Here is a 144,179-nt window from a genome sequence, read left to right on the forward strand (position 1 = left end):
TTTGTTTAAAGGTAAATAAAATGCCAGAGGACTGTATACCTATAATGGATATAAAATAAGAAAGTTTATCTGACCAATCAAAATTAAAATATTACTGCAATTATCCTTCTCAAGTTTTTGTTTGTTTGCCTGTTTGATATTAGGTGTTTGTATTGAGTAATGTCCAAGCTCGGCAGTGATGGGATTTAATCTGACTTGTAATGCCCATGAGAGCTTTTCCAAACTTTGTGTTACCATTCTGTTTTTATCTGTTCATATCTTATCTGTTGGCACAACCACAAGGCATGCCATTGTCTAAATTTAGATGTTCTAAACAGAAGATAAAGTGAGTAGGAACAGAGAGTGTGGGCTCTGCACCTGTGACACTACCCAACTCAGCGCTGCCATTTAGCTACCATGTCCATTATCACATCAACACATACTGAAAAGGTATGACAATGTAGCATGTAAGCTTTAACATATGGATATCGGAACATCTAAATTTGCTATAATTGCATGAGACCTTGAAATATAAAGTACTTCTAGTGCCTTTTCATGTGATCAGCATGTTTATTCTATATCAAAAGTACACAAATCATAAATAAGCCTTGCTTACTATACACCAGTACGTCAATACAACATTGCGCCCTTGGTCTCACAAACTAAACTGAAACTGCAGGACCAAATAGCCTTATCTGATCTCAGGAGAGAACAACTTAGACCAGTAGTTGAGAGATATGCCTGTTTTTTCTTAATAGTTATTAATTTACAAGTGCTGGATGTTGAAACGTTTGTATTTGGTCTAAGCCATAGGTTTCACTTGCAAAATAAAATGTAATCTCAAATTTGTATCTTATACAATGATGGTAAATAAAGAGAAGAATACTATACAAATACTACTACACTACTATTACTACTACTAATTGAAATAATAATAATAATAATAATAATAATAATAATAATAATAATAATAATAATAATAATAATTATAATAATAATTATAATAATAATAATAATAATCTGATCCTGGATCTTTCTAAACCAACTACATAACTGAATGTGGCACAGCCTGACACCAGCTGATTCTGGCCCTGATTCCAGAAAACTGGAAATATCACTGGTTTTAGGTCCAAGATGCAAACCCCACCCCCCTTTACCATGACTGACTGCTGGTCACTGAGGCTTTTCTGACATTACAGTATCTGGCCTCAACATGCAAAGTGTGTGAATGGCTCCTTTAAGAGAAATATTCACACCTCAACTTGGCCAACAATGTTTCTGAGCAGGTGACAGTTTCAATGTTCCCACAAGAACTACAGGAGCTGGCCATGGCTCTGCAAGAGGAGTGGTGTTTGGATGCAGCTGGATCAATGATCAATTCATCAGCAGCAAGAGACAGTGCTGCCAAGCATGCCTTGTTGCTAGCGCAGGACCAACCCATTATCCACTACCAATGTCAGCTCAAAAAATACCTAGTACATCACATGAACAGCTTGAAACTGAGAGCAAACCTGACTGAAATTATTTTTTTTGTATGCTTCACAATGATACCTGTAATGTCTCTCTAGCTCACTGTATTTAATAAATGTAATCATAATATGTTCTCATCTGATCTGATTTTAGTTTGCTGTATTAGTTGAATACATGCCATACTGTTTTGTGGGCATTGCATGTCTCCTTGCACATATTTATATTGTCAACATTGGTTAAGCCTTTGCATTTAGCTAATGCAGAGTTGTTTAAATACCTTTAAAAGGTGCATATTATATAAATACCTACTTCTAGATTTAAGTCTTAGGTCTTTCAGCTGTCAGGTAAACACGAAATGAATTGGACAAAACAACTCAGAATTTAAAACCAATGATGCATAAAAGCATCTGTCTCTCTCTCTCTCTCTCTCTCTCTCTCTCTCTCTCTCTCTCTCTCTCTCTCTCTCTCTCTCATCGTATGTACTCTTCTTTTATTGGTATTTTTCAGTTTTTTGCCAAACTCCATTCTTCTTCTTTTTTTTGGTTTACTTGGTTTAAACTCTCTCTATATAAGTAGCTGTGCACAAAAACAGTAAGAGTAAACCTTGTGTAATTAAACAATAGTACTCCTAGCAGGGGTATCTGTTTAACAGCAATGTAATCAGTGTGTTTCACATTACTTAAATATTTATATTGCAATAATTGAAGCTATAAAAAGCACTCAATCTTAAAAAAGTTACCTTAAAGTGAGAATAAAATATATCTGTAGTACAATGATTTAGAGGTGGTCATTGTTATGCATACTATTTGGAGGTAGCTCTAAATTTATCTGAACTCCAATTGAGTCTGAATTCCCACCTAAATTACTCTAGGCGCCATTGTAAAAGCTAAAATATACCTGCAGGCTTGACTATAAAGGTCAACAAGCTGCTTAAAATGAAGAATAGCACTGAACTGAGTACAGAGTAATCTACTCTCCCCATCTCTTCTTCTTTTTCTCCCTTTTCTTCTCCTGGCTGTTTTGTTCAGAATATAGTAGTCTGCTTAGCGCTTCAGACACATTGAAACCATTGACATCATGAATCCACAGGCCTCTGAACATTTATCTTTCTAGTGCTTGTCTTAGCATTCCTACAGATCTCGGATGCATAAAACAAGATGTATGCTGAATACCAATTAGATTGATCTGTTTCTTGCTAATTTAGTATATCACAATAATAAAAGAAGCTATGATACAAAGGACATTAATGAGGTTTCCTTCATATGTTGCTGTAGTGTAGTCTCGAGTTCTGAGGGCACAAAAACTTGGATTATAGAAAGGACACAAAATAAACAACTAAAAAGAGTTGCACCTGACATTTTAGGAAGTATAAGCAGCTACACATTAGAAAGTAGAGGATCAAGAATATGTCTCAATAATTTACAATGTCCTGGCATGCTTGCTAGAGATAAGGTTTTGTCAATAGTATTAAACATTCACAGAATACTGTTGCCCTCTAGTGTATAAAGCATAAGACACTGCAGCAGCTAAACCACATTTTGTTCTGTTTTGTTATTCACGATTACTTTTTAATTTGCTGCTCTGTTTATTAATTTATTTAAGAAAATGCTATTGACAATATTATAATGCATATATATACACACTCATACACATGCCAACTATACATACAAATCGAGACCTAGTGCTTGGAATTTGAAACAGTCATATATATTTTTTGGATGTAATATTGAAACTATTACATTTAAAAAAAGAGTAAGCGTGCATAAAAAAACTGAAAAACAAACACATGCACAACTTGTATCCAGCGCAATCTAGTTCAATACAAATATGTTTGCCTTAAGCAGGTTTTATTCATAGATTGCAGTTTGCTATATATATATTACATTATCACTGTAATCTGAATTCACAACTTAAATGTTACAGACTAATAAATGTATATAACAATTCTGTAAATATTTACTGATTTACAGGGCAAACTGTCATATGTATGCACATGTTGTATTATCCCTTCCACAACTCTACAATGTCTCATTATGAATTACACTAGCAGACCAACTGTATATTAATTACCACTCCTGTCCAAGAGAAATGTTCAGTCCAGCTGCAGGATCAAGCTTTCCCAGGTGTCATACAAAAATAAGTTGTATTCATACGTTAGAAAGGAAAACACTAAGGGCAAATTTAATATGTTTTCAACTTCCATATGCTCTAATAAAAGCATGAATTATTAAAATAATGTTGGTTTTATATGGTTTGGGAAGTGTTGTTTTCCAATAGGAAAGCCAAGTCCTGATTTAGAATTGTTTGTAATATGGCTGTGACATAATTCTGTTTCATAACATAATCAGCCCAGAAGGATTGAGGCTGGGGTTCTGGGTAAGCAAAGAAAGGTTAGGTACATTATTGATACATAATTCCTGCAATATTAAGGATTTTCATTTTCTTATAAACAAGCATGTGGGTCAGTCAGTCATCAAGACACCAGTGGTAGACTCTCATTCTTGTTATCGTTTTCATCAAAACCTCAGGGAGAAGGGAAGAAAAGCTTGTCTGGAGCAAGCCTTTACCTGTCTTCAAACAGATAAAGATTTTTATTTGTAATACTTCCTAAATGGATTTATCACTCCTAAAAAGCTTTACTTTCTAGAAGGTCACAGTTTTGATTATCTTTACATTAAAGATAACATGTATCTAGTTTGAAGGTTTTTTTTTCAGCATGTGTTTATCAATAGATTTCCATAGAGTTTAATTTTCAGATGTATGGTACTGATACTGACATTAATCTTGGTTTGCAGTTTTCTATTTTATCCTCAATATTAATTCATAAGTTATCTTCGACAGTCTGCTGACAGGAGTTTCTTTTTGATTTTTTTTTTTGTGATTTTATTGCAAGAGTCACTCAGTTTTTGTCTTCCACACCAGGATTAAATAGCCCACACTAGATATTATCCCTGCAGTTACCTACTTAATGCTCACTGTAATATAATTTCATATTCATACATCTATATTGTATAAGAATTGTTGAAATTTAAGAACTGCTCTCACTATCATTTTATAACATTTTGTGATGCAAAAGTAAGCAACGAATTAAAATTCCCAACTTTACATAGAGTATTGAGGCTTCCTGTGTTTTCCCACAGAATACATTTAATTTGTATTTATATAGTATATTAAATAAAGCAGGTTACTGTACTTTGTCAAATCATATATATCGGCTGGCACTTGTAATTTCCATATAAAATGTTCACTTTGTGTACTCAGAATTGTTACAATTATCTATCAAATATTTTAATTAGACAATTTAATTTTGTATGTTTCATGAAGTTACATTTTCCAATTAATCCATCTTCTGCTGTAGGTGGGAGCTTCCTCTGCGATTCTTTTCACCAGAACTGAATTAAAAGAAAACATGTGACTGCTTTTAAAATGTGAGAAATCAGCACGTGTCACCTCACAAATGGGGAAATATAATTACAATCCTTGACATCATGAGAGAAGTACTTGATATTTCATAAACAAAATGGTAAAATCTCAGTGCACAGTTCAGTAGACTTGTGGACGGTGAGAGCTTCTTTTGAAAGACACCTAATCAGCTCTGCAATCAAGGGGAACTGGGGATACAGACAGTGACAAATATGGCTTTTAATATCCCACTGCTTAGCATTAATTGCATTTTGCTGCAATTGAGTAGCACGTCATATGGAGTGATGTTAACATTGACAATTAATGCAGAGCTCTCGATGACATCACACTGAGCGATACAGCCAGAAGCCAGACCTGAGAAGGTGCTGGGCGAACTACATACAAACAGGGGTCTGTACATTTGCTTTCAAAACAAAGCAAAAACCTGCATTACTGTCATCCATTATCTTGCCAAATTAAAGATGAGTTCCTTATCACTAATGAGATGTCTCACTCTCCTTTAGTCTACTGCACTGTACTTTGAGGCTAGATTTTGCAAGGACAAAACCCATTGACATTTTATTTACGCCTGTGTATAGCACTCAATGCCAGACCCTCAGTTTTTATTTTAATACACAATGACTAGTGAATGCTTGCATCATAAACATAGAAATCCATACAGACTTTGTTTTAAGTTATCTGTCATGTGTATTGTAGATGATTTAGTATCAAAGCAATCTAATGTATGAATGTGGACTCAATTCCTTTATTAATTTCAAAGGCAAAGAAAATTACAATTAATTTGATGGAGGATATCGGCAAGAGATGGACCATAACAGTTCATTATGATTTACCTGTAAATGACCATCAGAAAGTTCTACTGAAATGTATTTGCTGTTTTTACATGGCTAATCAAGATGTGCTTGCACGCTGTGCCGGTGGGGTTAGGATGTACTGCAGGAAGTGGTTCTTGATGACAGATGGATGGAAGGATGGATGAATTTGTTTATAATGAAGGACTTTTTAACCCACATGTTTATTCAGCTGGCGGGCTGAGTATCTAGAAAGTTATCTGTATAGAACTGGGTTTTAATATGTATACTGTCTGCTTGTGATTTGTCTGCTCTTCATGAGGTACTTTTGTAGTGTCTGTATATTTAATTTCATTTTATTCCCTAGATTGTATAAATGAAGTGTTTTATTGCTAAAGCATGTAATACCAGGTTGTAAGGAAGTCCTGTCTGTGTACCTGCTGTGTGTTTTTCGTGTTATGGCTTCTAAATTTCATTGATTTGTGTTGCATTACAGCTGTTGCATGAAATCATGTATACACAGCTGTCAGTGGCATGGTCAGACAGCTTGTCCTTAGGTTTGCTGAGGAAGTTACATAGGTTATTGCTTTTCTTGAAGATTGTTCTCATGTTGTGCTGAGCCAGGAACATTAACAGGTGCCAATGGGTTTGTTGTGACATTTGGGGCAAAATACATGTTCTCCCATGAGAGTGCTTAGTTTGCTTTCTGGGTGATTATTATTATTATTATTATTATTATTATTATTATTATTATTATTAGTAGTAGTAGTAGTAGTAGTAGTAGTAGTAGTAGTAGGAGTAGTAGGAGTAGTAGTAGTAGTAGTATGTTAAAAATGTTACTTCAAATGTTTATATTTAACATTCAGTGACCTCCCTAATTTCATTTTATAGTGTTATGAAAGGATGACAAACTGTTGTGTATGTGAGTTACTCATGTCCAGTCCATTGCTTTGAGATTCTATAGGTCTTAATATGATCTTCAGTGTTACAACAGTTCAACTGTAATTTCACATTGTCTTTATAGATTCATAAAAAAACATATGACATGCATTTTATGTGTTTTTTTCACAGTTTATGCATTTATATTGTGATTTTACCTGATACAGAACAACATCATCAGACTTTCATCATCATGTTCAATGTTGTAATGCACATTGCTTTTAAGGGTACATGGATCATAGAGCAAACCAATTGTTTTGCCTTAATTTTGCTTCAGCACATGTTTTTACCGCGCCTGTCCTTACTTCAACCCCTACATTTCTGCCACCCCATGTTTTACTTGCATCTAAATACCTCTTAGTGGAGGAGGTCAATATTACTTATCACCTAATCTTAGATGCCCTCTGATGATTAGGTCAGAGATGTCACCTCTACGAGGGGAGCCTCGAGTCAGCTCTCAAGGCCAGATCAATCACACAATCAAGCGTAATAAATTGGCAGTGAAGATGTTCAGTGATACAAAAGGTCACACTTGCTGCTGTACAGCACTACTACAAGGCCTTTAAGAAATAAGACAATAGGACCAAATATAACAATATACCTGCATTGGTGACTTATGTATTCATCTGTATGCTCGTTACACTGGTAAAAGAAAAAAACTACACCATGGTGTGCGATACATATTCATCTTTGTGTACGACCCGGAAAGCTCATATTTGATGCCGCATTAATTCTTAAAACTTCACATGAATGCAAAGACAAATATGCCTAGTATTTGCTATGTATGTCATAATATAAGGAGTCCATTGGCTGCATGTCAGAATTTTGTATTGTACTCAGTTTTGTGTGGAAGGTCTCCTCCTTTCTACTAGAGCGGTTTCCTGGGTGATCAGTTAGTGTCTAATCCAAAGCCAAGTTACATAGATAACTTAGGAAAGCTAGGGTATCTAGCTCATTTAGCAGATGCCCTCATATATTACTCACCTGTGTATCTAATGAGCTCGCCTTGGTTGATTTTCTCTGGAAGATGTTTGTACTCTGTAATGAAAGTGTCCAAAATTGAAATATTCCACATTGTGAAGACAATTTTGAAAGCAATCCAAACACTGACCCTTGGTGGTCACAACAGTAATGTAGTGTGGTGACTTGTTTACTGCTTTCTGCTTCTATTTAGCCTCCTAAAAAATAGAGGCTTTAGATCCTGAAGGAAGGGGAAATAATACCCTGTTACTGTAAGATTAGGTAGTCTTTTAATTGTAGTATACTCATTCCTGTCTTAGACTATAGTACAAAAAGTAGATATGGTTTTACAAAACCATAATTACCAGTGAAAAATGATAGATCACGGTTATATAATTAAATACTGTATTGGATCCCTATCGATGCCATGAGCCATGCATGCTGTGATAAATCTGACAGGTAGGAAAGCATGGCGAGAGGGGCACTGCAGGGAAGGAATGGGGGTGCAGCTGGAAGGCACAGACACTCATACCAGCCATGTCAGACTGACCCTTTTATGGTTACATACTCACTGCTGGTCCTGCAGATGAAACATGATTGAAAAGATCTGTTTCAATAGCAATATGGAGCTGAATTATTTGTTAAGAATTACTTTGGAATTAAGCATAATATTAAATCAGAATGTATTCCCAAAGGTAGCTAGAAGCTGTTTATAACTCAAGCTTTTATGTATGGAAGAAAGTGTACATTAGCACAACACCATCGACAGCAATAAGGCTACGTGTATATATTTCTCCCACCTGCTTCCTCTCAAAAGCAAAACAGACTACACACATACAGAAATACTAGTCATATACTGCATAGAACTGGTAATAAGCATGATATCTCTACTCATTAGAAAATATATAGTAAAGCCCTTTCATCAAGTCATATCTGAAAATGGAATGGGAAAGTCAATACTTTATGCATGTTCAAGTAATACAATTCAAGTTAATGCTGGATGTGTTTTAAAGAGATATGTCCTTAATTCCAATATGAAACAGGAATCTGTGTGTCTTTTTCCCAAAGCCACTATCTTTTCATTGCTTTCTTCCCTGTGACTCTTGCTGAACCATTAAGACAAGGGTAAAGACAGGAAAAACAGGACAGGAAGGTAATTAACCTAGGGTGAATTCAACCAATTTAATTATATATTCGTAGAAGTAAAGATTCATTTGCCTCCATTTATCTAAGTTGTTATTTATTATACTAATTAATGAAGTGAAGATCCCCTCGTAAAACATTCTGAAGTGTGGAAGGGTTAAAATGTAAACAGGATACTTAATTGCCTGGGGAAGTCAATTAAAATTTTAGTCAGAGACGAGTGTTGAGGGGCATATCTTGCAAAGTGGGAGGGCCTGTAATTTGTTCCAGTTTAATTTTCAACAAGAGCTCCCTAAGTAGGACTCAGGCAGAGCCAGTGTGGGAGGAGAGGAGGATTTTGAGTGGGAGGACAGCAGTGGAAGGTTGTCTGTATAATGCAGTCCCTTTTGATGCCTGTACTAAAATATGTTGCTGTGCATGTCAGGGGGAGTGATGGGGAGGGGGGCATAAATATTGTATTAACAGATAGAGTATGGTCTTAAGAGCAATGGACACACGACAGTCTTCGAAAAGAATTAACTTATTAACTTAAAATATTCAAATAAAAGCAAAAATAATCAATGGGATCATTCTTTTGATTGGTGTAAACGTAAAATACAGCTAGAGATCTAAAATGGTAATTGCAAAGAGATTAAATAAATTATTGTTTCTGTGTTCTACCTTAACCTTGAGTAAGGACATGATATGATGGGCAATGCACTGCCTTAGGCTGAGAACTTACAGTCAAAATGTTAACAGAAGTTTTTATATTATTATTATTATCATTATTATCCAAGTGAGAAAGTTTTAAACTGTTTCTCTGTGTATCCTGCAAGGGAGCAAAACAACTTCCTTAAGAGTTTTTTTTTTTTTCACTTCTTGCAGATTCACTCCATCCTACTCACGCTCAGCTGAGTTTAAATATTTCATATAATTCAGCCACTTTCAGACTCTGGTGACTAGTAAAATGATATTGCCTCAGGCCCAAAAGCAACTCTAGCCCATCCTGTTAGAAACAGGTAACAGGCAAGGCCAAGTAATCTTCCTTTAATGATAAGTACTTAAACATTTTAAAAATGGTGGCTGGTTTCTCTTAATTTACATGAGTATAAAGCTTTATTTCTTGATTGTTGTGGTCAAATATTGGGCAATCTATGGGGCAGGTCATTAGGCATGATTGTTTTTGTATTATTATTATTGTTTTTTAATATTACCGTATACAGTATGGCTTTATTCTGATTAAATGTAAATACAATCCATGTTGTAGGTGATTCATGCTGTACTGTGACCTCTAAATTAACATTATCAGTGATTACAAAATATCAGTGGCCTTGTGCATTACATGTTGACTTAATTTGCAAGGCTATTAAAAATTAAATTTGTCCTTAAGTTATTTGTCTCTTTTGCTGAAAATTCTTTATATGAAGTTTGGCATCTAGTCCAGAGACACCCCTTTAAAGTAACAAAAGAAAAGTAACGACACATTCACAGCTGGTGTAATTTCCAGCAAATGGATAGGTAATGCTGTGTAAAATAAATCTGGATGTCAGTGTAGGCCGTGAGCAGAAATAGGGTTCGAATATTGTCAATGGCCTGAAAGGCAAGACTCTGCTGCTGTCTTGCTTATTAAATCCAATGAAACGAGTTTATAAAGACAGATATGTGCCAACCAGTGAACTGTCATTAAGCAAGATCATCAATTCTCTTCAAGCAGTGCCTGAAATAGAAAAGCAGGAACGTGTTGCTACATCGTTTCTCAGATGCTTAGAAGGATTTTTTTAATACTGCTAATGTTAAGTTAAACAGACATTTCACATTAAAAACAATAGGCCAAATATTCAAAAGAGTCTACTTTGGAAAGCGTTGCATCTTTGCATGAAATTTAAACAGGAGTTGCATAGAAAGGCTTGTACTGTCTTTATTACAATTATAACTCTGGAGGAGTTGAATAATTATGTAAGTTCCCTCAATTTAATTTGACATAAATGTACAATAGTGCATTGGAATTACATATGAGAGGTTTGGCTGCACTTTTAAGTTGCAAGTGCTATTTAAATGATGAATCACATAATTTGTAAAGGTTTTGAGATGACTAGCTGAGGCTTTTCCTAACAGTGAGAAGAATTATCAAATATATTTACTTACATGACCTTTTACCGTATTACCATTTTTTAATTGTGCCTATATTCTATGAAGGAGGTAAAGTAACATTAACATGTATCCACATTCGGTTGCAGAAATTGATTTTCCTTAAGTTGTTTCATTTATTGTTCCAAAATAATGTAATTTTCTAAGCCGCCTTTGATTATTATCAGTATCTTTTCAAATTTGTTTTTCCAAGCCTGTATTAGGATGTTATTTTGTCACCAAATGTATGAGATGCAAATTGTTTCCTGTTGAAATTAATTGATAGTGTTAATTCCCATGGCAAAGCAACAGACACATTTTCCAGGCAACTTTTTCCAATTTCACTGTTTTACAATTTGTATGTCAGATGCTCAACTCATATCTCTTTAACTTGGAAATTATTCCTCAATAATCCTCTCCTTAGTTTTATTTTATCTGTATTAAAGTCAGTTTTATATAATCCCTTCCATGATGCTACTATAAAAAAAGATCCAGAAAAGTATTGCTTTTTAATAAATCTATAAAAGTAAAACACCTTACCGCTAACAGACTGGCTCTGTCATTAAATGTAATTTATTGTGGCACCACATTACCGCCAGCACTTCCAGTGATTTTGTTGGATTAAGAGGTACATTAATTAGGGAAAGCTTTCTTAATGGCAGATTTTCAATTTCTGAATGACGGAATGCAAGCAATCCAAGCTCTCTGTTTCCTGGACATATATTTAAGTGGTATACATAGCAATATATAATGTGTCTAATCTACAACCTACATTACCTATATGTAAATGAAAACATCACCTTAAAACTTTAATGCATAATGTTAAGAAGAAGAAAAAAAGTCCAACCTGAACTCTGACAGTCATTAATTCATTGATAAAATGGCTGTTAAGCTAGAAATGGACTATTGATTTTTCTGTTGGCTGCAGGACCACAGAGTCGTGTTTGTTAACCATTTGATCTGCCCCAGATAACACGAGCCGTTCAGACAGCAGTGACAGCAGGACAGCCCAGCTTCTCAATATTTCAGTCAGCTGAGAAACCCACAGCAAACTCATGCAAATTAAGGCCCAACAATTACATAGTGACAACTTCCATTATGGTGGTGATTGTGGGAATGCACAGTCTGGCAATGGATTCATTTGGTAAAATAGATCTTTCTGTTAATTCCTGGCTTAACAAACTGGCAACCTTTTTTAATAAAGAACAATATGTGCATTATTGTATTAAGAGTCAACATTGTCAACATATTACATAAATACAAATTTCAATTAAACTACACAAATATTTACAATTGTAGTCTACAATTGTATAATTTTCACACACCCTTGTATTTAAGAAAGAAGAATGTTTATTGCTTTTGACCATATGAACCTATTCTGCCCATTTTGACAGTTCCCAAAGTGAGATAGGTCCACTCAAAATGTAACCTGATGGATTGTGAAATTGAAGAACAGCTGCAACATACTATGAAAATACAATGTATGTTGATTGAATACAAAATAGTTGAACTACCTACAGGAGACTCACTTTCCAAATCGGTCCCATTCAGCCACTGCTTGTCTCTAAACCAATGTTTTGCTTATTGTGTCTTTCCTAAAAGATGAATTAACACCTGCTGACCAGACTAATTAAAACACACATCCAATCATTTTTAACGAAGTGCCTAATCAGTAATCATATGCAAAGACCATATGTTTTGAAACATGACCAATCATTTGCATAATGTTTATTTACTATAAAGACAGCCAAGATGACAAATCTGCTGACTAAAATAAGCAGCATTAGAGGTAAAGCAATGTGTTAAATCCTTCATTCTGAATCATTTAGGTAATGTTCCATTCATTTTAGATTCATGAGTGGGGTCTTTACAGATTGGATGTGCATACCGTAGATCTGGGGTTATCCATTATTATGTGGCATTTTGCTGTTTCAATTGTACATGTTTACTTTGTGCATAATTAACTGCATAATAGCTGTCTGCTTTTATTTGCACAAAATGTACACTCGGGCTCTCAAAAAAAATGACTACAGAAACTAGGGCAGTTTTTTTAAGTACTTCAGATCAGCATATTTTTTCTCCTATCTTTTCTTCAGCAACTTAAAAACTTAAAAAGAAATATCCATTTCTCTGAAAAGAAAATCAAGTAAACACATTCTGGGGCTAATGTAAAATATAAAAGGGACAGATATCAAAAACTTTCCTGAAAAGGCAGTTCAACAGGAAAATTATTAAGAAGGATACAGTTAATATATATTAATACACAATGACTAGTGAATGCTTACTTCATAATTATAGAAAACCTTACAGATATTTATTTTTACTGTTAAATGAGCATCAATGGGTAGGTTTTGGCAGGAAGTCAAATGTGTGACTCAAAACATCTAAGAACATAAGAACATAAGAAAGTTAATCAAATGAGAGGAGGCTATTCGACCCATCATGTTCGTTTGGTGTCCATTAATGAATGATCCAAGGATACTATCCAGTCTATTTTTAAATTTTCCCAAATTGTCAGCTTCATCCACATCGCTGGGGAGTTTGTTCCAGATTGTGACGACTCTCTGTGTGAAGAAGTGTCTCCTGTTTTTTGTCTTGAATGCCTTGAAGCCCAATTTCCATTTGTGTCCCCGGGTGCGTGTGTCCCTGCTGATCTGGAAAAGCTCCTCTGGTTTGATGTGGTCGATGCCTTTCATGATTTTGAAGACTTGGATCAAGTCCCCATGTAGTCTCCTCTGTTCCAGGGTGAAAAGGTTCAGTTCCCTCAGTCTCTCAGTAGGACATTCCCTTCAGACCTGGAATAAGTCTGGTTGCTCTCCTCTGAACTGCCTCTAGAGCAGTGATATCTTTCTTGAAGTGTGGAGCCCAGAACTGTCCACAGTATCCAGATGAGCTCTAACTAGTGCATTGTACAGTCTGAACATTACTGCCCTTGTTCTCAATTCTACACTTTTGACAATATACCCTAGCATTCTGTTTGCCTTTTTTATTGCTTCCCCACATTGTTTGGCTGGAGAAAGTGAGGAGTCCACATAGACTCCTAGGTCTTTCTCATGTGTTACTTCATCTAGTTCTATTCCTCCCATAGTGTAATTATAGTGGACATTTTTGTTACCTGCATGTAATACCTTGCACTTGTCCACATTGAATTTCATCTGCCAGGTGTCGGCCCACAACTGAATATTATCTAAGTCCCTTTGAATAACCTGTGGTGCCAAGATTGTATCTGCCAACTATCTGCTAACTATCCCAGAGTCCAGATCATTAATTTAGATTAGAAAAAGCAAAGGCCCTAGTACTGATCCCTGTGGAACTCCACTAACAACCTCACTCCAGTTAGAAGCGACTCCTCTAATTGACACCCTCTGCTTCCTATACATCAACCATCAATCCATCTACTTACATTACCCTGAATGCCTACAGCTTCCAATTTGAGGATCAGTCTTTGGTGTGGAACCTTATCAAAAGCTTTTTGAAAATCTAAGTATATCATATCATATGCTTTCACATGATCTACAGCTGCAGTTGTATTCTTTTTTAAATTAATAAATTAGTTAGACATGATCTGCCTCGTCTAAACCCATGTTGACTATTTCCAAAAATATGGTTTTCATTAAGATGCTCCTCTATTTTCTGTCTAATATTTTTTCCACCATTTTACAGGTGATGCAGGTGAGACTGATTGGTCTGTAATTTCCTGGCTCGGTTTTGTCCCCTTTCATGTGGATTGGTATGACATTTGCTATCTTCCAGTCAGTTGGCACATCCCCTGTTCTAAGTATCATTTGGAATATTTGGGTTAGCAGCCTATAAATAATTTCCCTATTTTCTTTAAGTACTGTTGGAAATATCCCATCTGGCCCAGGTGATTTGTTGGTTTTTAATTCTGCTAGTCCCTTTAGTACCTCCTCCTCATTTATCCTGATCTCTCTTAGGGTTTGACTGGACTGATTGTTAACCTGTGGCATGTTATCCATTTTTCTTTTGTAAAAACCTCTGTGAAATACTAATTTAGAAAATTTGAGACATCTTGTTCGTTTTCAAAGATACAGATAAAGGGCAAAAATTGAAATTTCACTTCCTCCTTTATTGACCTCTTGCTGTTGTAGTATTGACAAAAGCACTTTGCATTAGTTTTAGCTCCAAGAGCTATGTTTCTTTCTATTTCCCTCTTTGCTTTCCTGATCCCTTTCTTAAGATCTCTTTGCAGCTCAACATATTGTTTGTATTTTGTTTAATCTCCATCCCTTTTGTATGTGCTATACAATATTTTCTTTCTCTTGATATTTTGACCAGTGTTTTTTGGTCCTCAATTAAAGTAGTATATTCTTAAAATATAACCATCCATTTTCAACTGAATCTGTATCCAGTGTGCTCCAGTCTAACTCTTCTAAGTGCCGCCTCATACCTTCAAGGTTTGCTTTTCTAAAATTGTAGATCATTGTTTTAGACTTCGTCCTTGTTTTTTGAAAGAATGCCTCAAAGCTAACCATGTTGTGATCACAGTTTGTGTCCCTCTGACTATCTTGGTCATTTGAAAATATAAAGTCAATGCATGCACTCTCCCTGGTTGGTTCCCTGACAAATTGAGTTACAAAGCAGTCATTTACCATCTCAACCATTTCTATTTCTGCTTCTGTAGTCCCCACTGGGCTTTTCCAGTCTATGTTTAGGAAATTGAAATCCCCCATTATAATAGCCACATCCTTGCTACATGCAGTCCTGATTACACTTTTCAATGCAACATCTTTCTGAATATCTGAGTTGGGTGCTCTGTAACACACTCCTATCACAAATCTTTCAGATCTCTTCTTCAAAAGTTTAACCCACAAAGATTCTGTTTTGTTACTAGGATCTAATTTGAGTTCTTCTGCCTCAATGTCATTTTTGACATATAATACTACCCCACCTCTACTTTGATTTTCCCTGTCCCTCCTAAACTGTGTGTATCCTTTCAACTTGTATTCATCCCCATCATTTTCTGTAAGCCATGTTTCTGTCACTCCTACAACATCATAGTCACATGCCAGCAGTGTGGTTTCCAGGTCTAACATCTTGTTCCTTATACTCCTGGCATTGAGGTACAAACATTTTAGGACTTTCCTACTAGCAGTTTCCCTTTGTTCTCTTTCCTTTGTTCCTTTGTTCTCCCATTGTCAGAGCTCCCTGCACCCCCTGGTCCCTAGTTTAAAAGATTCTCAATTACTCTGCACATACGCTCTCCCAATGCATCAGCCCCCCTTCTGTTTAGATGTAGACAGGTCCCATCTATCCCAGATTATTATCCGATAATTATTATTATTATTGTCATTAAGCTGACGCTCTTATCCAGGGCAACTTACATTTGTACCCATTTATACAGCTGGGCATTTTACTGGAGGAATCTAAGTGAAGTACCTTGCTCAAGGGTACAACAGCACTGCCCCACCCAGGATTTGAACCCACAACCTTCTTCCCTACACCAAGATTTCAACCACGTGTTAAACTTTCTAATCTCTGCCCGTCTCCCTGGCCATGCACGTGGTACCGGAAGTATTTCAGAGAAAACTACCGTGGAGGTTCTGCTCTTTAGTTTCTTTCCTAACTCTTTAAAAGTTGTCTTGCAGAACCTCTGCCCTACCTTTTCCTATGTCATTGGTTCCAATGTGGACCATGACCAGTGGATTCCCCCCGGCTTTGACCAGTAGCCCGTCTACTAGTTTAGGGAGATCTGCAACCTGAGCACCAGGCAGGCAAGATACCATGTGGGTCTCTATCACTAGAACACACTGTGTGATCTACACCTCTAAGAATTTAGTCTCCTACTATAACTACCTCCCTGTTCTGGGGGGGATTGGGCACCATGGTGCTCTGGTGCTCAACTACCCTCCCATCACCCTCTGAGCTGTCACTGTCCAACTCAGTGTCCAGCAGTTGGAACCTGTTGGGCATTTCTAGCTCTTGGGATGTCTCTAAGGGTTGTGTGTGCCCTTTTCTGTGGTTACGACCTACTGTAACCCAGCAGTTCTGTCCACTTTCCTGCTCTAAGGTCTCAACTCTCCTAGGTTTTGGCGTGCACACCATCTCTCTCATGGGCTGATTGACCAATTCTTCTATATCACTAATACAGCGCAGATCAATAAGCTGTGCCTCAAGATCACAGACCTATCTCTAGGATTTCAACATGCTAACAACATTCATGATTGAAATCTTCTTGGAGGAGCTCATCCAGGAAGGCAATCACTCTACAAACCTGACATTGTAGTGGCCATATGCTTCTAAATGTTACAGTTTAGTAAGTTGTTTTTAGTATCTTGGTTCCCATTCCCTAGTCAACTTCTTAATTTTTTGTGACTGAGAAACAGCACAGCTCTTTCTCAACAGCTGCTTTAAGTAGCTTTTGTCTACCTGCCACCAATTCACACCTAACTGGCCCCACCTGGCTCCTCTTGGAACAGTCCTTGACTAAATCACCTTGCTACAACCTATTTACTTTCACCAACTCAGCAGCTGAACTGAATTGACTTCAATTAAGGCAAAATACAGACAATGCTAACTTCAATTAAGGCAAAGTTAAAACAAAATGAGGAATGCTAAGACTGGTCTGAAACTAGGAAAACAACAAGATGGCTGCCTCTCATCTGTACTATCCTGTGTCTGTCTGTGGCAACTTGTAAATACTTATGGTTTTAAAGTTAATTAAGAGCTTTAAAGTCCAATCAGAGCATTTTATCATGTTTTTAATTAAAATATCTTAAACTAAATGAAGAACTAATCTGACACTTTCTATCAATTCTGGCTACTACGAAGATCATATGCTATATAGACCTTGGAGAAAGGTCTATAGACAGCACTCCACAACAAAGATAAAAACAAGCTTCCACTTTTTGATGTACTGAATACTGATTTCATTTAAGAATTTATTTAAATTATATTTTGTAAGACCTAATTTCCCTGGATAAAACAATTCATGGTGTGATGTGTTATTAAACACATACAACGTGCACAGATGAAACCCTTTACTTTTGTGGTGGTGTGCATAGGAGTTTATTAGGATTCCTGACCCCTATTGACCTATTTTATTATGTCTGTTAATAACAGTTGCCTTTAAACAGTTCACAGCCCTGATGATAGGGCAAAGAAAATACTGGTGTACATTAATTATTCTACTATATATTTTATATTCAGGCTCTACTCTGAAGAACCTTCCCAGCTCTTCTACATTGTGAGATTGTGTTTATGAACTGTCTCCTTGCGATTATAACAAATCTTCTCTTGCACCGAGGTCTGGAGATTGTGATGGCCAGTTAAACACATATTTAAATGGTTCAATGCTCCTTTAATCTTTTCATAGATTTGAATGTGTGCTTCAACTCACCAACCTGCTTCTATTTATTATACAATGGCCTACACAGTTAAAGTCCTTATAGTTCCTTGTATCAACTCCACAAAGGCCTGATCATATAATTTTTTGGACAGGAACCTGGCAGATTGCAGCTATTCTCCATCCTTATAATCATTACACTGGAATTAAACTTTACTACTAATGATCACTATGTCAGTTTCCAAATTCACTAATACACCATCTGGTTTACTGTGTAACTGCAAATTGTTACAATATAATTATATTGAGGCAACAAGACAATTTCCTTGCACTTATTTCTGCAGTTTAGTTTTAAATAATGTGAGAAATTGAATGACTGGGATTTACCTAGCAAAAATATATTATTACCATACCATTATATTCACAGTAATCTACAGTCCTACCTATGTCTGTTTAATCCTTGCATCCATGATACCTTGATCCCTTCTCCTTCACAAAAGTGTTTGTTTTGCTGACATTCAAAATATTACATTCTCAAAATAGCACCCTCTTGCCACTTAAGTAGATATTACTATCTCTGCACAATCTAAACATTACAATGTAGCATTCTTGAAGATATATAAAGTACTGTGCAAAAGTTTTAGGCAGGTGTGAAAAAATACTGTAAAGTTAGAATGCTTTCACAAATAGACATGTTAATAGATTATATTTATCAATTAACAAAATTGTGAGTGAACAGAAGAAAAATCTACATCCAATCAATATTTGGTGTGACCACATTGCCTTCACAACAGCATCAATTCTTCTAGGTACACTTGCACAAACTTTTTGAAGGATCTCGGCAGGTAGGTTCTTCTGTGGATATAGGCAGCCTCAGTTGCTTCTCTCTCTTTATTATTATTATTATTATTATTTGTATTTCTTGGCAGACGCCCTTATCCAGGGCGACTTACAACATAAGTGCAAAAATACAGTAAGTACAAGGCATCAATCATTACAAATTCAATTTAACTAAAACATAACAATTCAAGATAATACATTTTACAAATTCCAATTTACAAGTTACACAAGTACAGTAAGTGAGGTCCTACATCCTGGACCATGAAAGCTAACTGCTATCAAGATGTAGGGTCACAGTCAGGGGTTATGGGAAAGGGAGCAAGGAGGAAAACAATCAAGAACACAAGAAGCATAATAAAACTCTGTGAAGTGCTATCTAACGGGGATAAAAGGACTAATATTACAAGTACTGTCGGAAAAGATGCATCTTGAGTAAGCGCCGGAATGAGGTCAAGGACTCTTCTGTTTTGACTTCGGTGGGCAGGTCGTTCCACCATTTAGGGGCCAGGGATGTGAAGGAGCAGCTCTGGAGGAAGGAGAGTGGAGAGGAGGTAGAGTTAGTCTTCTGGCACTGGAGGAGCGCAGTGGTCTGGAGGGGATGTAAGGAGAGAAGGTAGCTTGGTGCAGTGTGGTCGAGACAAATGGTAGGTGAGGGTCAGTGTCTTGAACTGAATGCGTGCCGCTATCAGGAACCAGTGGAGGGAGCGGAGCAGTGGAGTAGCATGTGCGAACCATGGCAGAGAGAATACCAGACGAGCCGCAGAGTTCTGGATGAGCTGGAGCGGGCGGGTAGTAGATGCAGACAGGTCGGCCAGGAGGAAGTTGCAGTAGTCCAGGTGGGAGAGGACCAGTGACTGGACGAGCAGCTGAGTTGAGTTGTCGGTGAGGAAGGGACAGATGTTTGCGTATGTTGCTCAGGAAGAATCTGCAGGTGCGTGTCAGTGTGGTGATGTTCTGGGTGTAGGAGAGCGCAGGATCGAGGGTCACTCCTAGATTTTTAGCGGAAGAAGAGGGAGAGAGTGAGGTGGATTCCAAGGGGATCGAGATGGGGAGGTCAGCAGAAGGTGAGGAAGACTGGAGGAAAAACAGGAGATCCGATTTGGAGAGGTTGAGCTTGAGGTGGTGTCAGTGCATCCAGGTGGAAATAGCAGACAAGCAGGAAGAGATGCGAGAGGGGATGAGAGGGTCAGAAGAGGGAAAAGACAGGAAGATTTGGGCATTATCAGCGTAGAAGTGGTAGGAGAAACCATGGGAAGCGATGAGGGGGCCCAGGGAGCGAGTGTAGAGAGAGAACAGGAGCGGGCCCAGGACGGAGCATTGGGGAACGCCTGTGAGGAGAGGTTGGGGGGTGGATGAGAAGCCTCGCCATGTCACTTGGTAGGACCAGTCGCTGAGGTAGGAGGAGAACGAGGTGAGAACAGTCCCAGAGATTCCAAGGTCAGCGAGGCAGGAGAGGAGGATTGAGTGATCAACAGTGTCAAATGCTGCAGAGAGGTCAAGGAGGATGAGGACTGAGGAGAGGGAGGCCGCCCGAGCACAGCTGAGGGAGTCAGTGACTGCCAGGAGAGCCGTCTCAGTGGAGTGAGCTGTGCAGAAGCCGGATTGCAGAGGATCCAGGAGTGAGAGTCAGAGAGCTGACGGTGGACCGCCTGCTCGAGAGTCTTTGAGAGGAAGGGGAGTAGGGAGACAGGGCAGTAGTTCTGAGGAGAGGTGGCGTCAAGGTTTGGTTTCTTGAGCAGTGGGATGACAGCAGCTTGTTTAAATGCAGAGGGGAAACAGCCAGAGAGGAGTGAGGAGTTGAGGAGGGAGGAGATGAAGGGGAGAAGATCAGGAGCGGTCGCTTGGAAGAGGCGAGAAGGGAGAGGGTCCAGGGCACATATTGTAGGTTTGTGACGTAGGAGGAGAGCAGAAACTTCAGCATCTGAGAGAGGCGAGAATGAAGAAAAGGAAGCTTGATCAGTGGGAGGTTTGGGTTTGATGGGAGATGAGGCTGGAGTATTGAAGAGCCTGCGGATGTCTGCAATCTTGGAGGAGAAGAAGGAGGCGAAATCATCAGCAGTGAGAGATGGGTACTTATTGTATAAAAAGTGGGCCATGCACACCTGGTATAGCTCTAAAGGCATCCTTACAAGACAAATGTGTACTTACATATACCGTTAATCATTTTTAAACAATAAGTACGTGTTAACAGATGCATAATTACACCGTTCTTATGAGTAACTAAGATGTAGTTACTGAGTACCTACTATGTTAATACACTGTAACTAGGGAGACCTATTGTAAAGTGTTACCGAAAGTGTAACAACAATATATAAAACCTGTTTCTCTCTTTTCAAAACAAATAAACCTGTGCGGTCTTCAAATATACTCAGTTTAAACATGCAAATACATCTAAATAAACAACACTCAATATTAGTTTGATAATTATTTACAGTTTGTAGTCACAAGAACTGGGAACCCCAACAGGTCATATGCACTTTATCATAATTCCAATACAACAATCACTGCTGAGACAAAGATTGACTGTTTCTGCAGGCAACAGACCAGGTTTTAACATGCGTCCTTCAGGACAACATTTAGTTGTGCTCACTGAACCACAAAATTAAAGCACTATAGATGAAAACCAGACACATAATAATGCCAAAACTGAAAAGGTTCAAAATTACAAAACACTCTCCATATATTATACATAGTATTTAACATTACATTAAATACATTAAAATGTCATGGTCAAAGAAAGGAAACATGCTGTATGTTAAACAACAGTTTTCCATTGTGGTAAAGCTTTAATGATAACATGAGGAAAGAGGCATGCTGAGGTATGCCAAAGCCCATCAGTGATATTGTTATGTACTACTGAAAGGATGGCTTTTCTCATTATTCCAGCTATTATAGCACTTGGAAACCTTTTAATCAACAGATTAACTAAAACATTAAACTTTAATGAATGAGAATACATTTGCCTCTATATTTTATCACAGATTAAATGCAAAGGATACGCTTTCTTACATTGATAACATGATCCAAGCTCTCTCTCTTGCATAGTCAAAAAACAAAGGTAACATCTGATTTATATATATATATATATATATATATATATATATATATATATATATATATATATAATAATGTTAATACTGTATTAACAGAGGAAGGAATGACTCAAAATGCCATTCAACAGTCCCCGTACCATTCTTTCAGTAGCAAATACATGATGTTAAACAAGGTATAGTAACTATTGTGAAGGTCATTAAATACATTGGAATGTAAATACCCAAATTAACTAAGTTACAGTGTTTGTTATGGGATACCAACATTACATATAGATGTACAGTGGTTTGTTGTGTCCACATCTTGAGGCCATAGGCTGAAAGAAATTATTATGGCATGACCATCTTTAAATCTCAATATTACCATTTCAAAATCCTTCCATTGAGAATAAAATATTGTATTTGTATTTAACCTGAAACTGCAATTGTCGTCAGCTATATTACAATGCTTGAATCAATGTAACATCTTACTTTGCAGAGATTGTCAAGCAAAAAAATAAAATGTAACTCCAAAAACATTATTAAACGATATTCAAAAGTGTCGAACTTTATAATTTATAATGCAAATGTTCTCAGATTTGCTTGTAAAAGTACTGCCAAAAATGCAGGAAGACGTTGAGAGCTCTAGAAATGTTTTAATCCCTTCAACATGAAGTTGATCACATTATACATGTGATATGAATAACTGTCTGCAGAGTAGAGGTAGGCTACATTAGCTACTGGGAACAGGAGAACTCCTTATTTTACTCCTAATAAGACTGTCACTCAAACATTGCTGCCATGCAATTGAATACTGATTGGCAGACATTGTGTTGATTTCATAGGCTTATAAATGTGAAGCTAAGTACTCCAGCGTTTTTCATTCCAGAGACTCAAGTGATCAAGTCATATTCCGAAGACTTCCACAGTAACGTATACTGTGCACAGAAATGCACTTTTGTTTTCTTTGTTTGGGTTTGTTCATTTTATACCAATTTCATGAGAGGTGGACTTGCGTTTTTCTTCTGTACTATTCATGTAGCTATTTCTACTAAACATATTCATTCAGAAATATTTTGTCCGACTTCTATTTTTTTAATCTTACTTCACCAATGAAAAATGCTATAAATAAATAAATAAATAAACAGAAATTATGACAATTTTCACTTCATCTACCACATTTTCCCCTTTTTTCCCATTTACAAAGTCTGTTATGTATTAAAATATTTATGAGCTCCCTACTGTTTCAGTGTGATTTTTTCCTCTAAGGAACTTTTAATATTTTAGCATTATATTAATAATTAAACTAACATTGCATTTCATCTTATTATAGATTTTATTACACCACTTGTTAATAATGCAATATTTAATCCACTACCCATCATCTAGCATACATAGTATTTACACCCTGGAAGATTAAAAGGTACATATTAAAAATAACATTTAGCACAATGAGAAACACATTTGCAATTAAGCCTTCATTTTAAATTAGAATCTGTATACTCCATTTTCCCCAGGCTAGTATGATATTGGGTCTGATATTAACTAATACAAATATTAAGCAACAAAATGTTTCATGTTTTGCATATTCTGACAAAAGGTAACAATTAAAACTATGGATCAACATAAACACTGCAGTGTAATCTTAAGAAACGAAAGCTAAACTGTTGATTTTTTTAATTGATTTATTTGTTTAACTTAATTAGCCTTATGAATCCATTGGGATTTGATGGAAACATAACTATTGTATATCCAAAATCATCCTTCACAAGGAAACCATTTTTCCCACGGTCGCCACAAATCCTGCGCTCCTTTACCTTCTTCCCCTCTCTGTTTCGCTATTCAGGAAGTGATGAAACTACACGTCTTGAAACACTACACTCCTATATCTGTTTGATAGCTGCTATTTATACTAAGGTTTAAACTTTGTGAAAAATATAATATGGTGAATGATATAATATTAATAAGATATAACTGAATTAAGAAAGCATAGATACTCTACACTACTACTAAACACATTGATGGAAACTGTAATAGTTGTCCTTTAAAGGGTTAACATTGCATTGTTTATTAGTATGATTATTATTACTCAATATTTCTTTTTTTTTTTTAACAAAACAGCTGTATGAAACTATCACATTTAGCCTTCAAGCTTCCCTCAGGGTTCAACATGCATATCAATTTATCTTGCAATGCTCCACTGCATACATGGGACAGAGCACTCACACAAAAAGATTCACTCATCTTCAGCCTTAGGCTCTTCCAAAAATCATAGACTGTCTCGCACAGTGCTGCAAACAACTTTGATCATCTACTGAGCTCACGTATGATCACACACCTTAAATACGTGGATCCAGATGAACATATACAAATGAGTAACAATCTCTCCAAGTCTTGAAAAAATTCTTCACTTCCTATGCAATATAGTTCAGCTGTTATGGTGTCTGAAAAAATGTCTTCCTTTCATCCTGTGCTGTCGTTTACATCTAACAGATAAATAAATCCACAACCATCGTAAAATGTCATCATTCATTTTTATATGTGGAAATGAAGCATCAAACAAATAAATAAATAATAATAATGTCAAATCGCAAAAATAACCGCTATAGAACATTTCTTGTTGATCGTGAACATGAACATTTGATTTTAAATTACTTGTAATAAAAGAAAATTACAGGAACCATAGGTCTGTGCCTTGGTAAATGTCATGATCAGATTCTTGTACCTTTAACATGGTTTTACTGTGGTTTATCCATAGTTAGAAAGTGGTTTCATGAGTTCAACATGCATTCACTATGTTTTGCTGGACCATGAGTAAACCGAGTAAACCATGCCTCTAAAATAATGTAATGCAAAAGCAATGGGACTGGCCCTGCTAAATAAATCCTAGGTTATATGGACTACTACTATTGCTACTACTACCATTCATCTTCTTCAATTATTATTATTAGTAGTAGTATTAGTAGTAGTAGTAGTATATTATTATTATATAACCATTTTGCTTTTAGAATATGTATAAAATGGCAAGATATAATTGTTTTTTACAAAGCAACTGCCTATTTGATATACGAATAAGTAATTCCCCAATTAAAATTAATTGTAATATAAAAATCTTTGAACATAATAATCTGCCTGAAACTTAAACTGTTATAATTAACAAGAATTTCATACTGTATAGAAATTAGCTTTTTTTTTTCTTTTAGGAATGAGCAACAGTTACTGAATACTAATTTAAAATGATATAATGAAGTAGTGGCCCAAAAGCTATTCCTTTTTCATTTGTAGAATTTGTCATGCATCCAGACATGATTAATCTATAGCACAGTGTTGGATATGTGTTTATTTCTAGGAATATCATATAATTCTTTTCCTCTTCCAACACTTTCCAATTTCCTGCCTTCAAATTGCTTTTTTAATCTTTACTTAATTTCTTGACAGCAAAACTAATTTAGAGTAAAGCATTTAATGTTATTTTGTATGTCCACCCATAGAGAGAAAATACAATCAATTAATCAACATGTATAAAAAAAATGTCATAATGCCAGCAAACCATAGAAACATGATGCGAGTCTAAGCACTTTACATGTTAAACATTTACGTGAAGCCACTTTCTCAGAACAAGGTCATAAAGCAAAACATCACAAGAATAAAACATTATATAACTAATCTATTTAAATAAGCACTTTCACAATTTCTCACTTTGTCACAAATAAACAAAAGTTTTTCAAAGAGTTGTGCACAGATTTTCAGATCCTATGGCAAACAAGTGTTTTCCACTCCTACAATTTCACACCTACTCACTAATTTATTAACTCCCTAACTGCCTCTTGAGAACATGATTACTTTATTTTGTTTAGATGGCATAGGTTTGATTTTTTTGTTAAGGCAATTAATGTATAATCTATTTTGACCTTTGATACTTTCTGTGTTCCTGTTCTCATATACTTGTGTTGAATACTCCAGTTGGTTTTTACATTGTAATTTGCCTATTTATTTAAATAGGTTCTGTATTAAGCTTAACTCAAGTCCATTAGACTCTTAGTGGGTAACTAAACAGTAATTGAATATATATATATATATATATGTGTGTGTGTGTGTGTATATATACACTCACCTAAAGGATTATTAGGAACACCATACTAATACTGTGTTTGACCCCCTTTCGCCTTCAGAACTGCCTTAATTCTACGTGGCATTGATTCAACAAGGTGCTGAAAGCATTCTTTAGAAATGTTGGCCCATATTGATAGGATAGCATCTTGCAGTTGATGGAGATTTGTGGGATGCACATCCAGGGCACGAAGCTCCCGTTCCACCACATCCCAAAGATGCTCTATTGGGTTGAGATCTGGTGACTGTGGGGGCCAGTTTAGTACAGTGAACTCATTGTCATGTTCAAGAAACCAATTTGAAATGATTCGACCTTTGTGACATGGTGCATTATCCTGCTGGAAGTAGCCATCAGAGGATGGGTACATGGTGGTCATAAAGGGATGGACATGGTCAGAAACAATGCTCAGGTAGGCCGTGGCATTTAAACGATGCCCAATTGGCACTAATGGGCCTAAAGTGTGCCAAGAAAACATCCCCCACACCATTACACCACCACCACCAGCCTGCACAGTGGTAACAAGGCATGATGGATCCATGTTCTCATTCTGTTTACGCCAAATTCTGACTCTACCATCTGAATGTCTCAACAGAAATCGAGACTCATCAGACCAGGCAACATTTTTCCAGTCTACAACTGTCCAATTTTGGTGAGCTTGTGCAAATTGTAGCCTCTTTTTCCTATTTGTAGTGGAGATGAGTGGTACCCGGTGGGGTCTTCTGCTGTTGTAGCCCATCCGCCTCAAGGTTGTACATGTTGTGGCTTCACAAATGCTTTGCTGCATACCTCGGTTGTAACGAGTGGTTATTTCAGTCAAAGTTGCTCTTCTATCAGCTTGAATCAGTCGGCCCATTCTCCTCTGACCTCTAGCATCAACAAGGCATTTTCGCCCACAGGACTGCCGCATACTGGATGTTTTTCCCTTTTCACACCATTCTTTGTAAACCCTAGAAATGGTTGTGCGTGAAAATCCCAGTAACTGAGCAGATTGTGAAATACTCAGACCGGCCCGTCTGGCACCAACAACCATGCCACGCTCAAAATTGCTTAAATCACCTTTCTTTCCCATTCAGACATTCAGTTTGGAGTTCAGGAGATTGTCTTGACCAGGACCACACCCCTAAATGCATTGAAGCAACTGCCATGTGATTGGTTGGTTAGATAATTGCATTAATGAGAAATTGAACAGGTGTTCCTAATAATCCTTTAGGTGAGTGTATATATATATATATATATATGTATATTTCCTAATTGGTACCACCATCCATACATTCAGACTTCTTATACTTAGAAGTGCAACTTGAATTGCTCTTACGCAGGAATCGAACATCTTTATGTGAATTATCATTAACATTCTAATTTTAGAATGTAATAAACTAAACAAATGGTGCATGTCAAATAATGTATTATTATTATTATTATTATTATTATTATTATTATTATTATTTGTATTTGTATTGTGAAATCTCAGCTTTCTTTTTAAATCAACCCATATTTACAGATTTGTATGACAAATATACTGTAATATAATAACAACAAATGTGCTATATAATGATATAAAATAATAACAACTGACACTATAAACATCTTTCTCAATTCTGAAATAACTCTAGTTTGATCTGTCACTGCCATCTCTCTTGGTACCTCCATATGAATCATTATTCAGAAACAGACTTTGGTCTTCCTTTGATGGTGATTTTCCTCATGTAGGGCATTAATTATGCATCTGAAATTGATGTATCTCCTTGGTAACCTTCTGTTCTGCCATCATCAAAATCTAATTGATTATACTTCTGATTTCACAAAGGGTCTGTAGTGAATAAAATAAATAAAACCTCAAGTCTAAGACAGGGCCATTTGAAATATTTACATTAGGCTGCCTACATTATGTTTTTGAACATTGTTTTGTCAGTAGTACATTTAATTCATAAAAGGACATAGTAAAAAAACTTCAATGAAAATATTTCCTCTTGCCATCCTATGTGGGTTGAATCCAAGCATACTATGACTATTTCTTTCTTTGTTAGTTTTTTCCTGTAGATAGCGTAACTTGTTCTTTTCTTATTATTATTGTATTGTTTTGACAACAAGAGATCTCCCATACCATGTGCAGTCACAATAATTCACATCCTTTTATTTTGTATTTTGGTGATTAGTGTAAAACATTGTCCATGAAACTATAAAAGTTAATAGTCTAAAATTGACAGTTTTATGTCTGTTTTACCATCACAAGTTTATGCTGAGTTTGAAAGCTTGATACACAGAGTGATAGTATGCTATTTTAAAACCATTTCAAAAGTCATGCGATGGTATAGTATCTGCATATTTACACAAACATCTCTCATCTTTATTAATTATGTGCAAAGATATTCCATGTCAAACGGCAATCTCCGAAAATGAGTTCAGGCAATAATGGAGTGCAGCTGCACGAAGACGCACAGTCATGGCACAGGTGTGCAGTCTTTGTAGATGTTATCAATTACAGCACTTGTGTTGAGTAACATGGCACATGCTGCATGCTAAATATAACCATAAAATCATGTTGAAAACAAAGAAAAAGTGATGAGTGCTATTTGTCATAAAGAACAACCTGAATGAAACGGAAAATAACTGGAAGGAAAAATGGAATGTAACTAAAGAAAAGGAATAATACGGGATTACTGAGCAAAGGAAATGTGTGTGTGTGTGTGTGTGGGCAGGGGGATGTGGGGAGGAGCAGGAGGTGAAATTGTTAAAGTCAAGCCACATTTACAGACTGTGGAAGCAGTATTTTATGCATGATTTTTAATCTTTCTATTTATGTTCAGATTCTATTAGATATGCAACGGGGAAAGGTTTATCCCCACCAACAAATACATCAGGAATGACTAAAATACTGCATATTGAAGTTTTGTGTTTACCAACCGCAGAGTTGCACAGGAAAACTAAGGCACTGGAGGAGGTTCACTTGCTGACGTTTGCCTGATACATAAACTCACATTTAATGAACACAAGGGGCGCAATGTCGTCAATGGAAAAGGTTTGGATGTGTGAGCATGGTCACTGTAGGAACCAAATGAGATTACAGTGAATGGCTCTGAAGAGGAGAAGTTGTTTGGGTTTAATGAGTGGAAAAGAAGGAGTGGAACTCGGTTAGGTCACTGGCTGCCCTACCCCATCCATGACAAGATACGAGTGGTGCGTTCTGATACGCATCTTTCAGCACCACTTTTTTACAGTTTTACATCACTGTTTTGCTGTTATTTGACTGACTGCAGCTCGACTGTTACCCTGCACAAGTCGTGTCAGCCTCTGTTGGCCTATTTCATCAACAAGCTGTTTTTTACCACAATACCGCTATTGGGTATTTTTTGGGTTCAATACAACCATTATACTGTCGTGTGTGAAAACCCCAGCACGGTTTCTGATGTACTCATATCGGCACATCTGGTGCCAACTAACTAACATGTCCCGTTAAAAATCACCTGAATCTTTTGTCTTGCCCATTCTCCCTCTGAATTGTACACACACACAGAATCCCTAGGTACCTGCCTACCTGCTTTAAATAGCATAGTCTGAACACATGATGCTGTCACTGACTGCACGGTCTATTTCATGGTAAGGGGAGGTGTACCTAATAAAGTGGTCACTCAGTGTTCTTGAAATCCCTTAGACAAAGAATGGTTTACGTGAAATATTCAGTTGCAATTATTCATCCTACAATTTCTGCTGTATAGGAATACTGTAAATATGGATTTCAATATATAGAGAGCAACACAAGGCCCTATGAGTGTAGGAGCTACCCTTTGGTGATGTTGTCCTATTGATACTGCTACACGCCACGTGGGTGGAAAAACTCCCCTCTTGAGTAAATACGAGTCTGTGTTGTCGTGACACCCGAGCTCACTGTAATCTCTCTCTCTCTCTCTCTCTCTCTCTCTCTCTCTCTATATATATATATATATATATATATATATATATAAATAGTGAGATCGGGTGACACAACTTCTGCAGGATTAAACACACCACAGAAGCCTCTGAAGTAAACCATAATAACATTAAATTAAATTTTCATTACAGGAGAGAAGACATTGATATCCTGCATTTGTTAAGAAGATATCAAAGTTCCCATGATCTGTAAAACTGGAACAAAGTCCTAATTAGAAAAGCATATTTTTCCAAATTTCACATTCTGTTTTTCTTTTCCTTCCAATTATTGCTGTATACACTTTGAATGCCTCAGATGTGTGTTCCTGCACCTGTACCCAATTTATGTCACAATGCAACATAAAATGTTTTCTTGTTTTCTTGATATGCTGTTTTCTTTGGAAAGTGGAATTTAGTGACTGGCGAAATTACATTTATTTTTGCAGATGTTCACTTAAATGTGTTAACTTTTTCAACCTGAATTTTGTTGTTAACATATTTTAAAATAAATATGTGTATTCTTCAATGTTGTTTTAAATATAATAAATTAACCTTCAAGTGCATTTTTTCAAATGTAATTTAAACCAAATTAGTAAATAAAATTGATCAACTGTGACACTAATGCATCTGCAAGGTATAATGGAAGCACGGCAGATCCTTAGACATGATGAGCTTGATATAACTGCACTTTTGTGCCTCAAAACAAGACAAAGGCCTTTCAAGACTAAGGTTAAAAAAAAAAATCCATCTGTACTAAATCAAATTATTCTTTAAATTGTTAATCCTTCATTATGATCTAGAACCATTCAATTCCATACTTTAACTAGATACCAGTACAGATATTCTCAGTAATTATAGCCTTGTGTTTCAGTTGCCATTTCTGGTTACAGCTTTACACAAAAATACAATCATGTAGCAGAAAATGTAGAAACTGAGATGAATGGTTTCATTCAGGTTTCGTCCCTTCTCACAAAGCTGAGGCAGCCTTAGCCTTAGGCAATGGTTTTAAATGACTAACTGAAAAACTCAGATAGCAGTTGTATGGCCATTTTGATTCTGTTTGACCTTAGTGTTGCTTTTGTCATTATTGATCCCAAAATGTTACTGGATGGTCTTCAGAATGTAATTCCTGGGAGAGCAGTGGATTAGGTCATTTTAATTAATTACAACACTTTGCCAGAGGATTGTTCCTGAGACTTTTCTGATATGTTTTTTGAAGAATCACAAAGTTCCAGTCCATTGGCTAGCATTGTTGAATGCATATGTTGTAGAATATTAAATTCACATCACAAATCCATAAAACCTTGAGATGAATGCACTTTTACAATCTGCAGTTTTTATTATATATATATATATATATATATATATATATGAGTAATCATTTATGTACAGATTACTGTGCAATCAACTGACAAGTAAACAGACTGAATGCACACACACACACACACACAGTGTGAGAGGTCTATTGTTTCCTCTCACATCCCAAAGACATGCTGCATGTTGATTGGCTACTCTTAATTTGCCTTGTAGTCGTGTGTGTTCAGTCTGTTTACTGGTCAGTTGATTATATGGTCATTTGTACAGAAATGATAACTCATCAGGAAGTTTATTAAAACACAGGACTTATAATTCTGACATTGGAAAAGGGAGGAGTGTATGGGGTAAAGGGTAGAAAACTCAGAGAGAAGTATTTCATAATTATTCTCCTTAAGTCATGAAGAACACAATAACAGTTGGTTTATGTAGGTAAGGTTTTCATAAAGTAAAGACGACAACTGGTAGAATAGGTAAGATTTACAACATGGTCGTAAATGAGCAGTATTGAGTGCAAAGGAAATTATTATAAATTAAGTCAAGATGAATGCAAACATAAAACAGAAATAGAAAATCCTACACACATAAAAAGAAGAACTCAGATTAGGGACAAAATAGTCATAAGAAAAGATTAGTTACACACAAAACAAAATTGATCTGCTTTACGATTCTATACTCTAAGCAACAAGGGAGGCTTCTAAACATAAATCAACTAGAAAATCTCCCACAGGTCCAGCATACATTCCAAATAGGCCAGCTATAATTGTACTACTCACACAAACAGAAAACGTTTTTCATTGTTTTAAGTACAACCTGCATTAATCTATATAGCCACCCATATGCAACATTTTAATTTGATGTAACATGTTCCTGTACATAATGTATTTGTAGGTCAACTTGCTTTCAATTATGGCATTCCTCAGGGTAGTTTTACAGAGTGCAGGTTCTCTGTAATGACAATATTGTATTGTGTTAGGGAAAATGGTTTGGTGGTAAGGGGGTGCTTTAGTGGGATTTGAAGTTCTTTAATATTTATGTAGATGGAGAACTGGCAGGCTTTGCACAGGCTACAAACTGTAAAAGCTCTGAAGACAATTAGCTTCTGTGTAAAAACAATCCACTTTGATGTTTGGAAAAGGTTACTATATTCAGGAAATCATCTGACAGCATGGTGGCTTAAGAAATGTGTGTGTACAGTATATATATATATATATACACTCACCTAAAGGATTATTAGGAACACCATACTAATACTGTGTTTGACCCCCTTTCGCCTTCAGAACTGCCTTAATTCTATGTGGAAATGATTCAACAAGGTGCTGAAAGCATTCTTTAGAAATGTTGGCCCATATTGATAGGATAGCATCTTGCAGTTGATGGAGATTTGTGGGATGCACATCCAGGGCACGAAGCTCCCGTTCCACCACATCCCAAAGATGCTCTATTGGCTTGAGATCTGGTGACTGTGGGGGCCAGTTTAGTACAGTGAACTCATTGTCATGTTCAAGAAACCAATTTGAAATGATTCGACCTTTGTGACATGGTGCATTATCCTGCTGGAAGTAGCCATCAGAGGATGGGTACATGGTGGTCATAAAGGGATGGACATGGTCAGAAACAATGCTCAGGTAGGCCGTGGCATTTAAACGATGCCCAATTGGCACTAAGGGGCCTAAAGTGTGCCAAGAAAACATCCCCCACACCATTACACCACCACCACCAGCCTGCACAGTGGTAACAAGGCATGATGGATCCATGTTCTCATTCTGTTTACGCCAAATTCTGACTCTACCATCTGAATGTCTCAACAGAAATCGAGACTCATCAGACCAGGCAACATTTTTCCAGTCTTCAACTGTCCAATTTTGGTGAGCTTGTGCAAATTGTAGCCTCTTTTTCCTATTTGTAGTGGAGATGAGTGGTACCCGGTGGGGTCTTCTGCTGTTGTAGCCCATCCGCCTCAAGGTTGTACGTGTTGTGGCTTCACAAATGCTTTGCTGCATACCTCGGTTGTAACGAGTGGTTATTTCAGTCAAAGTTGCTCTTCTATCAGCTTGAATCAGTTGGCCCATTCTCCTGTGACCTCTAGCATCAACAAGGCATTTTCTCCCACAGGACTGCCGCATACTGGATGTTTTTCCCTTTTCACACCATTCTTTGTAAACCCTAGAAATGGTTGTGCGTGAAAATCCCAGTAACTGAGCAGATTGTGAAATACTCAGACCGGCCCGTCTGGCACCAACAACCATGCCACGCTCAAAATTGCTTAAATCACCTTTCTTTCCCATTCAGACATTCAGTTTGGAGTTCAGGAGATTGTCTTGACCAGGACCACACCCCTAAATGCATTGAAGCAACTGCCATGTGATTGGTTGGTTAGATAATTGCATTAATGAGAAACTGAACAGGTGTTCCTAATAATCCTTTAGGTGAGTGTATATATATATATATATATATATATATATAAATACACATACAATTTAATACCTTTAGTAAGGTGTTTGAACGGAACATAGATTCCTTAATTAAACAAAATGTATATCCTAAGCATTCAAATCTTACTCATCAACAAATTAATGCAATTAAGGAAATACAAGCTAATAGAGCCACTGTAATAAAACCAGCAGACTGAGGTGGTTCTATTGTAATACAAAATAGTGATGATTGTGAAATTGAAATGTACAGACAATTAAGCAATACTGAGTTTTATAAACCCAGTACCAGGTACCCAGTACAGAAATTGGAAAGAGATAATATCTTGAATGAAGCATTGGCTTGTAAATTGATTGATATTAACCCTACAGGTAGACCTGTTGTGTCTGGTAATCAATCAGTCACTGAACCTTAAAGTCCATTTGTTGACTTTTATACCATACCACTTGGTTGAGAACTTCCTTCTTTTTTGGCCGATACTAGAGATGTCATCAATTTACTTGCCAATAATACCGTTCCAGCTCATTCTTTTCTTGTAACATTTGATGTTCAAAGTCTGTATACAAACATACTCCATAAAATGGAAGCTAAGGCACATTATTTCTCGTTAAAACTGAATAATCAGAATAATAAGATAATAATAAGATAATTAGATTTATTCTGACATGAAATTATTATGTTTTTAATAACAACTATTATTTGCAGGTACAGGATACAGCCATGTGTTACTATTTTGATCTGAATTTTGCAGATATATTTCTGGGTTACTGGGAAAAACAGTATATTGGTAACACTTCAAATTATTTATTGTTATCACATGTTGATTTGTGGAAGAGATATAATGACAATGTACTAGTGTTCTGAAGTGGATTTACACATGTGTAAAGCCTAAATCAATGGGATATATATGAAGCATACCACCTCATCTGTGAAGCATGTTATGGCATGGGCATGTATGGCTGCCAAGGGAACTGGTTCCCTTGTATTTATTAGTAATGTGACTGCTGACAAAAGCAGCTGGATGAATTCTGAAGTGTTTAGTATTTTATTATCTGCTCAGATTCAGCCAAATGTTTCAAAACTCATTGGACGGCGATTCACAGTGCAGATGGACAATGACCTGAAGCATATTGCGAAAGCAACCCAAGACTTTTTTAAGGTGAAGAAGTGGAATGTTCTGCAATGGCCAAGTCAATCACCTGACCTGAATCCAATTGAGCAGCATTTCACTTGCTGAAGGCAAAACTGATTTCCAACCAAGTATTGAAACTCACAATTTAATTCATGTTTATGTTAGTTTGAGACCCTAAAATTGGGGAGACCACATATAAAAATGGGTGTAATTCCTACACCGTTCACCCAATTTGGATGAAACTACCCTCAAATTAAAGATGAAAGTCTACACTTAAAGGACATCTTGATTGTTTCCTTTCAAATCCATTGTGGTGGCATACAGGGCCACAATGATGACAACTGTGTCAATGTCCAAATATTTATGGACCTAACTGAATATAAAGCCTTTCTTTTGGAGATGCATACATCTTGCATTATTATCCACCCGTACCCTTGTATTGCATTGGCAGTTTTTCAGATGACTTGAGAGAACATCTATTTCCAATTCCTGCTGCTTTCAAAGCACTTCAAAGTGGTCAGTGTTAAATACAGGATAGATTATGTTGGCTTCCCTTTTCTCCCTTGACTTGGTAGTCACTAGTGGTTAAGTGAGTTCAGCATTTAATTTGGTTGCTTTCTAAGATCCCAACCAGGATGTCTTTTCTTTTTTTTGTAGGTGCAGTAAAGGTGCAGGTTTGTGATCTATTTTGATCATTACTGCTTACCCCAGGAGACTTATTGCAACCTATTTAGACAGGATATACTGCACAGGATTGTTCTCCATAATGAAAAGGGTCATCATCAATTCTCTTCTATGGTTGATAAAAGTCATAGCTCTCACTGTATTTTGTTTGAATAGAAAAGAAACACATCCATTTTAAAGACTTATGTTTCTGATTGGAAAAATATTGATCTTTAACCTCTTTTATTTACATGCAGGTAGGTGTGTTAGTAATCTGTAAAAAAAGGGACAGGGCAGACAAGTGTAATCCCAACCAGTAATGGTAAGGCAAAGTTAATATTTCTTACTAAAAGTGTGTAGTCTGAGATTACTCACTCCATTTAAGGTGCAGAAGACAGAGACTGCAAACAGAAAAAATGATATGGTTACTTTGTTTCAGTTTCTTTTATAGTTGGACGACTTTAAGCGGACAGCTCTGACACTGGTATTGATGACAAGACACCAACAGGGATTTTGGGTTCAATTGACAAAGCGGTTGGCTGTTGTTAACCTACTCGCTGACCCTTATCTTAATGAACATACCAACTTTGAAGAATGTTTGTTTACCAGCAGGTTGTCCCTTTCTGGGGTCATGCATTGACTTAGAATAATTGCTTCTTTCTGGATTAGAAATGTTGGTTGATCTGCAAGAAAACAAATATACTAATATAATCAAATATACTCCTGCGTTGTAGTGTACTGGTAATTGCTGGTAAAATATAAAAGGACAATAAGTAATTTAATTAAGTAATTTAATATTCTATTAAATGAAATAGTTAAGTCACATGTATGTTCCTTCAATTCAATTCAATTCATAAATTGAACCCCTAAAATTGGGGGGACCACATATACAAATGTGTGTAATTCCTACACCGTTCACCAAATTTAGATGAACTATCCTCAAATTAAAGATTAACGTCTACACTTAAAGCACATCTTGATTGTTTTCTTTCAAATCCATTGTGATGGTGTACAGAGCCAAATGATGACAATTGTGTCACAGTCCAAATATTTATGGACCTAACTGTATCTCAAGACTATCAAGGCAATAATCAGTTGAAATGAATTCCTATTAATTGTATCTGTGTATTATGGATTATTACATGGGCTATGCTATTTAAATGTGTGCTATGTGCATTAGCTGTCTAGTTTTCCAGGCCTAAAGGCAAATGTCTGAGGCTTAATAAGTCTGCATGTCACATACTTTTCTAACCAAAAAAGAAAAAGACCGCTAAGTACAGTCTAAGAAGTTTTATTAATATGCAGTTAGATATGAGTATTTAAAATGCCCACAGCAGACTTTAAGTAATTTCCTTCATAATAGATGTATACTTTTTGCTATTTGAATAAGACTACAGGGAAAACCTTTCAAAAGAAAAGGCTTCTTACTCTACAAAAAGATTTTTAATGACTTAGTTTTGCCTTGTCTCCCACACAGGTTTGTATTAATTTATATTTTACAAAACTGGCACAGGAAAAAGAAAATCACAATAGGAGATGGTCTTAGTGAACTACCAACTATGCATATCTTTGGAAACAGTCGTTTTAAAGAGATTTATGATTTAGATTACTTGCTTTTACTCAAGCATTGGCTGCAAATTACACGTCTATAGTGTCTTATACATTTCATAAAGATTTTACATAAATATTAAAAATGATTGTATTCGTCCCAGGCCACAATCAGAGTTGGAATTAGACCCCTACATTTGAGGTAGGATGACAGGCGTGAGATAATAGGCACTACTACTGCCACATGTTTAACATTAGAAGGATTATATTTACATTTGGCATTCTTAAATTAACATGTAGAGCTGAGCACATAGTAAAACTAAGGATTCAAAAGCAGTTAACACTATTTTTATAAAAGTTTAAATATTACACTAACCAACAGATCCTCATATTTAATGTAGGGAAGAAGACAATGATTTTGCTATTGCGATTTTGACAGGGTTCTCATAAGTGATTGGTAAAATTTGTTGGACTTTGTAGAAGTTAGTCAAAGTCCAATTTTGATGATGCCATTGCAATGGCTAAGGCAACTCACACAGTCATTGCCCCAGAGATAGAGGCTTGGTAGAGACTTGTCCTAACAAGCGATTTTGAGAAGATAGTACTAGGCACATGTCTCATTCAGCACTGTAGCTTTTAAGCCAGTCAAAAACGAGCAGGGGGTGTAATCTGATTTCCCTTTAGGAAGATGTTTGAAACCTGCACCTGGACCTAGGATATATACAAATCCAGAAAAGAACAGACACTTCAACAAAAAAAAAAAAAATCCAAAAGTGCAATCGAGCAGAAGTAATGGTCCCATTATAGTTGTGTTCAGCAGCAGTACTGTGGTTACAAAATGGTGTCATACGTCATTATCCAATGGTAAGCACTATCCCTATATTAGCCAGCCACCCAGACAGTTAGCAGCTGTGAATTCACAAATTAAGGAATGAGCAGAACTAGGAAAATTACATAACACCTGTGTGATAATGTTCCCATAAAGTGTGTACCTTCACAAATTTGTATTTATCCTGCAATTCTCTATTGGTGTTTGTAGCTGCACATGTTTGCAATCAATAGCACCAAAAGCACAAGGAAACATATACTTAATCGTACTGTTCTTGTGATAGGAGAGAATAATTTGCTCTGCTTGCATACATTCAAATGTAAAATTGTAATCTCCACAGAAATATCAACATATGCCTGTGTTTCCATGCTGGTAGAAAGTCATGAGAGTACAGGTAGTATCATGCCTTCTTTTCAAGCTATATGGCTGGATTACAATTTTAGATTATTTTGGTTAATGCTGTATTCATTTAATCTTTCATCCTTTGGACCTTAAGGTATTAAGGTATTGTTGTGTAGATTATTGTTTATTCAAATATAAACCAAATATATATATATCGACTAACAGCCATAACCATCTTAAATAAGTCAGGACAGCACCTCTACTGTGAATTAAAACAAATACCACAGAATGCAAAATAACTTTCAAATTAAACATACACAAATTACTTAGGTTTTGATATAAAATTTAAGAATGTATAACTTTAATTATTAGTTAAAGATCCTCTTTCTGATTAATCATATATTTGACACTTTTTAAACTAACATATTACATTTAATATCACGTTATATAATCAACATTAAGTAGATGTATAATACAATTGATACTACAGCCATTCTATTACACAAAAAATATATACTTTTGAACGATATGATGTGAAAATACAGAAAAATTAATTTCAAACTGAGTATGTTATGATGAAGAGCACCTTATTAGCAGAATGCAAAGCAGAACTGGAAGTAACTTCCAATTATACACACAAGACAAGAGTGCTGAAGATTGAGCTTCTAATGCATAAAAGATCATCACTTTCACAGGCATTTGGCAGGTAGTTTAAACTACTTTCAATTACAGTAGCATTTTCTTCTGTGAATATATATTACATTCAGTATGTTTCAACAGTTTGCACTTCCACAATTAGTTTCCCCACTTCACACACACATCATGGATTCTGTAGATGCTAAAGTCAAGCATATAATGGGAAATCATGAAGACTGTTTTGAGTATAAATTAACTAATATATATATATTGTTTTCAAAATTAATATATTTTAACAAAATAACAAAAACAAAGAGGGCACTATCCTTTTTTGATTTTCGTAGATTCATGGGCCTCCGGCAGTTAACAATATCATTAGATGAAGAACTGTGTACAGTTTTGTTACCTTGTAACTTTGAACTGAAAAAAATAATTCTATGCATATTAGTTGTGGAGTTAGTTGTGGGCTTCAATGTCCGTTGAAGTTGTAGCTAACTTTACAAATAGGAGAGAACAAATAAGGGGAAAGTATTGTAAATCAGACTCATAAATCATACATAGCTTAGTGCTGGAGGGTACACGGAGGATGATATGCAAAATGAAAATATCCATGACAGCAACAGTCTGCACCATTTAGACGCAGTATTGATTCTGAAATGGAAGACAGCTGTAGTAGTTTGCTGCAAGGTTTTCACAATGTCATCCAATCTTTCTCTCAACCTATCTAGATCCCTCTTTTAATTAATGCACTTTTCTATCTAGACAATAAAACCAAGTGTAAACCTAGTTGATAAGAAACGTGGTGGTACAACTGTAATTACAATATAGCTATCATTGTCATCAAACTATACATATGACAAATGTTGAACTGCACAGATGTAGATTATGGTTTCTCTGAAAACATTGTACCATCTGCTTTTTTTATATATATACCAGAGGTAAAGCCCTTCAGCTAGATTGTGCTGAAGCAGAACATTTCCTCTCTCTGCTATTGACAAATTACTACTTTGAAGGTGGGACTTTGTGCTAAGGTTCACCCAGTTATATAGATTTAAATAATACATGCCATGCATGTTAATGCTAGATTTTCCATTCATCCATCCATCCATCCATCAGCAGTTACTACTAAATCCAGTACAGAGTCGCAGGAAGCCGGATTTTAATAAAATGTAAACTCTTGATGGTTACATTAGGGCTGGGATGAAATCAAATGTTTGACCACTAATCACAAATTACAAAGCTGTACACAGTGGAAGGTTTTGTTGTTGTCAGAGGCTTTTTCCTTCTACATAAAATACTTGCCATCAAATACAGTCATAATTTGTATTGAGCTGGTAGGTCAAAGGTTTTTTTCTTTTTGAGCTAACACTCTTTTCATTATTGTGATTATTAAATCAAATCCTTTGTAAAATCGTACACAGGTATGAAACAATGTTAAGGGATTTTAATGACATGTTGACCGCATGTCAACTTCTCATTTCTTTCAAATAATGAAAACGTTTTTCAGTGGCTATAATTATATATCCAAATCCAAATATCCAAATTATATATTTTTTCCAAATACTAGGTCAGGTACAAAACTGTCTGCTGTATCTAAAACCAGGAGACCACTTAAACCAACTTACAATTCAACTATCTGTCTGTCCTCTGGTAAAAATAAAAAAGTATTATAAAATAAATAAACATTAATTAGATTTTCCAGAGCCTACACATTTGCATTTCCAAATTACTTTTTTAAGTGTCAAGTTGTGATGCTTTTCCTGGGAGAAAAGAAAAACATAATAAAAAGAGAACTAATGATGAAAGTTTTATTTTGTCGATAAGTAAAAAGGTTATACCATTTAATACATGATTATAACTCTACTTCAGTTTATAAATTCAAGTTAAGTTGCAAATTAAATTATTTCTAGAAAGATAACGATCCGAAGCACACATCCAAGTGTATGAGCAAATGCAAAAGGCCCAGAGCACAAAATCAATCTTCTTAATTGGCCACATCACAATCTCCAGTCCAATATGTCATCAAGTGTATGAAAACATTTCGAATCTACCGAGAATGTATGTGTGATTCATATACCGTAAAACTTCCAATACTTGCTGGGTCTCAAATAGCAGCCGGTCTACAATAGTCGCCAGGTTGATTTGCATAATCATGTAAACAAAAGCCGGTCTCTAATAAACACCGGGTTGCCCTCTCGTGCTTCACTGCTGTTACAAACCAGACTTGACAATGTTTGAAAAATAAAGGAAATCGATACTGTTTCTAAAGAGCTGTCCAAGGATGTCAGGGACAAGATTGTAGACCTACACAAGGCTGGAATGGGCTACAAGACCATGGCCAAGCAGCTTGGTGAGAAGGTGACAACAGTTGGTGCAATTATTCGCAAATGGAAGAAACACAAAATAACTGTCAGTCTCCCTCGGTCTGGGGCTCCATGCAAGATCTCACCTCGTGGAATTTCAATGATCATGAGAACGGTGAGGAATCAGCCCAGAACTACACGGGAGGATCTTGTTAATGATCTCAAGGCAGCTGGGACCATAGTCACCAAGAAAACAATTGGTAACACACTACGCCGTGAAGGACTGAAATCCTGCAGCGCCCGCAAGGTCCCCCTGCTCAAGAAAGCACATGTACAGGCCCATCTGAAGTTTGCCAATGAACATCTGAATGATTCAGAGGAGAACTGGGTGAAAGTGTTGTGGTCAGATGAGACCAAAATCGAGCTCTTTGGCCTCAACTCGCCGTGTTTGGAGGAGGAGGAATGACCCCAAGAACACCATCCCCACCGTCAAACATGGAGGTGGAAACATTATGCTTTGGGGGTGTTTTTCTGCTAAGGGGACAGGACAACTGCACCGCATCAAAGGGACGATGGACGGGGCCATGTACCGTCAAATCTTGGGTGAGAACCTCCTTCCCTCAGCCAGGGCATTGAAAATGGGTCATGGATGGGTATTCCAGCATGACAATGACCGAAAACACACAGCCAAGGCAACAAAGGAGTGGCTCAAGAAGAAGCACATTAAGGTCCTGGAGTGGCCTAGCCAGTCTCCAGACCTTAATCCCATAGAAAATCTGTGGAGGGAGCTGAAGGTTCATGTTGCCAAACGTCAGCCTCGAAACCTTAATGACTTGGAGAGGATCTGCAAAGAGGAGTGGGACAAAATCCCTCCTGAGATGTGTGCAAACCTGGTGGCCAACTACAAGAAACGTCTGACCTCTGTGATTGCCAACAAGGGTTTTGCCACCAAGTACTAAGTCGAAGGGGTCAAATACTTATTTCCCTCATTAACATGAAAATCAATGTATAACTTTTTTTAAATGCATTTTTCTGGATTTTTTTGTTGTTATTCTGTCTCTCACTGTTAAAATACACCTACCATTAAAATTATAGACTGATCATTTCTTTGTCAGTGGGCAAACGCATACAAAATCAGCAGGGGATCAAATACTTTTTTCCCTCACTGTATATATATATATATATATATATATATATACACACTGCTTAGAAAATCACACATCGGATTGCAATGAACAAAATATATTAAAGATCAAAATCTTTACTGTACATTGTGTAATTCGTTGAGAACAAAATGACGTAACAACGGTCAATGGAAATCAAAATCACCAACCGATTGAGGGCTGGATTCAAACTCACACCGAAAATCAAAGTAAACAATTGAAATCTCAGGCTGTTCCAACTTGCGTGAATTTCATCACGGCAACTCATAATGTGACTCAGTAGTATGTATGGCCCCCACGTGCCTGTATGCAGTCCCGACAACGTCTGGGCATGCTCCTGATGAGATGGCGAATGGTGTCCTGGGGGATCTCCTCCCAGACCTGGATCAGGGCATCAGTGAGCTCCTGGAAATTCTGTGGCGCTTCTTGGTGGCATCGGATACACCTGTACATAACGTCCCAAAGGTTCTCAATTGGATTCAGGTCTGGGGAACGTGAGAGCCAGTCAATGGCATCAATGCCTTCGTCATCCAGGAACTGCCTACACACTGGCCACATGAGGCCAGGCATTGTCCTGCACCAGGAGGATCCCAGGGCCCACTGCACCAGCGTAAGGTCTGATGATAGATCTGAGGATTTCATCCTGGTACCTAACAGCAGTCAGGGTACCGTTGGCTAGCACGTGGAGGTCTGTGTGACCCTCCAAGGATATGCCTCCCCAGACCATCACTGACCCACCGCCAAACCGGTCATGCTGCATGATGTTGCAGGCAGCATAACGTTCACCACGGCGTCTCCAGACTCTTTCACATCTGTCACAAGTGCTCAGTATGAGCCTGCTCTCATCTGTGAAGAGAACGGGGTGCCAATGGCAGAACTGCCAATTCTGGTGTTCTCTAGTGAATGCCAATCGAGCTGCATGGTGCTGGGCTGTGAGCACAGGTCCCACTAGAGGACGTCGGGCCCCCATGCCACCCGCATGGAGTCTGTTTCTGACAGTTTGGTCACTTGCACACAGTTTTTGAAGGAACTCGGCAGGTAGGTTGGCCCAAACATCTTGCAGAACTAACCACAGTTCTTCTGTGGATTTAGGCAGCCTCATTTGCTACTCGATGATGTTGAGATAAGGGCTCTGTGGGGGCCATACCATCACTTCCAGGACTCCTTGTTCTTCTTTATGCTGAAGATAGTTCATTAGCATCTGTTTGGTATAATTGTTTAATCATACACCTGACTATATGCCTACAAAATCCCTGACTTTGTGCAAGTATACCTAGAAGAATTGATGCTGTTTTGAAGGCAAAGGCTGGTCACACCAAATATTGATTTGATGTAGGTTTTTCTTCTGTTCACTCACTTTGCATTTTGTCAACTGATAAATATAATCTATTAACATGTCTATTTTTGAAAGCATTCTTACTTTACAGCATTTTTTCACACCTGCCTAAAACGTTTGCACAGTACTGTATAGATAGGTATATAGATAGGTATATAGATAGATAGATAGATAGATAGATAGATAGATAGATAGATAGATAGATAGATACATAGATAGATAGATACATAGATACATAGATAGAGATATCATCATGATCTTAAGATCCACTGCTATATGAAGGCCTCCATAAGATATTTCCACTTGTTTCAGTGTACAGTGTCTCTTTTCCAGGTCAAACCAGCAAATCTTCTTATTTTATCTAGTCATCTTTTATGTGGTCTTCTAGATCTTTTTATCTCACCTCTTGTTATCCATTCAGTGGCTTCCTTTGTTCTTCTTGATTTATAATCTATTAACAATCAACTTATTGCTAAATAAATAGCAATAGAATATTAATGTAATATTGCTCTACACCAATTGTCAGCATGAAAAAACACAAGTTACAAAATTGCTCAGTGGCGTTATCAAACCTGATAACCAAGTTACAAGAAACAATTGGGCGAACATAGACAGCTCTATCATTGTTTTTTCCATGTTGTCCACGTTTTTGGTATAGACAGATATGATATTAACATTCTACTGAACTGTAATTATCAAGTAGTTGAATGTTAATAGATTTTCAATTTAATATCTGAAATTAAATTGTGCCACATAATCTAAAGCATTACCTATCTTTCTCCTCAGGCAAATGGGTAGATTTCCTATCAATACCATGCCATTTCCTCCATATGTACCCATTTTCACTCTTTTTATAATTTCCATAAGATCCACATATATATGTATACATACACAACAAAAATATAAACACAACATGTCAAGTGTTGGTCCCATGTTTCATGAGCTAAAAAGAAAAATCCCAGAACTTTTCCATACATACAAGCTTATAAGAGAGAAATGCATAGATTAGTTTACATCCCTGTTAGCATTTCTACTTTGCTAAAATAATCCATCCACTTGACAGGTGTGGCATATCAAGAAACTGATTAAACAGCATGATAAACCCATTTTTTATTTTAGGGACTCAAAAGTATTTGGACAAACTTACATAATCATGAATTAAATTGTTTCAATATTTGGTTGCAAATCAGTTTTGCCTTCAGCAAGTGAAATGCTGCTCAGTTGGATTCAGGTCAGGTGATTGACTTGGCTATTGCAGAACATTCCACTTCTTCACCTTAAAAAAGTCTTGGGTTGCTTTCGCAATATGCTTTGGGTGTAATTCCTACACCGTTCACCCAATTTGGATTTAACTACCCTCAAATTTACGATGAAAGTCTACACTTAAAGGACATCTTGATTGTTTCCTTTCAAATCCATTGTGGTGGCGTACAGAGACACAATGATGACAATTGTGTCACTGTCCAAATATTTATGGACCTAACTGCATATACACACACAAATTACTAAACCTATATAAAACAAATATATTCTCCAGTACTATGATGCCTTTATGTAGCTTTGTGCCTTTACATTTTTTCAATTATTTTCAGAAAAACAAAATCAGTAAACTGTAAATTTTCAATGTCACCCTTTAAAACCTGAAGAATTGTTCATTAGCTAATTTAAGCAAAACAGAAAGGTTTTATGTTCACAGAACAAATTCGTTTTTTCCTCCAGGTGAGTTAATTTTGCTTAGTTAGATAGGAAAATGAATGTTATTATGAAACAACTACATTAATTTGCTTCCTTTTTAATAGAAGACTATTGGTAAGAATGTGATATGTGGATTAAAAAGGTAATTACTGAAGAGGAATAAAATATCCCTGTCGCTACAAAGAAGAACAGGCATTGTTTTGTCAGTTAGTGCAGCTGTGATCTACACAAAATGTAATAAATTTGAGTCTCAAACTCCAGAAATAACAGGAGATTCGAGACATATTTGACAACCACTGACAGGGTCCCCAGTTTAATAATGTTTTTGCCCTAATTGCAACGGCAGGGATGGATAGAATTTTTGTCATGTTAAGATCTGTGCTGCTTCTATAATTCAAGCTCTTCAAATAGAAAACAATGGTAAGGCATAGATGGATTGCTCAATTTTAGTTTTATTATTTATTTACTTTATTTAGTTTGTTTTATTGAGCAAAAGACAAGCTTGTCACAAACGTCTGTAAAGTGCCCTACGCAAATCAAACTCGTTAACAGGACGTTGCAGCAACCACACAAGAGAAAGGGCTGTAACATTTGAAACACGTCAGAAGAAGGCGCTGCTGCTACAGGAGAGAGAGAGAGAGAGAGAGAGAGAGAGAGAGAGAGAGAGAGAGAGAGAGAGAGAGAGAGAGAGAGGGGCGCTAACTCTGAAACACGTCAGCAGCCAGTGGAGAGAAAGAGGTGGAAACACCTGAAACATGACAGCGGCATTGAAACAGCAGCGACATTTAGACTAGTGACCAGTTCGCGAACAATTCGTTCTTTTTGAACGAATCACTGCGGTGGCCGATGGGACTCAGATCCGTGACGCATTGAATCGGCTCTTTTGATTCGCTGTGAGCGGCGGCGCTCAGGAGCCGCAGAGCCGCCGTCGACTCCCGATCAGCGACTCTGACTCAGTGCGGCGGATTCGTTCGTCCTGGCGAGTCGCTGAGAGCTGTGAAGCTGAAGACCGTGTGCGCCATGTTGGTTCCAAATTCCCTCTTGCTTAGTGCATAAGAAAGAAATATGTATGAGCCAAAATGGCGTCAGTTACATCATCCAGACCGAGTATAGACTATTGTCAGAACATGAGATTAGACGTTTATGCAATATTTACTGTACATAATGTGTGTGTATTACAGTCCGTATTCATTGGGTAACTGCCGAACAAAACAAAATATTTAATAAATCGCTATGAGGTCTGTTTTTGTAATGTTTTATACACGTAAAACATTTTGCACAAATTATTAATAGTCATCTTGAGGTAAATCAACAAAATGACCTATAATAATAATTAATAATATTAATAATAATTGAGATACACCTATGCGTAAAACATTTATGTAACGATATTATTATTAATAATAATAATTCTTCGTAGACGCCCTTATCCAATCAATATATTAAATTTAATTAGATTAATCGTGTTGGCTAGATAATGTTAATGCTTCAAACTGTTATAATCTCCAGGATTTTAAATATATATTTGTTACAACTGTATTGAACTTAATCCAGTCAAATATAGTATTTTCCTCGCTGTTGTGGTGTGCAGCGAAAGACTCGTTCTTTCCGGTTCAAGTGTCTGTATCCCGTCCTGATTCGGGCTGCATTGGTGCGAGTCACTGAATCAGTGAACGAAATGAATCGAGTCACCGAACTGAACTGAATCAAATGAATCGATTCACCGAACTGAACTGAATCAAATGAATCGAGTCACCGAACTGAACTGAATCAAATGAATCGATTCACCGAACTGAACTGAATCAAATGAATCGAGTCACTGAAAAGAATCGAACTGCATCACTAATTTAGACAACGCGTGGTGGAAAGAGGCTCCTGAGGCGGAAATAGGATTGTGTGGCGGCAAAGACATTTTCCAAGAGCTCGCCTAGTTCCCGTGTCTGCCATTGTGACGCATCGCTCTCGCTGTTTGTGGACAGTCTCTGCTGTGTTTAGGGTCACCAGGGCTCCAGAAATCGGAGGACATGAGACCGAACGGGATTGGGACTAAACTGAACTACACTGATGTGTAAATCAACCATTTAACTAATGGTGCTATTACCATCAATAGCAATTCATTGTATTATACTAAGCAACCGGTTGCTATTTACTTTGTATTTTGTTAATATTTAATTAGCCAGTATGTAAATACGATCAAAGCAACATCCCTGTGTTCTGTAGCAATTCCACCACAGGATTAATCTCAGCAAAGGTTTAGCCAATGCAAGTTATAGGTAAATATACTGTTCAGTTTAGGTGGAATTTGGAAATCCTGTTCTGTCTCAATTATCTGGAGCCATATGGTAGCCCTAGTTACTGATGTATTGAATTGCAGAGCTGTATCCTGGAAATGGGCTATTAGCTTAATAATACTCTTAAAAAAGTGTTTATTATGTATGTATGTATGTATTTAGTTAAATTAATTTACACATTAATGTAGTTCAATTTAGTCCCAATCCCGTTCTGTCTCACGTCCGATTAATGCTGGGTCACACTACAACAGGATTTTAAACCCGATTTGAGCCCGATTTGGCGCGTCCCGCCGCCGCTGGTCGTGCAGTGAGAGACGCGCTGAAGCGCCGCTGCCCTCCGGTCTGATCGTAAGCTGGTCGGAGCCGCTACGATTTTATTAAACACGTTTAATATTTACGACTCGATCGGCGCCGATCGTGGAGAGTGACGTCATCAGCAGCCAATGAGAGCCGAGCTGACTGAAGAAGAGACAAGAAACAGAAGAATAAACATGACAGGAGAATACGATTTCCATACGTATTTATTAAAATACTTCAAATACCAATGGTTGTTTCGGCGCAGGTTATTTAAAATACTCTAATACAGGGAAAATAATATTTTCAAATACCAATTAGTATCTGTAATTGACCGGGTCTGCGCTAAATATCGACCCCACAATGCGATGATCATCCTGTGGGATGGATAGAGCCTGTGTGTTGCTCAGCTGCAGCTCTCACGGCCATGTCTTCACACTCATCCTCTTTTCTCTCCGCTTTGTGTGTTTGTCCGACACACGAAAATCAACAGCCACTGCAGTTTGTGGTCGTGTTCTTGTTGCGCAGATTTCCGCAGTTTTGCACAGATCTGCAGAAATCCACTGATTCCATTGGTGTAGCAGCGCAGATCTGCGCATGAGTGCGAACATCTCCACTTCATGAACGTGATCTGTAAATGTCCAGTCCGTGTGTTTCTTCTCTCTGTGCGGATCACTATGTTTGTGCGGGTGTGGGAGTGTGAGGCTGTGACGCAGATCCACGACACGGATGTCAGATCAGTTGTGTGTGTCTGTACTGAAGCGCTCGGGTGTGCGCGCTCCTGCACGACGCAAAATAAATACATTCGGTGCAAAATAGTGGTTAAGTGTGAGCTGCGCACTGTGGACTGTGACCCCAGCACAATCTGGAGCCATGGTGACCCTAAACACAGCAGAGACTGTCCACAAACAGCGAGAGCGATGCGTCACAATGGCAGACATGGGAAACTATGTATGTATATACAGAGAGTGGGCCTAGAGGTGTAAACAGTGTTATGATCTTAAAAACATGTAAATACAATTTATTCATGTATGAACAAAAAGCAATGAGTAACATTAAATCATTAAATTATGAAATATTAAGTGCAAATAGATTCAAGTGCAGAAATACTCTACCAAGAAACAAATAAAACATAAAAAAAATAGAACTGTAGGGTGGGCTTCTGGGAAAAGGTGAGAAGTGTGCATAAGACAACAAGTGGTTTAATGTTCAAAGTTTACAGTTTGTCTTAGGTGGATTAACAGTCAATACAATGACTAGGAACTAATTTCGTAGTCATTTCGGTCACGGGTTCATTTCCAGGTTGGGTCCTCATGCAGAAGTGTAGTTCAGTTGCCGTTCAGATTCCTCAGTTCCAATCCTTGTTCACCATAAGGTGTTCCAGTCCATTTCTCAGCAATATCGCTCCCTCGCTCCCTCGCTCCCTTGCCACAATACAAGACAAACAAAGACAGCACAGGGTGCAGTTAAATAGAGGCTACTCTGATTAGGGCCATCTGTCTGCAGCATTAGCTTGATTGCACCTGGAGTCAGGTGGCTTCACTCTGCTGCATTGTGGAATTGGCCTCTGTATGGCAAGCCAAATTGTCATTTAGAAATATCTCAAAATACAATTCAAGATATCTTAAATTGAATTGCAGATTTCTAAAATTGCATTTGAGATATCTCAATTTAACTCTATTTGAAGATATCTCTTATTGAATTAGAGATATCTCAAATTACATTCATATCTCAATTGACTTCCACAAAACTGCTACACAATCAAAAACATAAAATTGATAAATAACATGAATGATTAGTATTATTTTTTAATCAAATTACTTGCATGTTTGTGTTTTGTTATTGAATGTACATTAACAAAAGTATTAACTTTGCAGAAACAAAACACTATATTAAAATACATTTTAACACCATAAGAAGGTAAAATAGTACAAATCTAAAACTATGAAGAAACAGTAAAAACAACTAAATACTAGTGTTCTGAGCAGGTTTCAGAATAGGTACAGTCTGCTGTGATGTGTGCCTGTCACTGCTGTTGCCGTTTTTTCAAAGAAAATGCGTAAAGTCTAATAAAAATAGCTCTCCACAATCATGTCTTTTTGCTGTCATGTCAAATTCTACTCACTCTCCCTTCACGTCTCAACCTAACTTTCTTCTTTTGTAAATTGTTAACGCCCCAACAAAATAAAACCTGCCTGATTTTTTGTTGAAGACTTTACAGACATCAGTAATTTATTAACAAACAGTAGTTGTTAAAAAATGCTTAAAGTAGGTGAATCCTAACACCATACACATCACCCGATCCTCGCGATTCTACATGCATTGAAGTGCCTAGTACAGTACTGTGCAAAAGTTTTAGGCAGGTGTGAAAAAATGCTGTAAGGTAAGAATGCTTTAAAAAATAGACATGTTAATAGATTATATTTATCAATTAATGCAAAGTGAGTGAACAGAAGAAAAATCTCAGTCAAATCCATATTTGGTGTGACCACCCTTTGCCTTCAAAACACCATCAGTTCTTCTAGGTACATTTGCACAAAGTCAGGAATTTTGTAGGCATATAGTCAGGTGTATGATTAAACAATTACACCAAACAGATGCTAATGATCATCAATTCAATATATAGGTTGAAACATAATCATTAACTGAAACAGAAACCGCTGTGTAGGAGGAATAAAACTGGGTGAGGAACAGCCAAACTCAGCTAACAAGGTGAAGTTGCTGAAGACAGTTTACTGTCAAAAGTCATACACCATGGCAAGACTGAGCACAGCAACAAGACACAAGGTAGTTATACTGCATCAGCAAGGTCTCTCCCAGGCAGACATTTCAAGGCAGACAGGAGTTTCCAGATGTGCTGTTCAAGCTCTTTTGAAGAAGCACAAACAAACGTGGTTGGCCAAGGAAACTTCCCTTCACAATTGGAAGATGTTAAGCAGTGCTATCAGCTCAGAATTGGCAGAAAACAGTGGGACCCTGGTACACCCATCTACTGTCCAGAGAAGTCTGGTCAGAAGTGGCCTTCATGGAAGACTTGCGGCCAAAAAGTTATACCTCCGACATGGAAACAAGGACAAGCGACTCAACAATGCATGAAAACACAGGAACTGGGGTGCAGAAAAATGGCAGCAGGTGCTCTGGACTGATGAGTTAAAATATGAAATATTTGGCTGTAGCAGAAGGCAGTTTGTTCTCCGAAGGGCATGAGAGTGGTACATGAATGAGTGTCTGTAGGCAACAGTGAAGCATGATGGAGGTCCCTTGCAAGTTTGGGGCTGCATTTCTGCAAATGGAGTTGGGGATTTGGTCAGAATTAATGGTTTCCTCAATGCTGAGAAGTACAGGCAGATATTTTCCATCATGCAATACCATCAGGGAGGCATCTGAAGTGATCCTGGAAGTGATGGTATGGCCCCCACTGAGCCCTGATCTCAACATCATCGAGTCTGTCTGGGATTACATGAAGAGAGAGAAGCAACTGAGGCTGCCTAAATCCACAGAAGAACTGTGGTTAGTTCTCCAAGATGTTTGGGCCAACCTACCTGATGAGTTCCTTCAAAAACTGTGTGCAAGTGTACCTAGAAGAATTGATGCTGTTTTGAAGGCAAAGGGTGGTCACACCAAATATTGATTTGATGTAGATTTTTCTTCTGTTCACTCACTTTGCATTTAGTTAATTGATAAATATAATCTATTAACATGTCTATTTATGAAAGCATTCTACTTTACAGCATTTTTTCAAACCTGCCTAAAACTTTTGCACAGTACTGTACTAGGCACTTTAATGTATGTAGAATCGCGAGGATCAGGTGACGATGATGTACACTCACCTAAAGGATTATTAGGAACACCATACTAATACTGTGTTTGACCCCCTTTCGCCTTCAGAACTGCCTTAATTCTACGTGGCATTCATTCAACAAGGTGCTGAAAGCATTCTTTAGAAATGTTGGCCCATATTGATAGGATAGCATCTTGCTGTTGATGGAGATTTGTGGGATGCACATCCAGGGCACGAAGCTCCCGTTCCACCACATCCCAAAGATGCTCTATTGGGTTGAGATCTGGTGACTGTGGGGGCCAGGTTAGTACAGTGAACTCATTGTCATGTTCAAGAAACCAATTTGAAATGATTCGACCTTTGTGACATGGTGCATTATCCTGCTGGAAGTAGCCATCAGAGGATGGGTACATGGTGGTCATAAAGGGATGGACATGGTCAGAAACAATGCTCAGGTAGGCCGTGGCATTTAAACGATGCCCAATTGGCACTAAGGGGCCTAAAGTGTGCCAAGAAAACATCCCCCACACCATTACACCACCACCACCAGCCTGCACAGTGGTAACAAGGCATGATGGATCCATGTTCTCATTCTGTTTACGTCAAATTCTGACTCTATCATCTGAATGTCTCAACAGAAATCGAGACTCATCAGACCAGGCAACATTTTTCCAGTCTTCAACTGTCCAATTTTGGTGAGCTTGTGCAAATTGTAGCCTCTTTTTCCTATTTGTAGTGGAGATGAGTGGTACCCGGTGGGGTCTTCTGCTGTTGTAGCCCATCCGCCTCAAGGTTGTACGTGTTGTGGCTTCACAAATGCTTTGCTGCATACCTCGGTTGTAACGAGTGGTTATTTCAGTCAAAGTTGCTCTTCTGTCAGCTTGAATCAGTCGGCCCATTCTCCTCTGACCTCTAGCATCAACAAGGCATTTTCGCCCACAGGACTGCCGCATACTGGATGTTTTTCCCTTTTCACACCATTCTTTGTAAACCCTAGAAATGGTTGTGCGTGAAAATCCCAGTAACTGAGCAGATTGTGAAATACTCAGACCGGCCCGTCTGGCACCAACAACCATGCCACGCTCAAAATTGCTTAAATCACCTTTCTTTCCCATTCAGACATTCAGTTTGGAGTTCAGGAGATTGTCTTGACCAGGACCACACCCCTAAATGCATTGAAGCAACTGCCATGTGATTGGTTGGTTAGATAATTGCATTAATGAGAAATTGAACAGGTGTTCCTAATAATCCTTTAGGTGAGTGTATATGGTGTTAGGTTTCACCTATTTTAAGCATTTTGTAACAACTATTGTTAACAGTTTACAAAAGAAAAAAGTTAGGTTGAGGCATGAAGGGAGAGTGTGAGTGAGAAGGTAGAATTTGACATGATAGCAAAAAGACATGATTGTGAAATGGTCCGAAATATGGGCTAGCATTTAAATTACTACATTACTACTAAAGGCAACAAATGCAGCGCTGTTACACATGGAACTGAGAGAATAAGGCTAAAGCAAGTGAATAGTGGCTTCTGTGGGCGTGGAGCCCGTGGGCTAAAGCATGCTGTTTGCGGCACCTGGAAGCTGTGAGATGTAAGGTTTAAACAAGGGCATATCGGCTTCCGGGGGCATGAAGCCGGAGGGTTAAAACATGCAGTGTGCGGCACCTGGGAACTGAGTGAAATAAGGCTGAAGCGAGTGTATTGTGACTTCTGGAGGCAGCACCTTACCTTCCATATAGAGCGCAATACAGGTTACATGAACCTGTCTTCATTCTACTATGTTGTTTTAAATCCACTACATATACATACAGAAATAAATACACAAATGTATAAATAAAGGCTCCTTCAAGACCTCACATGTTAAAAATGTAGCCTATCCATTTACCTCTCCATGGGATCAAATGAAAGGCAACAAATGCAGCACTGTATTCGGAACTGAGAGAATAAGGCTAAAGCAAATTAATAGTGGCTTCTGTGGGCATGGAACCCGTGGGCTAAAGCATGCCGTGTGCGGCACCTGCAAGCTGCGAGATGTTAGGCTGAAGTAATTGAATGCCAGGGGGCAGGGAAAGCATAGGATAAAGCAGCGTTTGTATGCCACTAGCCAGGACCTGCAGTAGTTGTTCCATAGACTACAATGGGGGGGCTATATTGCGATGGTTCAATGCATATGCCTTTGTTTCCGGGAGCTACAGGGGCGGCTCCCACTCACCTTGATTGCATAAAATGTTCTTCTACTAGGTGCTTCGATGCATGTAGTATCGTGAGGCTCTGGTGTCATCGTTCATATATGATCAAATTCATAAATGGGAAGGGTTAAACATGTACAACACTATTAGGAAATTGTAGTTCAGTGTTTTAAAAAGGATGCGCAAGGCAAATCCTGGACATTTTCAGGTATTTAAAAAATCCAGGCAGACGGAGAATAAAGGACCGAAAAAGAGGACATGTCACCATGTATGGTAACCCTAATTAAACAGAAAAAATCTTTCTAAAATTAATTATTTCTAAATGGCTCTGGCTTTTTTGAAATTATTACAAAATTATATGTATATAACCAAGCATATGGTGGGAATAATGTAGTGGAAACAATGCTAACATGTAGTTTTATAATACTTAGAATACTGGGTACCAAATAAAGCCTGCATGTTTCTGTTTGCAGGATGAACAATACTCTCAACCTAGTGTTACACAAAGAGAGGATTACAAATGGTCTATGCTACTTCTCTTGTCATGTTTCTTTGAATAGAAAAGGAGAAATACAATGGAAAAGCATTTTCAGAGAGCAAATCAGACAATACAGTCTCAATCATTTTAACATGTTTAAATGCCTTTAGTATACTATCATAATGTAGACTGTGACACTGACAGCCCCAAAATATGAATAGAGAATAGAGATGTCATCTAATAAAATATAATAAAAACAGTTGTCCTACTGATGCTGAAGATTCACTGAGCAAAAATACCTCAAGTAATGTTTACTGCAGTTGTGTAATATACCTATTACAGAAATCAGTAATAGATTTTTACAAACTTGTTTTACATAAAACCAATTAAAGAATGCATCCAAATTTCTTTGAACTTTGTTTAGTGTCATTATTTTCTTATGAGAAATTACAAATGTTGATAAATCAGCTTTTTCACAATTATAAAGGAATAATCTCTTCAATTAATTTAATTAATTAATTTTAAGTAATTAATTTATTCCATGTATTTTGTGAAGATGACTGCTAGCAAACTTCTCCAATATGTCATTAATATTTATGTTTGTAACAATGTAGTAACATTTGAATATGTAAAATTCATTGTACATTTAACATTTGTTGAGTGCTCAATAAAATCAGACCATCAAGTTTGCTTATTTTGACAGTTTTTCATGATTTTTAGTTTCAGTATATTGATTTCATATATACAAAAAATCTAAACGATATGTGTTTTAAAAAACAGAACATTATCACCACCTTTAATAATAAGAATAAAAATAACAGCAATAAGCAATAGTGACAATAATAATAATAAACAAAAGTATCCGTACATTAAATTCAAGTTTACATTCCTTGCATAGAATTAAGGCATCTACAAAGATCTATTTTAATGCAGGCTAATAATAAGTAATAAATACAAACAAAAAGCAATATGATTTATCCACATACCTTGCTCTAAGAAATTGTTAAATGTACTGTGTTTTAGGATCCACATTGCTGTGAAATGTTTCAGTCTGTGGTTATCTAAATATTATTGCCTCTTTTTTAATTGTAATTTTCATCGCTTCACTGGTTTCCTGAGACTGGATGTCTTTTGTTTTGTGCATTAGGGAATACCACAAAAGAATATGTTCATGAGCATTAGAGATGCCTCAAGCACACTATCTGTACACATGATTTAAAATGTTAAGCTTCTCGTTTCAATGCTGCACGGTTCAGATTTCTGTCGGCAGATAGTTTGTATTCATTTTAACTCCTGCACCATTTTTCTGTTTCATTCCCTTAAGCCAAGAAAAAGATACACACATCTGTCTGTACGGAAATGTGGAATGACTGTCTGACTATAACAGCATACGTTTCTTTAATATATTTTAGAGAATGACTTAAGCAAAGAATATGCCCCCTTGCCCATTATAATTGCAGAAATACACTCCAACTGATTTTGTGCATTCCAGAATTGTGACCTTTCTTTTCACATTGGTAAGATACCAACAGCCTGAAGCCTAATGTGATGTTACCTAATTCAAGGTCAAATGTGAAATCTTCATGCAGGATGATGCTACCTTGCTAATCACGCGTTGTTCTTGCTTCTCGTATTTAACCTTTGCTACAAAAGGATAAGAGTGAAGCTGTAAACATAAAACAAGCTTTTCTCTGGATAAACTGTATGTCTCATTACTGATGCAACAGCAATATGTGAAATAACATCAAGCAGAAACATAGTGCATGTTCCATTCAGGGTGTCACTTAATTGTAATTGTTATTGCAAATAACTGATTGCATCTTTCTATATCTAATAAAAGTTTAAAATAAAATGTATTTGTGTCTGTGTATTCTAATAATCCCTAACATATAGGGCATATGTATTATGGGATATGGTTTTGTAATCTGCAGTTTGATATTATCAGCATTTTAAAAGTCAAATAAATGATCGGAATAGACAGATATGAAAAAAATGTAGAGGCATCCCAGTAGTTTTGCCTTTAATTTATCTTCTTTCTTTCCAAACATGCCCAAGAAAACACAAGATAATGGCTGTATATCTACCATGATGAGATTAACTTTCCAAACTATGGTATCTCCGTCCTCTGCTAGATTGCTTGAAGTGATGCTAAAATTAGATGTCAGTGCAAATTATGGAGCCAGCTGAGGCCCTAGCCAACTCTATGATAGGCAGACACATGAAACAAGGTGCTATTGAAAGTAATTGTTCCTGATCTTAAAGTCTGTAAGTGACAAAAATTGGTGCTGATGTGGTATTTACGTCAGAAGTCCTCCTTTAATTGAGACTGACTGGATCTCTTTCGCCCACCTCTGTTTGTGTGTTTTCCTTTGTAGTTTCAGTTACAGCTCTTCACTACAGCCAACACTCAAATACTAAAAAATAAAATAAAAAGGAGCATGAGGTTGAAATAAGAAACAAAAAAATTACCAAGGTCATTTTTTAATGACATACTCCTGTGTAATAGGTAACAAAGTCAAATATTAATATTTCTTACATTTTAATTACTTGTTGATATTATTATCTGTGGCCCATTTTATCGAGAATTATATTCTAACATTCCAGTTTTTCATTTAATTTAATTTTACCGTTAAATTTGCTTTGACATCCACCAGATTACATTCACAAGGCAAGGTCACCATCAAATGTTGTAAAGCCTCTGATAGTGTATGTTAGCAAATTCAATTTGATACAAATAGACCCATCTTAAAAAATACTTTTTATTTATTTATTTTTTAGCTGAAGAAAATATAAATAGATGCCCCAGCTTCATACATTATTGCACATCTAAGCAGTTTGGAGGCAAAGCCTGAAAAGCCATGAAAATAGAATTTCTTGAATACAGGAATGAGACAACTGATATGCCAAAAGCTTGTTTTATATATTGGTAAGATGTGGTAAATATATAGCAGTTGAAGTTATTATAGCATGTTGGTGCATCACTTATATACCTCAAATATGTAAATGCTGTTAAAAATCACACAAAAACATATTACAAAAAAATTGTGATTCATACACTTCAGGATCATGTATAACACGAATTATGACATCAGCAAAGTGATCAGATTGTGTCTCTTTATCTTGCTGTTCAAAGTTTTCTTCTTTCTAGAACCTTCTCTCAATTGGGCTGTGATTTGACTTGTACTTTGTAATGTACACCATGCTGTGCTGTGAAATGTGTTCCTTGATTTCACAAGAGCTTGTGAAATGAAGAGTGGAATCTATTACTCCAAGAAATGTAGGCTGACATAGGATTACCCTGCGATGACCTCTGCTGTAAGACAAGTCACGGGGGGAACCCGGGGGCACATGCAAAGACCATGCTACCATTTTAAGCAGAACAGGTCCATTATAAAAAGATGAACATGAAGGGGCTACTCCACTGATGCGCACAGCAAATGGCTTACACTCCCTTTTACGTCTCATCAAGATTGTCCAGAGGCTGCCTTTTAATTGTCGCTAATTAATGTATTGTATTTTCATAAAAAGCATTAGATTAGGGGTGGGGCGGGAGATATTCAGAGAACTACAGAATGATGTTGCTGGTTGAAACAACACATTCAGTCCTAAATATTTTGATTGATATCACTTTCTTTTCAATACTGTATGAATAAGCAAACCTGATAGGCGACCAGGGTACATTTCAGTATTGCGGGCATCACGGACACCATTCTACTTCCTGAGAGAGATTCTGAAAATGTAGATTTGTCTTTAATCTTGAGAGTACATTGAATTTGCATTGTGCTACTTTTGTCTTTTATATCTTCAATTTTGGCATTGACAACATTTGGTAAGCCTGCTTTGCCATTGTAAGCCTTAACACAGCTGTAAGAAACACACTTTATATCACAACACATGTGGATAGCTATTTGCATTGAATTTGCTCAATCATCATGGAATGCAAACATTAATCTCTCAGGGACTACCAGGGAACAGATATAGCCAAAATAACATTCAGTCACACAGCTACCTGACCAGTAACATGCCTCACTGCAGTGCATTAACCTGAAGATATCCCAGCTGACTTTGCTTCATCCAAGCCTGGCAGTGTTAAGTCAATTATGTGCTGTCACTGTGACTTTCCAACAACGTCAATGAACCCTTTAGCTTGGAATAAACCACAGTTACTAGGCTACAGAACTCATTGTGTGCTCTGGGTGGAGTTTTACCAGATGAGTCAATCAGCAGCCCGACACATAAATTCTTAAGCTTTGTCAAGAGTATTGCTTTGTCTATGATATGTCTATGATATGCAAACTATTGCTAGACTGTTGTCCAGATGTGTGTGTAATGTTTCTATCTCAGAGTGGAGTTTGTATGAGACTTGTATAACTTCTATTAATAGACTGTAAAAGTCTTATGGAGGCTGTTTGTGTGCTCTGTCTCTATGATACAATTCAAGATATCTTCAAAGGAAATTGGTACACTCACCTGGGTGTAATAGTAGAGCTTAGAACATTGTCTGCTCATGACAAACCATTTCTGAAAATAATAATTGAAAGAAAGAACAAAAGCAAAAAAGTACTATACAAGTTTTGCTTCTTTAGGACTAAACTAATCTGCATTATTTGGTCATGTGGGCAATGGTTTCTGGAGGCTGGCTGGAAAATATTTCAGTATTGCCAGCAATTGTATTAATGTTTTTATTCATTCCATTGTGGGTGTGTGGGTTTATGTACATATACACAAATGTATAGACACAGAGAAACATGGAAAGATATATGCTTGGAATAATAATAAGAGATAGAAACAAATAAATGAATGAAACCAAGAACAAACAAAAATATGACATCACTGAAATAATTAAAATTGGACAGATACATTGCAAGAAGAACAGATCCAAAATAGACAAAGGAAGGTATAGAATTAATCCCAAGAGATTAAAAAGATACCTCTCCCTTAAATCTTTATTGAGTCTAAAAACCTTTACCTAATACCAGTCACAAAATGTTTCTGGAAATTGTACTTCATTTCCTTGGAAATCTTTATTTTGTTATATTTAACATTGTAAGGGCATTGCCTTGCTACACTATTATTCTATGAATATCTACGCAATTTAGTCATTTTTTCATTACAGTTCTGCTGTGTATCAGCTCCATCCCAATCAGAATCCCCACATCATTATGATAGGGATCTGCCTTTGAACACGCATGCCTGATTAATGTTAATTAGGACATTTTTGCATTTTATTAAAACACCAGCATGTTTAAAATTATATTTAAAAGATTATATTATTAGTAGTTTATATTATTTTGATGTTTCCAATATACACAATGTCTACACTGAGTGTATGTGTAATATATGCTATTTACAGCTTTCAGTTTGCATATCACTATATGTTGACTTGAAGGATCATATAAGATTTATTAGAATTAAAAATATTTGTGTGCTTTCATTGTCATTAAATATGTTAGCATCCAATGAACATTCACAAAAAATGAAATCTAAGAATTACAGAGGAAAATATACATGGAATTTCTACGACATAAAAATATGCATATGTGAATTGAGCTGCAATTTAAAAAGGAATGCTATGCAGCTTTAATTAACTTGTATTTGAATATATTATGGAGATCTTATGTATGGAGAAATTCATATTCTAATTGTTTTTAATCTAAATTAATCTAACCAGTTTAAGAGTTCAGAGTTTTGAAAGATTCATAAGTCCTTGTTTATTCTTAGGAAATCATGTGATGACAGTTACCGAGGTCCCTCAGTACCACAGTGCACAGTGCAGTAGGACTCTGAGTGGCAAAGATGTGCTGTAGAATGAATGCGTTGAGTCTGGGGAGAAGACATGAAAGACTGGTATGTTAACTGAACATAAACATGTACAGTTAAAAATAGTGTTTTGAAACTTAGAGCATAGCATAAGTACAGCTGTAAAACACAGGATTAGATCAGTGAGAGACAGTTGTAAGTTTGATGGAATGCCTTCTGAGAAAAGTAAATAAAGCACCCATGTGGTTAGGCTGTTTGAAGGGACTTCAACACTGGCCACTAAAAACTTCACGTTTCATGTATGCTACAGTTCACTTGATTAGGATTTTTTTAAAGACATTGTTCTTTCAGTGACTTGCAAGTGAGGATCATTCAGCTCAAGTGTCCCATTTTAGTTTTTAAACATGATTACTACTCTTGTGGTTGTTTTTTAATTATTATTATGTATTATTTGTTTGTTGTTTTATGTTGATGTTTGTGGTTGTCTTCTGTAAGATGTGCTCCAAAAAGCACTTTAATAGAATTAAGCACACACAAGTGGTGTCCTCGAAAAGCACTTAGACAGGGGTGTAGTATTTTTACAGTCCAAATGGGGGCACTGCTTGTATATAGCCGCAGATGGAGAAAGCTAGCAATTCTAGCTAACAGCCCTAGCTTTTATATATACATTTTTATTGGCCAGGGCTTTTTCACTAGGATCAAATGGCCCTTTGCAACATTTTATCCGTACATAATTAGGAAAGTTTTATTGTGTGGTTTTGTTTTGTACTAACATCTATCAAAGTCCAGTTTCTGACATGTGTACTAGAGGCAATATGTTCCGCATAGGTTATTTCTGGAATTGTATTGCTTACTGTAATAGAGTCCTGTCATGTACCTCTACTGCATAGGATATACCTGCCATGGATGGAGCAGCCTATTCAATTTCTAGTTTCATACCCTATCAAGCATGCACAAAACTGAATTTATGGCAAGCAGCTACAAGCAATTTTGTATTGTATAAAGGAAGATTTTCTTTTTCTGTGGCTTTGGCATTGCACCTGTTGTTGTGAGAAAGTTAAGCTGAAGAAAGCTGGCAAGCAAAAAAGTGTACAGTGCTGGAAGCTCCTACCCGGCACGGATGATAAAATGTACAGCAAGCAGAGTCCAAAAAAAAAAAAAAAAAAACGACAGTGGGTTGACAACAGTAAGGCTGTTTTTGTATTCAGGATAGTCTATCTGACTTGGAACATTTTCCTTCTAACCCTGTCTCTCTGTCTCTGTTAAAAAAAAATAGGCTGAGCAGTAAATTATATATATATATATATATATATATATATATATATATATATATTCATACAGCATAACTTTTAAAACTTGTATAACTCATACACATACTTGCAGTGAATAAACTGAGTACGGAAATATGAATGTATCTGTATTGTCAACTTCTTGATATTATTTAATCAACTTCAATTGTATCTGAAAAAGCCTTTGATTCCATCCTTTTCTTTCACATACAGTACTGTGCAAAAGTTTTAGGCAGGTTTGAAAAAATGCTGTAAAGTAAGAATGCTTTCATAAATAGACATGTTAATAGATTATATGTATCAATTAACTAAATGCAAAGTGAGTGAACAGAAGAAAAATCTACATCAAATCCATATTTGGTGTGACCACCCTTTGCCTTCAAAACAGCATCAATTCTTCTAGGTACACTTGCACACAGTCAGGTTTATGATTTAAAAAATTATACCAAACAGGTGCTAATGATCATCAATTCAATATGTAGGTTGAAACACAATCATTAACTGAAACAGAAACCGCTGTGTAGGAGGAATAAAACTGGGTGAGGAACAGCCAAACTCAGCTAACAAGGTGAAGTTGCTGAAGACAGTTTACTGTCAAAAGTCATACACCATGGCAAGACTGAGCACAGCAACAAGACACAAGGTAGTCATACTGCATCAGTGAGGTCTCTCCCAGGCACAAATTTCAAGGCAGACAGGGGTTTCCAGATGTGCTGTCCAAGCTCTTTTGAAGAAGCACATAGAAACGGGCAACGTTGAGGACCGTAGACACAGTGGTCACCCAAGGAAACTTACTGCAGCAGATGAAAGACACATCATGCTTACTTCCCTTCGCAATCGGAAGATGTCCAGCAATGCCATCAGCTCAGAATTGGCAGAAAACAGTGGGACCCTGCTACACCCATCTACTGTCCGGAGAAGTCTGGTCAGAAGTGGCCTTCATGGAAGACTTGCGGCCAAAAAGCAATACCTCTGACGGGGAAACAAGTCCAAGCGACTCAACTATGTATGAAAACACAGGAACTGGGGTGCAGAAAAATGGCAGCAGGTGCTCTGGACTGATGAGTCAAACTTTGAAATATTTGGCTGTAGCAGAAGGCAGTTTGTTCGCCGAAGGACTGGAGAGCGGTACACAAATTAGTGTCTGCAGGCAACAGTGGTGGAGGTTCCTTGCAAGTTTAGTTTGCAAGTACAGGCAGATAATTATCCATCATGCAATACCATCAGGGAGGCATCTGATTGGCCCCAAATTTATTCTGCAGCATGTCAACAACACCAAACATACTGTGAAAGTCATTAAGAACTATCTTCAGCGTTAGAAGAACAAGGAGTCCTGGAAGTGATGGTATGGCCCCCACAGAGCCCTGATCTCAACATCATCGAGTCTGACTGGGATTACATGAAGAGAGAGAAGCAACTGAGGCTGCCTAAATCCACAGAAGAACTGTGGTTAGTTCTCCAAGATGTTTGGGCCAACCTACCTGATGAGTTCCTTCAAAAACTGTGCAAGTATACCTAGAAGAATTGATGCTGTTTTGAAGGCAAAGGGTGGTCACACCAAATATTGATTTTTAGAATTTTCACTTTGCCTTTAGTTAATTGATTAATATAATCTATTAACGTCTATTTTTGAAAGCATTCTTACTTTACAGTATTTTTTCACACCTGCCTAAAACCTTTGCACAGTACTGTATAAATACAAATATGAAATATTTTTTGTAGCTGGGACTTTCTGCGGTACAACTTAGCCTACATATGGAGACAGTTAAACGTAATTAAACTGCAAACCTTAGAGACATGGTGTATTTTTGCTATCTTTGGGTTCATGCAGTGGTATCAATAATACTATTTTAGCTGGACTTCTGATATCCATACTTTGTATAATAGTCTGAATCAATTGAATATTTGTCATCCTACATATCAGATTGAATAGTAGAATTGAGATTGCCAAAGACCAGCCTTAAATAATATAGTATCAGTTATATAATATAATTTTACGTACCAAGAATGTGAGCATTTTTTATTTCGCAACATAAAATGGGGAGTAGCCATCATTAACTAACTACATTCTTGTCAAGAAGTTAATATTTTCATACTATATTCAATATATCCTATTTTCAGAACCCTAAATGAATTACTTTGTCAGGTTTAATTTTTCTTACTATATTGTATAAACTACCGTCTTCATTGGATGGCAAACATGTCAATCACACTTCCTGCATACTCCCTACATACTGTATGTACTGTACAGAAAATGTAAATTATGGCATAACACTTTGACAAAGGATATCTTCAAAGCATTGCAAATATACAAAATATAGTATTAACTTCATGTCTTAAAATAAATGCACAATGTATTGTGGCTTTTGCCAATACAAATAACATGTTCTCCTCCATCCAGCTCATCAAATTGGATTTATTTAGATTCCTGTTCTTGATGTAAGTGATGTGAATGGCATTTATGTTGATGAGGGTTTGTCTGACAAAAGTCCTACCAAGCGTTTCTGCTCACCGACACTGTGAAAACAGCTGTTGAAGATGACAGTGTACAGAGTTTTTTTCTGGCTTGGTGAATGATTCAGTTGTAGCAGACTGGGAAAGACTAAAACACATTTTGAAGAGAATTGACTTGAGATGTGAACCGTCAAAAATAAAATTTGACTTGTGCACGATGCATTTAAGCACTTCTTCATTCTCAACTCAAATGTGTACCAGACATATACTGAACACAGTGGAGAAAATGAATGCCTATAAATTAAATTATCAAGTGTACACTTTATTTACTTGTGTGAAATACATAAGAAAAGGTATATAATTGTAAAGAAAGAGTATTTCAGTATTTATTTCCTTCTCTTTTGACCATTGTAGAGTAAAACATATTTTAAAACTATTGAGGATTGTAAATTGTCCTGTACCATTAAATGCATGTTTGTAGTTATATATCATCATCTTCAACATCATCAGGCTATATCGATCCACTGCTGGATGAAGGCTTCCCCAAGATGTTTCGATCTATAGCTTTTCTTTTCCATGTCTGCAAAGTTTTTTTAATCTTTTCATCTTTTATGTGGTCTTTTTTCATCTTTTGGGATCCATTCAATAACTTCCTTTGTCCATCTTTGATCCATCTTAGCCAAACTCTTGCAAAGTTGTCACTGGCCTCTTGGTAGCCTCTCTGGTCAGTCTCCATCTTGCTCGGTCATCCAGTTTGGAGGAATGGCCTGATTTAGGCAGGGTCTTGGTGGTGCCATACACCTTCCACATCTAAATAATAATCTTGACCATGTTCCAATGGATATTTGCTTTGAAATGCATTACCCAGCAAAGGGTACTTACAGGAACTTCTGAATTTACCCTGAAATCATGACTCACTACAATTTAATGTAAGTAGAGGCCATCTAACTATGTGTGTGATTTTGAAGGTGATTGCTTACATCTGAGCTAATTTAGGATTGCTTTTACAAGTGGGTGGACACTTATCCATCCAAGCTATTTCAGTTTTAATTAAATATAATTCGATTCAAATTTGATTATAATTACAGATGTGCAATTACAATCTCTTAGTCCATGCTGCTTAAATTTAGAATAATACACTCCATGTTTGAAGATGTATTTTATTGTCAGGTCTGGGTCTTATGAGACTATCTATGGGTTTGGAAGTGGGTGGATTTTTAATATTTTAATAATGTGCCTAAATGCAAAATCTGTGTACAGATAAATGTGGGTGTTTGCATAACATTTGGTAGTAGAAAATCATGTATCTATGATGTTAAAAGTGCTTGTATCTGTGCTTGCTGTGTATGTGTCTTTAATGTTGAAGACTGCATTTTTCCCCATTAATGGTTAATTTTCTTCTCACAGTCCCATCATGTAATCTAATACCTTATTAATAAAATTAAAACATTATCGGTACTCCTGCAGCATGTGCAGCTGATCTTGTTCTTCTTGTACTCTATGTACAGTATGTAAGAGGTATGAAAATGGAAACTTAGGTGAAATATTTCTGTACTGGGCATTGAAGCTGCTAATGAGGATTCCTGAATGATCCCTGAAAAGATAAGCATCATATCTTACATAAAAAGCAATGACTGTTATAGCAGAGCCACAGTGGAGAGAACCTTTGATAGCTGTTTTATGCTCAGATAAGTGCAGTCTTGGAGACAGACATTAGGCTTGTTTCCATGTGTGTTTTCTGACATTTGAACTGGTGAAGAGCAAGCATTGAGGAGACCAGGTCAATACAATCAGGTTTGTTGCCAACTAAAAGTTGAAAATGTTCATGACATCACTAATAAAGGATTAATCCAACTTCATATAGTGCCTGCAATATATTGCCCGGATAAGTAGCATGTACTGTGGATTGTGGACTACAGATAGCAGCCAAGGGACGATTTAATTGTCAGCAGTGACATGTTGTAACGTAATGATAATGTGGATGGTACACTTCCTCTGTATTTATTGGCATATTTTCATGTTTTTCTCTCTCTAAAATAACAATACCATTCTATTTTTCCTAGAATTATTCAAACATATTTTCCACTGAGCTCATTTGAGATTGAGGGGTGATTTAAGGAGCAATCCTCTTATTCCAAACCACCTTGAAAGCCCTCTGCACTGCTCTCAGCATTCAGTATCCAGTATCCACAGTATTTTATATAACTTTGGTTTAAAGGAAACATATGTTTCTCTCATTGTACAGACATTCCTGTATCTGTGCAGACTGGAAAATAAATACAACTAAAACAAAGTTATGTGGATTGAAATAACTGTGTCATGTAAAGCTGCAGTATATCCTCATTGAAATTCATTGTGTGGGAAGGTTCTCTTCTTGGTAAGACTGTAAATGCAGGTCGCTTGCTTTTTATTGTGTTTACTGTATAGTCTCTTAACAGCTACTTACTGCTCATCGGCCCCAGGGATCTTTCTGTTTTAACCCTATTTAAATGTTGTGATTTGTTTGTTTAACTTCAGCATGCATACTTTATTTTAAATGGTGATCTGGCTGTTTTATCTGTACTTTCTATTGTGGAGGTTGGCGTGTATGTTATTTATGTTTGTTTGTCTGGTTGGTTTGTTTTATAAATACAAAACATTTTCTTAGCAACATTCAAATGGAATATAAAACAATATAGGAAAAGGAAATATAATTCTAAACTATATCATTATATTAAATTGAACGGGGGCACATGCTGACAGCAATAAACATTCTGTAAGTGGGTAGTATTTTTAACAGCTTTCCTAGGTTAAGGACAGAAGACTTTGTTAAAGCTAATTCAAATGCACTATAATCTAATGCCCTGGGGTCTTACTCTGTTCATTATTGCACTGTCATTCAGCAGACCTGCTATATTTCTATAAAACCTTGACTTCAGTACCACAGCCCTTCCGCTAAGTTACTAATTCCTAGACATCCAAAGCAATGCCAATGGGTGATGTGAGGTGCTTAATCAATTATCTGCTCCTTAAAATCTCTACCTCAGACAGGTATGTCAGTGGAAATAATGAGTGAAAAGTGATAAAGAAAATATAAATTGTTCTTCAAACCTTTCTTACCAATCACAAATTCCTAACAACAAAGTCGACAAAGAAGAGTAATGTTTGGGTCAACCCTAATCACAGCATGATTTCCAAATCAATGTACAATCCTTATATTAGTTGTATACCTTTTCCTATTCATTCAACCTATTTTAGTAATTTAAGAAACCAGTAGATTACTAACTAAAATATTACATTGAGGATACATTCCGTAGGCATTTGTATAAATCTCATGTGTGTTCCAAATCAAATGGAAACAAGCTCAGACCTCATTAACAAAAATATATATTTCAGTCACACCTTACAATAATGGGCACCAGTTCTTAATTAATTGATATATGAATACCACAGGAATAACACATTAACAACTTGTGCATTTAATCTGAGTTTTGTTGTTAATCACAAGGTTAGGGTCAGAGTTAGTGATAGGGTTACAGTCTAGGTTAGGGGTTAGGGTTTATACATGTGATCAGCAGCAGGACTCAATGGAAGAGCATGAGGCATTCATATGTTCTTGCTGTAGGATTCTCATATTAATTAATTAGTAATTGGTGCCCATTACTGTAAAGTGTTACCTCTATTTCAATGTGCAAATACTCCACAGTAGTTTATCCTCTTTGCAAAGCACATTTTTCTGACTTTATATGTGTTACCACGTAAAACATAATACTGTACCATTCATGAATGGTTTATGGAAAATAAGGTGATGGATTGTAGGCAGGAATGCTGTCTCCTGGGTGTTGTCTGACTGATTGATTGACCAGCATGAGAATACAATTGCAGGAAGGGGGACAGGAAGACTTTAGATTGGAACTTCTGTTTGCATTGTAGTTTGTCTTATGTCCTAGCCTATTTTTAGATATAGGGTCAGTGGAAAAAAACATCCAGAGTCAGTATACATCAAGTGTGCTAATTTGCAGATTAGCTGTACTGGTACTTTTTTGGGGAAAACTGCATCTCCAGCTGTGGATTAAGTTAGCTCCAATTTGCATAGGAAAAATTAGTTGTGGATCAGATGATCTTCAGGTTAAGTATGCAGCAGAGGAACATGACTATTTCTAACCCCAGGTGTATGTGAACACACACTTATTGATTCCAGCTATTGACAGTTCAAATGATTTGAGCAATTTCTCAACAAACAATTGAAACAAAATCTAAGAAACTGAGGTAATTGCATAGATCTACACATTTATTCCATTTAAATGCATTTTAATTTCTGCATGATCTTAAAAATTATAAACTAAATATGTATGTATCTGAATAATATTAACAACGATTATGTTTGATGTTTGAGAGAATTTGATGTCTGGACTCAACCTGAACATGTTTACAGATTAGAAGGAGATTTTCAGTGTCTGAATTTTACATAAAACATAATACACTTACAGCTGGTTTCACAGACCTTGGTTAGTATAGATATTCAGAGTATAGATGGTCCAGAGAGACTTCATGTGAAATCCAGTATAGAACCTTTTAGGTAAACAAGGAGCTACAGTATATGCTGTACAGCTGGAAAAATAAATCTCTCTTGGGCAATGAAACCAAACAATTTTTTGTGTGAGAAGATTTGGTTTGAAATTTGTATGTATTTTCATTTTAATGTGATTTAGGTTTTTTTTATTATTGGGAATTTGTGTTTGAAATACAAGCTTCTAGGTGAGAAGCACTTGTTAGTTCACAAGGTGAATTTAACACCCTTCAGTTATTGACTGTGTAATTTGTATTCTATTCTGTATATATTCTGTAACAAAGTCCTCCTTTTGTTCCCTAAGCAAAGTGTCAGGGTCGCAGTAATTTCTGATGCCTATCAACACTTTCAATTGCTGCAGTCAGTGAGGTCAGATCCATTAAAACTGGTGTACCCCTGTTTTAAAGCACTAAAGGTTTTTCTGTGACAGTTTGAATTTTAGCTGAATTGCTTATTGCAGTTTGTACACAAAATGAATGCAGACAATATGTCTAATAAAACACATATATGTTATTAGTTTAATGATAATAATACAATTGTGTACTAAGCCTGTTCCTCAAAATGATAGTATCTCATGAAGATTGCTATTTTACTTTGTTTAGTATTTCATTTGCATAATCAGAAGATATAGGGGAAAAGAATTGACTGACTACTGATTTTCCTGTCACACATAATATCAAAGATCTGTCAGCTGTCTCTGGCATGTACATGTGCTATAGAGTAAAGGGTCAATTTTGTATCCCGTGATTTTTCACTGTGATGTTTGTAATAAGACTGTCACATTTGAGTCTGCATCTTCTTACTAAAACGACTGTAGCAAGAAAATACAATATCAGAAACTACAAGACTTTATTTGAAACCTACATTAGACAAACCACTAGTCTCTGTCTTAGTATCAAAACACCTTTTTAAGCTTTGATAAATCAACTTTGCTGGAGGGTGATAAAATTAGTCATGCATTTATTTTTTCAAGGATTGACAAGATCAATGACATGTTATTAGTTATTGCAAAATGGTCTGTCTCACACTGATGGTGAATGTAGCTGGTAGTGTCTTGCATATGAAAAAGAACAATAAACACATTTCTTATTAGCTGCTTTACCTTATTTGCGATCATAGGGATCTTAAATGACATTTTATGATTTTACTACAAATATGAATTAAAAAAACTTTGGTTATATATTATTTCCTAAGGTACAGAACGGCTTCTATATGTGGTATTAGTATCTAATATTATTGTCATGGAATCATTCAAGTCTATTTTCAATATTTGTTTTTCTTTTTCCTCCCACTTTATCATTGTATTGTGGAATTAAAGATATTTGTGGAAACTCACTTGAGATCCCTGGGAATTAAGACACCATTTAAATGTAAATTGTTTTAGCAGTCTGAATGCAATTGCTAGGTGAAATTAATGCAGTCTTTTGAATGCCGTCTTTAAAATGGACATTTAATGACCCACCAGAATAATTCTTATCAATTCTTGTTTAGTTTTGTGTGACACCTCTAAAGTTCTGATAGCATAGTGATAAATGTCTACCTATGCACCTCACAAAGTGACTGCATCCATCCTTGTGTAGGCGACCCCATGATGCATTGTGGTACCTATGTTGCCTATCCTCTCCTAAGTGATGTTTCCAAATTGTCCTTGTTTAAAAAAAAGTAATTTAATCTATCTTGGTTATGCATGGTTAAACACATTTTAATTAATTTATTCATCTGCATAACATTTCCAGCACTATTTGAGCAGTCAAGATTCCAACCCTGTTAATACAATTTTCAGCTGTAATGGATTAGGAAATGCAGCTGCTTTCTTATAAACCTTGGGATTTTTATTTCCAATTTAGCAGGTCTGAGGTTATCTGTTGACCGGGTAACACTGCCTAACATTTAATATATTTATAGCATGTGTGTGAGTCTGCCATATATTGCTATTAATAATAAAAAGTACATAATTTTCAGTTTGTCTCAGAGCTTCAGTGACAACTCTCATATTCCCAGGTTGGCTCTGTTCCTTTATAAGGAAGGAGATAAGCTCACCAAACAGTCTATCAGTGTGTTTGAAGTTTCACACCTCATATCACGCTGTAAGCAAATTCAAAATCCTATATTTTACAGGGAAAGAAACCTTCTCTTATCTTTGTGTTTTTTATGTATTTCCTGACATGGATGGATTAATTTTTAAAGTACTGGGCCTAGCAGCTTATGATTTTAGATTCCTGAATCATATCCGGATGAAAGCCCAGACATTTCAGTAAAGAAATACTCCATATAAATCTATTACATTTGCATATACTTTCTTTAAGGTTATTTTACTCTCCATTGAAAGTGTCATTTATTATTTTATGAAAGGTGTGACTAATTAAAAATGAATATGAGATTAATAACATTTGTTTGGATTACTGCACATTAAATAATTGTGCTTTGACCTATACATTTATTTTCTGTTAAACTACTCAGCTGTCTAATTCTCATCCACATCATTAATATTTGTACACATACATAATATGTATGTATATATAGTACACACGTGTGTATATATATATATATATATATATATATATATATATATACACTCACCTAAAGGATTATTAGGAACACCTGTTCAATTTCTCATTAATGCAATTATCTAACCAACCAATCACATGGCAGTTGCTTCAATGCATTTAGGGGTGTGGTCCTGGTCAAGACAATCTCCTGAACTCCAAACTGAATGTCTGAATGGGAAAGAAAGGTGATTTAAGCAATTTTGAGCGTGGCCTGGTTGTTGGTGCCAGACGGGCCGGTCTGAGTATTTCACAATCTGCTCAGTTACTGGGATTTTCATGCACAACCATTTCTAGGGTTTACAAAGAATGGTGTGAAAAGGGAAAAACATCCAGTATGCGGAAGTCCTGTGGGCGAAAATGCCTTGTTGATGCTAGAGGTCAGAGGAGAATGGGCCGACTGATTCAAGCTGATAGAAGAGCAACTTTGACTGAAATAACCACTCGTTACAACCGAGGTATGCAGCAAAGCATTTGTGAAGCCACAACACGTACAACCTTGAGGCGGATGGGCTACAACAGCAGAAGACCCCACCGGGTACCACTCATCTCCACTACAAATAGGAAAAAGAGGCTACAATTTGCACAAGCTCACCAAAATTGAACAGTTGAAGACTGGAAAAATGTTGCCTGGTCTGATGAGTCTCGATTTCTATTGAGACATTCAGATGGTAGAGTCAGAATTTGGCGTAAACAGAATGAGAACATGGATCCATCATGCCTTGTTACCACTGTGCAGGCTGGTGGTGGTGGTGTAATGGTGTGGGGGATGTTTTCTTGGCACACTTTAGGCCCCTTAGTGCCAATTGGGCATCGTTTAAATGCCACGGCCTACCTGAGCATTGTTTCTGACCATGTCCATCCCTTTATGACCACCATGTACCCATCCTCTGATGGCTACTTCCAGCAGGATAATGCACCATGTCACAAAGGTCGAATCATTTCAAATTGGTTTCTTGAACATGACAATGAGTTCACTGTACTAAACTGGCCCCCACAGTCACCAGATCTCAACCCAATAGAGCATCTTTGGGATGTGGTGGAACGGGAGCTTCGTGCCCTGGATGTGCATCCCACAAATCTCCATCAACTGCAAGATGCTATCCTATCAATATGGGCCAACATTTCTAAAGAATGCTTTCAGCACCTTGTTGAATCAATGCCACGTAGAATTAAGGCAGTTCTGAAGGCGAAAGGGGATCAAACACAGTATTAGTATGGTGTTCCTAATAATCCTTTAGGTGAGTGTATATATATATATATATATATATATATATATGTGTGTGTGTGTGTGTGTGTGTGTGTGTGTGTTTATGCCAATAATTTACTACAAATATTAAAAAGGCATGTTTAATATTGATTTATGATATATACTTATTTTTTGTATTGTGCTTGACTAGTAAAGTGGACATTGTATTGTCAGGTAATGTTCATTGTTGTGTCAAGTGATGCTTTGCAGAAAAGACTGAAGGAAATTATGCTTTCTGTTGGTGATTTATGCATTACAGAGCCCAGAAAGTTGTCATTTTTACAAATAGCAAATTAAGCCACCAATTGACAGGGACATTGCATGTGTTTCTGAAGCAGATTTTTGTAAGAAATTGGAGGGAGGACTTAAAATTCAGAGCTCCACAACTCCACTCTATGCCAATATCCAAGGTGTGGATGTCTGTTTTGAGGCAGTCATGAAGCCCATTATAGGGTCACCTGCACTGCACTGAGAAACTCATTTGATTAAAGTATCAGCTTTTACATCTCTTTAATCATGCCTTAATGTGTGTGCAGCTATATTTTTTGCTGTGTAGAAGCAATCCTTCCGATGGCCTGAAAGTGCCAATCCCATTGTTTTGTTGTTACAGGTTTCACCAAGTTTGGGCCAATCACAGGCGCTGCTTGTCAGTTGGTGACACCAGTGAAGTGTAGTGATGTGGAATGAATGGACTCTAAATGTCCTTGCAAACTGCATGTTATGACATGCCTCCTAGCAACATTCCCCCAGCATCTTCCCACTCTCTTCATTAAGCCATGACATTTATTGCAGTGTAATTAGAACCAGTAAAATGTTATGCCTTTTATGCACACAAATATAACATTTGCAGTTGTAAACTCATAAGCATGCATTTCTCATGACACAGACAGTTTGTCACACTCTGACATTCCATACTGCTGTCGTAACGAGGAGTAAAAACCTAAACTCTGAAAAGTTTGGATATTTGCAGATAATTCAGAGAACACTGATCAATCTGCCTTGAAGCCAATATTCTTTGGATAATCACATCCTCCAATAACTTCTATCAGTTAGTATATTTCCCAAGATATGCATGACAGTTTATTTCAGAAATGTCAAGTTGCCATAAATCTGTTGCATGAGGTAGTCAAGAGCTAACCTTCCTATTACCATGGTAACTTGCAGATGAAAGGCTTGCTGCACTGAAGTCTGAGTCTAAAGCTGGACAGAAATTTGGGAGAGATGTGAATGGCAACATGCTGTGTCTGGCCTGCCACATGGGAATATTAATAAAATGGAAGAATCCAAAAGCAAAATTGTAATGTAAGTCTGATGCCTGAAAATTAATTTTCACAGCCAATAGATTTTCATATTTCTTTGTAGCAAAAATATACCTTCAGAGTTTCTTGTTGAAAAATAAAAAAGGCCAACAGAACAGGGCATTGAAGAACTTTGTTAAACTAAATGAAATCATGCATTAGAAGATAGATCAGCTGTTTTAAGCATGTTGTATGAATGTTTACATTTTATAGAAAATATTCTGGAAGAGTGATAGATATTAATATTAAAAAACAAAAATATAAAAGGCAGCTAGGCTACAAGAAAACAAAAACAAAAACAATACATTGAAATGCAGAAACCGTTTGACTGATTGTTGGGATGCAGCTGAGTACAGAATCCCATGGTTTCAGCATCTCATGGTTTCAGCAAACAGGATCACCATTCAATCTGTCTCTGAGTTTCTATTTGTGCTCGTACAGGATAAGGGACTCAATTCCTCAGAAGTCTGAGAACTGAGAGAGACCGGGGGCAGGGGGCAGGTGCAGGGGCAGGGGGGTGAAAAGAAACTGCAAATCAACCTGTGAACTTGAACTGATTGATATTTGCCCCATTGGTAAGAATTATCTCCAAGTGAAATGTAGGACTCTTATTATATGATACATTCCATGTGTTCCCTCCATTTTATAGACTGCATGAGGATACTTTGTGTGATTCTTAAACCTACCTGTACACACTCTGCAGTTTCAGGAGTATATACTGTAGAAAGTATTCTATTCATGGATATACTTTAGTTTTCACATAGTATCTAATCATTACATGCAATTGTCTGTCTTAAGATGCTATGATATTTCTATTGATATTTTTACTGCTGCTCTTTCAAATCTAAAACTTGTGTGTAAGTATAAAATAGGTCTGTTTGAACTGTATGTCCTAGCTGTGGTATTGATGTTCAATTAAGTTTTAATTTAAATTGCTGTTCTCTGACTGAATAGGTATTTAGTTACACATCTAAGAATACAATTAAATGGGTTTAAATAGGTTATTGTTGCGGTCTGCTTTACATTTCATATGTGGTGCCTTTTTAATGTAGTGCTTAGTATTGAATGTTAGCCTAGTATTATTTAATATGAATTGTTGAATATATTTGTAAAACCATGGGAATATTTTTCTCTTCAGAAACTCAATATTTATATATATATATATATATATATATATATATATATATATATATATATATATATATATATATATATGTGTGTATCTTCAGGCTCCAGCAGGAAAATACTGTAACTGGAACATTTTCTGGTTGTTTGGTGTTGCTTAAAGAAATCACTTGTAAGCATCACTGATATCCAAATCTGATTGAAGTAATTGAAAGAAGCTAGAGACCAAGATAAGATACTCTCCTTTCCACACTAACAGCCTATCAGATCAAAAGTAAGAGGCCACAGAGCTATTCATTTCAGACTTCTAACACTTGGATCCTTCCAGTTTCACAAATGTGCTTTTATGCACTGTTTTTTTATTTTTTATGTTTTGTTTTGTTTTGCTGTGTATGTATGTTGTTATTGTTGTTGTTTTTATCAGATCAGTTGAACAAGAATTATTGCGGAGCCTAACAGTGGTTTCGCTTATTAGCCTTCTGGGACGTTTATCAGTTTCTTGATTTGTGTTAAAAGTCAAATGAGTTTGGTCTCAATCCATGTCCAGAGGATGTTGATCTAACATCACAAAACTACTGTACTGTGATTCAGTGCAGGACAGTAGACATGCAACCAAGTGCAACTTGTATATAATGTATGCAAAAATGTATATAGGAGAGTTTCATTTCATACCGGATTGCCACAGTGGGAGCCCATTGTGTGATTAAAGACTGTATGAAATGTTTCAAACACAGATGTAAAAAATGTATTAGTGTGTGTATATTCAATATTAGTGTGTGTATATGTGGATCCAAATTGGGTGAATGGTGTAGGGATTACACCCACTTGTACTGTATAGTTGGTCCCCCCAATTTTAGGGGCTCAAAAGTATTTGGACAAACTAAATAATCATGAATTAAATTGTGAGTTTCAATATGTGGTTGCAAATCCTTTGCAGTCAATGACTGCCTGAAGTCTGGAACCCATAGACATCACCAGATGCTGGGTTTCTTACCTGGTGATGCTCTGCCAGGCCTGCACTGCAGCTGTCTTTAGTTCCTGCTTGTTCTTGATGATGTGTCACTGTCCAAATATTTATGGACCTAACTGTATATAGGGCTACTAACTCTTCCTTTTATTTTTCCATAATCAGAGTGCACCTCTCATGACTAGTAAAATCTTTAAGAACATCAACTTACCAAAGATTGAAACTATCTATAGATACATTGAATTTTGCTATTGACAAGGCTTCTGGTAGCCATGTGGGTAACTGTGAAACATGACCGGACCCAGAATGCACCACGGTGCCTAAGAAGCCAAAGTTGCTTATTGTGGTACCATTCTGTATATATTAATTTAAATCAAAGCAAACACAATTAACATTGATTAGATGTTGCTCATTCTGTGTGCATGTAACACATTTGTATTACGTGTGGGGTATCAAGCTTTAAAACTCACATAGTATTTCAGGATTAGAAATTACTTCTGTTTAAATTGTGAGTACATTTTCTAACAGACAATTTTGCCTCATGGTGGTCTTTAAGTGAAACAAACCAATGAAAATGACATTTGAACATAAAACACAACTCAATTCTACATACAGTATGTATTAGTTAATTAAATATTTCCAACCATGGAATTTTTGCTACAAAAAACTACTTAGTGAAAATAAAATTGAAAAAGAAGGCCTCTGTAGAGAGGCTATTGACAGAAGATCAGTGTTCAGTCTACTCACCTATGTGTATGACAGAACTCATGGGAAAAAAACGGAATAAACTATCCTTAAATATACCAGCAGACTATACATACTTTAAATAAACTGCCAACGTAATTTTCATTGAAACAATACAAGATGGGAAGAGTTGTCTTTATCCTTTTAGTTAATTACACTTCACAATGTCTCACTATTGAAAACTTCAAACAGTGTTTTGAATCTGGCAATAAGACTTTTAATTTGGATCAAAGTTAACAACTGTTCTTTTCAATGATCATTATTAGCACTTCAGCTGTACTTCCATTATTGCCCTATTCAAGTCAACTCCCCAGATTTAAAAAGTTTTCTTTACAAGAAACAAACACAAAACAACAAAGCATCTTAAAATTAACTCCTCAAATTCAATATGTTCCTGTTAGATGTATGCATTTTATATTGAACATATTAACACAACAATGATTACACATTTAATTTTCCCAAGTAAGGCACAACATGTAATTACCCTTTGCACCAATATTGTTTGTTAATCTCTGTTTAGATAGAAAGATAGATAGATAGATAGATAGATAGATAGATAGATAGATAGATAGATAGATAGATAGATAGATAGATAGATATGCCATCAGCATTACCATCAGTCCATATCGATCCACCGCTGGATGGAGGTGTCCCCAAGATAATTCCTTTTCGTTTGATCTACAGCTTCTTTTTTCCATGTCACACATGCAAAGTTATTTCATCTTCCCATCTTGGGAAGATGTGGTAATCGTATAGTATAGTATGTAATCTTTTTTAATCTCTTGGGATCTTCCTTTGACCATCTTTGATCTGTTCTTCTTGCAATGTGTCCAGCTCATTGCCATTGTAACATTTTCACTCTTTCACATGTTTTAGTTAGATCTTCGATCCATTCATTTCTTTTCTATCTCTTCTTGTTATTCCAAGCATACATATTTCCATGCTTCTTTGTGTTATATAATATTATTTTTTATATATATATATATATATATATATATATATATATATATATATATATATATATGTAAATTGTTGGGAGTGTTAGGGAGGGTTTGTGTCCTGTGTTCACCATTTCCCTCTTTTCTGACCTTTGTCTGTCTCACCCTGGCTGAATCAGAAGGTGTCTCATACAGGCATCCAGTCTGCAGCTCAGAAAATAGTCTTACTTTTTTTTTTTTTTACTTTACAGGTGCAGTACCTGAATAAAGGGCAATTTCTGTGTTCCCTGTCTGAGAATCCTACAGTTTGAAACTGTTATAATATTTTATTATATAATCAATCAAATAAACAGTAGACTATGCAGTGAAAAATAAATATAATTGAATATATTGATCATGTATACAAAATTGTTATGTGACATATGCAAAGTGAAATACATTGCTCTTGCTGGATTTCATTTAGCACAATTACATTATTAAAATCCAATAAAGGAATTTGCTGTGAAACATCCACAGAGCTATCTTTGAACATACCAAGACAATGCAATTTAGCTGTTAACTTAATCAGAACATTTGTATTACCATCTACCTATTTAGTTGTTTTGGAGTTGTATTACACTATTTGTTTACAATTATATATTGTAAATACCCTGTCTCATAAATACAATGCTGGAAGTTGTACAGCCAAAAAGATAACAATACTTAATGAAGATCTTAAGAGTTGATGACTGTCTATGTCGAGCGACCTATCGTATGCAGTACAAACTGCAAATCTGAGTTGTGGGTATGTTACAAGGATGAATATACAGTTTCTGAGTTTTAAATTAAACATGAGAAAGAGTCTTTATATAACATTGTTTGTTCTGGACTCAAGGTATAACAGGGAGAATTAGTCCAAGAGATAATACAGTGCCATCAATTGTTTTCACATTCAAATTAAGGAATGTAATTGGTATGTCTAATTGAATTAATGGTTAATTTGTAGTCTCACCTAATGTGCATTATTTTGCACACCTGGTAGGTTTGGGTCTCCTGAGCATGCAACAACACAGTCAGGCAGAAAGGCTGGTAAAAGCTCTTTGTCAACAGTTAACAGCGCAAAGCATATTAGGTGTGTAATTTTATTTCTTCACTTTTTCAAATAAATGGCTGCAAAGGTAATAACACAAATTTCTACAAGAGGTCAGACAGAGGTTATTTGTGTCTCCCATTCACTCAGCACCCCCTAAAAAACAAACAAATGTGAATTACATTGAGGGATTTAGTTGTATAGTATTCATTTCCTTTCTTTGTTATAGCTCTATTCATTAACTGTTCAACTAAATGTTAATGAATATGGACATTCCTTCTGATGAGTGAGAAATGAGAAAAAGCAGTTCAATCTTTCAGGGATGCTGAAACATACAAAAATGGTTTTATTAGTTCAGTGAGCATCATGCAATTTTATTCACATTTACTGCTGTTACAAATAAAATTATTCCAAACAGGCATACCTTCAATAAATTCATGCCTACAAATTCTTGAATAAATTAAGACACAGACTCTGCCTGTAAAAAGTACACACAATAAACTGTGTATGTGTATGATTAAATTCAAAACTGAAACTTCAGATAGATCAATATCATTTGATTTTAGTTTTTAGTTTTTCTTTATGAACACACCTATCTATTTTATTTTTATATTTCTTGTTATTGTAGCTTCATCATGTCAAAACTTGCAAATTGTTTTTGTTTAGCATTCGAAAGAAGGTTTTTTATCTTGTTTTCCTTTGTAATTAAAACACTTTTCTATTTGCAAACATGGAAACTAATACTAATGCACTGAGAGATTGAAACATAATTGCATAAGGCTTTTATATCATTAGAGCTACTTTTTTAATGATCTCCTCTGGCGATCTCTTCTGCCGTGAGGTGGTGATCTCCTGATCTAAGTCATAGGTATCATAAGAGAACAGGAATTTATTGTAGTAAGTTCTAGGCTACAATTCATATGTAACCACGCATGTTCAATATAACATGATTTCACAAAGTGATGGAATCCCCAGTGGATAGTTATTAAATCTACTATGCAGGCACTATTCTGGTTGCCCTGCATAATGTCAGTAATGTTTTAGAATTTAGAATTTATATAGCAGTGTTTTTTAATATAATTGTACTATTTATATTTTAACACTCACAAAACGTAACCCATGTGTGCTTTGTCATATATTATTGGGGAAGCATTTCTACTGCTAACTAAAGAACACTCTAGATTAGGATTTGACATGTATCATTGGATTACATATGGCACAGTTGTTCTGCCATTTATGTGCTGACTTTTACTTGCTAAATGTTGCATACAAAACAGAACAGTTCTAAAGTATGATGCTTTTAATAGCTGCTAGATACTAGATACTTGGCTTGTACTTTGATTTATAGACACATCTACGGTTACACTGTTTCACATCAGTTATACTTTTCAGTAATTTTGTCTCTATGATCATTAGGTTACTCTAAAAGAAAGTAAGTATTTATTCAGGCAGTAGTGTAGAGTAGTGGTTAGGGCTCTGGATTCTGAAGTAGAGGATTGTGGGTTCAATCCCCAATTCCAGGTGGGGACACTGCTGTTGTACCCTTGAGCAAGATACTTTACCTAGATTGCTCCAGTAGAGGCCCAGCTGTATAAATGGGTAAAACTTTAAAATAATATGATATACTGTAACAATTGTAAGTCAACCTGGTGTCTGCTAAGAAATTGAGAAAAAGGGTCACTACAAATCATTACAAAGTTATTCTGAGTGGTCACCTTTATCCTATGGTGAAACATTTCCATCCTGACAGGAGTGGTCTCTTCCAGGATGACAATGCCCCCATCCACAGGGCACAAGGGGTCACTGAATGGTGTGATGAGTATGAAAATGATGTGAATCATCTGCTATGGCCTTCACAGTCACCACATCTCAACCCAGGGGAAATTGTGGACTGATGTGTTAGAGAGCGCTCTCCAGTACCATCATCGAAACACCAAATGAGGGAATATCTTTTGGAAGAATGGTGTTCATCCCTCCAGTAGAGTCCAGAGACTCATAGAATCTGTGCCAGAGCATTGAAGCTGTTCTGGTGGCTCGTGGTGGCCCAACAAACACCTTACTGAGACACTTTGGTTTTTTGTTGGTTTTTCCTTTAATTTGTCACCCGTCTGTATATGTATATACATATATATACACATATACGTATATATATATATGTATATGTATACGTATATATATATATGTATATGTATATATATATATATATATATATATATATATATATATATGTATATATATATGTATGTATATGTATATAGCCAATCAGGTTATTTATGAGATTAGAGTGTATCCTCACATCAAATGTTGAGTAAATTACTATTTCCGTCTGTGGCATTTTCTGATAGAGAACTTTGAAATTGCAATGTTATTGAAGAATTTACTCTTCTCATGCTAGATTTAGTTACTCAATATATATTTTTAATGTGAATTTTAAGCTTTCTATATGAAATTTTCACATGAAGAACACTAGTTTAAATGTCTGAATCATATGAAAAGTAAAATTGGTTACAGATAGGGCAGTTCTTTCAAGATTGCTCCACTAGAAAATGAGAAACTGTCAACAAATCCAGTTTTGTTTCATCTTTCAACTCCTGATTTCTCTTTGGTGGGAATGGAAAAAATAAACCTTTTTTAAATTAACTTTTACTCTCAGGAAACATGTTTAATCAAATATCAATTACCTAAAGCAATCAACAGCCAACTACTTCATTCTAATTTTGTTGGATTTCAATGCTCTAATGATTAACTTAATTATTACAATCACATAAAAAAAATATATATATATATTATGAAGAGATACCCTCAGAGGGAGGTTAATGCCCTGTTTGGTTTATAGAACCTGAAAACTGGTCTTTGCTAATTGTAGAACTACTTCATCCGTAACATCAAACCTGGCAAAATTGAATCATGAAAAGAACATATTTCTTACTTTATGAAGAAAGATACATTGTTGTGTAAGACACTGCTAAATACTAAAACTGATAAGACAGACTGTAGAGATACAAGCATGTTTTGCTGGCATGGTAATATAAGCACACTCTCCCATCTTGTATGTGGTTGTCTTCTAAGTCTTTATTCATCTCTTGGCATCCATTCAATAGCTTCCTTTGTCCATCTTTGATCTGTTCTCCTTGCAATGTATCCAGCCCACTGATCATTTTGTGTCTTACCTTGTTAGCAAGGTATTATTATTATTATTTTTAATTAATGTTAATATTCCATGTCCCCACCCAGTGCTGAATTAAGTCTAATGAGACACCCCAGGTGTTTTAGCTTAATCCCATCCCTTTGTAGCATTTGATACTTTAATGAGTTTGCTCAGAGTACCCACACCTTCATCATTAATAAAGATGATAATGACAACAAATCCCTGTAGCATCTCTCAGCCATGTCCCATTTAGAAAGACTCTGTCGTCAAGTGCGTTGGTCTATGTGTATTACCTCATTCTGTATCCAGAGGCTGGCAACTCATGGATGACTACTTGGGGCAATCAGTCATCTTTGGAATTCAAAATTAGGCCTATATTTTATTTAGAAAATGACTGGGATTCACATACACAGTATTACTTCAGAAAGCCAAGTTATGTGTTAGTGAGCCCTGTTACAACTTGAAGAAGAGATGATGTTAGATTTGTAAACGATACTGTAGGATTAAAACCTGATGTTGAATACCAGGGAAAGGAACAGACATTACAAATAACTGTATGGGCAGCTTCTGGGAAGCTCAACTGATAAGGCCTCCCTTTGGAGTGCAGGCTGTACTCTGTATTGCAGAGATCATTGGTTTAATCTGGGATACTTCAAAACCCAACTGTGATTAGGTTTCTATAGCAGGTGTTCTACCACTGAGTGTATGACACTGGGGTTTGGCTAGTTCAAAGACGGCCAGAGTTTGCACAGCTTGCCACGCAACAATCCCATGGCTGGCTGTGCACCGGTGGATTCACAGGGTTATCAGTGAGTGCTTAGTTCTGTTTCCAACTGTTTATCTCAGGTGTTCATGTTTTGTCTCACAGTGTGAAGAGAAGTAGATCACGGGATCATGATTGAGGTTGTGGAAATATATACAGGCATAGTTTAGACGGTTTATGTTAACTGATGAGAAAAACTTTCAATCCCTTGACAATCAGAAAGTTTAAATGTATTAATTTAAAATGAATTAAGACTCTAAATGCAAGGTGGACCTAAAACATTACATTGAGGATCTTTTCTGTATCTGGGAGAATTTGAATTTTTTGGTGGTACTGGTACTTTTTGGTATTCTTTTCCTCAACGTTGATACTTACTGATTAATTATTTTTTGTAATCTTAAAAGACCAACTTCAAAATGTGTGTCTAATAATCAGAGTTGAATATAGCTCCTGACTTGCAAGACTGCTTTGTTAATGCTGTGTATTGCTTAAGCCATTCTAAAACCCATCTTCAAATAATTATTGAGAAAGGGATTCAAAGTGACAAGAGAAAATGTATATTAAGCAGTTTCCCTTGGGATAATACCATTCTTGGATTACTAGGGAATGGAAGGAGGCTTGTGAATAGGAAGAAAATCCAAATTTAGCAACCATAGTAGATTTAACTTCACCGGAGCAGCAAAACATTTTTTATTTTGTATGTATTGGTTTGCTTGTTTTATTTCCAGGTGGTAGGTATTGTCAATTTATTCAGTTTTACAGTTTATGGTTCATTGTTCACATTAATAGCTATTGTTTGATTCTATCTTATAGCAACATCTAGTGGTGTAAAAACAAATACTACCCATTAAAAATAAATAAATAACACATTATATATATATATATATATATATATATATATATATATATATATATATATATATATAGTGTGTGTGTGTGTGTGTGTGTATATATATAAATAAATACATTTGAGGTTTATAGTCTGTAACAAACAATAAACATGAGTGTATGCACTGAACCGATGAGAACAAATCTGACACCTGAAAAGGTAAGCGTGGCACAAAGAGCTATTAAAGTCTGTCTTTAGACAAGACTGCACATTATTTCTCAGCATCTATGTAGATGAAGTTCAGAAATTAATAATCTTCTAAGGGTATCAATAGATGTATAAATAGATGTATCATATTTTTATGTTTAATACACACATACCAATACATTATAGATGAAGTTCAGAAATTAATAATCTTCTAAGGGTATCAATAGATGTATAAATAGATGTATCATATTTTTATGTTTAATACACACATACCAATACATGATATATATATATATATATATATATATATATATATATATATATATATATATATATATATATATATATATATAATAGTCCACAATAGTCTTTCTGAATTCTGTTCCTTACAAATACATGTATAGCTATTATACAGTACTTTAAGAAAGAAAAAAAAGCTTTGCATCTTAATTGGCCATATAATGATCCAAGACATATGCAACAGCACATTAACTACTTTCATACAACCCTTAAAACTGATATAGCTACTGCACACCAACTGTCCTGAAATACAGAGGCTTTGTTCTTTATATTCAATATATTGTACCTTACTTTCATTTGTTTATCTAACAAGAAAAATGCAGTTTAGATTCATTTAAAATACAATTAAGCATCAATATATCACAACACAGAACAATCATGCACTGGGGATCCAGAGGTAATCTAATTCATTTCTGAGTTTATATTTTAATTTTATTAACCTATAATGTTGTTTCTTTTCCTTTTTATTTAATTAGTACCCAGCATTCTTTTTGAGGTGTACCAGCTGGTAATAAAGAATATACAATGTTTGGTATTATAATGCTTATATGTTATGTTAGTGTTAAGTGTGAGAAGAAATAATGATCGGATGTTATATTTTTCACATAATATGTACTTTTAGTTTGATACAATTTAGTTTTGTAACAGGCGGTTTTCTGTTTTGCTCCTCTAAAAGATGGGAAAGTATCTTTATCACAGTTCCTGAAGTGTACCACTTCTCAGGAGTGCTTACTTGTCATATTTTAATTGCTAGCTTGAACACGCTGATATACACAGATGGCTTTCCACTCAATATCTCAGGATTTGTAGGTTACTGTGGAGATGAGAATAAATGATATCATCAAGCACCTTCAGTAACTGTTTTCATGTGCTGTGATATTTCGAAAGAATTATGAACTATAGACCCTATTTAGCAAATGTGGACGTAGGTGCTGCTGTAAGGGTGAAAATAATTGCTTTAGCGAACTTCTGCATTGATGTACAAAAAAACACGTTTTTGTAAAAGCACATTTCAAGGTATTGTGGATTTGTGAGAGTAAACAATGCTTTGTGCCGAGCCAGGATAGCTTGCATACACACTTGTGATGTACTATACTTGTTAGGCTCTCCTTATGCAGATGTGCCTTTTTGAGGTGATGTACATAGCTGCACAATGTTCAGTCAGTAACTGCTACATCACTAGGACATCCATAGCCTTCTTGAATTGAATAAAATGTTGTTTGCAGCTTGTGATATACAGGGAAATTAATTCTCCTGCCCACTTTACTAATGTTTGTGGACATGCACTGCACACAATATACCCGACTGACTCATGTCTCCATAATACCCACAGTACATTGAAATAGGGGCCACAGACTTGGTAAATTGTGTACACCCATGCAAATACTTCACCATACTTTGTCAAGATGTGAATTAAAACTATGATTTTTCAGGATTTACAAAATACTACAAAATTATAAAATGTCTATATTTCAATAAATGTCTATTTTAAAGGATACAATAAATAGCAAAGCTGCAAAATCATACATACTAATAAATACTAAAAATGGTTTACTGGCTGGTTTGACTGAGTAAGCAATAACTAAAGGCTGATATTATATATAAATATTTAAATGTATATTATCAATAAATATTTATGTCGTATGCCTAACTTGTGGATCATGATTGACTTAGCAATGTTGAATTATAATTTAAATCTTTATTTTATAATGCATTATGATACCTTATATATATATATATATATATATATATATATATATATATATATATATATAAGATGAGCAATGGAAGAAAATAGGATTATCCTCATGATACTGGATACAGGTGCAATGACAAACAAAGGCAAAGTGGAGTTCAGGGCAAATATTGGAGAGCCCAGCAGGAACATATTCTCAATAGTGTAGCGTAAGGTACACTTATAAATTTCAAAATAAGTGAATTTATAGTATCACCTCATCACGAATCCTGGAATCTTGTAGAACTCAATTTCTGTAATAATTGGACGCAGACACCAATTCCAAAGATATAAATTGTCAAATTTATTCAAAAACAAAGACTAAATGTAGCACTACACTAATTATACAAAAGGGAAAAACTAATTAAAATTCAACTCTAGATCAACAAATCAAAGACAAATCACTTCCGTGACGAAATCAAAGACCATGGGATCACATATGATAACACAAATCGTTAAACAAAAAAAGTTATAAACACATTGACTACAATACCGGTTAGTAAGACGAAGGTGAGTCTCTCATTAGTATTGTTAGTCAGACATTAAATAACTACGCAGGTTAGTATTTATGTCAGGTAACTTCTCGTTATATATATATATCAGTCTCATTTACGTTTAGGTGCCGAGAAAGATCCTATCATTACTTGTTACCACAATTTCCCTTAACTGATTATTATTCAATGATTAAGGATAGGCAGGGCCACCAATAATCTAACGTCTATTAACTTGTGTAAATTTCAGACTAAACAGTTAAACAGGAATGAGAAGATATTTCTCGGCGTTGACAGATTTTATTTCTAAAATTATCAACAAAACAGTTTAATGCAACACACATTTATATTTAAGAAAACGAAATGATATTACACATTCTAGAGTTATGAATCACAGATTAACATTTCTAATTGATTTCTCAAATGTCATGAATCATGAACTCCAAACTGTTAAACTTATCTGAACTTCGTCGCAGAGAGGCCTCTCTGTCTTCGGGCTCAGATAGCAGCACACGGCACGAGGTCCGTGTGGTTGGAACAAAGGCAGTCCGGTTCGGCTTTGTCCAAGAACTTCCACTCAGTCGATGCACCTGGAAGTTGGGGTTTCGCGAATGTAGAGTCTTTTCCAAACAGATTTTCCACTGGTTTGAAGGCTCCAAGGTTGTGCACAAAATCTTCTTTGTAAGCAGGGTTCCACCGTAGTTACTTGAAGACGAAGTTTTGAGGAAAGCAGGGCCCTGTTTGTTCCAAGGGTCAAGTTTCTTAAGACTCAAATAGCTATTTAAATGACTGAACACTTGCGTATACAGTCGACTTAGTCAATTGTCCAGCTGTAAAACTCCACTGATCAGGTGGGCACAGGTGGGCAGCGCAGTCTGTAAAGTTCTTTATTTAATAAAGTCCTTTAAAAGAATTCTTCGTACGGCTCAATCTCCTTCTCCCAGTTTAACTCTTCTGTTGCTGGCAAAGACTTAGTTGGTTTCTGGTTCTGGTTCTGGCAACAGAGCTACAGGTTGAGCTGTGGCAGCGAGTTTCTGGTTCAGGTGAGAGAGAGAGAGAGAGAGAGAGAGAGAGAGAGAGAGAGAGAGAGAGAGAGAGAGAGAGAGAGAGAGAGAGAGAGAGAGAGAGAGAGAGAGAGAGAGAGAGAGAGAGAGAGAGACTGTCCGCTGTTCCTTATAGTCTGTCAGATCAATAGGTGATTCGTTCTTGAGTTCTTGAGATTGGATTTCGGTTTCAGCCTCCAGTGTCCTATTGGAGGGGGGCTTGATTTATGACTGATGTCAATCCATGCCATCTTTTGGAAATGCCGGTTGGCCCGGGTTCGTAGCTCTATGTCGGGATTTCGGCTCTTGTCCACTTCAAAGAGTTTTTATCACCTACAGGCCCCTTTCTCCAGACATCTCATAGCAGGATTCCAACCTATTTGGCTTCTTCTCGGTGCCATCCTCCCCAAAACTGTCACTTTGATGCAAACCAGTTCCAAGCTGATGAGCTAAGGAAATCTGATAACTTTGGGGGGGAGAGGTCTTCTTTAGATCAGTGCTTCAGCTCAGAGCCCAAATGCTCTTATCAAAATACACCCAACATTACGCTACAATAGGAAACGGGAGTTTGAAAAAAATCTGTAGTGTACTGCTGCAGAAAACTTTAAGCAACCTAGAAAAAAAAAGGAAGCAGCAGGAAAAATAGACAAGCTTCAAAATGAAACTCCAAAGAGTAAAGACCAGTTCAATCAGGAAATACATCTCTATGCAAATGTAGTAAAGAATATCATCTTGTACAGCAGGAGATAAAAGGTGTGCCGGCAAAGACTAAAGGGTCAAGTAAGATCTTAAGGGAAAAAACAGTCACATAAAAAAGGCAAGGAAATAGCTAGACATACAAAATAATAATAAAGCAAATCAAGGTGAGTCACTGTACTGCTGAGTTCTCCATGAATGGAATAAGCCTTTTCACTTAACCAAATAGAAAGTCTTGGCAGAACATGTTGTTAACATGGATCAGGCAGCACGGGAAGGATTTAGAGCATAATCTCATGTTTTTCAATTAATAATTTGTTTTCAAGCCATTAATATCAATAATGGCATCCCATTTAAACAAAAACTGCATGATTGCAAGGAACAAAACTATAACAGTATCACAAGACATGAATTATGAATATATATATATATATATATATATATATATATATATATATATATATATATATATATATATACACTCACCTAAAGGATTATTAGGAACACCTGTTCAATTTCTCATTAATGTAATTATCTAACCTACCAATCACATGGCAGTTGCTTCAATGCATTTAGGGGTGTGGTCCTGGTAAAGACAATCTCCTGAACTCCAAACTGAATGTCTGAATGGGAAAGAAAGGTGATTTAAGCAATTTTGAGCGTGGCATGGTTGTTGGTGCCAGACAGGCCGGTCTGAGTATTTCACAATCTGCTCAGTTACTGGGATTTTCACGCACAACCATTTCTAGGGTTTACAAAGAATGGTGTGAAAAGGGAAAAACATCCAGTATGTGGCAGTCCTGTGGGCGAAAATGCCTTGTTGATGCTAGAGGTCAGAGGAGAATGGGCCGACTGATTCAAGCTGATAGAAGAGCAACTTTGACTGAAATAACCACTCGTTACAACCGAGGTATGCAGCAAAGCATTTGTGAAGCCACAACACGTACAACCTTGAGGCGGATGGGCTACAACAGCAGAAGACCCCACCGGGTACCACTCATCTCCACTACAAATAGGAAAAAGAGGCTACAATTTGCACAAGCTCACCAAAATTGGACAGTTGAAGACTGGAAAAATGTTGTCTGGTCTGATGAGTCTCGATTTCTGTTGAGACATTCAGATGGTAGAGTCAGAATTTGGCGTAAACAGAATGAGAACATGGATCCATCATGCCTTGTTACCACTGTGCAGGCTGGTGGTGGTGGTGTAATGGTGTGGGGGATGTTTTCTTGGCACACTTTAGGCCCCTTAGTGCCAATTGGGCATCGTTTAAATGCCACGGCCTACCTGAGCATTGTTTCTGACCATGTCCATCCCTTTATGACCACCATGTACCCATCCTCTGATGGCTACTTCCAGCAGGATAATGCACCATGTCACAAAGGTCGAATCATTTCAAATTGGTTTCTTGAACATGACAATGAGTTCACTGTACTAAACTGGCCCCCATATTCACCAGATCTCAACCCAATAGAGCATCTTTGGGATGTGGTGGAACGGGAGCTTCGTGCCCTGGATGTGCATCCCACAAATCTCCATCAACTGCAAGATGCTATCCTATCAATATGGGCCAACATTTCTAAAGAATGCTTTCAGCACCTTGTTGAATCAATGCCACATAGAATTAAGGCAGTTCTGAAGGCTAAAGGGGGTCAATCACAGTATTAGTATGGTGTTCCTAATAATCCTTTAGGTGAGTGTATATATATATATGATTATTTTAGTCAAGCATAGTTACCAATACATATGGCATCTACAGAGATGGTAGGAATACAGTACATCATATCACATATGAAGCTAACACATAAGGTTGAATTGACTTCAGTGTTATATATATAAAGAATACTGTAAATACTGTAGAATATTATAATAAAATAACTTGTTCTTAATATTTCAGTTGCTGGTTTAAAAACATCTGCAATACCATGCTAGCTTGTAGTATTTGTCTAGATCTACCACTACAATTAATTTATTCAGCTTTTTGTATTCACAGTGCAGTGCTGTAAAGGGCTTTAAAATGGCAGGCAGCAGAACAGATCTGAAAGCCATCTATTCAATTTACAGTCTCACAGAAAACTTTTATAAAATGTAGAATTTCATCAGCCTGTGAACTGAAAAGATTGATGTCCTTGTCTTTTGAATACAGCAAAATATTGTAAAGTCAAAGTGTTGACCCTGCCTGCAGAGGTGTAGGGTATCAGACTGTATAGGAGCCGGGATCTCACAGAAACAGATTAGATCATGCGCTCAAGTGACCCCAGGGTAACCTTTGACAAGAGCATCCTTGTAAGAGGAAAGGTATTGACGTACTTAGCAATTAATTCATTTAAATTATATATTTTCCTCCAACTGAAGTCCTTCAACACTTTGTTATTACCATGGAGATTTTCTTTAATGCAATACTAATAATTTAATAGACAAAATACAGAATTAAAAGCTTTATCAGATCCTATATTTTATTTATGTTTTTTCATACAACATATATTATAATCAGTGCACTGCAGGAGTATTTCCTCCACTACAATCTCCAAACAGTATGAAGTATCTTATCAAAGATTTAGTGAAATATAAACAGCCAAAGGGTGCAATGAACAACAGCAGAGAAAAATACACAGGCCAGATAAAGTTGTTCTAATCCACCTGCAGAATTGTCAAACCAATAAAGTAATGCTTTTACAGTCAGTTGATTCAGAGACAATGATGAAGTCAATCTCTTATTCAAAGTCTGAAAATAAATTGACCCAATCTATAAAAAAACAACTGTTCTTTCGTTTATTATCAACAACCAAATAGGCAAAGGATGGCAATGAGAATTTACTAGCATTTTACCAGGTGTTACAAAAAATCACACTTGTTAGGATCACTAATCTATTGCTGTCAAAAAGGTTTAAGTGAAACAAGATGAGGTATATATGACTAAAGTATGACAAGTCAAATGATCATTTAGAGATATCTGCAAACCATTTAGTGTTATCTAAATAAGGTGCTTTTTAAAGATATCACTAAATGATTTGAATATATGTCTAAATCATTTAGAGATATCTGCAAATGACTTCCTGTATTTTGGCTGAGATTATCACTTCCTGTTTCCTCATTAACAGGAAGTGATAATCTTGGGCTACGTACAGGAAGTGTTTTGAAGATATATCTAAATCAGTTAAAGATATCTGCAAATTATTTTAATATATCTGCAAAATATTTAGCGATATATCTAAATGTACTTTTAAATGAGATATCTTTAAATTATTTGCAGATATCTTTAAATGATTTAGAGATATCTTGAAATATTTGAAGATATCTGGAATTATCTGAAGATATATCAAAGTATTTGAAGATATTATTAAATTAATTAAAAATATCTCTAAATGAAAATTTGGCTTGCCATTCAATGGTGGCAATAACTGACCAGTAAAATGATGAAAATACATTTTGCATAGAAAGCACACTGGAGACTATACACAGCAGTCTAATTCTGGGACTTAAGAGCAGAATCCATTTTCCATGTTCCATGGAAAATTAATCAAAACAGCTGTACTCTTCCATATATAATAAATAAGAACACTGTGCTAATTATATAAATACCTTCATAACTATGTACAGTAGTTTTATCTTGACATCATAATACACATTGACAACTATCTTACAATTATCATGTACTACCAAGTGAAGTACTACTACTGTGAAGGACTGAAAATAACAAGGAGTTCATATTCTATTTCATAAACAACCAGACTACAAAATTTAATTATTCTGTTGAGCATTATTATTAGAGCAACCAAACTGCAAAAGCCAAACAGAAATTTTAAAATATGTATGTTTCTAAACTTATTGTTAAGTAACTCTAATATGGCTATACAATGTTTTTTTATATCCATTATTAAAAGTATTTTATGAACACAATGCATCAAAGATTAGTCTTGACAGATTTAGGCTCTGGGAAGTCTACCAAGTAACCTCAACATTTATGTGTTTTCTAAGTTTTCTATTTTGTTTACTTACATTCACTGTAAAGTATTGGAGCAATGCAAGATAGTTTAATAAACTTAGTTTTAGACATGTTGCTTAAACATGTTGTTTAATACATGTCTGAACAGTTGTAGATGCTATACCATCTGGGGGTTACATGTTTCTCCCAGGTGTACAGATGTTAACCTCAGGCTAAATAAACTTAACATAATCCTATCAAAATGTTCCTTCTGTTACACCTGTGTTCTTTGTTTTTTATTTAATCAGTGTAATCTAATGATCATCTTTTTCTAGGTTTATTTATATGCTACAACTGTCTATATATAAACCTGCAGTGCAAATACAAATAATCTCTGACACCTCTTTGTACCGATTCTAGGCATAAATAGTTCCCAAAAGGGATTGTGGTATATTACCTCATGTCTGCTGCTAGTCCTCCCTCATGACAGCTTGGACAGTATCCCATACTCCCATTTAGGAACTATTTTTGACTGGAAAGATAAAGTTAGGTTGCAGTTGAAACCCAGGTTATCTGAAAGAGAAAGTTTCCAACTTTGCGAGGTTGCTTTGTGAACCTATATGGCCCACTGGCAAAAGAGGAATTCCAGCCTTTGTGCAGTGAACTTGAGCTGTGGCCAGTGGAGGGTAAGTTTGTCATAGCACATTTTTAAGAGGATTTCCTGATCATGAGGTAATATCCCATACTGCCACAATCCCTTTTGGGAACTATTTTCTCTTTCACACAACTCAACATTATTCACTTCAGTTTCCCTGGGAAGAATTGAATACATGCACAATGTATTAAAATTAATACTTTTACTGGTGCAACATAAAGGAGCATATTAAGAACAGCCCTGATTGACATTTTCATTGAATCCAAGAATGTATACCTCTGTTCTACTGTAAATGAATACATTATTTATTTTGGAAACTTGATTAATCTCCTTTTCGTACAAATGCCTACTTGCATGTGGGTCTTATCTGATGCTTTTGTTTAATGCACACAGTAAGTTAACAATGACTGTAAATTCATGAATTTTAAGATTAAGACTGTGGAGCACATGGTGCCTGCTGTGAGACTAGGCAGATGATATGGCTAATCCATCAAACATGAAGTTGATTTTCTAACTGCATAAAGTTGTTTTGCATAAATGAATAAATTCAATCTACCAAAGCAAAACACAATAATAACAATAATAATTTTGCATGCATACCTTCATAGAAGCAACACACACTGTGTTTTATATGCAAAAATACAGTTTCCCATTAGGAATCTTATTCAATCTTTCCAATTCATTCAATTTTATTGTGGCTCTTTGTTGTATTTTATTCATCTAGATTTCATTTCCTGACGTTAATTGATCAAATACACATAATTGTTGATCTCTTCTACTTTCGAGTCATTCACTTCAGCCTCCTTGGGAAAAATGTATTTTGCTTCATATGTTCTGTAAACTCTTGTGCCAGTATCCTTGCCAGTCCTTTTCCTCCAGCTTTCATGATGTCAACTGATATGCTGTCATCTCCAGGTGCCTTCCCATTCTTCATGTGCTTTACATCATTATACACTTCCTCTGGGGGAGCATTTGTTACTCCATCCATGATCAGGTTCAATGTAATTCTTCTTTGTGTACGTCATCTGCCTTGGTGATATTTTCATGGGTGGTAGTGACACTCAAATCCTTAAAGGTTAACTGAGGATGGGGGGCTTCAAGAGCACCCTTATGCCACCCATGCAGGTTCTGACCAGTCCTCAGTGCTGCCAAAACCTGAGCCTTGTCACTTCACATGACAATGTCTTCCTGGGAAAAATACATATACATTCCCATGACTGTCCATCATCAGTTCTTGATTACTGACTGTAGTCCTGTCTTTCTGTTGGATTGCTATATCATTCAATTTTAACAGGGGAAAATGCTTTACTAAAGGTAAACAATATAGACTAAAGTTTAAATAAATACAAATGAAGTTAAAAAACAGTTTTACAGTAAATATGTTGCATTAGTTTAATCAAATATGCATAGAGCACAATAACTGCATTGCTAATATTTGCATTTAATATGAGATTTGTAATTTGATCATCCTAGCATAGGTACTGTCTATGCTAATAAGTCTTTATTCAGGTTACAAAAACATGAGTTATATTAGTGCTGCATACAGCAACATAATACGTTACTGTATTGTACAGAGGTGCATAACAATATTGTTACATTTAAAATAAGCAATTAATTTCCCATGGTAATGGATGGATGATATTCTGATGCAGAAATGTTGTTTTGTCCATAAATATAAGGATGTTCTAATTGTCTGTCATTCTGTCATCCTTATAGGCATTCGTATTGTCCTTTATAGTCAGCTCTTTTAAATCATTTTAAACAGTTTCAAATTGCACACATTTCCTTAATTTGTCCTTTGTTTAACAGTTCAACTGAACTGTGTTTCATGTGCTGTTAATTTAGCCAGCTCAATGAGGTAACTGACATGGTTTTACTGAGGGTCCCTCAGGACTTTGACTGGGAAGATCTTAATTAGAGACAAAGGAGGAAGTAAAGGAAAGAAAAATGAAGTCAACCTATCTTCAAATTCAATTTCTTCGAGACACGGCCAATTCCCTCAGATAAACCAACTAATCAATGTTTCAGACAAATGCATGATCTTTGCAATTAAATTAACTTCAGAAGTTTGGACAACCCCAAACAGATGTAAATAGGGGAAGGTAAATAGAGAGGATTATAGTTTAAACCAGTTTGACTGAGGGTACAATGTCCTGGGCATGAAGACAAGGTCATCAGAACCACATTAAATAGTAATAGGTCCCAAAACCACCAGCACAGAGGGTCCTTTTATTTTATTTGAAGGGTAGATTGCTTAAAATATTAATTTGTAAAATTAAAAGAGAAGACCTCAAAAGAGCAGTGTTTCAAGTGTATTAATTAATCCCAAGGTTGGAGAAGCATAAGTTACGGAGAATTCATGCCTGGCTAGCCGCCTGCAGAGCATGTGGGATCAGTCGACAGGGTAACAAATCAAATCAAGGAATGCCAGGCACGGATGTTGGTTACTGGATACTTATGCTTGGGCAGACAGAAGCTCGAGATAGGGGCTTTCATCCACTTGAAATGTATTTTAAAACTCTATTAAAAGTCATATCGAATGGTCCATTTTTAAAAGAGTCCAACATTTGTTTTTTAAATAATGTATAAATGCAACAATGATTTTAACAAATATTGTAGTACGACGGTCATGAAGTTTAAAATCTTTGACACACAACACAGTGTAAATACTTATATGCAATTGAGTTTAAAGTATGATTTGTAAGGGACTAAAGAACAGAGAGTCTCCAGAGCTGGTCAAAAGCACAGGTCTAGTAACCCCCCATATGTGGACCAGTTTACACCAAGAAAGGTCAGTTTGTTTTAAATGAAATGCAACGATGATGTTTGCAGGAGCCACTTTTGTACGTGATCTATAAACGATGAACTGAATGAAGTAGCTCTTACATTAATATTATGCTGACTTTTCAAAAGAAATTTCAAAACCGAGTGCACTGAAGATCAAAGTACTTCGTAACAGCAGATGAGACAGAGAGTATTTTTAATTAGGCTGTACCTTCTTTTATGGAGGATACCAGTATATTGGCAGAACAGAATTAACATTCACATATATAGCCTGCCTTTCAAATACTATGTGCAAAGTATATATGTACAGCTTGTTGTGTTAATTCAATTATAGCATTGATGTGTCCATTCACACAAGAATAAAAAGACTTATGAAAACAGAGTTTGAGATTTTTTGGGAGGTCCCAATGCCCTTTGAAACAGAGGAGGTCTGAAAAAATGCCTTTGTTAAATATGTTTTGCTCTCGATGGGACTGGGAATCCTTTCTGTATGTAATATGGTTTAAGTGAGACAAAGACAAATTTGGTATTATAAGGGCTGTTTCTTAATTGATGAAGCAGTTGTGGGATTGTTGAGAATTCTTTTCTCGCTGGGATAATAAGGTCAGGGACAGAAATTATTGATGGTGCTGCAACACATCAACAAAAAGCCACTCTCAGACATGCGTTAGGGGAACTGAGGAAGGAGAATTTTGCAGGCCATTTCACAGGTTAATTCCCTTTGCTGTGCAAGAAGTGCTTTTATTTCCCAGATTCATGGGAAAGCACTGTTATCTATCATTAATAAATGTAGGCCAGGAGCTCATTCATATTATGAACTAAAGGAGAGCAGGTTCTAATCCTAGTGTGCTTGCATAATAAAGACAAAGATAACTATTTAGCTCTTTGTGCATATTTCTGACCACAACATTACTTGCATGTTTTCTGAATGTAATAAAAAATAAAATAACACCCTGGAGCTAAATGGTATCTCAGCATCTCCCCACACAAATTATGAACATCACAATGAATTGCACAATATGTAGTATTAATTTTTGAGACTCTAGACAGCATCATTGGAGCATTAATGCTGGGAAAATTCTAGAAGATGAGTTTTCCACTGTGCAACTTGTTATACACAATACTTGATAGTAGACCTTTGGCAATACACCTAAACTGAGCAATCATATCCAGAACACTCATATGTTTTTGATATAAGGAAAGATTACACATTAAATATTGTAACAGTTTTGGCTTGTTACCAACCCTTCTGGGTCAAAAATAAGGAGTAAGACACAGTTTTGGCAAATGTGCTCTTTATTTCTCACATGCACTTATGCTCCACCTTAATAAAGACAGATCAGGCAGTGGAAAGAACTGGCAAAAGTCAGGGAAAATGCTGGGGCTATTCAGAGCCCGATTATTTAAACAAAGGGGGGAAAACAGGCATACAGAAAAAGTGAATAAACAGCACCAATACACAACCATACAGAACAGGGTGAACAATTACAATGAACACAACATTAATTTAATTTTGACAGTCTTTAGGACCACCTCCCAGCAGCCCTTACAGAGATGCCCGCATATTAATCAGCAGGGTGGTGCTGCCGCTCCTTCTCCATTACACATCCCCCCTCTCAGGGCTGACCATCCCAACGGCCTCAAACAGTTCAGCCAGGCTGCAATAAAAGTCCACCAGCCAAGGCGGGGGTCGGCGCAGGCGGTCTGGGTGGGCGAGCCCCAAGTTCCTCACCTCTTTCCTTGGTGGGGTTCGCGACGTCCGGTGTCCCCGACTCCTCCGACTCAGCTGCCAGGCCACTGTCCTCTGGCAGTGCAAGGGGCTGGCGAGCTTGGTAGGGGGCCAGGCGATCACGGTGCAGCACCACTACCCAGCGCCGCCTCCACAGTTGCACCCATACTGCGCCCACCACTTCCAGTACCTTGCAGGGGCCCTCCCAAGCTGGGGCAAGTTTAGGAGACAGTCCCTTCTTACAGTGAGGGTTGTAGACCCAGACTTGGTCTCCAGCGACGAATCCAGAACCTCTGCTGTGCTGGTCATAATGGCATTTCTGCTGGACACCCGCATTGGTGAGGTGGGTGTGGGTGAAAGTGTGTGATTGTTGCAGTCACTGCTGGAGCTCTCACATGTAATTGGGTCCCACTGGGGGTTCGCTGCTTGGCCCTGGGGGCATGCTGAAAGTCAAGTCCACCGGGGTGCAGAGCTCTTGGCCGAACATAAGGGATGCTGGCATGCACCCTGTGGACTCCTGAACCGTGGTGCGATATGCCCACAGGACAAGGGGTAGGTGGTGGTCCCAGTCTTTCTGGTGACTCGAGACAAATGTGGCTAGCTGTGTGGCAAGTGTCCGGTTGAAACGCTCCACCAGCCTGTCGCTTTAGGGATGAAGGGAGGTGCACACCCCCAGCTGCTGGCACACTTCTGCAAACACATGGAACTCGAAGTTCCTGCCCTGCCTCTGGCCACTTCATAAAATAATCCATGGCAACCAGGAGGTAGCGATTGCTGGATTCTGAGCAATCCCCACCAGCTCCATCGGAGCCATCTCCCGTGTCTCCGTCTTCTCTTCAGCCCAGGAACAATGGCGGCACCCGTCATCAGTACACAGGTGGTGGGATAGGGTGTTGCCGTGTCGCTTGTCCGCCCGGTGCTTGATGAGGAAATCATAATCCTGGAGTGCCTCCAGCCAGCAGGCTAGCTGGCCTTCTAGCTCCCAGAAGTTGATGAGACAGGTGAGGGAGGCGTGATCAGTCTGCAGCCGGAACTGGGTGATGTACAGGTAAGGCCGGAAGTGGCGTATGGCTAGGACCACGGCCAGGAGCTCATGGCGTGTTATGCAATAGTTCCTCTCAGCATGGCTGGGACCGGCTGTAATAGGCGACCACCTGCTCTCTGGCTGGCCCACTCTGGGACAGAACTGCTCTCACCCCAGTGTTGCTGGCATCGGTGTCCAGATTGAAGGGTGACCCAGGGTCAGGATAGCCTAGTACGGTGAAATCAGGGGTGTGTACCAGGAGGTCATCTAGGTACAGGAAACACTGCGACTGGAGAATGGGAGACAGGCCCCGCTCCATGAGGCGTTCGAAAATGGCGGGCACATTACACAGACCAAAGGGCATAACGGTGAACTGCCACAAACCTGGCCTATGGAGAAAGCTGTCTTAGGGCAAGCTTCCGGTGCCACTTCCACCTGCCAATAGCCACTGCGGAGGTCAAGAGAGCTGAACCTGGCGGATCCCGTGATATAGGTATGAATCCTTCCTGGTGGCTTGGTTCAATTTATTGTAGTCAATGCAGAATCGCAGTGGTCAGCACCACGGGCTGTCAGATGGCAGGTCATGCATCGAGGGGAAATACAGATAGGGGGTGCAGTCCAGTGTTGATATCGTGCTGGACTAGGCTGGTTTGTCCTCATCATGCACCGCAAATATGTCCCGAAACTCCCTCAGGTGTTTCTCTAGCTGCCACCTCTGTCCCTCACTAAAACCTTCGCTGCTGCACTGGAGCAGATCTTGGACTGCCTGTTCAGTCTCTTATGACACTCCGGATGGGGCACCCTTGCATGTGCCATGACACGTATCGGGGGCAATTGGCTGATTCCCCTGGGGCTGTTTTCGTTGTCCATCGCTGGTGGCCTGGCGAGCTGGCGCGGCAGGCTGCCACTTGCAGTCATCTGCTTCAGGGGGTGTGGTCCTTGGCTAACCACCCCAGGGTTGCCCTAGTGGTCTGTCGCCGGAGGTCGGACAAGCCGGCGTGGCTGTCTGCCGCTTGCAGTCATCTGCTTCTGGAGAGGCGGGGGGCCCTTTTCCTCTTCTCCTCCGGCAACGGACTCTCATATCCGTAGAGCTATCACTTGGAAGGAGGGTGATGCTACCACCAGGGAATGTGATCTGTAGTGCTTGGATGTCTACCTTCATCCCCAGGTTGGTGAAGAAATCTAGCCCGAGGATGCAGGCCTCACGGATTGGGGCCAGTCAGAACTTGTGCTGGAACCGTCGGTCACCGACTTCCACCCACATCTGCTTACTCCCTTGCATCTGTGTCTTCTGTCCCGTCACGGTCCTCAGGTTCAGCGAGCTCACTTCCCATGTTACCTCTGGAATAGCGATGGCCCCGGGGCGTAGGCAACGAGATGGTGGAGCCAGAGTCAACAAGGCCCTGACATATCTGTCCTTCTATGGTGCATGGGAGATACAAGCTGCGTCCTTCTCTGATCCGTCCCACTTCTGCAGCATCATCAGGTGTGACCTTTGAGTCAGAGGGAGTGTTGTAATGGGAGATAGCTGCGCCAGACCATGTATCATGTGTCTGCGGCTAAAGGACCCAGCTTCTCTCCCGGCTTCCTCTTCAATGCAGTCACCTTCATGAGCCAGGTGCTAGCTTGTTCCCTGGCTCCGAATCGTTGTTGTAGAGCTGCGACAAGGGCCCCGAAGTCTTGTTGCTGATCTTCTAGCATATCCAGGAGGGCCTGTCGAGCTCTGCCATCTAAGGCCATGGTTTGCTGTCTGGTCTATTGTCCAACCCATGCTTCCAGCTGAAAAGATATGCTTGGTTCAAGTTTACCCACAAGGACAATGAGAAAGCTATCAGAGTAATCGCTCACTGGTTAAATCCAAGTTTTTCCAGCTCTTCGGCATCCAAGGCACCCTTTCGCCTTACCTGATGAGGACCTGTGCTGGCACCACTGAAATGATTGGAAGAAAGGCAGCCGAGTTCCAGATAGAAGCAATGGTGAAGTGTGTTTAGACTTACCTCCACTCATTGAATGTAACGAGATCATGAGCAATAGAACAGAAATCCCCTCACCTTTGGTTGCTCTTTCCCATGCTCACCTGAGACCTGTGGCTCCTTACATCCCAGAGCTAGATCCTGAAGCACAGATCCTAATCTTGCTGGGGAGAGACCTCATACGTGTTCACAAGGTGAGACAACAAATTGATGAACCCCAAGACGCACCTTTTGCACAGCGTTTGGATTTGGGGTGGGTGATAGTGGGGGAAATTTGCATCGACAGTGCTCACAGACCCACCGTAGCCGTCTTCAAGACTAATGTCCTACTGAACGAACGTCCATCTTTTCTGACACCATGTCAGAATCACATCTGCGTTAAAGAGAAAACAAGCTATGGTGGGGAGCATAGGCACGGTATCTACACACATCTGACCAACCATTCTGCTGTCGGTGTGTCTGCAGAAGACAAACTTGGACTAAACATGTTCATGAGAACAGAAAACGACAACAAAACTGCCTTGTCTTTTGAGGATGAGACCTTTTTGAAGATCATGCAGGAAGAGTTTCACCGAGATGAGCAAAACAGCTGGGTTGCTCCCCTACCTTTCAAGTCACCCAGACCACGCCTTCCAAATAACCGTACTCAAGCCCTCTTCCACCTCCGCACCTTGCAACGCACAATGAACAAGAATCCTGAAATGAAAGAACAGTTTGTTGCTTTTATGGAGAAGCTCTTTGAGAACGGGCATGCAGAGGAAGCACCTCCTCTCTACGGAAATGTGGAGTGTTGGTACTTACCCATTTTCGGTGTGTATCACCCCCAGAAGCCGAGTCAGATAAGAGAAGTTTTTGACTCAAGTGCACAAGAAGATGGCATTTCTCTTAACTCCTTCTCTCAGGCCCTGACTTAAATAACTCCCTCCTTGGAGTACTGCTCAGGTTCAGGAAGGATCTTGTTGCACTGACAGCCGACATCCAACAAATGTTCTACGGTTACGGTCCTACGGAAAGAAGACCACAGAAACTACTTAAGATTCCTCTGGCACAAGCATAATGATCTGAACAAGGAGGTAGCAGAGTTCTGCATGCGGGTGCATGTTTTAGGGAATAGCCCTTCTCCGGCAGTGGCTATCTAAGGTCTTCGAAGAGCTGCCCAAGGAGGTGAACAGAAATATGGACCCGTCTTGAAAGATGAAAGACACTTTTATGTGGATGACGGGCTCATCTCCCTCCCAACTGAAGCTGAAGATATTGATCTGCTTAAGCGCACACAAGCATCACTGGCGGAATCCAATCTTAAACTGCATAAAATTGCCTCAAATACCATCACAGTGATGAAAGCTTTCGCACTTGAAGATCTGGCTGTGGGCCTAAAAGTTTTAAGCCTTGATGAAGAAACTTTGCCTGTACAAAGAAGCCTTGGTTTGTGCTGCCACACAGACTCAGACACCTTTACGCTCAGAGTAGCAGTAAGCGACAAGCCCTTCACACGTCATGGAGTGCTATCCACCGTCAATAGTCTCTTCGACCCGTTGGGTTTGGTTGCACCTGTGACCATCTGAGGACGAGCACTGCTCAGAGAACTTTCTGCTGATGTTCATGATTGGGACACTGAACTTCCTGCGGACTAGTTAAACAAATGGGAAACATGGAGGAAATCACTAGAAGATTTATGTAGATTTATTAGTTTGCTCTGATGCATCAAACTGGGCTATAGGAGCAGTGGCTTACCTTAGGGTTATCACGACAGAAGGTCAGTGTAGAGTTGGCTTTGTGCACGGAAAAGCAAAATTGTCTCATCAACCAGAGCCCACTATCCCATGCCTCGAGCTGTGCGGAGCTGTATTGGCCATTGGAATGGCTGAATTGATCCTCGACGAGCTTGACTACAGGCCAGACACTGTGAAGTTTTACTGCGGCAGCAATGTCGTACTTGGATATATACACAATGACTCTAAGTGATTCTTTGTATATGTGCATAATCGTGTTCACTGTATACGCCAGACAACGTCACCTCAATAGTGGTACTATGTGCCCTCGGATCAAAATTCTGCAGATCTGGCCACCAGGTCTGTGCCTGTGTCACAACTCTACGACACTATGTGGTTTACCGGACGGACCAGACTTCCATCACAAGCCACTTCAGTTTGACACACGAGTCTTTTGAGCTGGTAGATCCAGAAACAGATGTCGATGTGAGACCTCAGCTGATCACCCTTGCTACTCACATAAGCGAAACTAAACTTACCTCAAAACAGTTCCAACGCTTCTCCACTTGGGAGTCTTTGCTGAGAGCAGTTTCCTTCTTAATCCACCAAACTCATTCATACAGGTCAGACCTGATGGATATGTGTAAAGGATGGCATCAGTGCAATAAAACTTGTACTCCAGAGGAACTGGAAGCAGCAAAGGTTGCCATACTCAAGTCAGTCCAAAGGGATGCTTACCCAGATGAGTATGCATCACTAGAGGAGAACAAAGCAATCTCAAGATCAAGTACAATCCTGGATCTGGATCCTTTTCTGTGTGATGGTCTCTTGCGGATTGGCGGACGTCTGAGACATGCATCTATCGATCCGGAGGTAAAACATCCAATCATTCTCCCAAAACACAGTCATGTTTCGAAATTACTGGTGAGTCATTACCACACAAAGGTGGAACACCAAGGGTGACAGTTCACAGAGGGCGCAGTCAGGGCTGCTGACCTGTGGGTTGTTGCCAGAAAGAGGCTAATAGGTTCAGTTCTTCATTACTGTGTCACCTGAAAGAAACTCAAGGTCCAAAAGATGGCTGACCTCCCTCCGGAACGTCTAAGCTCTTCCCCGCCATTCACGTATGTAGGTTTAGAAATGTTTGGTCCCTGGAATGTGATTACTCGATGAACCAGAGGTGGCATGGCGCAGAGCAAGCGATGGGCAATGCTTTTTACATGCATGAGTACAAGGGCTGTGCATGTGGAAGTTATAGAGTCCATGGATACAGCTGGTTGCATCAACGCCCTGCAAAGGTTTTTTGCTTTGAGAGGGCCAGCGAAGCAGTTGAGATAGGATCGAGGTACAAACTTTGTTGGAACTGGGCATGGGACAAGATGATTCAATCCAAAACAACCTTCTAAAGTATCTTCATGAGAATGGTTGTACATGGGAATTCAACCCCTCACACGCATCTCACATGGGGGGCGTGTGGGAGCGCATGATCGGCATAACTTGGAGGATACTCGACTCCATGTTGCTATGAACCAAACATGCTCACCTGACTCACAAAGTGCTCTGTACTCTGATGGCAGAGGTGTCTGCCATAATTAATGCAAGGCCACTAGTTCCTGTTTCTTCCGATCCTTCTTCATCAATGCTGCTGACTCCTGCTATGCATTTAACTCAAAAACCAGGTGTGCCTGCTCCAGCTGGCTATTTCAATGAGAAGGATCTTTTCAAGTGTCAGTGGAAACAAGTGCAGGCACTGGCAAACGAGTTCTGGACCCGATGGAGGAATGAATATCTCCACACTCTTCAACCAAGACGCAAATGGCACACAGTGTGTTGAAACCTGCAAGTTGGGGACATTGTGTTACTTAAACAGACCCAAGCACCTCGCAATGAATGGCCAATGGGTTTGATCACTTCCACCCTTCCGAGTAGTGATGGGAGGGTCTGCAAAATTGAGGTTAAAACAACTTCACAGGACAAACACAAACTATTGTAAGGCTTTTATTTTGACACCCCCTGCAGCTGAGTGCAGAAACAGGAAGCAGAAATGTTTGGGAGAAAGACGGCATGGTTGCTGTGTGGGTTTCTCTGATTTTGTTTTGTGCATTTCCTTCAGAGAGCAATGACTGTAAGTATCATGTTTTAATATTTTCATTACTTGATAGTCACATTTGTGGCCATTTCTAAGTTTGTACAAAACGAATTGTTTGAGGTGTTGTAGCTATGGAGATAACAATAGTTCCACGTTTGTTGTTGTCAATCTTGATGTTTGCTTGTTGCTAATAGCAATTCATTAAGTTTATTTTTGTATCTTCTTTTTAGTTTCACTCCGGTTCATTAATGTCAAGCTGACTAGAATGTGAAATTCATTAAAGGAGCAAGTGCGCTTGCTCACCTGGCTCATGAAAAGGAGTTTGGCTTGCTGTTTATTTATGTTAACACTCAAAGGAGTAAAACACATAGAGAGAACAGTACAGCAACAGTAATACAAAGACATACCCTTGATCTATCAAGTTAGCTTTTCACAGTTTCCAACCATTTACATGACTGTTCTGACAGTAAAGTTGCCTTATCAATAGCTGTAAGTCAATTACCTCAATAACAAAAAGAAAATACAATTAGGGCATCTGCTAAGAAATATAATAATAATGCTGGAGGAGAGAGTGCACAACTCTACTGTACAGTCTGTAAAGTAAACATTCACGCAGAATCCTGCGCATTTTGCAGCAGCGCTTTTTGATACAGATTCCATTTCCAGCCAAGTCCAATTACAGATCTCTCTACATTCCCATCTCTATATTAGCTAGACCCTTGCCCTGAAAGAAGTGGCCCAGTGATGGATGTGCTCTGGCTTTATCTTCAGGCATGTACGGGATATGTGTGCACATGACTGTGGTGATTAAAATATCTTAAAGGCTGAAGCAGCTGCTACTATATAGTTGCCTTTTGCACATTGGGACATTCATAAAAGACAACCAATACTATCTATTTCTCCAAATGTACATTCTGTTTATCTTCAGACATTTTGCCTTTTTTTCTTATCTGACCTTTTGGAATTCAAATGCAGCGTTTTAATAGGCAGGCTTTAAATAATTATACTGTATCTATAACCATGATGACAGGCCTCTTTGGGATACACTATATGTGAAGCATGGTGTAATTTAGTGTGTTGCGCTATCCATCCGGAATAGGAAATTTGATAACAGTATCTATAAAGCAAATCTGGAATATAATACAATTATAATGACACAAGTCTCTGCTGTTCAAGGGAAACTGTCCTTTCTTGTGACATGCCGTAGTTTCTGTTAAATGTTATCAAAGGAAAGCTGCAAAATATTAATGTATGAAGATCTCTTTGCATCACATTTCTAAAGGCGACTGTTGACTTCTGCATTCCTTTTGCTCCCAGTAAAGAGAGAATGCTCTGTAAAGGAAGCCAGCCACTCTACTTGTATTGAAATGCAGTTTTAAGTGCTTTCTAATTACTCAAAAGCTGGTTGCATTCTAGCATGAAGGAAATATTTAACTTTACAAAGACTGATAGTAATATCCCAATTAGGAAATAAACTTTTTTTTAATTCAGTTTGAAAATATCTGATAAAAAGCAAATGTAGCAGGTGACAAAACGGCAAAGATAATGAACCAGCCCAAAAGCATTTTTTTGAAACCATTTGTTTCAGCCATTTTTAACTAAAGAGCTTACAGTAGGAATATGTCAAAGGAACTTAAATTGGAGGAAGCATTGTAGTTTTCAACTTATCTTATTAGAAGTTTATTTTATAACATGTATTGACCTTCCTGGTGGTTTCCTGTCATCATACTCAGTCTAAATGAAAAAACCTGACAAGCTCTTTTTACCTGTACCTGTTACCATATCTTACAGGGAGCAGGGGAGCGTTATATGTACAGGTACAATTGGACAATGTTGAATGAACTATGGAGGCATAATGTTATGTTTAAGAAAGTGTTTGGTTAGATTCTCTGATTCTATGAACTTCAGAAACTGACTCTTATATTGGTTATTGCCTTGATGACACACCTTGATATCACCCCATGCTAAGAAATGTACTCTGTCACTTTGAGTTACACATCAGTCCCACCATAGTCTTAAGATGCCAAACTTCAATGAAAGATTTAATGATGAAACATCAAACATTACATTGACTTTATCACTAGCTACTCCACAAACTGTGATGTTTTAAAGTGTTTGAATGAGTTCTTAAGAATGTGCAGCCCCAAGATTTCACATATTATCTGAAGCCATTACCATGCTCTTGGTGAAAAACATCAATTTATAAATATGTAACATTATGCTATTGGAAAGAAAGCAGCTGGGGAAGAAAAGAGATATAAAAGGTACACAACATGGCCTATTGATAATTAGAAAGGCTGCTTTAGCTTCCTGGTCATGGGTAATCTGCTTTGTATAAGAAGATGTTTGAAACAATTAGTCAACAGAAAATAGGATATTAGCGAATAAATAAGTAGTTTCAAAGATGAAGTCATAGCCTTGTGTCTCAGAAATTGGTTGCATTGTTTTGTATAATAATTACTCATATAAAGACACATTTAACATTAAAATGGCACATGATAACTAGAAGGGCAAAAATGCAGTGAGTATCATAGATTTACACTGTGCTATGTTTTACTTTGATTTGTTTTAAATTCAACCAATTTGCTGTTAGCAGCCTATCCAACAACCATTCCAGCAGCAGAGGCAGCAGGGGTTTTGAAGTAAAGCCCAAATCCTAGTTCAAGAACTGTGTTAAGAAGCCAAATCAGGGAAGGAAAAAATAAAAGAAGAAACATAAGAGAGAGTTCAACAGTCAAAAACAGTCTCAGCAAGAGACCCAAAGCTGAGATAAAAGAGTTCAGAGGGTAATGAGAAGGAATCGAGTACTTCGATGCGATAGCTGAATCAGTAGGAACACACAAACACAGAGTCACAGGAGAATGCTTATAATGGAAAGACAAACATATCTGAAATTAATGTATTAAACTTAAAAGCCGAAATATGACCGAGGGTCAGATTCAATTAACTTTACCGTGAAACACAACATCAGGAACATATGAATTCATGCAATAAATTTAAGTGTATTACTGTAAAAAAAAAAGTAATTTACTGCTACTGTATATCTATCTTTAAATTAATATTAGGATTAAAAAACAAAAAATGAAAACTTTGGTTCTTATTCCTCACTTTAGTCAAAATACAATTTTATATTAGTGCAAATAATGGCAAATTATATTTTTTTCTTTCCAAAATAATTTATTTAGTGAAACAAAATCACTTCTCCGCACTTGGACTTCAGACGTGTCTGTTGAAATTAATTTAGGTCCTGTGAAGTTATTAAGAATTTGAAATAATTGCCCTTCAGTATTTATTAATGTATTTATTTAATTAAAATGCCAAAATGATGTTTATTCGGATGTGTAATCTGTTACTAACAGACTACACAGCTCCTAAGACTCATAACTCCAACTTCTAGCCTTGACTTCCAATGTTGCTGCTATGTTTACTTGCAGATTTTTATCTATAAAAACAAATTCACATTTTTCTACCAAATTTTGGATGTTTAAGAAATGTAGAAACTGGACTGCAGCTGCCCTTTAATTGTAGCCTTTCTTACCACTGCAGCAAGGTTACCCCTACTCATAAAATCTGCCATTGAATTCCATCTGTTAAAAAAATACTGTGGGGTATTTAACAAGGTCTTCATAAAACAACCAGCTGAGTATTTTAAAGGCCAGTAATGCTTTCAGATATTGCTTACCTTCCCAGACTCATACTAAAAGATGTAATGAATTCTCAGTAATACACAAATGAGCTGTGCCGCCCTCTGATAATGTCAGTGTGACACACACTATCTGGTTACACAATCACAATATGTATTTTGATATTTATGTAGAGAAATGCAGGAGAAATGTCAGTATTACATTTTACATACTCAAGTGTACTACATTACTATGTACTATAACAGGTTTTTTTATAGCTAACATTCTAGTCATTTTTATAGCTAACATTCTAGTAATAATTAACTATAAGCAAAAAACTTCATAGTCGTTACATTGCCTTGTCATTGTCTTATTTTTTCCCCACATACACTCACCTAAAGGATTATTAGGAACACCTGTTCAATTTCTCATTAATGCAATTATCTAACCAACCAATCACATGGCAGTTGCTTCAATGCATTTAGGGGTGTGGTCCTGGTCAAGACAATCTCATGAACTCCAAACTGAATGTCTGAATGGGAAAGAAAGGTGATTTAAGCAATTTTGAGCGTGGCATGGTTGTTGGTGCCAGACGGGCCGGTCTGAGTATTTCACAATCTGCTCAGTTACTGGGATTTTCACGCACAACCATATCTAGGGTTTACAAAGAATGGTGTGAAAAGGGAAAAACATCCAGTATGCGGCAGTCCTGTGGGCGAAAATGCCTTGTTGATGCTAGAGGTCAGAGGAGAATGGGCCGACTGATTCAAGCTGATAGAAGAGCAACTTTGACTGAAATAACCACTCGTTACAACCGAGGTATGCAGCAAAGCATTTGTGAAGCCACAACACGTACAACCTTGAGGCGGATGGGCTACAACAGCAGAGGACCCCACCGGGTACCACTCATCTCCACTACAAATAGGAAAAAGAGGCTACAATTTGCACAAGCTCACCAAAATTGGACAGTTGAAGACTGGAAAAATGTTGCCTGGTCTGATGAGTCTCGATTTCTGTTGAGACATTCAGATGGTAGAGTCAGAATTTGGCATAAACAGAATGAGAACATGGATCCATCATGCCTTGTTACCACTGTGCAGGCTGGTGGTGGTGGTGTAATGGTGTGGGGGATGTTTTCTTGGCACACTTTAGGCCCCTTAGTGCCAATTGGGCATCGTTTAAATGCCACGGCCTACCTGAGCATTGTTTCTGACCATGTCCATCCCTTTATGACCACCATGTACCCATCCTCTGATGGCTACTTCCAGCAGGATAATGCACCATGTCACAAAGGTCGAATCATTTCAAATTGGTTTCTTGAACATGACAATGAGTTCACTGTACTAAACTGGCCTCCACAGTCACCAGATCTCAACCCAATAGAGCATCTTTGGGATGTGGTGGAACGGGAGCTTCGTGCCCTGGATGTGCATCCCACAAATCTCCATCAACAGCAAGATGCTATCCTATCAATATGGGCCAACATTTCTAAAGAATGCTTTCAGCACCTTGTTGAATCAATGCCACGTAGAATTAAGGCAGTTCTGAAGGTGAAAGGGGGTCAAACACAGTATTAGTTTGGTGTTCCTAATAATCCTTTAGGTAAGTGTATATTTATGCCTTTTGAATTAAATTATTACTATGGCAGTAAACACTATTACTAGCACAATCAAGCATTATGGTCAGTTGGTAGATTTAAAGCACACATTTTGTTCACTTGCTACATAAAGGACTGGTTTCACAGATCCAAATTAGCACTAGTCATGAACTGCCTAATGTTATTTTAGGTAGAGTAGATTAGACTAAAACTCCAATCAAACGGCATTGATAATTGTTCATATATGATTATGATTACTGCTATAAACTGAAGAGGAGGAAAGGACGTTTTATAAAAGTATGAAATATTTAGTTCAGGAAGCCAATTCAAAGCCTTGGCAATCAGCTAGCATGGCTACAGGTCCTCGATTATAGAGGACAGTCCACTCTTCCATTACTCTGTCCCCTGTCCACTACTGATACAAAATGTTTTCTCTTGAATCACCCAGCATTTTGACCAGTAATTTTATTGTAGATTGTTGGTCTTCGTTTGGATAATATATTTGTCATTGGATTAATCCTGCATTTGTATTGGTAATATGACAATGATCAGATCAAATCATCATATTTGTCAGTCTTCATTTTGAATGGTGGTAAGCAACATTTACTTGACGTCACCCTCAGAATGCCCAAGCGAAACATGTCCTTCAGCTCGGAATGGTCAAGAGAATATGATTTCATACAAAAAGCAGAAAGAGCAAACATTTCCTAATAATGCCAGATCAAGTCAAAAATATAAATACAACTATTCTCTATTAACTTCCGGAGTGCACATTTAACTTCTTGGTAGTCTTTATAGTGGTGATTATTATGAATGAGCACATTTTGTCTTCTCACTTCCCAACCCAACATGCAACTGTCCTCTATTCTTGAGGTCCACTTAGGGCCACCATAGCAACAGCTAATATTAAAGAAAATGTGATCTCACCATTGTATAACATCTGCAAGACGCCCATTCAATAGCAGCTGAATGAATGTGGTGTGGAGTTCTGCCGAAGAAGCTTCTTCTGAAGTGGGTCAGAGTGAATAGACACCAAACACACTAATGGATAATATGTTAAAAGGCAAAGTGGTCTCCAACTGTGCGTTTTTATAACACTACCTTTCGTGATGCTTTAGAAGGTTCATTTAATTTCATGGATTACCTTATATAATATTGTCACGTTCAACCATTAGTGGCATGCTAAACTTATGAATATGTGATGTGTTCTTTCTCAGTGTTGTTAAAGTTATTGATGTTTTGGAAATCTGCCAAAGAAACACATACAATTTTGTTCTACAAATATAGCTGGTGACTGTGAGGCTATTCGGGGGGAGCTATGTATTTAATGTGCAATCAACAATAATAATACAAACAAATATCCCTTATCTAGTTAAAGAAAGGTAGTTCATTTGAGACCTAATTTGCATATTAAGCATTTCATTAAATGCTTCATAAATCTTTTTGCATTTAGTTTGGTACCCTTTGTAATACTGAGAAAGTCTAGAAAACCAATTTATTGTCTACTTCACTCAGGACTGTATTGATTGAAACCTTGGTAGGTAATGGTTGAGCTTAATCTTTGTCATGTACCGTAGAAATATGACTTGCTTTTATGGGACTTAAAAGGAAACAAACAAATGACTAAATCAATGCTCAAAGTGCTGCACGATATATGTTGAGTATCACTTTACCTGCATCAGAATGTCACAATTCTAGTTCAGGGAACATATTAAAGTATGTGTAGTGACGTTTAGAAAATAGGATGAAATGTAGAAAGCAATTCAATTACTTAAAGGGTGCAATTCGGTTTATTTTCTTTCCAATCAAGTTCCTGCCCCTGCACATACCTCATTTGAAAGCTGATGACCCCCTTAAAACCTCTATTAATGTGGCTTGCAGTTGTTATCTGCTGAACAGAGTGAGTAATATATAAAATTGACTTCATGTATCTAAAAGCAAGAGTTTGTCTATGGCACCGCTATGTGGTTTCTGAGGTGAGAAGTCTACAGATTTATAGAGGACCTGCATTTTTATTTCAATATTTGAATTTAGACAAGGAGCAGCATTAAATTTATGTGCTTCCACAGTTCGCTAGTTTAACTCCCAGGAGATGTAACTTTAAAAACTGCCTTGCCAAGTCTAATATAAATAACTATAAAGAAGAAAATAAAAAACATACAGCTACTTAGGGTCACTTTGAAAATAAGATGTGATGGTCCTGACTCAACATATGTTCTGCACCATGTTTAATCTGAGGGTGAATAATATACACTTGGTAACACTGAGCTTCATAATGACTTTAAACACAAGGCTTCACTCTTGCAGGTGAGTTGCCATGTTTAAAATGTGAAAGGTGCTTGAGCCAGCTTTAGGTCTATGCTTAATAATTGATTTTAGCTTATTCTACATATTTATATGGTGTAGGCCTACCTTTGATGGCACAATGACTCCTATAGTTGTTGAAGGGACATTATATAGCTGGTCAGAGGAATTGTGAGCAATCTGCCATAACACATTCTCCTGTGTAGTGTTTTTTGTCTTGGTTTGCCAGATGTGTTCTAAGAGATTGAGGTTAGGAGTCTCAGGACCCAGTTATATATATATATATATATATATATATATATATATATATATATATATATATATATATATTTTTTTAACAGTTTAATCCTTGAAACATGAAATGCCATCAATGCCGGGAGTACACTTGTCCATTTGTTTAAGAATGTAAGAAAGTGTTGCAGTGTTTGTGATATATGTATTTAAAAAGAAACATGGAAGATTTTAACAACCAGAATAGAGATAAAATTGAACCAAGAACAAACAATGATATGTGACATCATTGCAAGAGTGGTGATGTTACAATGGCAATGGGCCGGGCACAGTAGAAGAAGAACTGATCAGAGATGGACTAAAGATGCTATGGAATCGCAAATGATTAAAAACAAGCAAGAAGAAGACAATGCAGAAGATGGTAAGATGAGATCAGAAGTCAAGGAGCTAGGAGGGGCACTCCGGAAGCCCTAGAGGTTGAAAGAGCAACTAGGAGTACAAAACTCACATGTTTGTATGATTATATTCTATAATGACTTGTATTGCCATTTAAGGCTTCTGGCTGATAATATGTTGCAAAATGTATTGATTTGATTTTAAAATGTATGTTCCCAAACACTCACAGATGGCAAACCTTTGCAAATCCACCTATCCTCATATGTTTTCACTGCAGTACTTGCATTAAGGAATAATCGTTTTCTTTAGGTCTGTGGTGAAGGATCCATATATTGAAGACAATCTCATAATACACTGGTATTTGCAGAACAATTTCCAACATCTAACATTGCTATAAAATGATCTTATATACACAGGATATGGAACGGCAACAAAGCTTGTCCTATATAGCTCGAGTTGTAACATTCAAGATGCGAGAAGAAACAAAATGAGTGACATTTAGAAAAATGATCAATACTAAGCAAAGCAGTTGTATTACCATAGAGTTTACAACATCAAGATTTATTTTAGCTGGAGGCAAAGTTAAGATTAAAGAGGCAAAGCTGTTAAGACAGGGTAGCCTCATAAAACACCAGGCTATTATTGCATGCTTTAATGCAGAGCTTAGAATTCAAGACATCAATTTCATTCTGTTACAGCTTCTTATTCATTTAGAATTCAGATCTGTTTTATCACAGTAATACTGCAAGGCCTTTCTGTTCCTTTTTAGAACTTAAGGTTCACAGCTGGTTTCCAATTTCAGTAATAGTCATAATTTCACAACACATCGAAGACATTAGTACACATGACATAAGAAAGCAGTAATGCAACACGCACTGGGAATACTTAAAGAGAATAAAGATAAATATCTCTATTTGGAATTGTATACTACTGACACAAAGTTTCGGTTCAGCCAGGAGGCCATGTTTTTGATAGATAGTAAGTCTATCAAATTAACAATAAATTGCTGGTACACTAACTGTTTTATTTGCTTTTATTTTCCCTTTGGTTCTTTTTTTTTTTGCAAGGGTACATTATAGGTGGTAATTTGTACTAACTTGCATGGTATTTCACATACCAGTGCCTGCAAAAGAATGTCAATGAGATTAAGCCTGCCATGCTACATGCATGATATAAATTGTAACTTCTTAGCTTTAAATTACCTCACAGCTTTAAATAATTCTGATTGAAATAAGCAATCTCTGCAATATTTTCACTTTCATTCTTTTAGGAATGCCAATAATTTAAATGCTTTACAGGCAATTGACTGCAAGAAGCCTGGTGGTCCAGATGGCCTGGACCCGTATTTATTAAAAACTGCTGCTGAGATTATTGCTGAGCCTCCCGCTCACATTTTTAATTTATCAATTCAATCCAACGAAATACCCTATATTGGGAAAACAGCATATGTCACACTATTGCTAAAAGCTGGTAATCCATCTGATTTAATTAACTATAGAACAATTTCTAATCTCTCCACTCTGGCAAAGATTTTGGAATCTCCTGAAAGTGATCAATTAAAATGTTATTTATCTAGACACAAATAAAATTAGAAATGATATGCAATCTGGTTTTAAACCTAACCACGGTAGTGTAACAGCAACTTCAGATCTAATGAATGATAATAGAAAGGGCTTAGATAGGATGTGACTTTGATCATTATAAAATATGTGATTCAGTGAATATTAATTGATTGATTAAAAAATAATGGATATATTGGATTAACAGTAGTTAGATTGTATCTTAACTAATAAATCCCACTCTAAAATGTGAAGTTCTATTCTATTTGTAAGAGATCCCCAAGGTCATGTCTTTTTCACTCCTAAAAAGGAGACAAACAAATCAAAATTAGATTAAAAAAACTGTACATACACATCAATTTCAAAGCCCCCTATATTGTTAACAGTGTATCATCTTATGCATTTTTACACTATAAAGTAACAAATGATCAAATCGAGTCAGAGAAAGATCATTTAATTATTATTTTTTTGTCCCATGGTCTTCAAAAGATCTAGAAACTAATTTGAAACTCCAGTCTCTAATTTCATTGGACAAATCTCAAGAGTGTATTTTTAACTGAATCAGATGCAATCCAATTTAGAAGAAAAAAATTACATTAAGAATACAAGTTAATTCAAAGAGCCTTTGGATTAAATTTTAAATTCTGGTTGTCTTTCAGTACTATAATGCCAGGCTTGTGGTGAATCAAATGTACTGATATTCATACAAATCCAACATTTTTGAAGGCCTTGGTAACTGTACATACCTAGGTGAGGAACAGATTAGGTGTTAGTACATATTTTTCCTTTCATTATTCAAATTAACTCATTTACAATGTGTGTTGGAAGCAGAAACATTTTTTTTATGTTGAGTATTAAGCAGTCCATTTTACTTACAATACAAAATGCTTTGATGTTTTCATATATTGCATATAAGTGAAAAATAAACCTTTTTGAAGTTCTATCCAAGAAAATAAACCAGGTTTTCGAGAAGCTCTATGTATTCAGTGTATTCAACCGTAGATGTTCAAAACTAATTGACTGTGTTTGGCTTTGCCTGTGTGGAGGTCCATTTAATAAACTAGTGAGTCCCACTTCATGCATAATGCTAGGCATTTCTTCAGAGCAAAACAATAAATAAATAAAAAGCTAAAAATATTGTTGTATCCCACATTTATCAATAATGTATTTGTGTATTCCACAATTTCATATGCAAACTCATCTAAACAATAATGAATCTGTCAAAAGCAAATAAGCCAGGTATAAATAGAAACTTGAATGCACTTCCTCTTCCAAGATATAACAGCAGAAGTTTATTATCATTGTTGTTGTTGTTGTCATTATTATAATTATTATTAAGCACATTCTATATTCTTATTTGTAATGTAGGATAGTGGAAAACATTAAGCCTAATGTAGGTGTAAGCATTTTCATTCTGAAAATCAGAAAATCACCTAATATACATGCTAACCAAAAATCATGTTTTATGTGTTGTAATGGTGTATAAGTAAGATACATACCACTCTTCCAGATCGAGTCTATCATATAAGCAATATTAACTTGATAATGGTTGCCGTGGGGAAGGCAGACCTGGTGATTCCATAGTTGTTTTGCTATCCAGGATGATATATCACAAAACAGCCAGATGAACTGAGATGAACTGAGAGCATACATGTTGGAGATTGACATTCGCCATGATTTGGTTTTAATTTTTTTTTTTTCAAAGTTGCTCATACAATGGCTCTCAAAAGTATTTACCCCCCTTGGACCTTTCCACATTTAATTGTGTTACAACATGAAACTGATTTAATCTGGAGTTTTTGTTACTGATCAACACAGAAAATATCCATAATGTCCATAAAGTGAAAAATAGAATCTGCAAATTGTTCTGAATTAATTACAATTACAAAACAGAAAATAATTGAATACATAAGTAGTCACCTCCTTTGCTATGACACACCTGATTGAGCTGTGGTGAAACCAATTGTCTATAGAAGTCACGTGAGTAGTTGAATGGAGTCTACCTCTGTGCAATTAAAGTGTCACAAGATTTCAGGTTCAATACACCATACAATTCCTAACAAAAACTACATCATGAAGATGAAGGAACATTCAATGCAAATCTGGAATACGGTTCTTCAAAAGCAACAATCAGGGGTAGGATATAAAAAACATTTCCAAGGCATTGAATATCCTCCAGAGCATTAAGAAATTGAGAGAATATGGCACAACTGTGAATCTGCCTAGATTAGGCCATCCTCAAAAATTGAGGCGAGATGGGCGAGATTGGCACAAGTCAGGGAGGCTACTATGAGGCCTATGACAACTCTGAAGGAGTTACAGTCTTCCACAGCTGAGCTTGGAGACACTCTGCATACAGCAACAATAGCCTGGGTGCTTCACAAAAGTGGCCTTTATGGGAAAGAAAAAAACTCACATAAAATCTCGGCTAGAGTTTGCCAGAAGGCATGTGGGAGACTCTGTGACCAAGTGGAGGAAGATTATATGGTCTAATGAGACCAAAATAGAGCTTTTTGGCCTCAACGCTAAGCACTAATTTGGCACAAGCCTAACACCACACATCATCCACCTGATCCTCGCGAATCTACATGCATCGAAACGCCTAGTAGAAGAAAATTGTATGCAATCTAGGTGAGTGGGGGCCACCCCTGTAGCTCCTGGAAACAAAGGCACATGCATTGAGCCTTCACGATATAGCCCCACATTGTAGTCTATGGAACAACTACCGCAAATCCCTACTAGAGGCATAAAAACGCTGCTTTACCCTATGCTTTCCTGGCAACACAGAAGCTGGCATTCACTTGCTTCAGCCTTACATTTCGCAGCTCCCAGGGGCCGCACACTGCATGTTTAAGCCCTACGGCTCCGGGCCTCCAGAAGCCGATATGCCCTTCTTTCAGCTCTACATCTCGCAGCTTCCAGCTGCTCAAATGGCATGCTTTAGCCCATTGGTTCCACGCTTGCCTTTAGTTTGATCCCATGGAGAGGCAAATGGATAGGCTACATTTTAAACGTGATGTCTTGAAGGAGCCTTTATTTATACATTTGTGTATTTGTTTATGTATGCAGAGTGTTTAAGACAACGTAACAGAATGAGGACAGGTTCATGTAGCCTGTATTGTGCTCTGTATGGAATCTAGTCGCCGCCTCCAGAAGCCACAATACACCTGCTTCAGCCTTATTTCTCTCAGCTCCCAGGGGCTGCACACTGCATGTTTTAACCCTGTGGCTCGACGCCTCCAGAAGCCCATATTATTTTAGCCTTGTGCTCCCCCACTGTTAGATTAACCCTTTACAACGTAGTAGAGGTTCTCTCTTTCAATGTCTCGATGTAACGATACATGGCTATGTATCTATATGACTATGTAGGAATCTATTACACCTCACCCAGTTATATTATGTATGTATTAATGTAATGTTATTGATATAGGCAAGCAATATTGGAATAGCTGCACGTGTCTGCATCTCTCGGTCTCTGACTAAAAAACAGGGTATGACGCCATATATCTCTGACAGATGCGGCCCATTCAAAGATGAGGCTGGTCTGCGGTTCCCACCCAAAAACCAGGCCGCTGTCCTCGCGCACAATGGTCATGTCATGGAAACATTGCGTCAATCAGTGCAGAATATTTGACTTGCATAATTACAGTATTATTGATATACTATTGAAAGATACAATAGGGCATCAATGGTAGAATTTGGATGGAAAACAGGGACATGCAGTGGGGAGGGGGGGAGGACAGGGGCCGTTACTAGCCACTGCTGGTTCACCCGACAATTCATACACAGCCCCGCACTATAGCCTAACCCCCCCTCAACTGAGTCTCTGCATGGCCCTGTTATTGTGTGGTCTTGGTTATTAAAATAAATATATACACATATAGGCTACATAAAGGCACCGTCAAAACACAACACGTTTAAAATGTAGACTATCAATTTTTCCCCTCGATAGGATCGCATAAAATGCTTTTCTGCTTCAGGGCCTGGAAACCTTGTAAAGATAGAGGGCAAATGGATGCAGCAAAGTACAGATAAATTCTGGAAGAGAGCCTGCTGAAGTCTGCAAGAGACCTGGGACTTGAGAGAAGATTTATCTTCCAGCAGGACAATGACCCCAAACATACAGCCAAAGCCACACTGGAGTGGCTTAAAAACAAAGAGGTCAATGTCCACATAGACTCATGGCTGTAATTGTTGCCAAAGGTTCCTGAATATTGACTGAAGGGGGTGATTACTTATGCATTCAATTATTTTCTATTTTGTATGTGTAAGTAATTTAGAACAATTTGCAGATTATATTTTCCACTTTGACATTATGGACATTTTATGATTAAATCCATTCTGATTTCGTGTTGTAACACAATGAAATGTGGAAAAGTCTAAGGGGGTGAATACTTTTGAGAGCCACTGTATGATAGTATTGGTCTGGTAGAGTGCTATGTATCTTACTTCTACACAATAACAACATGTAAGGACACACACAAGCGTGATTTAAGAAATTACTGTAGTAAAGCTTTAAATGGTATATGTCAAAAATATATAAATCTCCAATACTAATATTTGAAGTAATAACCCCTTAGAAATATCTGTGTGTGTCTTTACTTACTGTTTATTATGCATTCATGTATGAATAACAACAAAAAAAATAACAGTAACATTTTACATGAAGTGTTTCTAATTACTGTGTATGAACAACGTAATTACTTGGAAACTACCAGTGTAATTATGCCGATTTACACTGTATTTACACTGTAATTATGGATGGTTACAATGTGTTTACTGTGCTAGGGTAACACTTGACATTTAGTGTCCCTAATTACTGTATATGTACTTGGTAACTACCATTGTAAATATTCCTATTTACACTGTATTTACACTGTAACAAGTAATTACAGTGTAAATACAGAGTAATTTGGGACACAATGTAATGTGCACAATCATAACCTGAAAACAGAGTAATAATGCAAAATGATGAACAAAATGTAAGTCATTCATAACAGATAAAATAACAGATTCTACACACCTTCAAATAAGACATTAAATATATATCTGCTTTAATATGAAAAGGTGAAATGATAATGTATCAAATATTTTGCCAGAATGCTCTTTACAAAAATTGTGACAGTTTTTCTCTTCATAAGTGATTTCTAGACTATAGGTCTCAACCTGCATTCCAAGCAGACTCCCCACACCTACGATTTGATACACAATTGTATAGCACTGTACTATATCTGGTCAGAAATTCACCTACTAACAATCCTGTCTTTCTCCAAACACACTATATCTTATCTATGTACCATTGGAGCACAAACATTTTATGAAATCTGGCATCAAGTAATAATATAAAAATTACTATGGAGAAAAAAAAAACTCTGTAAAGTGGAAGCTAATTACATTATGTTCATCTCAATAGCAAAGGTAGTCCAGAATGGTTAATCAGTGCTCCTGATGTTATATCCAATCAATCTCCTTCATTAAAATCCAGTGGGATACCGTCGAGAATGATAATTAGTGCAGCATCATCTTAATTAAAATTTTTAGCTTCTAATTAAGAGTCATTGTTTACTTCATTGGAACTACATTAAAATGCAAGGCATCATGTGTGTTTTTAATCGTTTTATTAGTCTTCTCCTGCTCTGGGCAATACTTCTGACTTCCTCACAATTATTTATTTTATTTCTGTCAAAGGAACTGGGCTGTGGGGAAACAGTGCCAGCAATTATTTCATATTTACTGATCTTCTTGGGGAAGCCAATAATTAAACGTTTTCATATGAAACCTTAAGGCAAATCAACTTTAATACAGGGATTGAGCCTGTAAGACATTTATAAACATAGGCAATACAATTTTTGAACGAATGCATAATGCAATGACAGGTTTTCATCAAGTGAAAAGCAGAATTTGAACTTCTTTAACTTCTGTTGATTATTTCAAGTGTGTTCTTTCATTGTCTGGATATGTCATATTCAAGTTGTAATCAAAGAAAATATAAATTAAGCTAGTGTCCTTCAATGAGAAGTGTGTACAGCACATATAGTTGTTCCTTTAAAATCTATCAGGCATAAATTATTGCTTGATAGCATGTTTCCTTAAATTGTAGTGTTTATCTATTTATGTTTCTGAACATTTACATAAAAAAACTTACATCATTCTAAATACAGACATAATTTTCTAATTATTACAAATCCAAAATGTACAAATTATAAACATGTCATAAACAACTTCAGTTAGCATTTCTGAAATATATTTATCACCAAGAAAGTTATTTTTACTAAATACTTCTTTAAGGGTGTTTGAATTATTACAATTCTGCTACTGCTGCAGCTGCAGAAAAATACTAAGGACTATGAATGATAACATACTGTCATCTAAGACAGCAAGCTGAAGCCGTAAGCAGATTAATAACGTGACATGCTGAATGTGAAATTAGGCAAAAGCTCTGATTGTAGACACGTGAATATATTGCACTATTAATTCCTTCAGAATGTTAGAAATTGATATTAATTGGATGTCTTACGAACATTACTTTGTATTAACTCTTTTCCCTCAAAAGGGATATTTTCCCTTTTCTTTTCCCTGATCTTCTCCCTTACAAGCAGACTTGTATTCATAATCAAAAGGCACCAGGTTTGGAAATACATTCACAGCTTTGGAGTTTTGGTAGATTTACAAAACAATTTCCCAAATGAAATTAGTCTCATTAATCTTTGAAAACAACAAGCTCTGCAAACAAGGTTTAGCATTCATGATCCAATATTCTAATCAGCAGCACCTGGTCACAGTCCTGCTGAAGGGAATGTTTTTGTTTTTTAAATGAGAACTAATCTTTCTACAAAATGAGACCATGTCCCAAAAGTACTAATATTGCTTAGTGTAAAGTAATTCACATGGCTTTCTTTAATTATTAGTTTTCTTTTCATTTTATATGTGAATGTTTTTTATTCTTTGCAGTGCCCAGTATTTCTATGTTCGTTCCGTAACTGCAGCCCACATGTGAGTGAACTCTGATTATGGCCTTTTGATCAGAAAGCCTCTCGAGACACTCCTTTCACAGATTTGCCCTATGAATGTTGCTGCATTACTGAAGCTTGAAAAACTTCAGTCATGCTAATCAACGTTTCTTCTTGGTCTTATTGGACACTGTAGGGATAATTGTGGCTGAAAATCAAGAAAAATCAAGTCCAATGGATTTCCTCACTGTAACTTGGTAAGAAGGACCTAATGTGGCATTTACCATAAACACTACCTAATTTTGCGAGTGTCAGGGGAAATGTTATTTTACAATGCTTTGAAAATATCCCTGATTTTGTCTTGGGGTGACATCATATTGTTCTGTTTTCTCTCAATGTTCAATGTTGCCCCAATGTTGTTTTGCTAGCATATAGGTAAATTAACCTATTTTAAAACATTGGTAATCCCCTGTGAGACATTGGATCTGAACTGCTAAGGAAAAACTCGCTAACTTTGAATCCATCAAAGTATTTGCTTTTTGAATGCAGGGACAAAGACTAAGCTTGGGATTTCTGCAATGCAAACGCAACCTAATTGCATCTACTGACATGAATGATGACCAGAAGTCCTCAGTTCCCATGCTCTACCTAGATTCTATTTTCACCGGATGAACCTAGAGAACAGGTGTTGCTGAGTTCACTGTTGCTTATACAATAGGGACTGCTGTGAGTGAAATAACCCCTACCAGTTGTTGTTGTTGTTTTGTTCTTTCTTCCCAGCCCACAGGCCTAAATAAGCTAAATCAAGGCAGGCACTGGCTCTCCAAACCAGAATGACATTTTTCAAGGACATAATACAACCAGGACCTCTTAGTCACTTTGCAGTTGGCTTTATTAGCCACATGAACCAATGAAACATATTTGTTGACCTAATATGAGCAACTGCCTGAAGACAAATCTAACAAAACAGTGTTGTCAAAACCACTTTATTTACTGGCAAATAACAAATGTAGTTATCTGTGTTTGATCTTCCTTTTAAAGAATGCATATGGCAGTAAAAGACAGAAAACGGGATTCTTGTGACCTATTTCCTTTTCTCCATTATTTGTGAATAGCTGTCTTCAGCCTGTTTTCTTTGCTTCAGACCAGTTATTATACTACACATCTTCATGACCACAATGTTTTTCAATAATATTTTAAGGAATGATTAAGGTCTCCAAAACAACCTCCCAAAGTTATTTTACCATTTTAACACTGGATTGATAACATAAAAATGTGTTGTAATTAACTTTGTTAGAGTAAATCTGAAAATATCCTTATATATTTTTCATGCTACAAAATATGATACATTCCATGTCAACAAAGTGGCTCAGTGTTCATTAATGTAAAATAATATAATTGTTTATGATTGAAATTATATTTTCCTGTATTTTTTCAGATATTAACTTTTCTTCACTATAAAAGACATATTAACATCCTACTTTTTTGGTTTCTGAAGGAATAAGTCTTCACTTCTTTGAAATACTATAGATGATACAGAAATGAGAACCATTGTGTTTCAAATAACCCTTAAGGACTTTTGTAGTTCTTTATAAGAACACATTTCCACACACTTTTTCCAAACTAAAACTACAGAATCAAATGCAAGAAACACAATATGTATGAAATATGTATATAGACATGTAAATGCCTGGTCATGCATAACTAAATCTATGTTACAGGTTTGCAAAGTAACTGCTCCTTGCTCCAGATATAGATTACTGCACAGAGTTTTAGTTTTACGTGGATAGGCAAAGAAAACTACAGAAAGTCTATAATTAAATTAAAAAATATGATTCTAGGTTTGTTTCTTTACAAGGGGAGCAGCTGGCCAGTGAAGAATAACACCCTCTGAGATATCAGTCATTCAGCTGAAAGTACTATCCCCACTGCTTTATGATCTCTTCATTACAAATGTGAGACCAGCCTTAAATTCAAGCCTCTAACAGCCATAGCCTCTGATGTTACAAGAAAGTTGTGCTTCAGAGGGGTCACCTACTGGTACATTTGCCCACAGCAGGTCAGTCAAGAGCTTTTCACCTCAAACATGTTTTCACTGATCCATCAAAGAGACATCATTATCAAGATGCTATCAAAATGTAACTTAGATTCTAGAGGGTTATATATATATATATATATATATATATATATATATATAAAAACCCTCTTGAATATATATATATATACAAATAAATTATATATATATAATTGTGAATACTTTTTTTAGCTTAATGCAGCAAAATGGATAGTATGATAGCAGTGGCACCCAAAAGAACCCAGTCCTGATTTTAAATGTGAAATATACACAGTATATTAGTCATTGGACCAAACTGTTGAGTAGCAGTCGATTTCATAGTTGCATTACACTAGTTGTCAGCTTAATATTGCACACATTGGTCCATGTTCTTATTGTCTGTTCTGCACAATCCCTATCCACCTCGAACACATTGTTTCAGTGTGCCACCGAATACAAGTACCTCACAGAGACTGGATCTTCCCCAATAACACTCCCTGCTTGGCATTCTGTGTGGCTGCAGGCTTGTAATTCACAAAAGGATTTTGCCACTAATGATGTGTTGTGCTTTAAACAGCCTGCAGGATGTATTCCCATTGTACAGATGGGAAACAAAGTCTGGTCCCTGTCTCACTCACAGGAGAGGGGGCAGGCCTGTAGCACAGAGGCTCAGAGAATGCTTATTTGGGCATGAAAGCTGCTGAAGACAGGAGCTCCACAGGCCAGGATCACAGTTAATACTGAATGTGACACAATGTGTCTGTACGTAGACTTGATTTTCACGAGGGACCTTTTTGTTAACTGTAATGGTGTTATGTATGCCAAATGTGTTTATACAGTTGCAAAATATTGTAAAAGTTTATGATAATGAACCTCTTTAATGTCACTGTGAATATTAAAATGGGCTTTATTGGGATAGATCACCCATGGGCGAAAGCAATTAATTGTTAGGGGAGACTTCCACAGCTCTTAGGGATTATGAAGTGATTGTGTTTCACATAACTTTTTTCTCGCTCTCAAGAATTGCTCCACTTTGTTAAATGTGAAATAAAGTAGCTTACACATCGATGCAATTATCTGTGCAGTGCAGTCAGTCAATCTGTTTTTTTCAAACTGTTACCTTCCAATACATTCATACTTCTCACATTGTGTTATTTTTTCATTACTGTAGTAGTAATTTAATTGTATATAACAATGTTTGGGGGTAAATAAAAACAAGTGTATGCTTCATTTCTAAACAAGCGTCTATTGTTAGTAAGCAACAGATACTGGTATTAATTTGTATGAAATGGCAGTTTTAAATGGTAAAATATCATTTTTTTAATTAATTAATTCAGTGGAAGAAGTGGATGTAAGATCTTACAGAAATTATTTAACAAAAACAGAACATATATTAAAGCTCAGATCTATGTTTCTCTCCATTATTGAGCATTGATAAAACATATTAAATAATAATAATAATAATAATAATAATAATAATAATAATAACATGGCCATTTGAAACAGGAAATACATTCAAATTCAAAGATCATCCAGTGAATCTTAGCTCTGCTAATGGGAAGAGTCTATGGGTGTATGACTGAAGAAAAGAGCCTCCCAAGAGAAAGAGAGTAATTGTCCTGCATTCAAACAACAGCTTACTAACACTCAGCTGCCTTCCCTTGAATATTATTGGTGCCAGCCCAATGAGGCAGAAAATTGCATCTTGTCATTTAATTTCCAAAAATCTTTGTTTTCATTATATTAATCTTTTTGCTTTGCTTCACTTAAGTTGAAAGCTCAGCAAAAAAACAGACCTGGTTCAATATCTCCAATCTATCTGGACAAGTTTAAAAAGTTCCACTTAAAACTGAACAATGAATTGTAATTAGGTATCAATGCAAATGCGTTAGCATTTACCCACCATGACCAAACAACCATAATTACTCATGTGCTATTGCTAAACATATTATGATTATTAAATGATAATTTGTGTTCAGCAGGTACGTAATTTACTGTAACATTCTTTGAAGATTTTATAGTAATATCATGTTTTTACAAGCCTGGTCAAGTGTTCTAAAATTCAATCATTATTTATGAACAGAATCATGTTAACAAGCTGTTTTACAAATCTGCATTTGTAATAAGCCAAGAAGTATGTAATTAGAACATGCAGCATTCAAGTAAGACTTCCACTTAACTATTTGAGTGCTAATACTTGTTTTTAATACCAGTCCGAAATAAGTGTGATCTAATTCATAATCATAAGTATTGTGAAGATTATATAGATACATAGATGAGGTGACCACGGTATGGGCATGTGGACGAGGCATCTGACCTCCCCATGGTGTGGAATATTTGCAGTGGGTTTGGATGTGAGTACAGGAAGGTGGAGGAAAGAACAAAGAGGAAACTGTGAACCAATGGACCTGGTAAAGAACTATTTGCTGTGAACTTTGACTTTGACTTTAGGCTTGTTGGCTGTTTGTCTTTTGTCTGTGTTTTACTTAGCAGTTGATGTTTATTGAGGGATCTGTTTTCACTGTGTAGCAGGGGTGGATTGTCCACTAGGGGCACGGGGAGGGCACGGGGAGGGCACCCCAGCATGGCAGACTATGGAGAAACAAAAAAAATGTGGCTGTAAGAGATCTCGCTCTCTCAGCTTGCTGGGATCAAGCTCTGCTGCACGCCACCGTCCACAGGTGCGGCCTCAGTTCTAGGCCCCGCTTCGGAGGGTGGCCTGATACCCTCGGCCCCCTGGACCCCAGACCCTGCGTCACCCAGTGTCCCCAGAAACCCCAGAAACCCAGAAACTCTTGCCCCTGCCATTGTGCCGCTTGCGGCCAACGCACCTTGCCACCTGTAGAGCACCAACAGCAGGTGCAAATTGGCTGCGACCCAGAGCCCCAGCTTCCCATCGGACACTGCCACAATCGCCACTGCGCCCGGCGATCTCCCACTCCGACGAGTGATGGTAGGGGTTCGGTGACTCTGGACCTCTGCCTCTCCCCAAGCCCCGCCGTCTCCTCCTCCAGACACGCAGCTTCTGAGACAGCCGCACCTCCCGCGAAGCTTCTCTGCCTGCATCTGCTGCTGCACCCGCTGCTGTGACCGCACCTGCCACGGCAGCTGCTCCCCCCACAGCAGCCATGCCCCCACTGCACATGAGAAACAGGGAAGAGCGGTGGAGCGATGCCCACGGGCCCTCTCCCCCTCTTCTGAGTCATCGCTAGCCCTCTCCCTGCCGCACCGTCGGCAAACGGAGTTCTAGCTTCAGGGACAGAGAGCGAGATGAGGCCATCCATGCTCTGCATAGCAGGATGGACCACATCTGCACCCTCCTGTCTGCGCAAGCAGATCAAACATCTCAAGTCTCCACCGCCGGCCCATGTGCCACTGGACTCTGAGGGAGCCTCTCTGCCATGTCTGTGGACAAGGGCAGCAGACAGGTAATCTGGGAGGAGGATGGCCTGTTGCTCAGACCACACGCGGGCTTGAAGTCAGAGGCAGAGCTAATGGAGGGGGGACCAGCCTCACCACCCCCACTTCATTGAGCAACAACACTCCCTCTGCTCCTGTAAGTCAGGACCAGGAGTTTTGGAAGGTGATCCAGAGGGCCATGAATTGCTTGTAGATCCCCTGGTCCTCTGACCCCACCCCCCACACTCTAGGTTCGAGAGGGAGCACCGGCTGCAGCAGCCCACAAGGGCCCTCGAGCTGCTGCTGGACCTCCTGGACAACCGTCTGTGTAACACTGAAGGCCTGCTGGCCCTTTACCCGGCCCAGCTGGCTGAGGCCCCAGACCCAGCCACTGCATCACAGGCACCGCCCCCTATCAGAGAGACAGCAGCGGGGGCCGACCTGCCTTGGCAGCCATTGTGGCAGCACGCCGCAAGCTCTGTCCGTGACAGGCACCTGTCTTGCCTGTGATGAGCACATATCACCGGGCTTTACTTTCGGCCCCTCAATGGAGGAGATACTGACGTGCACTCCCAAGGGTAGGGAACAGTGGTGGTTCGGGTCTTTACAGATGCATCCTCGCCACAATTAAGTCACTCCGGCATGCTGGAAGGTGCTCTGTTGATGGCGGAGCCCTTACAATTTGACCCCCCAGTTTTGGAATGGCGTCTCCACACGCTTGTGATACAATAACTGTGGAGCCTGTTCGGCAGAGTGGAAGTGGATCTCTTTGCTTCGGCAGTGTCCACCCACTGCCCACTATGGTTCTGCATCCAAGACCGCTGAGGAACCATAGGGACTCGACGCACTAGCCTTTACGCGTCCCCACTGTTCCCCCTTCTCCTGGTGGTCCTGGAGAAGGTCAGGAGAGAACGAGTGACTGTTTTGCTGAGCCCCACGGTGGCCTCGCAGATTCTGGTTTGGAGATCTGATCACCCTCCTCAACCAAGTCTTGGCAACTCCCAGTGAAAGCGGACTTGTTGTCCCAGGTGGAGGGCAGGCTTTGGCACCCCAATCCAGGCCTTCTCCAGCTCTGGGCTTGGCCCTTGAGTGGGAGTGTTTGATTGCTTGGGGTCTGTCAGACGCAGTAGTAGCCACTATTCATTTGGCGACAGCAGGATTCCTACCGCTGGCGGACGTTTAGCACCTGGTGCCAAGATGGCAGTCAAGACCCAATTAATTGTACCATTGGGGTCATATTACAATTTTTACAAGAGCTGATGGACCAGGGTCCCCGCCCATCCACACTCAAAGTATATCTGGTGGCCATCTGTGCATGTCATGTCTGGATTGATGGCGAGCCCCCTGGGTCTCATTTCTTGGCTGTGCAGGTTCTGTGCAGGCTCCTCGCACCCCTTCACTGCCCGCATGGCGCCTTGATGTAGTGCTAGACGCACTTTCCCAAGCCCCATTTGAGTCACTGAACTCAAAGAACTGAAAGTTAGTGTCACTTAAGACTGCGTTTTTGCTGGCAATCCCCTGTGCAAAACGTGTGATCGAGTTACACACCCTGTCCGTACATCTATCGTGTGTCCATTTTATGGGAGATGGGTCCAGGGTCACGCTACAGCCTAACCCTGCATTCCTCCCGAAAGAGCTATCTCCATTCCATGTCAACAGGTCTATTGAGTTAATGGCTTTTCTTCCTCCTCCCTTCGCTTCGGAGCAAGAGAATCGGCTTCACTTGCTCTGCCCTGTGCGGGCCCTCAGGTGCTATTTGGAACACATTAGGACATTAGGTGCTAAGAAGTCACTTTCTACTACTTAAATAAAAATGTGATAAGGTATACATTTATTGATTGTGATTCATGGGTCATCAAAGTTTTGATTTGATCCAGGCTATTTCTGACTCATTTGGAGCAACACATTTTTTTCGTCCCATTTATGAAATATTGCCAAACTGAAACTTGCTCCTTCATAGCCAGATGCTGAGAGGCTGATATAGGCATCTACACCAATCTAGGATTGATTATTGCAATGTTCTTTTCTCCAGTACTTCTAATCATGTTATACCTCAATTTCAGCTTGTATGAAATACTCTTACCAGGATTTTAACAAGAACCAAGAGACATGAAAACATTACCTCTTGCATCATTGCACTGGCTTCCTGAATGATATGATTGATTTTAAGCTTCTGCTCTTCAATAGCGTTGCCTCTCTATACCTAAGAAATCCCACACCCCCTAGGTACTGGGTCCCTACATTGCAGGATGAAGGCTTACTCACTATTTGAAAGGATAGCAAGAAGGCATTCCTTTTCAAGACCTAAATTATAGGATGCTATGCTTTTATTAGCAATGGAGACATACCTATATCTGTATTAACGCAAGATTAAAAAACATATTTTGAGGGGTTAACTAACATTATATTCCACACCACTGTTTATAAATTACTTTATGAAGGATAAACCATTTTTGCTTTTTAATTATCAAATCTAAAGCATTAAGTTTGGAGAATGAATATAGGGGAATTGTTCATATTTTGAAGTCTGTCTATACCTCTATAAAATATAATGTTAAATTTATAACCCAAATGTTTTAATTAATAATTATATAGGTGCACTCCACTTATAACAGATCTGGATAGAATGGATCTCAGTTTACAACATACTGAAAAGGCAGAAAAAACTACTAAATAACACTTTCAATGAGGGATTACTCTGGTTAAAAATCGATTCATTTCTAGAATTTATTCTGATTCTGAATAAAATATACATCCAAGATTAAGGGGTGCAGGGGTTTGGCACAATTAACGTCAACAAAAATGTTCATTAGCCGACTAGCGTAGTACAAGAATGACAACAGAAAAATTAAAAGCTCTCAGAATTTAGCAAAAAATGAAATTGATAACCAATATTTCAAATCGAAAAAAAAACCATAAAACAAATTCAAACATCAAAACAATGAAGTTTACCATGTTACCGAGGTGAAATGATTTGGAAACTAAAATACTAAAGGAAATCTCAAAATTAAAATGTCAAGAAAATAACTGATTATTGTGTCTAGCTGTCATTTTTTATGTTTTAAAGGGTCTGTAAAATGTTTATAAATTCCTTGTGCAGTTTTAAGGGTTAATTTCTTTAGATGTTGGATGTCGGCTACACAACTAATCAGCACTGAAGTATTTTGTTAAAAATGTTATACATTATGCTTTCATATGGAGTTTAAAGCTTATAATATAATACAAATATTTTATATAGCCTACACAATATTATTTTTACCCGGATACCTTAACTCTGTGCTTGATGGCGTTAAACGAATACTGTTCCTTTAGCTAAAATGTAGCTAAAATAACGGCATGTAGGCTTTAATAATATCAAATTTAATACATTTAAAATGTGTTTACGGGTTGACATAGAATTATATACAAATGCATATATCTGCTGCAGAATCTGAACTACCGTATTATCTTTCCTTAGCAACAGCAGTATCTCGCATGTAATACGAGTATCACAGTATGTTGAAAAGAAGAGTTACCACTGGTCTTCAGCACCCTGCTTCCATTAAGGATGAAGACAACACAGACATTAGTAAGGCAATTATAAGGCTCATACTTGCAGTACAGAAGGAATGCATGAATGAACAGATTTGACCTCTGCTCACCTTTACAATGGCAAACCATTAAAATGCATACATTACTTTTCAAATTCAAGCCCAATTCGTATTACTTACAAAAGGTAAAAAGTTTCTTGGCATAGCACAATGCTGCAAGTCATTAAGCACATCAAATTAAATCACTGCAGGGATGTATTATATAACTTAATGGGGATTAAAAGTTCAAGCATTAATTCCTTAAAGTGTTCCTTACCTGGGTGGACTGGTTTTATTTTAAATACAAATTCAGACTAAAAGCCTTCTGCCACTGTCACCATTCAGCAACATCAAAATTGAGCTTGAAGAAGGTCAATTTCCTATGAACAAAACAACTGAATAATTTCTAACACACTGGATAAAGTAACATGGAAAGAATAAATCTGCATTAACTTAACATGGCCTACAAAAACCGTGCAACTATATTTGACACATTGCCAAAAATGGTGTGGGTTTCTTTTAAACAATTACCATGCAAATTGTCCTTTCTATTGTATTTGCTAGATGACTTTCTAGCCATCGACTTTCCTGTGTCTCTTGCAGGGCTGTGTTAGGATTGTGAGCGGCAGCGTTCCAGTCCTCAGGCAGTCCTCTGGAGTCACTTGGCATATTCTCTGACTTTGATTGACTGTAAGTAAGGTGTTCCGAGGACAAAGTGAATATCTTCTCTTGGTACTGAATGAGCCAGTAAATCGTTTCTTGAACGTCTTCATTAAATTTATAACCATGAGGTGACTTTAAACTTCCAAAGGTTTGGATTAAATGGCATTTTGAATATGTCATGAAATAAACTGAAAAACCGTATTTGAGCACAAAAAACTTAGAACTGATTTTGGGGTTATTGTCTATTCATCATCTTACTCTGTAATTACAGTATATTTGATATTTTTAGTAGATTAGTAGAATTTTGATCAACAAAATTACATATAAATAATATGTATAACTTTTTCTCCACTAATTCAGTATTCAGTTATAGCAGAAAGAAATGCAGGAAAACTGAAACTCTTTATTTTGAAAATGTAGGATTTGTGGATTATAGATTTTTAGCACTACATTACATGCAACTTAAGCAAGAATTTATATCTATATTCATTAAACATGCTAAACTCATTAGTTTCCAGAGATCTCAAACTCAGTTCCTGACAGGAGTTTTCTAGTTTTAGTTCCAACTGGAGTTCTTAATTAGCTAATTTACCAAATTACTTTCTGAACTGGACTATTTTAAGAGTTATCCAAGGTTGATGGCATAAAACATGCTGTTGATTCAATGTATTGTAACTCTGTAACATTGCACAGCCTAGAGAGAAGTATTAAACAGATCCAATTAATCAGGTAATTAGACCAATTAGACATATGAGAGCTTGGGTGGAACAAAAGGCAGAAGATACTGTGGCCCACCAGGAATTGAGGTTGAGACCCCTGCAGAAAGGAGTCCTTAATTTCTGGATAATTACTCATTTTAAAGTGTGAATTACTGCAGTATGAACATGAAAGCAAGATAAACATTTAACAACACATTTTGGATTAATCAGAATAATATATAAACTATACATTATATATTATAATGTATACAATTATAAATATTAGGATAAGTTTATCAGACTAAAATTGCCATACAGAAAATAATATTGGGTGTAAATATGGGTAATATGTTAACTCTTTGGGTGTGCACTGCCTAAATGCATCACTAATATGTATATTCACATGAATGTTTGTTAATCAAAACATTTATTTCAGCTTAATGTGAACTGTTAGAACCCATTTGGAAATCAAGGCATTGTAAGGAAAATGTTGTTATATTTTCTACACATATTTAAGGTATTATGTAATATAACACATGTATATGAAAATAAGTCAATACCTTGTTCATTTAAGTTGCAAATGTTCAGGTATTAGCAGAGATAGGATATGAATGAGCATTGTTCATAGGAGATTGGTTATAAACCTATAAAATAATGGAAGTGATTAGCTGTGGTTTTACTGGCTACTGGAGTCATTTACATGATCATGGAACTATTTATGAGTGATCAACTCATAAGGGATGGTAATAAGATCAATTCCAATTGTATAAAAAGTATTCAACTTCATGCACAATTTGAGTCACATATTCATCATGAAGACCTTCCTATCCTCTCTGACGCTCCGCTGTAGAGAAAACTCATGTGTTCTCCCAGTAGGTTCATCTAATCAAGCTCATTTGTACTACTTTAAATGCTGGTATGTCCTTTACTGTCTAATGCAACTGTTACTTTATATGCAATATCTGTATCCTAGAATCAATACGTTAGATAAAGTTATGTTGATCTGTGCTTATTTTTAAACGTAACCAGCTAGCAAATAGAAGATGCATTTCCCCTACATGCAATGTATTTTATACTTAATTTAAAAGGTAACACATTATAAAACGGTGCTGCTTATCAATGTGTTATTAATGATTCATAAATGTTTAATAAATCATAAATATATACTTTGTAAAGCATGAATAATACATCATACAGTAGGTATAATGCAGTTATAGCAATGCACGGAATGGTAATACGTCGAACAGGTAGTTAAAACTGTCCTAACTGGATGCTTTATAAAGTATCTATTAATCCTCTATTAAACATGTATAAATCATTAATAACACCCATGGCTTAATTTGTGTGCACTTCCGGATCCGGATCCAGGACTTGGAGGCTCTGACCTCTCTTATTGGGACCTGTACTTATTTGGACAGATAAGGCTATCTCTCTTCAACAACAAAATTTATACAAATTAAAACATGCAATGAATACAAACTGGTCAAAAATAATTAAAATAATGATACAATAATTAACTCTAATCTCACAGTGACTGCTCTACTCGTCAGGACTACAGTGCTCTCACACAAATCATAGCACTTGCTATAGCACAGGAAATTACTTAATTTTACATAAATAAATATAATGATCATATGAAACCTACACTACCCGTCAAAAGTTTTAGAACACCTCAATTTTCCCAGTTTTTATTGAAATGTACGCAGTTTAATGTCTCAGTGTACTCTGAAATTAAAGCATATAACAAATAAACAATTGAAGATAAAAAATAAATCATGCAATCGTTTTATCAAAATTTAACCCCTTAAGCTGACAAACCCCTCTGGTACGAAATCCATGTGCTTCTCTTTAATCTGTGTGTACTCTTCACTATTGTGTTGTTTGCCAAGTGTTTGGTATCCCATGAAAGCTGAGATGATGTGAATTTCTAATGATGTGCAGCATTCTCTGATGTAAAAAAAATGTTTTTTATACCCCCGAAAATGGAGGGGTGGATGGATACTTGGTCTAAGTAGGAATACAAATCTCAGGAAATATTGACAATTATGACATATTCTTGAACCAGACAATATACTGATCAAAACAAGACCATCCACGTTTTGGCAGAAGCTACACACACCCGTAGTGAGCTCAAAATGTCAAGATGGAAAACTCTGTTTACAGTGCACTAATACACAACGATTTGACATAATTGGATCTGAACTTCTCTGTGTTTGATAGAACATCAAATAATATATACTGGACAAATTGTATAAAGCCTATTTGCAAAGAAATCAGATTGAAAACTGAGTGATCTGTGACTGTCTGAATGAGACCCCCTCCCAAAGCAGACTGTGCATTTACTCCCCGGGCTCTGAATGACGGCGGGGAACACAGAAACTGTAAATCAGATGTGTTTGAGAATTAAATGTGCTGGGAGCCGAGAGAATAAGCTTTCAAAAAATATAGGCATTGTAGGAATACAGTGTAACTTCTATGCACAGGAGCTGCGCGTAACACTGCCAAATAATGCTTAAGAGTGTCTAGTAACACAGTATATGACTCTGAAATGTACATTATTTTTCTGTTTTTGGTAACCTAAACTTGTTTTTTAACCTCTGGTAGTTTACCACTTACCTTTGTAACATTTCAGGTTATTCACTGAACTTGAACTGCTTACATTTCAATAAAAACTTAAAAAATTGCGGTATTCTTAAACTTTTGACCATTTAAAAAGTGGTTAAACAGGTTAATTTATGCAACTTTTGGGTTTGGTTGCATTTATATATTTTAAGCATTGTTCAACTGAATTAATTCCTATATTACATCAAAGCTTATCATGCCATGATAACTACAATTTATAATAGATAGGGCAGCATGATAACTTTGATTTAATCTGATCCTTAATCATTGAGATTGACGACTTTAAGTGATATTATTGTAAATTGGCTTTTAGTTTTGAAAAAACCTTAATTAAACTGTTTAGAATGTGACTCCTCACCTTGAAACCACAGGGAACCCTTACATCACAGAGCAATGAATACGCATGTGTGGTGCAACTCAAATAACCACTGACTGTGAGACCAAAATGGCTGTTACCTGTTTATTGCACAGGTCCTAATAATAAGAAAAAGTTGATCTTGATTTATTTTTGTATATTGGTGGAATACACACACAGAAAAACTAAATGTAATGGCATTACAGATGCTATGTCATCCCAGTATTCTTGTCGTTCTATTCCATACATCTTGCTTTGTATTGTTTTGTTTTTAAATGTGTCCCTTTCTGGCAAAGTGTTGTTGTCTTTTACTAAATGCCTTTAAAAACCTCAACTTGAATACTTACCTCTGTTAATTGCATACAGCTGTAACTGTGAAAGCATTAAAAGGTTAGCTTTGGTAAAAATCGACAAATACCAAGGGCCTAGTTGCCTCATCCTTTAATTCTTGCAGGTAAGTTAAAAATTACACAATGAACCAAAGAGCTTTCAATGCACACAGAATCCTAAAGCAACCAGTTCAACCAGAAGCGAGATTATATAATGTTAATGGTGACATCATGTTCCTTATAGGTAGAAAGTTTACATTAGACACGTCGCACTTCGAAACCCAAAGCTAGAAAGTATGAACAGTCTCTACATTTTTTTTTATTTTTTTATTTTAAATCGAACAAGACAGTAGCAATGACATTTTAATCTAAGTAAACATTACTGCCAAGGACAATCACCTTGCAGGAAAGCTCTATTGAGAATCCTTAATAATCTAGATGAATCACATTGCTTTGAAAAACACCTGGGTTCATCTGATGACACAATATGTCTCTTGCAGTTACTGCAAGTAAGCATATTTTTCCTTAAAAAAAAAGAAAAAAAATCCTATATTGTTTAGTAACAAGTAACACAGACCTTTCCTATTATTTCTCATGATATAGCTTGCTTCAATTTGTTTCTTTTGATATGTTAATTAGTTTCCATCAGCCTACCCTTGCAATGAGAATACATCACTGGGACTACTGCCTTGTCGTAATGCACAAGCGTCTGGAATAAAAATGTGTAACTGAAAGCAAACATGGGCAGAGGAAACATGTTTATACCGCAATGCCATGTAGTCGATTTTGTCTTTCTATTTTCAAAATTGTTATAAATAGTTCAAGGTCAGAATATATTTTGCAGAGTAATTCATATTCTGAGCTTTGCACTTCCAAAGTATAACCTGCTTTAATGTATTTCACACAACATCAAAAGGAAGCTAAAAAAGATCTTTCATCCTATCTCCTGCACTAATACTATTTTCCTGGGAGCTGCACATACAAAGCCAGGGGGAAGCATACTTTCCCTCAATACATTCTACTTATAGGATTTTATGCTAAGATTATATGTTTTACTCCTCTAGTCTTAACATGTATGGATTGGAAAGTGGGTAGTCTTTTTTAAATCTTTAAGAGGTCATGATTAAATAATATATTTCAGGAAACATAGGTCCACTATGAAAGAACCACAGTCTTGACAATTTCCTTGACTTAATTGTCACAGCAGTCGTTAAAAATTGAGATAATTGATCAAGCATCTGTTTCTATTTGGGAATAACCTCTTCAAACTGTATGATGCTTCCCTTTTAACATTAAATATAGTTATCTTTCAAGTGGGAAGCACTGCCCAAGGGGGAGGGGTTTCTGCACACTTCCATATGAACCCGATCAAAAACATCACTCTATCAAAGCTGCCATTTACCCCAGCGCTTGTCACTCAGAACAGGTACCTTCCCACTTCCTGTTCCATAAAACCTAACATCAGAGCAGGTTCGTCCTCTTTTGCCAGGAACTAGGACTCGTATGTGACCTTGCAACCCTTGGGCAGTGCTTCCTTTTTCAGATAACTGGGGTTACATGCGCAACCTATCGTTATCTTTCAAGTCGGAAGCACTGCCCAAGGGGGAGGGTGTTGGGTGCTGTCCCTTTAAGGATGTTGATTTCTGGGCTCATGTGCTCACCTAGGTAAAAGGCGGAAGTAGAGCTAAAAGGGAAAAAAGAGAAAGCCCATGTTATTCTCATGTTTGCGAAAAGCTGTAACGAATCCTGATTAAACTATTATCTATAGCTAACTATTCCCAGCGTGGTGAGCAATACTTTTGTTGTTATAAGTATATCGATGGTTCTAGATGTAAACAATGTAGATCGCAGATTTTAAGTGACCACAAACTTACATAACATTACACTACTGGAGGCGATGTATTTTTAGCTAGTCACGTTTAGGCTTATTCATCAAGGACACATGTAATCGTCTAGTTATTGATAGGAATCTCTCATTGCCTAATGTTACACATTTGTTTTGACGTTTGTGTAGACGTCTACTGTTTTATATTACATGTTGAAATGTTCCATTTGATTGGTAAACAAAGTTTAAATACGTATTTGTAATACAGAAAACTGTATTGATTGATTACATTGTGTAAGATTTGAAGTTTATGAAAGATATATTTGATTATATCTTGCTAGGTTTAGTAATGGAAGACCTAACTAAGTGTTATGTGAAACAATTTGGATGTTAATTTGTACATTTTGATTTTTTTTTTTTTTTACAGTTTGACCACATACACAGATCGTGATTACAATTACAAAGATAAACAAAACAACAAAGACCAACTTAAATTACATTGTGGGTTCTGCACAAGGGAAATAAAGACTCAAAACCGACATCTACTTGTTAATGTTATCTTTATTGGTAACAGAGGGGTTACTGTATAATAAAACCGTCGCAAGGGAGGAGGCAGCAAGCTGATAAGGGAACCTGCCCCGAGGTGCACCACTAGGGGGTCTCGGCAACTCCAGACAGGAGCCACAGAGGCCCCTTGGGGCCAACCTGGGCTGCCCAGGATCAAGGCCACAGCCATCGAGCTCCCTTTAGAAACTATATAGCCAAGAAATGAGACCCAGGGGGATCACCATCAATCCGGACATGACATGCGGAGATGGCCGCCAGATAGACTTTGAGGGTGGACGGGTTCTGCTGAAATTGTAATATGACCCCAATCCAGCAATTAATTGTGTTTTGACCGCCATCTTGGCATCAGGTGCTAAACATCCGCCAGCAGTAAGAATACTGTGACTTCATAGAGGGAGCTCTCGCCAACTGAATAGTGGCTACTACCACGTCTGACAGACCCCAGTGTAACATAAGGTACACTTATACATTTCAGTTAAAGAAGTTAATTTATAGTATCACCTTATCAAGAATCCTGGAATCTTGTAGAACTCAATTTCCGTAATAATTGGACGCAGACACCAATTCCAAAGATATAAATTGTCAAATTTATTAAAAACAAAGACTAAATGTAGCACTACACTAATCATACAAAAAGGGAAAAACTAATTAAAATTCACTCTAGATCACAAATCAAAGACAAATCACTTCCATGACCAAATCAAAGACCATGGGATCACATATGATAACACACAAATCGTTAAAAAAAAAAGGTTATAAACACATTGACTACAATACCGGTTAGTAAGACGAAGGTGAGTCTCTCATTAATATTGTTAGTCAGACATCAAATTACTACGCAGGTTAGTATTTCTGTCAGGTAACTTCTCGTTATATATATATCAGTCTCATTTATGTTTAGGTGCCGAGAAAGATCCTATCATTACTTGTTACCACAATTTCCCTTAACTGATAACAATGTAGACCCTGGCAAGCTCCAGGGACTGTTCCTTCTACTGGGGAGTGCACATCAGCATCTCCTCCATGGAGGGGCCGAAAGTAAACCCCGGCGACATGGGCGCATCTATGAGGTGAGTCCTGTCCATGATAGGAACCCGTCTTGTCTGTGACAGCCAGAGCTGGCGGCGTGCTACCACAATAGCTGCCAAGGAGTGCCCAGTTGCCCTTGCGCTGTGATGCATTATTATTTATTTATTTATTTATTTATTTATTTATTAGCAGACCAGGGCAGAGTTATCATGTCCAGGGCAACTCTCAAAATATAAGTGCAATACAAAGTGCAATAATACAGTGCAATTCAAGGCATAATACATTTTACAAATTCACAGTTTATACAAGTGTGTATGAGATATTAAGTAAACAATATATAAAGTCTTACATCCTAGAATGAAAAAGCTGATAAGTGCAGACAAGTTGTTAAGTCAAAGTTAAGAGGTAAGGGAAAGGGAGCATAGGGGAAATCAAAATAAACAATAGAAGTGCAAATAATGCAAAGGCAAGTGTATGCCAAAACGTTATATAAGTGCAATCTTACAGGAGAATGAATGACTAAAATTAAAAGTACAGTTTGAAAAGATGCATCTAGGGTAATCGCCGGAACGAGGTCAGGGCTGTTTTTACTTCAGTGGGAAGGTCGTTCCACCACTTAGGGGCCAGGGATGAGAAGGAGCGGCTGTGGAGGAAGGGGAGTGGAGAGGAGGCAGAGTTAGTCTTCTGGCACCGGAAGGCTGCAGCGGTCTGGAGGGGATGTATGGAGAGACATGGGTCTGCAGGTAACTCAGTGTAGTCTGTTCGAGATATCGGTAGGTGAGGGTCAGTGTCTTGAACTGAATGCGTGCCGGTATCGGGAGCCAGTGGAGGGAGCGTAGCAGTGGAGTAGTGTGTGCGCATCACATTGACCAGCAGGTCGGTCACGACCGCTATCTCTCTGATAGGGGGCGGGGCCTGTGATGCAGTGGCTGGGTCCGGGGCCTGTGATGCAGTGGCTGGGTCCGGGGCCTCAGCCAGCTGGGACAGATAAAGGGCCAGCAGGCTTTCAGTGTTATGCAGGCGAGCCACTTGGGCTCCTGCCTCGTAGTCCCTCCGGAGCATGGTCTCTGTCACGCGACAAGTCACATGACTCCGCGGACAGCGGGGTTAAGGAGACCAGCATGGTGATGGTGGAGTTCACTTGGGGGAAGTCCACCAGGCCCGCTTCAGCCGCATCCTGGGTTCTGGCATAGGCGTCCCCCGCCCGAGCCTGGGCGGGGGCCATTGCCAGGTGGCCTCAGGGGATCTGCAAGCAGTCCACGGCCCTCTGGATCACCGCCCCAAATCTCACGATCCTGACTTACAGGAGCAGGGGGAGTGTTGGGGGGGCAAGGCCGGTTCCCCTTCCATGAGCTCCGCCTCTGACTTCAAGCCCACATGCGGGCTGAGTAATAGGCCATCCTCCTCCCAGATTACCTGTCTGCTGCCCTTGTCCATAGACAGGGCAGAGAGGCTCAACTCAGAGTCCAGTGGCACATGGGCCTGTGGTGGAGACTCGAGATGTGGGGGGGTAGGGCCTGGGCTGCTGTTTGCGCTGCCTGCGCAGATGTGGTCCATCCTGGTATTCATGGATGGCCTCATCTCGCTCTCTGTCCATGGAGCCTGACCTCCGTCGCTGACGGTGCGGTGGGGAGGGGGCTAGTGACGACTTAGAAGAGGGGGAGGGGGCCCGTGGGCCAGCCTCCCACCAGGCGCCGCCACAATTGCCACCGTACCTGGCGGGAGGCTGGGGCTCCAGGCACACCATCTGCAGGTGTGTGTCAGCGTGGTGATGTGCTGAGTGTAGGAGAGCGCAGGATCGAGGGTGACTCCTAGATTTTTAGCGGAAGAAGAAGGAGAGAGTGTGGTGGATTCCAAGGGGATCGAGATGAGGTCAGCAGACGGTGAGGAAGAGTGGGGGAAAAACATGAGATCCGATTTGGAGAGGTTGAGCTTGAAGTGGTGCAAGTGCATCCAGGCGGAAATGGCAGACAAGCAGGAAGAGATGCGAGAGGGGATGAGAGGGTCGGAAGAGGGAAAAGACAGGAAGATCTGGGCATCATCAGCGTAGAAGTGGTAAGAGAAACCATGGGATGCGATGAGGGGTCCAGGGAGCGAGTATAGAGAGAGAACAGGAGGAGACCCAGGATGGAGGGAGGAGGTGAGGGAGGAGAACAAAGAGGAGGTAGCACAGTTAACAGACAGAGGTGAAAAACTGTCAATGGAAGGTAAGAGGGTGAGGGCAGTGGAGGCAAGGGTGGAGGGGGAGACAGAGCGGAGATTACGGCGGAAGGTGATGGAGGGAGTGGGTGGAGTGGGTGGAGTGGGGAGGGAGGGGAGGGAAAGGAAGAAGGAAATTAAGTGGTGGTCCGAAATATCCATGGGTGTCACGGAGAGTGTTGAAGGCGAGCAGCCTCTAAAGAAGATGAGGTCAAGCTGGCGGCCAGCCCTGTGAGTGGGGGAAGACGGGGAGAGAGAGAAGTTAAAGGAGTGAAGGAGAGGAAGAAATCCGGCACAGTGGTAAGGGTTGGAGAGGTGGATGTTGAAGTCTCCCAGGAGGATGGTAGGTGAGGACATCGAGGGGAGGGAGGAGAGAAGAAAGTCAAGTTCATCCAGGAAGGAGGTGAGTGGACCAGGTGGACGGTAGAGAACTAGAAGGAAGAGGTGAGAGGGAGAGGTGATTTCCACTGCATGGAATTCAAAGCTGTGGGTCGAGATAGAGGAGAGAGAGGTGGGGACAGAGAAGAGGAGAGAAGGGGAGAGCAGGAACCCTGTTCCTCCTCCCCGCCTGGTAAGATGAGGGGAGTGGGACAGGACAAAGAGAGAGGATAAGGCAGCAGGGGTGGTAGAGTTGTCGGGGGAGATCCATGTCTCAGTGAGAGCGAGGAAATCCAGAGACTGGTGGGAGGCGAAGGCAGAGATGAAGTCGGCCTTGTTGGAAGCTGAGTGGCAGTTCCACAGGCCTCCAGAGAGTGGAGTAGAGGGGAGGGAGGAGGAGGGGAGAGGTAGAGAGATGAGGTTAGAGGGATTAGGGAAACAATGGCGCACAGGTGCAGGCCGAAAAGACAGAGAGCAGGACAGGAATCAGAGAGATCGTCATGGTTGCCTGTTGTTGCTGTGCAGTGTCTCCTCACAGCCTTCTCCTGGTTGGAGTCCCCGCAGCTAGAGTCCCTGCCCTTTGGAGATGGGGCCCTTCGGAAGGGGGCACTGAAGGCTGCTGGCGCTGACTGCTGGCACAGAGGAGTGGGGGGCGGTTAAATACGACACCTTTAACTAATTAGGACAGTGCACACCTGTGTTGCGTTGAATGACACAAAGCTGGTCAGGATGGCCCTCCCTCCCACACAGGACTGCTAATAGCACAATTAATGGCCGCTTAATATCTGAATACAGACAAAGACAGTGCCAGACACATGCAGTTACACTGAACAATAGTTCGTAGCAATGCTAAACAAATGCTAAAAAATCACAGCCTAAAGTGTAACGCTTCTGATTGCAAACAGGGCATGTCGAGTGCGTTAAGTAATTGGCTAAATTCACTAACAAACAGTCGCTGCTCTTACTACAAAACAGGTGCAAGATATACAATTTGTAGCTAAACAACAAACCACGTACACAATCAGTGTAACTTAACTGAACTAAGAAACGCAAGAGAAAAAGCGATACTTAGCTGCGGCGACTTGAGAGACTTCTCAGCTGGTTTGCCTGAGTGTCCAGTGGCAACGATACAAACACACCGGCTAATTTAAGCTGTATTAATTAAAACCAAATCAACTAAAACCTAATCTAGTCATGATGAACTGCATTGTTTCCCTGTGTGTCTGTGTAAACAAGGTCACTGTCTCACTGTGCTACGGTGCTGTGCTATAGTTCAACCCTGATCCCCAGAGGAACAGAGTCTGATAAGAACCAGTTTCTCCAGCAATTTGGGCTTGATACATCTTACAAACCCCCCTTATATTAAACATTACGTATGCCTTAATTCTCCCCGGTTTGACTATATATGGGTTTTTCTAACGAGTTGTCAGGCAGAAACCGAACTTGCACTCATCACGGGACAGACGTGGGCCTGTTATCTTTCTCTCCTGTCTGGTCGGCATAAAAGTGCCTGTAGTTTGTAACTTCTCTAAGACTGTTCTTGAGATCGCCTTTTGAACCTCTTCCTTGCAGCTGCATGTATTAAAAACATATCTCTCTCTCCGGATTTCTACAACTCTTCAAGTCATAACCCCCCGGGTGGTCTCTATATAAAAAATAGGGGTCTAATCCAAACTGAGTCCATGAAACCAAAAAGCGTATACTGTCCGGTCTCCCGAGCTTGGGCCGAAAAAGAGTCCTTGGGTTCCGCTGTCTGTGTCCAAGAGTCCAGAGTCTCTCCCAGGCCGGTGGAGTGGATCCCTGCTGCGATTAATCCGCAGTGGTGGCACCATGACCCTCAAGAAAACGTAGAGAAACTAGAGAAATGTAGGCTTAGAGGGACCGCTACACAGCTCAGGCAGGGTAAGTAGAACTGTGCACTGCCCGCTGAACTTAATGCACATCCCTAGACTCTCCTTTCTCCCAGCCTGTCTCTCTCCTGCAGGCACGACGTCATGGGCCCAGTCTCGCCACCAGCACTGCTCCGTGGAAGCCTGCCTTCTCCACTGACCCTGTAAGATACGACACAGACAGCGGCAGTCTCCAAAATACTAACTCTTCTGTGGTTAAGTTATTTTTGCAGGTGAACAGTGGAAGACTCCGACCCGGCAGACCACAGCCAGAGTAACCTTTGATTATACATTCAATGTCCAGTGGCTATGCCCCCATAATAAAGATATTAGAATATATCAGGAATGCTGCATTAATAAGACATTTTTCTTCAAATATATAACTGCTTAATTGGATACATTTAATAGATTTTCACATAAAAATACAAGCACACACATACACACAGATACACATATATATATATATATATATATATATATATATATATATACTCACCTAAAGGATTATTAGGAACACCTGTTCAATTTCTCATTAATGCAATTATCTAACCAATCAATCACATGGCAGTTGCTTCAATGCATTTAGGGGTGTGGTCCTGGTCAAGACAATCTCCTGAACTCCAAACTGAATGTCTGAATGGGAAAGAAAGGTGATTTAAGCAATTTTGAGCGTGGCATGGTTGTTGGTGCCAGACGGGCCGGTCTGAGTATTTCACAATCTGCTCAGTTACTGGGATTTTCACGCACAACCATTTCTAGGGTTTACAAAGAATGGTGTGAAAAGGGAAAAACATCCAGTATGCGGCAGTCCTGTGGGCGAAAATGCCTTGTTGATGCTAGAGGTCAGAGGAGAATGGGCCGACTGATTCAAGCTGATAGAAGAGCAACTTTGACTGAAATAACCACTCGTTACAACCGAGGTATGCAGCAAAGCATTTGTGAAGCCACAACACGTACAACCTTGAGGCGGATGGGCTACAACAGCAGAAGACCCCACCGGGTACCACTCATCTGCACTACAAATAGGAAAAAGAGGCTACAATTTGCACAAGCTCACCAAAATTGGACAGTTGAAGACTGGAAAAATGTTGCCTGGTCTGATGAGTCTCGATTTCTGTTGAGACATTCAGATGGTAGAGTCAGAATTTGGCGTAAACAGAATGAGAACATGGATCCATCATGCCTTGTTACCACTGTGCAGGCTGGTGGTGGTGGTGTAATGGTGTGGGGGATGTTTTCTTGGCACACTTTAGGCCCCTTAGTGCCAATTGGGCATCGTTTAAATGCCACGGCCTACCTGAGCATTGTTTCTGACCATGTCCATCCCTTTATGACCACCATGTACCCATCCTCTGATGGCTACTTCCAGCAGGATAATGCACCATGTCACAAAGGTCGAATCATTTCAAATTGGTTTCTTAAACATGACAATGAGTTCACTGTACTAAACTGGCCCCCACAGTCACCAGATCTCAAGCCAATAGAGCATCTTTGGGATGTGGTGGAACGGGAGCTTCGTGCCCTGGATGTGCATCCCACAAATCTCCATCAACTGCAAGATGCTATCCTATCAATATGGGCCAACATTTCTAAAGAATGCTTTCAGCACCTTGTTGAATCAATGCCACGTAGAATTAAGGCAGTTCTGAAGGCGAAAGGGGGTCAAACACAGTATTAGTATGGTGTTCCTAATAATCCTTTAGGTGAGTGTGTATATATATATATATATATATATATATATATATATAATTATCACCATGCAATATATAGAACACAAAACTGTATATGTATTTCAATAAGTTATTGTATTTTAATTCTATTAGACAGATGTCTGACTAAATGTAATTAACTAACCTAATTAACTAAATGCTGTTGGTAGAGTACCCTGACAGTTGAGCTGGGAAAGGGATTAGGCCTTTATAAATGACAGGAACAATAACAGCAAATGGAGACTAAAAAAGCGTCATCGTTAGCAAATACAAAAATATATACATATGTGATTTTGCCTAATTACCATTCATACCATAAATAAGAATGTGTGAGTGTTATACAAATGTAAACATATATATATATATATATATATATATATATATATATATATATATTATTAAATACATTATCAATACAATTATTTTATACCACATAAAAACCCAAGGCAGGTGTCCAATGGCTAAAAAACATTGTCTGCCATCTGGAGTTTATAAAGTGTACAGTTTTGATTGGACTCCCCCAGTACCAATAAAATATCAGAAGATACGGATACATGCATTCTTTCACCAAACTGATTATGAGTGTCTTTTTACTGCAAGTAATAACCTGCATTTTAATTTTTATAACATGCTGGGATTAGTATTTACATATTTCGTCCAAGCTAAAAATACCAGAAAACAGAAATGTAGTTAAAAAGATCAAAGCATAAGTAGCTTTT

Source organism: Amia ocellicauda, chromosome 1 (assembly GCF_036373705.1).
Source record: "Amia ocellicauda isolate fAmiCal2 chromosome 1, fAmiCal2.hap1, whole genome shotgun sequence".
Classification (NCBI taxonomy): Eukaryota; Metazoa; Chordata; class Actinopteri; order Amiiformes; family Amiidae; genus Amia; species Amia ocellicauda.